We start from the raw sequence: 144,179 nt of genomic DNA on the forward strand, positions 1-144,179 counted from the left end.
GCGAAATTGTTCTAAAATGTCAGAGGACCCATTCCCACATGAAGAACCAGGCCTCACAGGTTTAAAAACTCAGAAGGCGGGACGAACAAAAACGAGAAATGTGAACGCCTCTGACTCGGCTGGCTATGGGGAAGAAAGCAGAGGTGTGAGTTGACATGGATCCTCTCCTGTCCTGGGATTCAACTTAAGAGCATGACCCCGAGTGCCCCATGACCCGATCCCATACGGAATAGAAGAGACCCAGAACGTCTCCTGGCCCCGTGGAGGTGCAGAGGACGGCGGACAGCGGACGGTGCTGCCGGATGAGGTGGCCAGCGTTCAGGGCGGAGGGATAAAATGATCCAAGGATGAAGGAGCTCGGGGCTGACAGCCAGCACCAGGATCACGTGACAGGCACGGCCCTCTTCCAGGCTACTGGCAGCAGCAGAGAGAGCCGAGTGGGCGCAATGCCATCAAGGAAGAGCCTCGAGGTATTGACAGGGGCCAGGGAACAGGTTTTAGCCCGTTGTGGGCCACGTAACTTTATTCCATTGCCATAGCCACAGATTCCACCTAAATCTCCCCACTGTCCTGTAGTAGACTGTTCTGCGTGGCGAGGGCCCAGCTCCCACTTGGAGATGCACAGGACCCACGCCCACAGATAGGTTCTCCTGTGGGGAATCAGGCCTGCAAATGTACTTAGGCCGCTATGAGTCTTGCTTTTTGCTAAAACTCCCTCACCCTGAATTGAGGACCTTTATTGCAAAGCAACTTCCTAAAATCCACGCTAAACCTTCCAAGGATGAGTGTAACTGGTTCAACCACGTTTGTCTTTTCATTTGCAAATATCCCTCTGCTGTGATGTGATTAGCAGCATTGGCTCCTTTGTTTTCTGTAAAAGGTACCCACCTAAAGCGAACCTGTGCACAGTAAATGGGGATGATCATGTAATGGGTGGAGGAAACCCAACAGAGGCCTGTCATGGCTGAGGCTGAGGCTTTTGCTCCCCTTGAGACAAAAGCCATGCTGTCCCTTTTCCTCCACCGGACTCGGTAGTCCATGTGAGTGTCTCATTTCACCCATAATGACACAGACACTGCGGGCCAGTGTCTGCATCACTGTCTTACGAATGTACAGCATGGGCGGCAGATCGACTAGGGGGCGGAAATGTGTGTTACTCCGAGCAGCCCATCACCACCTCCAGACACACGGTTGAAAGTACACATTCTTTGGACAATAAAGAATATGCAAATGGTATTCATTATGTCATCCATATCTGATGTATTGACTTGCAAATTCAAAGAAAAAGATGGTGTCATAAACAGATAAAAAAAGAATGAAAGATATTTTAAAATAACTTTGTAACTGAATGTTATATTACCAAACTAGGCTTTTATTTGAATTTGTTATTATATTAGAGTCACCACCTCTCTGATATCTCCCATTACAGTCCTAAAACTTAAGCCTTAATTCAGATTACAGGGAAATGGCAAGAAGAATGGCTAGATGTTTGATCAGTTTCCAAAGATGGGTTTGTGTCCTCAATGTATTGAATAAAGAAGAAAAAATATTTTTCCATAGAGGGATATCGTAAGAACACTTACCAGTCACAGAGAGAGCCTTTTCTTTTTCTTAGTGATACATAAATGGGGGGTGTTTCTTATAATCAGTGACATCTTGGATTGCACAAAATATATACATATAAAAGGATTAATATGTTTCAAGAAATAAAAACATTTAATGTAAATACGGCAAGGGAACACAAGGCTATCAACCATTACCGAATAAATTTGCAAAGGAGCCACATTTCTAAACCATCTAGCAGTGAAGAATGAAATAGAATTTAAAAACTCCAGAAGGTTTAGACAGAGTTTTAGACACAGCTGAAGAGAAAAGCAGCGATAGAAAACACAGCTTCATACATTAGGACTCAGCACAGAGAGGCAGAGATTAAAAGCATGGAAGGTGAGAGGACACAGCGGAACGAGAGAAGATTGATCACAGTGTTTCCCAGGCAGAGGTGTCACTGCTTACCTTAGGGAGCATTTGGAAGAATCTGAAGACACTTGCATTACAGTGGCATTTACTGTCCGGAAACCAGGAATGTAAAATGTCCCATAATGCAAGGAATAGTCCTACACAACAAAGCATTTTCCCAACCAAAGCTACCATAGTGTGTCTTGTGAGAAACATCAGCTTAACCAACGCCTGACTGAAGTTGAAGAAGATATCACAGAGCATGGAGAAGACGTAACATTCAGAGAGAGTGGCTGATAATTTTTCAAAGTGATGGAAGACACCGATCCTCAAATTCAAGTGTCTCAACAAATACCAAGTTGGACAAAATCAATGACATTCCAACCACACACATTGTAGTGAAACTGAAGAACAGAAAAGAGATCTAAAATCGAAAAATAACCAGGAAAAAAAGGGCAATTGACCTAGAAAGAAACAATCATGAAACCAAAGGCAGATGTCTCCACACAATGGAGTTCAGAAGCCAGTAGACTATAAAGGTCAACCTAGATTCCTATCTGAAAGAAACTCTCTTTTAAGAATTTTTCCCACAGGAAAGGAGGACGGTCCCGCTACTGGGCAGAATTCATGTGCACATTGATAGACAAAAGGCTGACAATGAAAGACTAGAATCGGGTCATGAGCAAGAGGTGCTGCTCCAGAGTCTAGAGAAAGGCTAGTAGTTCTCTAGTGATGCATGAATGCTCCTCTACATACGAGAACATTCCAAGTGAGCACGGTGCTGAAACCTACTCATTACAGTCTTGGTAAATGGCCTGCATGAAAGACAATCAAAGGAGACAGACACATTGCTGGGAACATGAGGGAGATGGCATCTGGGTTCTTCTGTTTTCTCTCCATGAAGTAGATTCTAGTCTGAGAGTGAAGGAAAGATGAGGGCATCAGAGGACTGAGAAAGACAGGTAAGTTGTGCAAAGGCCTTTAAGGAGAGTAAGAGTACTGGGCAACTAGACAAATCTGCAAGACTGCCTCAGAGGCAGGTGACTAGGAACTTCGAGTACAAGCATCCTGCTTTGCTGGGTGACTTTCTCCAGAATGCAGATAAAGATCTCCCGTCCCCCAGAACTGAAGTTTTCCCTCACAGGTGTAATCAAACCATAGGCAGACAATGGAGCTTAGAGCTTTGGTATGATTATTATAGAAATAACAAGGGAAATAAAGAAAAGAGCATTCTGGGGGCTTGGAGGAGAAGAGAGGTATCTTGATGAGATGGAGAATGGTACAGTGGAAGTAGTGGACCACGTAAACAAGAAGAGATCAGTAGACAGAGCCAGATGACTCAATTTCTTGTAGTAGAATGGGAATAGGGTGTGACCGCGAGAATGGGCAGCTGAGATAAAGCACAAAAGGAGTCTTTGAGATGAGGAGACTGAGGAGCTGGAAAGACAAGATGCCTTTCACATGGATATGGAAGAAGTGCAAGAGAACGGCAGGATCTGGGATGGAGAGTTGGTGCCGAAGAGTTCAATGACTGAGGGAGAGACGTCAGCTCAGTAGACATCAGCGGCCAGATCCCTGGGAAGTGGCCTGGTTAAATGAGTTTCACAGAAATGAACATTTCAATTTTCTCCCCAGAGGCTAGGGATAATTATCTGGAGCCAGCAAGGAGAAGCAGGAACAGTATCAACAACCACAAGTAAATGTCCAGTATCTTCACAAGAAAATGAAGAAGCTGGTATTTGAACTCAAGAACCTGGAAAACTCTAGCAGCATTATTGTGCTCCTTATTAGTAGCGGGGGGGGATTAACTTCCATCTCCCTTTTCCCTCGAGTCACATTCCTCCCTCTTGTAGTCATGCCTGTTTCTGACGCCTGTTCCTGTGCATCCTCTCTTCTCTCCAAAGACGCTGTGGTTCTCTCTCCCCTCATGAAGTGGGAGGTTGTGGGGGTTTTTGCTAGGTTTATTTCTGATACATTCGAGCCAAATTCAGAGGGCAGCATGGCTAACACAGGCAAAAAGATAAGAAAAGGCACAGGAATTTCAGCCTTGCCAACCTGGCAGAAATAGGGGTGGGCCCATGAAAGGCATGGAGAAAAAAGATGAGAAACTCAACGGAAAGTTCAGCGATGATGTTGTGCGAATGGTCAGACTAGACAGAAAGAGCATGGATGACAGAGGACAGCAGGCTTCCAGGAGCACAGACTACAGACGGCCTCCAGGAAGGCTAGCCTATGTGAGAAAGATCTAGAAACCACAAAGCATTCCGAGGAGAGCAGCCACTCCATGCCTTCTGAGAAGAATTAGATAGAATGCAGTCACGTCAATTTAATCACTGGCAAATTTTTTGGTTTTCATTGTCGCTCTTTGTAGATGTAATTCAGTTTCTGATTGTTCTGTTTAAGAGCTTTGTTAATACCAGTGAGATCAGTCTCTACCTCAAAGAAGAGGTAAGTCCTTATCCAGTGGGTCTCCAAGCAGGGCTGCCTTCATGTGACCCGCCTGGGGGGAGGATGCAGGGTGGGGGGCGCGGACGAGGAGGGGTGGTCTGGGAGGTCCTCCCCCCCAGAGTCCTTGCTCCGTTCCGGGGAACATCATCTTCCATGACAAGCATTATCTCTAAGCTCCTTTCCAAGTGAGATTCTCAGAGGACTAATTGATTGTTACTAACAAGGACATGGAAATGTGTTTGTAGCAACACTACAGCCAAGGTCGCTGCAGCTAAAAATACCCGAAGCCAGGTCTTCATCATATCACATTTATTGCAGGCTTTCGTTTTTTATTGAAGATCACACACACACACACACACACACACACACAGCCCGCCACTCCCCAACCCCATCGCCTCACTGTAGGCCAGGGATGTGGGGCCTTGTGATGCAAGGACGGAAGATAACCCCCTATAAGTCTAGCAGAGGAGGGTCCTCGCAGAAAGTGGTGGACCTTATTATAAGTCGGTTAACCTCCAAAACATCTTTGAAGGACCCTGTGCTTCCCTGTCTGTTAGCAACTCAACACCCCAACACCTCTGCCACCTTGCAGGGTCTCCTCCCGCCTGTGTGGAAGCAGCCTGGGACAGCATTTGCTGGATCCGCTTCCTTGCAGAGACCAGGTGGGTCTGCCCGCCGCAGGAACTCCCATGAGATATGGAGATGGACGACTGTGAGGTGGCCAGTGTTCCCCAAGGCCGTCATCTCAACTGCAGTCAAACCCAGGGTAGAATTCCCGCTCCGAGGGGCCTTTGGATAAATATAAATACCTGTCACCTTAATAACATTTAAATTCAAACTTCCCAAAGACTGTAAGAATATTCTCTCATACAACCAGACCGTATAAAATAAAATACCATTAAGTTTAAACAACTACTGGAAAGTGCCATACATGATACTTCTAAGCCCAGAAATGCAAGTGGAAATTTTTCTATAAATTCCTATAGAATTCAGATTATCTGGCTCCTGTCGGAACTATTTCATCAAACCCACTAGTTTTTGCCATTTGCATACATTTGACATGTAACATATGTACCTCCTTTGGTTCTGTGCCTCTGGAGAACCCTGGCAGTGTAATCGATCTTACATTACACTCTTTGATAGATTAGTTAATTTATCCAAAAAATGTTGACAATTAAGAATATGGCAGGCACCAAGATGGATAAAATCCTTTCTTTCAGGTTTCTTCTGTTTCAGAGGTAAGAAACAGAAAAAAACAATTAAGCATATTAATCTATAACCAGCGGTGACAAGGCAAGGGGAGGAAAAAGAGAGTGACGGGAGGAGGGCCAGTCTGGTCAGGCTGGTGGAGAAGTCCTCAGTGACAAGGGGCGTGGCAGTACCACCTGGAGGAGGGGGTGGGGCGTGGCCTGCAGAGACCGGGAGGAGGGGCGGTCCGGCAGCTGGAACTGGAAGACCCAGGCCCTGAACACGCAGTAACCCCTCCCCTCGCCAGGGTATTGTCACCGCACACAGTTCTGCAGCTGTTCTGTCCAGTGGAAACGAGACCGGCCCTTGTCACTGCTCGACAGTCACTTTATCTTCTGGTCTCTACTTCCTTTATGAAGAAGATAAAGGACTGGAATCAGATCGCTGTTTTCTGTTCTGGTCACCTACTTCCTCCTCCAGAAGTTTCCACTGTCCAAATAAAGGCTTTGAGGGACGTTCCAGTAAAGAAACGCATGTAACTTTTTTTAACCCTATGTTTCTGAACAGATTGGGTTCCACAACTCTGTTTTCATTATTCATAGAATTCAGGCGCGTTGAAAACACGTTGAGAAACACTGGACTCAGGAGCCAACTCCTCCTTTGATTCTAAAGTTGCCTGAAAAATGAGACCTACAATCACAGGCGCCCAGAGCCTCTGCACTCGGCTCACAGGCCCTGACATGACGAGGAAGGGACTGGAGAGAGGGGCAGCTTTTAAACTTTTTTGAAAAGATTTTATTTATTTTTAGAAAGAAAGGAAAAGAGGGACAGAAACATGAGTCAGCTCTCACACAGTCCCAACTGGGGACCTGGCCCACAACCCAGGCATGTGCCCTGACTGGGAATCGAACCATCGACCCTTTGGTTTGCAGTCCGGAGCTCCATCCGCTGAGCCACGCCAGCCTCATTTAAATTTATTTTAAATAAGTTTAAAAATAAACTTATTTTTATCAGCAGAACCTTTCTTCCAGATAAATTCTTATATGAAGTGTGAACAGACAGAACAGGTTAAACAAAGATGCCTGGGCTGAAGCAGTGGGTAATGCCGACAAGCTGGTGTAGAGTTCAGGGAGGTCCATTTGCTCTCCAGCCCCTGAGCTGTGACCACACCGCCCTCTAGTGTCTGATCTTTAAAGAACGAAATCTAAAATTCAAACTTGCAGCTTCCGGGGTGACCAAGACGGGTTGCCAAGCAATGACCTCACAGTGAGGCCCCCAACCACCAGCATCACCACCACCTGGGAACTTGTTAGAAAGAAATGGAAATGCTCAGTCTCAACCCCTCCCCCACCAAGGCTCGCTGAGCGAGTCAAGTGGGGAGAGACCCAACTATTGGTGTTTCCAAAAGCCGCCCAGATGAGGACCAGAATCCCAACTTAACCCATCACCCACAGGTGAGAGCAGACATATTTTTTGTACCATGTCGCTTTCAATGAAGAAAAAAAATGGACTATGGGAACAGCTTGTTGGAAACCAGAAAGTTCATTAACAGAGAAGTTTCTATACTTAGCGTTAGTTCAGCAGTTTTCGCTTTATGCCGTGTGTTCAGACTCAGTACGCCTTACATCCATTCCGACACCACCGCTGGACCCAGTGTCTTTGTGGCACTGCCAGGAGTAACAAAAGAGGGTTCTGGAATGGACCTGGTCATCTTTTCTTTATAATAAAATTTCTATGCTGACAATGCCCATTGAAAAAAAAAAAAACAGATTCTGCGTAGAGAAGGAGCCGTGATGACCCTGTGAAGCTACCTGTGTCTACCAGGTACAATGATGGTCCTTCCGGTACAAGTCTTTCTGGTGACCAGCATGCTGGCTCCACTCTCTGTCCCTGGCCAGGGAAACCAGACCCGCGTGCATGAGTGGATTAGTGTAAGTTTGTTACAATTAGAAAAAAAAATGCCTTTCTTCCTTTGGGGTCTTTCTTTCTTCCCCTGAGGCTGGATCGGGGATCTGTTTGTTGGAAGTTCAGACTTGTTTGGCACACTTGTTTCCAAAGCTTGGTAACTGGATAAAGAAGACAGACCCGGGAGAAAGAAAGATCAGTGGTTATAAGCATCAGTAACTCAGGGGAAAGGTCAGTTTAAAATAACTTTACAAGTAGTTACTAAGCTACAAGGAAATTATACATCATTATTCGAAAATTCCAGTTTGCTTAGCAAGGCAGGTCACTGGGTAAAGGCGCCCCTTTGTCATTTCCATATTTCATAGAACATTGGGTTTAAAACTTAAAATTTCTGTCTCTATGAGAACACCAAAGCTTCCAAACAGCCACCAGATGAAGTAGTCCAATGTTCATTACCTACCTATCAATATTGCTGGGTAGCTACAGAAAAAAAAAAACAGTTCTATTGAATATTTATATCTAATAATAATGGAAGTATAGACACATGGAAATCCAGGGTAGGCTATATTTAATGAAAAATTTCACTGTGAAATTTCCACACATTTTGTCCAAATTGTCAAAAATTCATTTAGGTGTGTGAGAATCTTTATCAGGTTCCTAGGGTGGCTGTAACAAAATACCACAAATGGGTGGTTTGAACAAAGATTACATATTGTCCCACGGCTGTGCAGATTAGAAGTCCAAAACTACGGTGTCAATAGGTCCGTTTCTCCCTCTTGAACTGGTAGGAGAAGATCCTCTCTGGCCTCAGCTAGCTTCTGGTGTTTGCTGGCAATCCTTGGTGTTCCTTGGCTTGTAGATGCAACACTCCAATCTCTGCCTCTCTGGTCACATGGGCACCTTCTCTCTCTGTATCTTCGTTAGCGTCCAACTTACCATATTTCACCACATATAATGCGCATCCACATTTTTTGGCCCAAACTTTCTGGGGGAAAATCTTTTAATTTTTTAATTCCATTATTTATGTATTTATTTTTAAATAACAGAAATTTATCATCACACGATTCTGGAGGCTGGAAGTCTGTGGCCAAGGTGTTGGCAGGGTTGGGTTTTTTCTGAGGCTTCTCTCCCTGGCTTGGGGATAGCGGTCTTCTCCCTGTGTCTTTCCATGGTTGTCCTCTGCAATTGTCTGTGTCCCAATCTCTTTGTCTGGGTTCTAAAGATGCCCACATTCCAGGACTTGGGGTCCTTCCCTCCATCCTCAAAGCCAGCAATGTTGCATCTGTCATGGTTCTCCTGTACTCTCATCTCCCGTTCTCTGACTATAGCCAGAAGTTCTCTGCTTTTAAGAACTCATGCGATTCCATTCATTTATATTCAGAAACAAAACCAATTATTGTATTCTAATTTTGCATACAGATATTGTTATTGCTTCCTAGAGTTATACTTTTAATGCATAAGCATATAAATAAAAGAATTAAAAACATTTATATAGGTACGGAATTAATACTATCCGTGTTTAGTGCACATCCTTATTTTTCAAAAATGTGGGCAAAGAAGTGTGCGTTATACATGGCAAAATACGGTACCTTGGATTAAGGACCCACCCAACCCCAGCAAGAATTCCTCTTAGTTTAATTAATGGCATCTGCAACAACCCTATTTCCAAATAAGTCCCACTTTGAGGTACTGGAAAGTAGGACTTCAACATATTGGGGAGGGGTATAATTCAACCCATGACACTCTGCTGTCCCCTCAAATTCATCCTTCCCACATGCAATGTACGTTCACCCCATTCCCAACATTTCCAAGCGTCTGCACCAGCTCGAAGTCCAAAACCTCTTTTAAATGTCATCGGTCCAAAGTCCCAAATTATAACATCTGCATCACTATGGGTGAGACTTAGGGCATGATGCATCCCAGGATAAAATTCCTCTCCATTTATTAACCTGTGAAGCCAGAGAATAGGTTACCTGCTCTCAAAATTCAATATCCAGGCTTAGGATAGACACTCTCATTCCAAAGGTAGAAATTGGAAGGGAAAATTGGGTAGTAGGTCCCAAGTAGGGTTTAAAAACTAGCAGGGCAAGGTTTGTTAGATTCCAAGTCCTGAGAATAATGGTCTGTGGCTTGATGCCCAGTCATCTGGCTCAGATGGGATGGCAGCCCCACCTTCTTGTTCCCAGGGCTCCCATCGGCCAAGCTTCTGCGTCTATGGCTCTTTCCTCTGACTCATACTGCTCCTACCCTTCATGCTCTGTCTGTCTTCTGTGGTCTGGGCTGGTAAGTGATTCTGCTAGTATAAAACCCTCAAAAACCTCGTCAGTCTCCCATGCAATTCACAGAGGTCACCCACGCAGAAAGATGATGCTCCGTGCAGCTTTCCTGGGTAACCCCATCTCTGTTCCTGGTTTCCGCTGAGTGGGTGGGCAAATCCCTGGGCCACACACCTAATCCCTTTAGCAAATGACTGTCCATCCACGCCCTTGGCTCGATTTTCTAAAGTAGCTATCTGAATGGGCTGAGAATCTCCCAAAATAATCAAACACTAGCTCCTTTGTACTTCGCAATTTCTTCCTTCTGTTCATTTCTTCCCTCCCACATTTCACTATCAACATCAAGGAGAAGCCAGGTTGCAACTTGGGTACTGCTTGGAAATCTCTGAGCAAAATATTCAACTTCAATGCTTACAAGGTCTATTTTCCTCCCAATAACAGAACATAATTCAACCACGTTCTCTGCCACTTTGTAACAAAAATCACCTTTTCTCTAGTGTCTAATAAAATGTTGTTCCTTTCCATCTGCGACCTCACCAGACGCATCTTTACCCTTCACATTTTAGCAACACTGTTCACAGGGATATATGTGTTCGCTAAGACGTGCTCTCGACTCCCTGTAGCTCTCCTCTCTTCTTTCGGAGCCTTTACCAGAATGGCCTTTAACATACACACTTCTACCAACGATCTCTTCGAGGCATTCTAAGGTTTTTCTATCAAGTTCCTTAAAACTCTCCAAGCCTCTACCACTATCCACTTCCAAAGCTGCTTCCACACTCTTAGGTCTCTCTCACAGCAGGCTCTACTTCCCACTACCAAAAACTGGTATCAAAATTCACCAATCCTTGGGGTTTCCTGGGTGCAAGGGAAACGTGCCACTGACATGAGCCCCTAGTCCTAGCGCGTAGCATCCAGCTAGCAAGATGAGCGAGGTGGCTGTGGAAAGCGAGCTAGGAGAAAAATCGGTGCCATCGCCATGAACAATGGTGAGGCTCCCTGGTCGGTGCGCATTAACCAACACCGCTGGTTCCAAAGGGCAGGGCAAGGTCCACGTGGAACACTGGTTTCCGTAATCTGGGTAAGAAAATACGTTCAATACGGAGGCGTGATAAGCTGGAATACACAGACCACATCTTTTCAATTTTTAAAAAAAAATACATGAAGAAAATGTTCACTAAGTAGGCTAGTCAGAGAAGAAGCTAAGAGGGTGAGGAAAGCATCTGAAGGAGAGCTTGTGTGTGGATGGCAGGAGCTCTGTGCAGAACCCCGTTAAACTGACCTAGTGTTCCCCTCAGTGGAAGGCTGTAAAGATTTGATCACAAGGCACATAAGTGATCAATGATTTATGATTTTGAAATTCCTTAAAGAAATAGTTTTCCTTAGAACTTTACTTAAACCATGAATTGACTTTTTCAATCATTCCTTCTTTTTTCTAGATGAGAGTGGGATGGGGGAGGGCTGGAAAAGGTGAAGGGGTAAGAAGTTACAAAATAGTCGTGAGGATGTAAAGTACAGCATGGAGGGTGTGGCCAATAATATTGTAATGACCGTGTAGGGGGCCAGGTGGGTACTAGAATTATCAAGGAAATCACTTCACAAGTTATAATTTTCTGACCACTCTGCTGTGCATCTGAAACTAATATAATATAAAAAAATAATAATCTTGAAGTTAATTATACATTTTGTACTGACTATCAGTGATTCAAATTAGCTGGCTCTGACATTATGAGCTTCATTTTATCAGCAGTTCATTGGTCCCTGTGATTTCCTGAGTCACTGAAGCGAGGCCAGAGTCTCAGAGAAAGCCAAGGAAAAGACACTGTTGGCATTGAGCGCCCCTTCCCCAGTCCCCTCCTGGTGACCTCATCGACTCCTCCCAGACCAAAAAGTAGAGCATTTTTACCTTCGTTCAACCAGTGGGACTCGGAGAGCTAAAGAATGTGGGTGTGGTCAGCCTGTTATTATCAGGCACAACATGAAAAAATATGCATCTGAAGGTCCACATCGCAGTAATAGTCGGGATGTTTATTAAAAGCCCACCCACTAGTGCCAGTCAAAAACGGCCAGGGTGCCGGACCCCCGGACTCACACTACGCTGGGACAGACCAGTGTTCTGGAACAGAAGCCCACAGTTTTCCATGTCCCCTACAAAAGCTAGAAATTTCCATTTTAACATAATTGGGGGAAAATAGGAGCATTTGTTTGGTAACATTTTAACTGATTTTCCAATGACCTTTGAAACAACAGGTTTACAATTAACTAAAAATTACCACCTGCTTGAAATATTAAAAAGTTACACCACTGAGATAACCCTGGATTGTACATTCTGTATTTCTCTTTTTTTCCCCCTGTGGCTGTAACACCACCATTAATTTTTACAAGGGAAAAATGCTTTTGAATTAGAAAAAGAGCTCTAAAGACTGTTTTCATCTTTCCTGCTTCCTTTGGTCCCTTCAATCTCAGCCAGGAGCACATAATCAAGGAATCTTTTACGTCTCGTGCTTTCGAAGTTCTTCCTAAGGAGCCCTTAGTTTTCCGTAGGACGCAAGAAAAGCCGTTCAATTCGGAGGAGCTGTGTAGGCCGAACACCAGCAGGCAAAATAAAAACACAGTCTTTTTGCAATAAATGAAGACACCAGCAGGGGGCAAACTTGCAGCCTAATGGGAGGAGTGGAAATCATCTTGAAGAGGTTTGTTGCAGCTGTTCTCCGGGCTGCTTACGGATTCCACAATCTAGTCAAACCAACCAATCCAGACATTTTCGACATCCCACCTTTACAAACTGGCCCCCAGCATTAGCCATGGAAGTGGTAGTTATTTCCCACGTAAAAACCTGAAGCCAGCCCTGACCAGTGTGTGGGTCTGGTGGTTGGGCTCCATGCTGCAGAGCAAAGGGTGGCCAGTTGGATTCCAGGTCCCGGCACAAGCCCGGATTGAGAGTTCGGACCCCAATAAGGGTGCATGTAAGAGGAGACTCGTCAATGTTTCTCTCCCTCTCTTTCTCCCTCCCTGCTCCTCTCTTTAAAAAATAAATAAATAATTGAAAAAACCTGAAGCCACCATCTCCTTGGAACCAAAGCACCTGGTCTCAGAAGTGCTGCGTGATATTTCATCCACACCAACACCCGAGACATGGACCCAGAAGGAGGATTTGCGATTTTTTGGCTACAACCTCCTTCCAAAACTGCAAGGGATCTGACCGTGAGAAATTATGAGTATTCGTACAGTATACAATTACTTACTATTTCACTCTCCAAGGGATGCTCTTCCATGAATGTTCCCTTTCACTGCCAGCAGGTCCGATCCGTACAAACGACAATCACAACTGCTGGACCTCCCTGAAAACCTAATTGTCCCAGGTTCTAGAACCCGCCTGCAGCTTAAGCATTGCACGCTGCAGCAGAAACCAGAGCCGCGGTAACAATTGTCCACGCTGTCCGTAAAGACGGCGCTTCCCCGATTGGTTGCCCTGGAAGGGGGAGTGGATGCTCCAGGCCGAGCCAGGAACCAGCCCGTGTTAAGCACCTGCAGCAACGGGATAGGCGTTACGGCAGGAAGTTTCCTCAGATTGTGCTTTGCGATGGGCGTTATAATCGACCTACACAGGTGAGGGAAACTGAGGCCCTGGTGCATTAAGAAACTTGTCCAGGGTCACATGACTTGAAAGGGGTGACTAGAGACTTAAATTTGCTCAACTACAAAGCCCGTGCTTGCCCTGACTGGGTAGCTCAGATGGTCTGAGCGTTGTCCCAATATGCAGGTTTGGTATTCGGTCAGGGCACATACAAGAAGCAACCAAACGACGCATAATGAGCTGCATGAAGAGGGGAATGGTGAACCGATAAGTGACAGAATGCACAAATTAGCAAAACAACAAATCAGTGTTTCTCTCTGCTTCTCTCTCTGCCTCTCTCTTTCTCTCTCCTCTCTCTCTACAATCAATAAATGTGATTTTTTTTTCCATAAAAGCCCCTGTTCTCACCAGCACATCCTTTCTTACTCCCAAACTACCTGAAGAGTAGCCTACGGGTTCTCATGTTGCTTTTCCTTGAGTTGGCTGGGAAGTGTCTGCTTCTCCCTGGTCTACCTACAGCTGGATTCTGATTTTGCATTTTTTTCCTGCAGAAAAAGGCAGCGGGACTGGGTGACCTTGAGGAGGTCTCTGGGGTCTGGGCGGTTTCCGGCATCTGCTACCGGATTCACCCTTCAGCGCCCCCTGGGGGTGCGGCCGGGGGGGAATACCTCCCTCCGTGCTGGGAAGCTACAGTGTTGGGGGAGGGGTGGGGGGAGGTTTAGAAACTTGTCCGTGCACTCTGTTACCCAGAGGTCCATGTCCTTTTCCCCAGAACATATTTGGTGACATTCGAAACGCTTTTGCAGAGGGAGTGCGGTGCGGAGAGGGAGCGAATGTGGGCTGACGCAATAGTTAACACCCCGAAGCGAGAAGGAGAAGGGCGCAGTCCAGAGCCCTCTTTGAAGCGAGCGGAACAATGCCCCTGGATTTTCCTGACACAATGCAGCTTTCACATCAAATAAGACTTTGAAGATATTTATTTCAGGGGTGTTCCACACCCACATAATGTTTATGGAACATTGCGGGTCCATTGTTGAGTTAATAGTCTTCTGTGCTTTCTGAAATTCCAATCCAACTCCTTGAAGCCCGTTCTGGGATTTGGTTCACCTTAAACCCATTTCCTCTGGAAGAACTTGCTTCTGGGGAGAAGCGGAAAAGTCCTCTTCTCTTCTGATATTGTGCCCTCTACTTAGGGGCCTGTGTGGAAAAGGTAAAATCTTCATCAAATGTGTTCTTTAAAGACTCTTTAAGCACAAATAACCCTTAGTCTCCTTGTGAGAACAAGGCCCCTAGTTAGGGTCAAATGTTTAGGCCAAAGCAGGTGAAGTGGGGTGGACCTAAGGACTCTCAAACGGAACCACGTCAGCGACCAGACTGGAGGAAGTAAGAAACCTGACAATGAACCACCGAGCTCCCAGCACATCATAGGAACACCGTATAATCACACCCAAAGTGCCCACTATGAAACGGGTTTCTCGGGGGGATGTGTCTTGTGGCTGCATGTGCTCCCAAGCACATGGCTCGTTGGGTCAGGGTTTTCCATCCTCAGCAACACCGACGTCTGGGGTGTGATTATCTCAGTCATGGGGGGCTGCCCAGGGCACTGCAGGATGTCCAGCAGCATCACTGGCCTCTGCCCCTCCGGATTCCATTCAGATTCCATTCACCCACACATATACCCCCCCCCCACAGCCATGACAAACCAAAAATATTTGCAAATACTGCCCTTTCTAACCATGGAGGGCCAAAACACCCCCCGGCGAGAACCACTGGGTCAGATCTGGGTTAGGGTCCAAGTTTTTACAGTCACTATCACACTCTATTAAAACTATCCATTTATTTTTCAAATTTCCCTTCTAGGCTGTATTATTTTCAAGAATCCAAAGTTTACCACCGTATTTTCTCACAGAGAAGCTCCAAAATTCTCGGTGCATGTATCAGTGATGAATGAATGAATGAATGAATGAATGAATGAAAAAGTAAAGAAGGAAATGACAAAGCACTCAAATGGGGAAGAAATGTGCATGGAGACAACTTGAAAAGAATTCTGTCAGGGATCTTGAAGACACTTTTTAAGTGAAGTTAGAGAAAAGGTAAGGAAAACAGAGACAAGAGCAGAGAGAAAAGCCATTCTTGCTGGAGAAAGGGCCCGGGAGAAAGAGCTGTTTTCTTAGTTACCCATTGCTTACCCTCTGCATTGTCTTGACCAAATATTAATCAGGCTCCTCCCTTTCCTACAGGTCCCTACGCCCTGCTCGCCCCCAACCTAAGCGAACACACACACACACACACTGTGGAATGGGCTCCACGTCATTAGCTCCTCCTGGGAATCAGCTGCCCACAGTGGGACACTTTCCTGTCCGACTCCGCCGGTCCTTTCCCCTTGCTTGTCCAACTTCTCCATCAAAGACCCTATGCATCTCTGCATGCCCTAGAGCAAAGGGTTATCCCATAAAAGAAAACCTTTCTTCTGTTGGACCGGAAGCTGCTTGCAGATTTCAGAGATCAGTGCATTCTCCCAATTGCAATAGTCTTTCCTATTTAAAAAAAAAAAATCCTCTCCCTATCAAAGTCCGGATTTGTTTTTATCTGAGGCCAGGTTTCCGAGCCTGAGTTGTTCACTTGTTACTTTCAGTTTCATATTCCACATATGAATGAGGTCATATGATTCTTAACTTTTCTGACTGACTTATTTTGCTTAGCATGATATTCTCAATTATTTATCATGCATCCTTAATTTTAGAGCAACTATTATTGGGCGTCTGTCATGGAAAGATATTTAAAACTCAGCTCTAAAGAAAGAACTAGTTTATCCATGTGCCAGAGTAGGTTAAGCAAAAAATATACAGTCTAAAGGTGTAACAGAAGACAAATCCTAATTCTATAAAATATTTCCCTCTGTTACCAAGAAAACTGGGGCTCGGCCATCTGGCACTTTTATATATGATGCAACAATTAGTGTTGAAGGAAACAGGTTTTTATTAGCAGGGTTCCAATCTGGGGTGGGGGCGCTGGGAGCACTCCTGCTCAGAGCTCTCCTCTCTCACCCAAAAGTTCCCTTGCTTCCCGAAAGACTACAGGCCAAAACCATGCCCCGAAGTTCCCCACGTCCTTGTCTGTCCATCAGCCGGTCCTGCCAGCAGATCTCCCTCCTCCCTGGAATGCGCTCCTGTGGGTTTCAGAGTCACCGTCCTCTCTCAGCAGCTCTCTCCTTCAGGATCTGGGGTGCGCTGTTCCCAGGCCCCATGTGACAGTCCAGGAAAACATGTGCCGTGTTACCCTGGATCACAGTGGAGTCTAGGGAGGCACACGTCCCTAGAGAGTGGCTTCTCTGTACATCCTTCGGGAGAGCAGAAGTCTGCAACTCGGCATTCCCGGGCACAGTTCAGCTCCAAGCACGTCTCCTGAGTCTGGGTGACCAGGCAGGTCCCTGCAGCTCCATCAGCTCTGCCGCCGCCTTCTCCAGTCAGACCTCCCCTCACTGCCCACCTCATGGCTCTCTCCCTCTCCCTGACTTTCAGGCTTCCCAGCAGACCTCCTCTCTTACCCCAGACCTCATGGTTCTTTCTCTGAATTTTAACACACCCTAATGCAAATGCTGGGCCTGGAACTTCCTGTGTGACCTCATATCCAGCCCTTCCTATGACGTGTTAGTCTCTGCTATTTTTGCCATCTCCCCAGCATCTTTTGGCTGCCATCTTTAGTCAGGGCAAAAATTCCCAGCAACCACCCAGGCTTCTGGGGTGAGCATCCACCCCCTGCCTCTCCCACAGGTGCAGTAGGAGCCTCCCCACCCATGTCAGGAGCCACGGAACCGTTTTGACAGCCACGTACACAGTTCGCCCTGGGAAGAAGCCCTCTTCCCTTCAGGAAGGCCTGGCTATTCACTTGCCATCATTACGCCATTTATCTCCGAGGCCATAAGGCCATACCATCCAGTCTTCCCTTCCCCCAATCAAGAATTGCGGTGGTTACGCTCTATACCCCATTACGCCTCAACCAAAATGTATTATGGGAGGTACCTGGTTTTGAAAAGCAATCTTCTTAAAAATTGATTTTAATAGTAACCCTAATTAAATATGCCTGAATTAAACTTCTCAAAGCCAAGAATACGGAGGTACATTGATTGCTAACTCCCAAATCTCAGTCGTAAATGTGCATTTATCATTCCTTATGCACTTTTGACATCCCACAAGCTTCTTAACATAATGCCAAATGCCGTTTTAGAAGACTGGGATTTAAACCCTGGAAAACGCCGTCTGAGTCAGCACATTCACACGGCACAGAGCGTCGTCGGAGACAAGGCCTGGTGCAGACCACTGCAGCAATGCTGCCGTCCCAGCGTCTCCGAAGCCGTGGTCACAACAGAGGCTGGGTGTGGGTCTCCCAGTTTAAAAGGAACGTGGAGATCCTAAAAAGAGGTTTCAGGCACATGTCACAGGTTGATAACGGGTTAGGGGGAAGAGGCCCATGAGAAAAGCTAAAGAATCTTTTTACTTCCTCTAGAAAATCTAAGAAGTAACTTAGTAATAACTTTTCAGTGTACAGGTAGCTATGTAAGGAATGGTAACTTCAGGAAGTAACTTTAGGGAAGGCATAAGAGTGTGATGTGACATACAGATGATATATTCTAGAAAAAATCTTGTTTAAAAAATAGATGTAATTAGACTGACATAAGAGAGGTTTTTGGAGGGAGTGGGTAAATAAGCACACAGCCTCTCAAAAGGAGTCAGTTTTTGAAAATAATCCTTTAGTAAGGTAAATGAAGTAATAAAGTCCTACAAAGGTCACATCAAAACATGCAACTAGTGACAAACTGGTTGCCCGTTACTGTGTCTCTCCACCCCCCTCACCTGTACCCCAGTTCCACCTTCCGCTCTGAGAGACACCCTTTGGGCACAGGAGCGGGAGGCGGCTGGGCAAACATCAGTTTCTTCTGGGTTAGGAAACTTGACAATGAGACCCCTCTTCCTTTCACGAGTCTATTTTCATAGACTCTTCACGAACATATGGAAAGCAATTCTTGTAGGAGAGAAAAATTACTTGTACTCCCTTTGGTTCTCAGCTGGGTCTCTGTAAGGAAGGACACTCAGAAGAGAAAAGCATACACATGTATTTACTGTAAGTTTTATGGAACACGGGAGCCTTCAGAGAAGACGCAAAGAAACAACTTTTGCACCAGCTGGTGAAGTGTGGAGCGTCCTGAGGCAGTGCGATAGCTTCCCTCCAGGGGTGGGCGGCACCTCCTGCATGAGGGTCTCATGACCTGCGCAGGAAAAGTCAGAAAGTCTTTCCTGCACCTGCCGTGTCTCCAACTCCTTCCGCTAACAGTATTCAGTGTGCCAAGGTGCCATATTTCCGGGTGGTGTGTCCCGACTGCCGTCACCATTGAGTATCGGAAATACATGCTTGGAAAAGAACAGGGGAAAAGCCAGTGGTGCGAAGTGGCCCCTGTTGTCAGGAAAAGCACAGCTGCGTGCTGCCCTGTCCCTCCTGTCCTCTCTGGGAAATGCAAAGTGACCCTCCCCAGACCTCTGGGCAGGGAACCGTTGCCCTCGGCCTCCTGGGACCAGCCAGATGGACCCTGATTGCACAGGCCATTAGATTATCTAACTAGGATAACTGGTCCTCCCATCCACCTTAAATTACATAAAAATTACAATCACGTAAATGGATTTTAGTGGTAACCCCAAAGGGCTTAGTAAGGGAAGGGGCACTCTAAAGAAAGATTACCTCATGAAAAGTAGAAGCGCGTGCATTTATGTTACGTCCGTGCGGTGGGGATCTGTTCAGGGTTGGGGCAGCCTCGCTCGTGCCAAAACTGAAAATTTCCCCATGAGTTTACAGCACGGGGCATTCTCCAACACAGACAGCTCTGCCGAGCGTTTTTACTGCACATCCATTCGTTCCAGCACGTGGTCTGCGTGGTCTACTGGCCTTGGGTTTCACTCTTTCGTGATCAGACAGCCGGAGGTGAGGGCCAGATTTTCATCACTGAACAAAACAACCACTTCTGTAAGTTTCCAGTTAGTTTCAAACGTTGTTTTGTGTCCTCACTCTTCTCTTCCAATGGAGATGGCCTCCCAGCTGTTACCTTCAGGGGAATGGGATGGGGGGTTGAGTTTGAAGAAGAGAGAGGGTGAGGTGGGGGAGGTTCTGGGTTGTTGGCATTTGAACACATTTCAACCAGTGTTTTTTATTTAAAAAAAGATTTTATTTATTTACGTTTAGAGAAGGAAGGAAGGGAGAAAGAGCAACATCAATGTGTGGTTGTCTCTTGTGCACCCCCTACTGGGGACCTGGCCCACAACCCAGGCATGTGCCCTGACTTGGAATCGAACCAGCGACCCTTTGGTTCACAGGCCGGTGCTCAATCCACTGATGGAGCCACACCAGCCAGGGTCAAACAGTTTTTTTTTAAATATTAAATGAAGAAAGACTTCCATGAGAGCAACAGCAGAATAGATACTAGAAAGCATCCTTACCCTGCAAAACATCTACACTTCCTGGCTACAAATATCATTGTTTTCATGGATGGTTGAGTTGGGAAGAAATGTTTCCAGTCCTCACAAGCCAAAGCAGGAACAGGAAATCCATAGACAAGGAAGCACGGAGCCTGTCAGGTGCTCCTGGCACCTGTGTGGACTCTCCCAGTGCCCTGCGACCTTGGTTCTCACGGCAATCCCGGAGGGCTCCATCCTCCACAAGCGGTTCCACAGAGCAAAGCATGAAAATCCCCCTTTGCTTCTTCCTGGCTGGAAGTTCTCAAGTTACATTTTCATTCCCCACTGCCGAGACCTTCCCCATCGTGGTCATGGGATGTCCCAGGTTATTTTTGAGACTGGAGAAGGTTTAGCCTGTTCGTGCCTTTGGGACATCCTCCTTGCCCGGGAGCAGAGTAGCTTATGAGCCACAGCTCAGGCAGCAAACAGCAATAGGGTTTTGGTTTCTTTTTAACCAAAGAGGCCCCACCTTGGCATCTCACCTCAGAAGAGCCTGGCTTCAGCGCCTCATCACACGTGGGCTACGTAATCTCTGTTACTGTATTTTAGCTCTCCTTGTGCCTACAGCTTCCTTGTAGGCCCAGAACCCAACCAACCATGGCTTCCGCCTTGCATTCTGCGTTTCCATTCTGTGTCTGGGCCACATAGATATTTATCTTGTTTTTGATCCCAGCTATGTTAATTTATTTTATTTTTATGTGTTATCCACTGTAGCTTTTTTCCTCCTTCGGTTTTTTCCTTTTTTTTTGAACAGAGAGGCTGCATCAATGTGTCAAAACAGGGAGCCACTCTGTCTATTACCTCCTCCACCTACAGTATCTACCGCTAATAAAACAGTAGCATTGAAATGGGGTACAGAGCATGTTCCCCCACAGCTCATGGCTGGGGGACAAGGGAGAGTGGGTGATAGCATTAAGACACTCTGCATATCCATAGCAACATGGCAGCTAGTTCAATAGCTGTGCTGCTGCTTTGGGCAAGGTGGGCGTGACTTTAAGGGTGTATCCTGACTCATGGCATAGCCAGGGGAGGTGGACCCACTGGATGTCAGAGTCACTCTTGCCCTGACTGGGGATGGCAGCCGAATGAACGGAAACAATACAGGAGAACTGGAGATGTCACTCATGGTGGGAGGAGTCGGAGATGAGGTCAGGCAGGAGGCTCCAGGTCAGGATTTACATGAAGGGGTGGGCAGAAATGAGGAATTGAGCCACGCGACTTGGAAGGGAGTACAAGCGCCAGGTGAAAGGGAGAAGTAAGCAAGCAACTATGTGGTTGGTAGTCAGGATTCGGCCACGCTGCCCGGTGTAGTAAGGAAGGAGCAATGTTTCTGCTCTGATCGTACGTGCTCTCGCTGCCTCGGAGACTCTCCCTTGCAAGACACTGACCTGCTGCCTTGCAAAATCTGGACTCTTGAGCCTTACGTCTTTCCTGGACTTTACCAGGACCCAGTGCACCGCGGCACAGCGTTCCTGGACTGTAGCGCGGAGGCTGATGGCAACGTGCCCCAGATCCGGAGCGAGAGGGCTGCTGTGAGACTGGGCCACTGGCTGAAGATAAGGACGTGGGAACTTGGGGGGTTCGTGGCTTAGAGCCTTTTGGGGAGGAAGAGAAGTGCCGGGTATCGTCAGAAAGAAGGGTTGCAAGCCTAAGTGCTCTGAGCACCCCAAGGTCAAAACATTGTAAATAAAGACCTGTCCCCCCAGTACTGTTTGTTGGGTCATGTTCCAAGGCACCACGTGTATGCGCCCCCATCTGCTCGGTTACAGAATCACAACAGTTAGAAAAGCTGCCGAAAATAATCAGTACAAGAAAAAATGAAAAGAAAGAGGAGAGGCGAGGAAAGGAAGGAAAACAAAGGAATAGTAAAAGGAAAGGGAAGGTCAAGGGAAAGGAGAAGAAGGGAGAGAGGAAAACACGAAGTTGCCCTATTGCTTTTAATTAAGGCAATGGAAGAAAAGACTACTTCCTTCAAGAAGTGTTGGAGCCTCCCCTTCCTTGAGCTTCCTGTCGTGAGGCCTTAATTTCATTTACCACTTTTCCCAAAGAGAAGTCGATAAGCCAGAGGCACTGGGAGACCCTGTGGCCTTCTACAGATGCCACGGCGCTGTGCGGCATAGCAGCGTTCCGTCAACCACAGACCCCGAACACAGCGGTGGTCCCCTATGCCATCATACTGGAGCCGAAAACCCCCCATCGCCGAGTGTCCCTGCAGCCATCGTGCAGTGGGAACACACACTTTCCTCACGTGTGCATGGTGTTGCTGGTGCAAACACACCCACTGCACTGCCAGTCGTATAAACGTGTAGCACACACAATTACGTGTGGTGCATGTGAGTATGCTTGAGAATGATAATAAGTGGCTGTGTTACTGGCTTATATACTTACTATACTGTACTTGTTGTTGTTATTCTAGAGTGTACTGTTTCTGTTTTAAAAAACCAAGCTGCTGTAATAGGGCTTGTGACCCTGAGAGCAGTCTCATACATCTCATGTTCAGTGAGCACATCATTTTCTCCGGGGCTTGACTTAATCTCGTGTTGTTCTGGGCGGGAACAGGCGGTCCAGGCTCGTAGCCCGGCAGCAGCAGGCTGGACCGCACAGCCCAGGTGTGCGGTGGGCTGCGCCGTCCAGGTGTGCGTGAGTGCGCTATGATGCTGGTGTGACGACAAAGTCACCAAGCGACACATTGCTCAGAACGTCAATATCCCTGTGTTAAGTGGCATGTGACTGTACTTTAAAATGCTCCATATGTATTTTATTGAATGTTGCAGTGTGCTTAAAAAGGTGAAACAAGAAAACTCCATACACAAAAAGGGGGGAAGACAAAGACTGGACAAATCAATAGAATAAACCCATTGAAAACCCGAAAGGTGGTCCCACTGTGGCATTCTATATCTGGGTCTCAATGGAGTGCCTGTGTTTGGTGTGTGGGGTAGCTGCTGTCACATTACATTAATAAAACAGGGAGCATCTCCTGCGGAGACCACACGCTGGGCTGTAAGGGATGGAGGAGTCTTTGAGGCAAAGCAATGTTTTACTGAGGGGACAGCCTGGTCACCAGACACCTGGCCAGGGCTTCTTAGAGGACCTTTGCATGTGGTGATGCCATTGCAAGTGTTGTAACTGTGTTCAAAGATACATTCTCCAGTTTCAGAACGGACAAACCAGGATTCGGTGGGCACACACACAACAAAGGCAAAAGAAAAGGAAAGAATACTTTTTTATGAGCACGTAGTTTTTATTTTATTAGGAAATTTGGACAACATTATGTGGTCACTAAGGATGCACATACACACACCAAGGGGAAAAACTGCATTTGGACGGGAGAAGTAGAACCGAAAGAGAGCTCAGAGGCAGTGAACCATCCATCAACCCAAACATGAGGAATCGTCACTATCCCTCGGCTGAGTCGAGTGGTTTGCACGATTGCTCTGGGGTTGGGCCGCGCTGGTGTCTTTCCCATGGGACGGTGCCTGTTAGTTTGGGGACTTTACAGATGGACGAGCATGAGGCATCCAAGGCAGGAAGGGAGTCCAGGCCCACAGGGCGGGGAAAGAAAGCGAGGGTGGAAAGGAGGGCAGTCTTACCAACGGATGGGAACCAGCAGCGCCTGCAGGCCGGCCGCCTAGCAGCAGCACTTTCTCTGGCAGCAGCACTTCTGCTGGCAGCAGCCCTTCCCGCAGCCGCCACCGCAGCCACACGAGCCGCAGCCACACGAGCCGCAGCCACAGGAACCGCAGCAGCAGACCACGGGGATGTAGCAGCAGCCGCCACCGCAGCCGCCGCAGCCACCGCAGCCACCACAGCCGCCGCAGCCACCGCAGCCGCCACCGCAGCCGCCGCAGCCGCCGCAGCCACCGCAGCCACCACAGCCGCCGCAGCCACCGCAGCCACCACCGCAGCCGCCGCAGCCACCGCAGCCACCACCGCAGCCGCCACCACAGCGTCTACCACAGCCACAGCACCCCATGGTGTCAGTAGAGAGAGGACTCAGGAGAGGCGAGCAGGGAGACTCAGGAGGTGAAGGAGGTCTGATGCCCCTCCTGCAGGGGGCGCCCTTTTATACCAGCTCTGGGGGTGGGACCGGGAAGACACATGACCCCTTCCTTGTTGTTGTTTGACCTCATTTGCATGGGAGAATCCATTCCATCATCTCTTATTTACTTCCTTTTATGTCTTCACACGTTTTCAGTTTTGTTTATTTTTTCCATAAGCGATATTCTAGTGTAAGTAAAGAAAGGCCTGACCTAGGGAAGTGTTCGGGGAACCGGGCCTTGAGCAGGATCGGGCAGACTTCCCTGCACTCCCGCGATGCCCAGGGGACACGCGCGGTGCGTGTGCAATGCCGGAGGGGATTAGTGACCATGCAGCCTCAGGCAGCCGCCAGGTGGGGCGCTCTGCGAGCTCCGAGGGCCAAGGGCCGGGCGCAGTGCAGGGTGAGGTGCAGGCCCAGACCTCGCGGAGCTTGCCAAAGAAAGTAACCCTGGGAGCTGGGGAGGTAAAAAAAAAAAATGGCAAAAGACTCAAACGCCACTGCCAAAGCCAGATGCCATCTCTCGCTTGATGTTTATTTTTACCTCTTCGTCTGGAGCTCACCATTGTGATTTTCTCTTCTCACACCTGGGCTGTAATGATCATTTTTAAAAACAGGAATAAACCCTCTCGCGAGTCTGTGTTTTCACGGTGTCATTGTTGGTGCGCTCTGCTTTGGACAGGACACCACTTTCTGTCCTTGACTACGTGATGCCAGCTGACGTCGGCGAGCAGCAGCCCTGTGCTGAGCAGCCTGGCCTCGGGGCTTTGGAGCCGGTGGGCCCCTCCAGGAGCCCAGGACCGGAGAGCAGGAGAGGCCTGATTGGGGGGGGCAGAGTTTGTAGTTATGAGGGGGCAGTGTGTCACTGTGGGTCTCGGGGGGCTTTGAGGGATGGTGACTAATGCTGCGGCTGAAAAAAACACATAAGGCGGGAAACGTGGGAGTGGCCGGGGCTCTTCCTCCCGCGGGCTGACGTCGGAGCTCTCTGGCCCTCACTCCCGGAGCGTGCAGAGGGCCGGATGGTGTATTCGGTGGCCGTCTGAGCCCCACGCTTCATTTGTATCCGTCTTGCAGCTCAGGGTTTATTCTTCCCAATCTGGTAGGATGGCTCTTCCAGAGTCTGAGTGAGAGCAAATACTGCCATGCACCTCTAGCTCGCTGGCGTTGTTAGTAATGACCCCAACCCATCTCCGTGGTCAGTGGACAAAAAGGACACTTGCACTGCCCGGGGGTGGGGGGGGGTCCCTAAACTGGAGCCGCAGGGTGCCGGGGGGCTACAGACGTGTGCGTAGGTTCGAGAGCTTTGCAGGAGGCAGCGTCCGCAGAACTTGCTGAAAGACTAGATGTGGGGCTGAGGGAAAGGAAGGATTCGGAGACCACCTTCTCCAAGCAGTGGAGAAGGAGAGTGGAGGGAAATGCTCCTTTTCGGCAGTGGTGGGTGGCTGGGCCGCGGAGATTATGGCGGGAGTCTGGGGCCTGGGACCGGGGAGGTGCCTCGGAGTCCCCCACTGGTTGGGGGGGGGTGGAGTTGGAGTCCCAAGAGGGCTGTCTACGGGTCTGGAGTCTGGAGGAGATGGTCACCTGGAGGGACACATTCCAGAACCAATCTGGGAACGCGCACGTGGAAATGGAAACTGTGGCTGCGGGCGCAAAGGGAGAGGGCGTGCAGCGTGAGCGATGGGGCGAAGGGTCGAGACCTTTGACCCACAGTGCTGGTGTTTAGTGTAAAAGCTGTCCAAATCCCTGTGGAAATACAGCTGTACACATGTAACAACTTTGCAAGAACTAAAATGGCCAATTTACAGAGTTACAAGGTCCACAAAAGTAGTAGATGTAAAACATTTGGAAAGAGAATGGTTTGTTGCCCTGGCTGGTGTGGCTCAGTGGATTGAGTGCCGGCCTGCGAACCAAAGGGTCACCAGTTCAATTCCCAGTCAGGGCTCGTGCCTGGGTTGTGGGCCAGGTCCCCAGTAAGGGGCGTGTGAGAGGCAACCACACAGTGATGTTTCTCTCCCTCTATTTCTCTCTCCCTTCCTCTCTCTCTAAAAATAAATAAATAAAAATATTTTTAATAAAAGGAAATGGGTTCCTGATTTTTGGATTGTTGTATGGACTCCCACCTCAGAAGTTTCTGTGAATGCCTGGTGGTTTCAACTGAACACGAGGAGAAAACCACCGAGGAGATGTGAAGGAGCCGGCAGCAACTGCGCGCCTTCTTAGCGCCACATCTCAGATTCTACTGTGTTTCTGTGAAAACGAAGACCTCTTCCGACAGGTTAGCATCTCTGGGTTTGCTTCTAACATGACCTTAAAAAAGAAAAAGCTGAAGTCAGCAAAGGTCACATGTAGTTGGAGAATGTAAACAGAAGTGTTCCTGGATAACCCTGTTTGGAAGCTGTAGCAACAACAACGAGGAAGCAACCACCGGTCCTGTGTCCTGAGCCACTCCCCTCCCTTTCCCAAGAGGGTATAAAAGGGCGCCCCCCGCAGGAGGGGCATCAGACCTCCCTCACCTCCTGAGTCTCCCTGCTCGCCTCTCCTGAGTCCTCTCTCCTGACACCATGGGGTGCTGTGGCTGTGGTGGTGGCTGTGGTGGTGGCTGTGGTGGCGGCTGTGGTGGTGGCTGCGGTGGCGGCTGTGGCGGCTGTGGTGGTGGCTGTGGCGGCTGTGGAGGCGGCTGTGGCAGCTGCACCACCTGCAGAACCTACCGGGTCGGCTGCTGCTCCCGCTGCTGCCCCTGCTGCTGTGGCTGCTGTGGGGGCTGCTGCAGCGTCCCCGTGGTCTGCTGCTGCCGTCGCTCCTGTGGCTGCTGTGGTGGCTGTGGCTCCTGTGGCTGCTGTGGCGGCTGTGGCTCCTGTGGCTGCGGCGGGGGCTGCGGGAAGGGCTGTTGCCAACAGAAGTGCTGCTGCCAGAGGAAATGCTGCTGCTAGGCACCTGGCCCGGCCTCTGGGCAGGTGCTGCAGGTAACCACGCTGCAGGTAAGACTTCCTGCTCCCTTCCCATCTGCTGCTCTGACTTGTAAGTCGCAAGAGCCTTCTCACCAGCCCACAGGAATCCCCCATTTCTGTAGTGTCTGTGATCATTCCTGCATTTAATAAACACCAACCAAAGAAATAAAGGTGCAGTCTTCTCTGCTAATTACCATTGCGATCATGCCGTCTCCAAAACAGAGTCAAGACTGTTAATCTTCTATCTCCTTAAAATGCTTTATTTATGTCCTGTTCTTTCAACTGTGCTGTCACCTCTGTATATGCCAAACAACTTTTATCTTAATAAATTATATTAAATCAGTCTCAAAGCGTCATTTCTTCTTCTCTTTCCAGTCTTTAAACTTCCTGTGCATGGGGGAAAGGATGTTTCCACCCCATCGCATGAGACGGATGTTATGTGCGTAAAGGCATCCAGGAACCGAACACTAGATCAGGGGATGGCAGTGGATGTGGGAGGACTGACGAGTGACCTGTCACGGGTGGGTTTATCAAGTAGTGCAGGGCTGAGGGGCACATCTGCCACCTTCGCAGTTCCAGGTCATCAGTTCAGCTCTCCCCAGATCTCTCCCCGATGGAGTCCTGGCAACACAAATCTGAGTGCGTGACCATTTGCACAGACCCTGCACGGCCGTCGGGTCACTTAGAAAAACACCACCTTCCAGGTCCATTTGCAATGGTCACTTTTTGTCTGCGGCCAGAGTCCGCTCCTACTGCCTGTTGATCTCGAGTCCTGGCCTCGTGGCCCAGAATTACTCCAAAACACAACAGTAATGGAGGCTCGGGTCTCGTCACATCTCTTTGGCCACTAGCACCGTCGTTCACCCGTGTTTTCCATCCATCCCTCACTGCTCCCTAAGCACCTGTGTCCTCCGACTCAGCTGTCCCCAAGACTGCAAAGCCCGGCTCTGGTCACAGCAGGCAGGCACCAAGGAAATCTCTCAGCCACTCCAACCTACAAAGTCAGCTTTCTGTGCTAACATGAGCCGGTGAGTGTTAGATTCAACATAATCATATTATGAGCAACTTTCATACCATCACCCTCCTCAGCCTTCTCTGGAGGAGTCCACATACACAATAAAATGTGTCCCCCAATGCCCCCTCTGTTAATTTCCTGTCTGCTCCCTGGCCCCTCTCTGGGTAGACTCCAGATTCTTGATGCATCGTGGTCTCGCGGGGGTGTCCAGCCCACAGCCCATGGGCCACATCAGCCCAGGATGGCTATGTAGCTGGCCCAACGCAAAATTGTAAACTTACTTAAAACTTTTTTTTTTGCTCATCAGTTTTTGTTAGTATTTGTGCATTTACTGTGTGGCCCGGAGACACCTCTTCTTCTTCCAGTGTGGCCTGGAGATGCCAATAGGTTGGGCACCCCTGGTTTAGAGCAAGATGAGAGGGAGAGGGGCAGGGGAAGCCTGCTGGGTCAGGCAGGGGGCCCGGGGGTGAAGGCAGCCCGCCCCTTCCGAGTGTCTCCCAGGAGAAAGACAGGCTCCCGGCGACCCCACAAGGCCCCCTGGGGTGTGTCCTTGTCACTCCGAGCAGAGCCTGACACAGGTGGATGCTCAAACAGCCAGGACTGAGCAAACAGCATGAAACAACCAGAGGACGCCTGAACTGAATGACCGTGTCAGATGAAACTCCCAAAGGGGCTCTTCCCCTGTGGAATTCAGAAGATGGGGTTTGAGGAGGGGGGACGAGATGAGCCTCCTTGAGGTCTAGGCTGACAAGGCGGTTTGGGTGCCCACCGGGCCCCGTTTCTGTTTCTTTTGCCGCCTCTAGAGCCCCAGGTGCCCCCAGCCACCCAGCGCCCCTTCATTACTGTCAGCCTCCGGGATTTATCCCACGCCCTCCCATGCCCTCCCACTCATCCCTCCCCTCCCAGACTCCACCCTTAGGACCACGTCTTCTCACGCGGCTGTTCTCAGCGAGCAGGGAGAGGTCACGAGTGATGCGTCTACCTTACCCAGTTTTTCCTCACTAAGGACCCCAAGAGGCAGTTCTCCCACACAATAAGGTTGATGGGCACAGTTCTGGGTCATGCGGCCCCTCCTGGCCAAGAAGATGTAAGGCTTCTTAGGACCTCGCTGTCCTGGCCTGCTCACTGGACACGGGAGCCTGTTCACAGTCGGTGTAAGTACAAGGCACAGAGCTGTCCGGATTCGCTGAGGTGTCACACTCAGTGTCGATGCTGATGTGTCAGAAAGGGGCCTCAGGACCGGGGGAACCAGTGACACTTGCTGAATGTTTATTTGCCAAGTGTCATGCTGGGTCATCTTGGGACACTGAGACAATTGCTACAGTTAAATAGGTGACAACCTGGCATGGAAAAGAAGATAAGTATACATCCATAAGGGCTACTGAAATGAAAATATTAAAGGCCATATTACACTGAACATGGGTCACTAGCAAAATCACAAAAAAGAAGGACAAAGCCCATGACATCTCTCTGCCTTGTTGCGCTTTTGTCACGGGCTAAATTGCATTCCCCCCAAAGCCCATATATTCAAGTCCCAACTCCCAGGACCTCAGGCTGCGGCCTTGTTTGGAGATAAGGGATAATTAAGTTACAAGGGGGTCATTACGGTGGGCCCTAAACACAGATGCCTGGCGTTATTATAAGGAGAGGAAACTAGGGCACAGACTCGCCCGAAGGGAAGACCACATGAGAGCACAGAGAGAAGGCCGCCACCCGCAAGCCCAGGAGAGAGACTGCAGGAGACCCCAAATCTACCAACACCTTGACCTTGGACTTCGTCTCCAGCATTGTGAGAAAATAAATTCCTGTTGTTCAAACCTCCCAGTCTGTGTACTTGGTTATGGCAGCCTTGGCAAGCTAACACGCTCTTCTGGTCATGCGTGATGAGTGTCAACAATGCACGTGTTTGTGGGCGGGCTGAGCTGCGGGCCGAAGGGAAGCTGTGTTACAGTGAGCGTGTGTGACGAATCACCCCTGATGTCTGAAGGGAAGGAACACGCTGCCATCCTATGCACCATGTGGCCTGTGGACAAGTGTGGTCCCTGCCTTTCTTTGACATGTTTGGCTTCCTCTTCCAGAGCACGGCCCACACAATTCCCACCACGTGAAGCTACCAGCAAATTCACAAGGAAACCAGACAGGGTCTGTGCGTGGGGCGGGGGTTGTGGCGGGCACTGAAGAACACGGGGAGAACGCCCTGCGTGCATCTCAGCTCAGCTGGTGAACGGTTGCAGGCTCCTGTCTGTAGCCCGATTTCCAACTTGGCTCTTCATGTAGGTGGTCTGGACGAGCGGCCCAAATGTGCTCGGGACCTGTAAGGGCTTGGGAACTGAGTGAGAATAATACCAGATTGAAAATGAAAAACATTTGCTGAGTTCAATGGAACTACAGAAATGCTTTCTGAATGGTGACCTATTTACCTTTTTGGTATTTAGGCCCTCCAAAAAACACCCCCCAATGACCCTGCTTGTGGTAAAGGGGTGCACCGACTTTCTGCAAAGACCGCGGTGGCCCACCCTCCACTGCAGTGACGCCAGCCTCCGCCACCCTCCGGCTCTGGTCCAAGACAAAGCAGGATGCGAGGGAGAGAACACGCACTGAAAGGGCCGCATGGACCACGGAGCCAGAAGACTCAGTGGTATGACGTCATTCTGGGTGTTTGCTGGAACCCGCTCCCCACCTCCGAGGGGAGCCCCCACAGCAGCTATCACCTGCGGCCATGGATTATAATAACTATTTCTCACCCAGAGACACTCCAGGGCAGGAACTGTTCCATCTTTGAACTGGCCTCGGAACCTCAGGCCTCTATAGCTAGGTATTTCTCAATGAACATTTGTCAGCAGGAAGTAAAGACTCTTCTGAAATATTTAAATCCTCACTGTTACTCACGGCCTGAATGATAAACTGGTATTTGCATCTTCAAAGTGAATGATGGTTGCTGAGGACTAACTAAGGCCGACTTCCCTCTCTAGGCATAAAAGAAATGGATTCACCCACCCATGGCCTTCCTATCAGGAACGGACGGCCACAGTCCGACAGATGGCCGCAGGCTGGACAGCTGGTCAAGGTGCCCCTGGGCTTGGGGAGAAATAAACAAAAGCATGCACCAATGTATAAGTTGTCGAGATCTGAAAGGAACTGGAAGGAAACCCTAAGCCTTAACCATAGCCCAGTCAAAGTTAAATAGATTGAGACAGAAAAGCAAACAGCAGCTCCCCTGGGAAGAACCAGGGTAACCTGAGGCTGGTGCTAGAGAACCAGGAGAACTAAGGTCGATTCCCCGCCCGCCAGTGAGGACTCACGGAGCGCCCCCTGCTGGCACTCTGTCTTGTAGTTGGGGAGCCAGAGAAGCCAAAGGGATGATGCCAAAGCTCTGCGCGTGCGCGCTGGCTGGGTTTGCAGGGCAAAGGGAGAAGGCTGCAGGGCAGGGCAGGAGCGCCGCCATCCACACGAGGCGTAAATGGCCTCCGGAGATGGAAATGGAAGATAAATGCAGTCGTCCATATCGTGGTGGCAGGTGTTTCTGAAAATTTGTGTAGATTGCTTCTTTGTGAATAAAAGAGGATTTGTTTCTTTTTCCTTTTCCTTTTTTTTAACATTTTGCAATTTTTATTGTTTATTGTTGTTCTATCAGAGTTGTCCCCATTTCCCCCCGTTGCTCTCCCTGGCCCTGCCCACCCCCCCACTCCCACAGTCAGTCCTCACCCTCACGACAGGATTTTTTTTTTTTTAAGGAAGAGCATTGGATTTTTTTTTGATAGAATACTGTTTTTTTTATTTTAAATATTTATTTATTTACTTTTAGAGAGGGAAGGGAGGGAAAAAGAGAGAGAGAGAAACATCAATGTGCAGTTGCTGGGGGCCATGGCTTGCAACCCAGGCATGCACCCTGACTGGGAATCGAACCTGCGATGCTTTGGTTCACAGCCCGCACTCAATCCACTGAGCTACGCCAGCCAGGGCTTGACAGGATGTTTAATGAATTAGGAAAACAGGTCTACCTACAAGTGAAACTCTTGCCTCAGAACAGAATCCAAACTGTAGATAAAAGTCACACTTCTGAGTGTTGTGTGTGAGTTGGTTTGTGGAGCTCAGGGACAGAAAAGGTGTCCTTGCTCCACTACCCCGGACGAGACCACGGCCTTTGAAGGAAGATTAAGATCTTCCAGGAGATCAAAACAACAACAGAGACTTTTCATGATACATTTGATTCATTTTATTAGGAAATTCAAAGAACAGCTGTTGACAAATAGGAGTACACACTGGAAAGGGGGCAGAGATGATCAGATACCCATAAAGAACGTTGGGAATCGTCATCCTCTTTGACCAGTGATGTCAGCTCCTGTTCAGGACCTGGGCTGTAGTCATGTCTCCGTCATGGCTCTTCAGTGTTAGACTGGAAATGTTTCAGGGAGGAAAACCGAAAACACCAAAGCGGAAGGGATAGAAACCCACACCCAGGAGTAAAGCCACAGCCCAAGAGGTAAGCCCCAGAGTACCAGGTGGAACAGGTAGGGCAGGTGGACAGACTGGAGGAAAGGCCTCAGCGTCTCCTGCCCAAGGACAGAGGCGCTTCCGGATGCCTAGCAGCAGCACTGCCTCTGGCAGCAGCACTTCTGCTGGCAGCAGCCCTTCCTGCAGCCACATGAGCCACAGCCACAGGAGCCACAGCCACAGGAGCCGCAGCCACAGGAACGGCGGCAGCAGCAGACCACAGGGACGCTGCAGCAGCCCCCACAGCAGCCACAGCAGCAGGGGCAGCAGCGGGAGCAGCACCCGACTCGGTAGGTGGTGCACCCACCACAGCCACCACCACAGCCGCCACAGCCGCCACAGCCGCCACAGCCACCACCGCAGCCGCCACCGCAGCCACCACCGCAGCCGCCACCACAGCGTCTACCACAGCCACAGCACCCCATGGTGTCAGTAGAGAGAGGACTCAGGAGAGGCGAGCAGGGAGACTCAGGAGGTGAGGGAGGTCTGATGCCCCTCCTGCAGGGGGCGCCCTTTTATACCAGCTCTGGGGGTGGGACCGGGAAGACACATGACCCCTTCCTTGTTGTTGTTTATTTCACTGTCTGTAGCGAAGCTTCAGGCTCCTGTTTGTTTCCTTACTTGATACCTTTAGTCTTAACTCACATATTTTCAGCTTAGCCAAATTTACCTCTGTCTCGCCCAGTGGGAATATTTAGCAAAGGAGCTGCCCCTATTTTCTCACAGAGCCTGTCTCAGAATATATGAGCCAGGGAGACCCGTCTGCCCACTGACGTTTTCCTTGCTTGCCACTTTTCCCCAGGGGCGTCCTGTGCTTCCTTGACACCTCCCCTGGGAACACGTCTAGGGGGTCCCTTCAGGGAAGGAAGGAGAACGTACACACTTCAATAAAGAAGGTCACTTCCAACTTCACTGCTTTCATCATTGGTCCAGATGTCACAGAATCAAAGGGGACACATATACTCCTATACACATATACTCCTGTCCGACACACACACAGTCACAATGGTCCCAAGCAAACATCACAGATTTCCATGGATGCAGAGGCGATCTGAACCCTGCTCAGATGAAGATTCGGGAAAATCGGGGTTGAAATGGTGTTTGGGAAACTGCAATTCTGAGAATAGCAGCTCTCTTAGTGATTCCTATACACTGCAAGGGATAATCTTCCACCTGACAGCAGATTAAAAAAAGAGAGGAGCAGAAAATAAACTCTATACTAACAAAAAAAAACCCATGAAAACAGATTTAAAACCATACCATTTATAACTGCACCAAAGAAAATGAAATACTTACTTAGAAATATAACAAAACATGTACAGGATTGAATTCTGCAGAAGGAAGAAATCAAAGAGACCTGAATAAATGGACAGACACATCATGTTCGCAGATTGAAAGATTCGACAAAGATGTCACATTCTTTCAAAAATTGATCTATAGGTTTAATGCAATTCCCGAATTTCAGACAGGTGTTTTGTAGACATAGACAACATCATTCTAAAGTTTATTGGACAATCGGTACAGCCACTGAGGAAAGCCTTATGACCCAGCAATTCCACTTCTGGGACTGCCAGGTCTGTTCAGAAAGTACCCAGTCATGTGATATGAAAACCAGAAACATTTACTGAAGAAGATACAAGAAACATTGCACACAGGACAACGATGCCTCAGTCCCTTCAGAGTAGGCACCTTGGAGCATCACACAGTTGACCCAGTCACCATCAGCTGCCCCATCGTATTTTCCAGAATCTCATCAATGGTCTAAAATCTATTCCCTTTCAAAGGTGATTTTAGTTTTGAGAAAACCGAGAAGTCACAGGGCACCAAATCTGGGCTGTAGCGAGGCTGAGTCACCTGGGTGATTTGATGTTTCTCCAAAAACCTCTGCACAAGACATGATGCATGAGTGGGTGCATTGTCGTGATGAAGCTGCCAATCAGCAGTTGCCCATAGCCACGGCCTTCTGAGTCATCCAAATAGTTTCTGCGGGGGAATGTTCAGGCTTATTAAAAAAATTGATGCAGATTTGTTGCTCTACCCACTCAGTCATTTTGAATGCAATGGCCACACAGTGCACATGCTCACTCAACAGTGTCTACTGCCCCCACTGACCAGTACATTGAAGTCATCATTGTTCATGCATGTGCATTCCAGTCCACTCTCCTTGGCTGCCAGGTTACAGTGGTGTCATGCAAACTGTTCTTGTTATAGTAACTATGGCTGGACTTTTTCCAGACAGACTTTATATATCTAAAGAAGCCCAAACAACTAATTCGAAAGAATATATGCACCTCTATGTTTATTGCAGCATTATTTATAATAGCCAAGATTTAGATGCAACCCAAGTGCCCATCAGTAGATAAGCGGATAAAGAAGCTACGGTGCCTTGACCAATGTGGCTCAGTTGGTTGGGCGTCGTTCCACAAAGTGAAAAGTTGTTGGTTCGATTCCCAGTCAGGGCATATGCCTGGGCTGTGGGTTCAGTCCTTGTTGGTGTGTGTGCAAGAGGCAAATGACTGATGTTCTCTCTCACATCAATGTTTCTCTCCCTCTCCCCCTCCCTTCCCTTCTCTCTGAAAGTAAATACATAAAATCTTTTTAAAAAGCAACTGTGGTACATTTACACACTAGAATACTACTCAGCTGTAGAAAAGAAGGAAACCCTACCTTTGCAACAGCACGGATGGGCCTGGAGAGTATTACGCTAAGTGAAATGAGCCAGTCAGAGAACGACAAATACCATATAATTTCACTCATATGTGGAATTTAACTGAAGAAAACAAGCTAGTAAACAAAAGACAAAAAGACTCATAGAGAACAGACTGACAGCTGTCAGAGGAGAGGGGGTTGAGGGGCTGGGTGGAAAAGGTGGAGGGATTAAGCAAAAAAAAAAAAAAAAAGCAACTCACAAACAAGGGCGCGGTGATGACCACAGGGAGAGGGGGAGGTGGGGGAGGAAAGGGAGAAGGAAGATAGACAGAGATGGAAGGAGACTTGACGTGGGGTGGCGAACACACAAGACAATATACAGATGATGTGTTACAGAATTGTACCCCTGAAAGCTATATAACTTTATTAACCAATGTCACCCCAATAAGTTCACTGAAAAATAAAATAAGGTTTATTGGACAAGCACTGGACTTAAACCTTCCATCGAAATGGCCACTGAAACACATAAAAGGAAGCGCATCCGCAGCCTCCATCGCCCGCACCCGAGCGAGCGCCTGGCTTTCCGTGCCGACTGCGACGTCGACGCTGTCGTGCTTGGGCCTGTTTGCCAGACCCCGCCGTTCTTGAGGGCAGGAACCACGTGGTCTGGGTTTTGAATTCCCAGACCGTTTCACGGTATAAGGCATCAATTAATATTTGATGAATGAATGACTTCATCCTCTTTGCAGGGGATGACACCAGGTGGTCACATCACCAAGAATCCATTTCAAGCCACTTACAGGGCCGGTGCGGTTGGGTATCGAACTGTGTCTTAGGTGAGCTACTCCGGTCGGACACAGAGGTCCTGACCCTTCCCATCTCGGTGGGGCATGCGATTCGGCCGTGCCATTAGGCTTCGGGCCAAGGACATTCGTCACAGAAAATTCACCAAAGAAGCAAAGCAGCAAACCAAAAACACAATGTGTCTCCTAGAAAGACTATGAATTGAAATTCTTTTTTTAAAAAGGCATATCATTTAAAACAGACAAAAGAAAGCATGGCAACAATACAACAAAGTTCATTCAAAATAAAATCAATTGTTTTCATAAGGAATACCCAGGTGACCTCTGGGGTCGGTCTCCCAAGCTGCTGGAGGTCACCAGAGCAGATGATGAAAACTCAGAAAATGTTGTTACCTTGAAAGCAGACCTTTTTTTTAATGCATGCTACTAAAAAAAATCATGCTGTTACTCTTATAAAAAGACATCAAGATGACCTCCCAGTTCATGTGGACTTTTTGCTGCTATTGTTTTTTGTTGCTTGCTGCAAAAGAGTAATTAGATACAAGCAAAATTGAGCTACCAAAAAAAACAAAAATACAGGCCGAAGAGTTGGGCAATAAGAAGAAAACTTTTAGAACAAGGTGCCTGAAATGTCTAATTTCTCAATATTTCCTGAGTCTCTCCTTATCAGTGTCTCAGCGTGTTCCAACAGGCGGAGGAGACTCAGCCTCCAGAGGGGACCACCTGCCCCCACCCCCCCCCACACACCGACCCCACCCACCCTTGCCCCGGGGGCACCACCTCTGTCCCCTTCATCACCAGCCTCTGGATCCTGGGATGAGGCAGTTTGCCCGCAGGACCAAGGCAAGAACAAAGACACGCCTATTCCCTGGAAACCAAGGTCTTCAAAATAGCTTTCGGCTGCTCTTCTGGGAGGATATTAGTGGATATTCTTTTTTCCTTTGAGTTGTTCCCACACAGAAGAGAAGAAAGAATCAGAAACTAAGAGTCACCAAAAGGAACATGAAACAGGTGTCTGGGAAACTCTGCCCACCTACCAGGAGCCGGTCCTCCTCAAACACTTCTCAGTGGGAGCCATGGCCCACAGGGCTGAGCGTTTTCACCCAGAAATAACCGGGTCTGTCACTGTTCACACGGCTGTGGGAATACAGCGTGGGAGGCTGTAATTGCCACTGGCAGCTCTACGGAGCCTTTGAACCGGAGGGCAGAAGAGCACCTGGGTGTTGTAAGATCGATGAGCGAGGATGGGTCATGAGGACACGACGGGGAAGGTGTATGTTGGAGAGTTCAAACAGGTAAGTGAAGGGACAACACTCAGGAACACTGTAAGGGCTAGTGACCAGGACCACTAATTTGTCTTTTTCTCTAACACAGGAGCGGAGGCCTGGGAACCAGCATTGAGTGGGAACGCGGACAGTGACATCTGGTTTTGTCCAGATCCCTGCACACCGGTCCACCTGCTGATGTCAGTCAACCTCAGACTCCGCCAAGGGTCCCTTCTAGCTCCTAAATTTTTCTGTGAGTTCAGTGATAATACAGAATGGTCCATTTTCACTAGAAAGTATTCCCTAGATACACACGTATCAAGGATATTACCGATTTGTCTAAAGATGCCAGGAGTTATTTTTGTTTGATCTGAAGATTTTGTGGTTACTAACTGGGTGTGTACAATGCATGTGTGAATTGATTTCGCTCAGAGGTACTTTCATGATGAGAGGTTCAGCAGACAATGCTAGAATTGCAATTTACATTAATGAGGGTATAGACCCAAATTCTATTCCTAAAAAATTGGGCCAGATCTAAAAGAAACTGAGACTCTAAACAAACAAAAGCTTGAAAATAAAAGCCACGGTGACAATAATGAGGATAGAAATCATTATCTCTTATTGGGGGTATACATACATCAATCTCATTTCATTCTGATGACAATCTTGAAGAATCCGTATCACGCTCCCCTTTTTACAACGGGAGAAACTAACGTTCAGAGAAACTAATACGCCGCCACAGGGTGAGGCTGTCTGGGGTGTGCGGCTGGCATGTGAACCCAGACTCGACTCTGTGCCCCTCGTTCCTGCCCTTCAAACACCAGCAGGCACAGGCCCGGCGCCTGCCGCACGGAACAGGGTGCGTGCGGACGGGACGCCTGGGTGCCCTTGACCGCTTTAGCAGGCCCTTCCAGCCTTGTTCATTCTCTCCGGGTGAGAAGGACCGATGTATCAGGGAATGTTTGAAGGACACGTAACCCCGTTCTTGCTTTGAACAGGGTCAGCTTTCGATCCCTTTAAAAGTAGCAGGAAAATGCAGGCATCGGGTACTTTCTACACGGGGGAGGGGGGGGGGCGGGGTGATTTCCCGTCTGTTCTTTGGTTGCTCCACCCCTGGCTCTTCTCACCCCAACACCTGGCTCTTCTCTTCCCCTCTCCCCCCTCCCCCAGCCGCTATCTCCACCCACACAGGGCATGGCGGAGGCGGTCCATTCTCTCGTTGCCCGAACATCCCATCTGGTTGCTATGCCCTTGACCACCGCATCCCGCGTGACGTCTCGGAACGAGCACCAGTCAAGTGCTGGAACATGACCCACGATGACTAGGCCGCGCATCACGGCTCCGCTGGAGCAAGCGGGGGGCATTTGGTAGGTGGCTGCTGGCGGGAGGCCGGGAGGCGGTCGGGCGAGGGAGGCAGTGCGGCCACCGGCGGGGGCAGGGGGCGGGGGCCGGGGTGGGGGGGCGCGGGCAGCCGCCTCATCCCGGGGAGAGAGTCACAGGACCCGCTTCTGCCGCCCCCAGGAACTGAGTCAAGGAATTCGGTGTAGGATGACGTATGTATTTCATTCCTTTGGTCAACTGTTAAAACAAATAAAAAAAAAAGTGCCTACCACCTGCTAGCATTGGTTTGATGTTAGGGATTCAGACGAAGTCTCCATATTCCAGTGAGGGAGCGGGGGAGGTCAGGTATTTGGGTGACTCGTCGTGTGTGTTCCTTTTTCTTACTTTTGCATTTTTAATTGAGACATAACCCACATACCATGAAATTTACCCTTTTAAAGTGTGCAATTCAATGCTTTTGTACATTTACAAAATTCAACTATTTATTCCTGGAACATTTTTATTGACCCCCCCCAAAGAAACCTTCTACCCATTAACAGTCATTTCCTATTCCTCTCCACCCCAAACCCCTACCCCCCATGCCCTGGAAACCGCTACACTACTTTCTATCTCTGTGCCTGTTTGGAACGTTCCGTGTAAACGAAATTTATATTTACACACACACACACAGCCTTTTATACCTGGCTTATTTAACTTAGCATAATGTTTTCAAGGTTCGTCCCAATTACATCAGGAATCAATACTTCATTTTTTTCTATGGCTACACTACATTCTGTTTATCCATTTACTGGTCAAAGGAGGGCTGTTGCCACTTTTTGGCCATCAGCAGTAATGCCATGAACATGTGTGTACAAATTTGTGTGTAGACGTGTCATTATTTCTCTTGGGCGTACACCTAGCGGTGAAATTGCTGGGTCCCACAGGGTGACTCTGCATGGAGCTTCCTGAGAAACTGCTCGACTGCTTCCCAGAGCAAACGCATCATTTAAAATTCCCACCGGCGGCGCGCGAAGCTTCCAAGTTCTCCACACCTGCGCGAACGCTATTGTCCACCTTTTTGATGAGAGCCCTCACGGTAGATGTCAAGTTGCCCTTGCTTCTCCTCTGTACTTTGAAACTTCAGAGCTGAACTCATGCTATGCTGCAAGAGGTCACAGTGCTTGCTGACGTCTGGGCTTCAGAGAGAAGCTTTTTATCCTCGGCTTCTAAAAATTCCGTGTGAACTAGCATGCTATCTGGCCAACATCCCTCTCTCCAGTGTTACTCCTGCTACCCTTCATCCAAAGTTCGAAAATTTTATCAACCTTGAATATGTATACATAAAAACTAAGTCACGGAAATGCTATGAGAATATACAGGAGAACACTTGTGTAACTGGTTTGGTTAAGGATTTGAGCATAAATTCAAAGTTAAAAATTAAAGAAAAGATTGATAGATTTGACCATAAAAACATAGAATTTCTCTACACCAAAAAACAAAAGTGGGAGAAATAGTTGCTAAATGCATAAGGGATTTTGCTTAATGTCAATGTATACCAGGTTCTAACAAAACAATTTTTGAAAGATGGGCACACTAGGAAAGAGGCAGACCTCAGGAAACTGTAATTCACAAAAGGTAAGACGACCAACTTCACGAGTCATCCAAGAAACAAAACAGGAAACAGTAGAGCACACCTTGGACCTACCACATTGAGAAACTGATCAAATTAGCAAGTTGATTCTTAAAAATAACTAATCTTATCAATGTTCCAGAGGAATGAACACTTAACTTAGTCTTGCACACCTTTTGGCCCAGAAACATCCTTTCCAGAGATTGACAGAACTATAGTTGGGCAATGACACTGAAATATGGTTTAAGATTAGAGAGAATTTGCCCTGGCTGGTGCAGCTCAGTGGATTGAGCATGGGCCTGCAAACCAAAGGGTCACTGGTTCGATTCCCAGTCAGGGCACATGCCTGGGTTGCAGGCCAGGTCCCCAGTAGCGGGGCGTGAGAGGCAACCACACATCAGTGTTTCTCTCCCCACTCTCTCCCTTCCTTCCTCTCTCTCTAAAGATAAATAAGTAAAATCTTGAAATGAGGAAATCCTAAAGTTTTTAAAAAACATTATTAGAGACGACGCAAACACCCTAAAGGTCTGGCTAGAGCAGGGCGGGCAGACTACCGCCCGCAGCCCCGGTCCTGGGAGCTGTTTCTCTGGGCCCGAGCCACGCTCGTGCACCCACGTACTGCCTGTGGCTGCTTCACCCCGGTGAGGCAGTGCCCAGCAGTCAGGACAGAGGGCGCACGGGCTGCAAAGTCTAAAATCCATACTACCAGGCCGTGTGGGGGTGGCAGACCCCCCATCAATAGGACCAGTAAAGACATTTATGGTCTGACCAAAAAGAGACAGATACCATAAGCCATTAAAAACAACTGCACACCACCTAATGATGGGGGAAGGTACTTAACCATTGTCAAGGTTTAAAAGCAGATGATGTAGTAACTGCATACATTGTATATGAAAAAATTATATTTGAGAAAAACTGTACATCCCAATGTTGATACCAGTGATCTCCGTGTAATAGTTGTGTTTTTTTTTGGGGGGGGACGGTTCTTTCAAAGTTTTCTTCAAGGCATGCTTTACTTTTCTAAAGATGAAAACCAGCAGATCTGTGACCTGTGAAGTGACTGCTTTTGAATGCTCTAGGCTGAATGGTTAGGGTATAATAAAAGTTTCGGGGGGAGGGGTGTGATACGTATTGTCATCCTCTAGACCACCGAAGCTTTCCTGAGCCCAGGGCTCTGATATGGACACGGTTCAACCAGCGCCACCAAGAAATACTCGGGGTGGCCTTAGGTGCTCCTGCTCCCGTCCAGGGACTGGCCTCAGTAACCATGCAACCTGTGCTGCCCTTTGCCCCGGCCACAGCACAGCACGCTGCAGGGGAAGGCCCCACCCCACGCACACACCTCCCGTCCCAGCCTCAGCACCTGGGCTGCCACGTGTTGAGAGGGCAGCACGGGCGTATTTCTCCACCAACTCCTTTTCTAATAATAAAATAGCCTCTGCACTGACTCCTAATTCCCGGAAACACGTTGAACACTGAGCAGGCTTCAAAGGGAACTCAATTTAAATGTGCTGTTACATCGTTTCTTCTGATGGGTTGTTCTTAACCTACCTTCTATAAAGATTCCCTTAAGCAATGTGAGCATCAAAAATTAACTTTGAGATTTGAAACACTAGACACAAAAACTATTCATCTAACATAGACAGGTCCTAAGTCAGTGTGTGTTGATCTTGAACACACATTCAAATCACCAGGGACCTGTTAAAAGGCAGATTCGGATTTCCGTGACCTCGGGACAAAACTGGCCTGGCTCAGGAGCTCCCAGGTGACATCCCTGCCAGGCGCCCTCAGAGCACACCCTGAGGGGCAAATGACCACAATCCTCTTTAACAGGTGCAGTATGTGCGGCAGGGAGTTCCAAACGAATTCCGTTTTGCACCAGCTGAAGATCTGTTGTTGACTCTTAGCTCTGCTTTGCAAGGTCTTCATTCCCTAGGAACCTGGAAGTGGTTGCAACAACTACACACACACACACACTTTAAATCAAATGTTCCAGGGAAAACTGTCCCACAGCCCAGCCTACACACAAACCCTCCCTTCCGTCTGCAGTAGGCAGAGAGAGACACCTTTCCCTGCCCTCGGTTTGCATTGAGGTCTAACATGGGCACCTTTCCCATCCCGATGACCAGTTCGTGCTCAGGAGCTTCCCAAGCGAAATCTGAGAGGACCCTGTAAACTGAGGCCAGAGACCGAAAGAGAGGCAGACCACTCCAGGCTGGTGGGTGGCAGGTACAACAGGCAAGGGAACTTACATGCCAAATTGGTCTTCGGTGGACACAAGACAAGCTGTTTTCTGCAGTCACCTCCCAAATCTTAAGTCTACAGAGGCCTGTCATGCAGCCAGTCCAGAGGCCCATTACCACATGAGTCAAGGCCAGGTCCTTGTGCAGCTTCCAGAAGTGAAAGCAAGCCAAGCTCACAGGAGGGAGTGGGAGTCTCCAACTGCCTGTGTCTCACCCAGGCCCCACCCATCTCCTCTTCTGGCTGACCCGTCACCCACAGGTCCTGGAGGGCCTTGTGGTGGGGAGTTCTGAACACCCGAGTCAGCGCTGCCTTCAAGGCTCGGTTCTGCCACTGAGTCGAGCAGGTAAACCACCACCTCCACCCTGTTTTGTTGGGTGTAATAGAAATCACTCCCCTACGTGCAAGGTTATGAGAATCACAGGGAGTAACGTTTAAAAACCCCTCGCTAAACGGGAGCTGCCACGACCGTGACACACACTTACTGACTTCCTCTACACGGGCAGTTCTCAACCATCACTCAAAAGGCAAAACTGTTTGGTGTTTTAAAAGGTGTTACTTCTAAACCAAATAAAATCAAAATCATCGAAGTTTTTATATGGTCTGTTTGGATTTACTTGGAAATTCCTCTAGTCTGAAATTCACTCCCAGTTCGGGGTGCTGGACAGCTTACCAGGAAGGCCGGGCAATTCCTCTTCTCCCTGTGCGGGCTGCCCACCTCTATTCAGAAAACAGTGAGGCTCGAAAGGAATCATGCCTTTCCCAAATCACAACTAGCATGTTCGACAAATTCATGATTATTGTGATAACTCTGTGGAAACTTAGTCTGAATTGTTATTTATAACCATTAACACTTTAAATGTTCAAAATTCTTCTAGAATCCCACTAAATTTTATTTAGTTCCTTCATTAAAACTTGTCTTAAAAATGTTAAATGTTACTGCAGAAAAGTGTACAGTACAATGAACATTTGAAGATGACAAGGGTTGAAAACTTGCAGAACTGGTAAAAACAGCAATTGAAACTCAAGGAGCCTCCTCCCAAATTCCAAGTATAAAATAAAAATAAACACCCACAACTAGACTAACCCATCATGGTAAGAAAACTCACTCAAAGTCATTTCTGCGTGTAGGAAACAGAGGGCAGGGAGAAAAGTTAAGTGTATGCGCCTAAAGAATGGTCGGTTCGAATGGAGGGTCTAAAGAAGTAATCCTTCTCACTAAAAACATTACCGTGGAAGGGAAGTTATTAGCACTTTCTAGATTTGAAATGACATTATCAGGCTACTCAAACTAAAAGTGACATCACCAGCAAATAGAAAAATCTTCATGTGTGCCTAATTCCAAAACAATATAGAATGTGATGAGTAAAAATGTAAATTTAGGTGATCCAATTGCTATTTGTATGTTAACTTTTAAAACAATTCATAAATGAGAAAATGTCACTAGGAAAACATGGGGAAAATCACTTGCAGCAATAATCAAAGAAAGATGAGCCATTGTTTCATATCCCCTAAATTAGCCCTTATTAGAAAGAATTTCTGGAGATTTCTGACCACCAGAGATTGGAGTAAAAAATGGCCTACATGCCTATTTGGTGTTTGGAAAAATCAACACCCTCCCTTTAAATAGCAATCTAGTTGTTAGAACAAAATGTTAATGCTTGTAAGCTAATAGTGTGATTTTATAAGAATTTATTCCAAGATATAAGACAAATGGAGGTTATACACAAAGTATTCAGTTAACACGTAAAGAAAACGATAAATGACCACGATGACTCCATTGCCAGAGAACACTGAGACGGGTTGTACACTGTTCACTCAGCGATTCCACTTCTGAGACACGATGGCGAACCGTGTGCAAAAGAACTGACAACACTTCCGATGCCGAAAAGTCGGAAACAAGCTTAATGTTCGTCAGAGCAATGAGAACCCCATGTGGTAAAACATCACGGGAAGAGAATGCGGATCTGTGTTTGAAAGTAAAACCCGAGATGTACGGAGAGAAGAAGGTTATAGAACAGTAAGCACAGCAAGACCCCATTCTGTGTGTGACAGGTCTTTATGTTGATTGTACATGGGACACAACCCAGTACTTACATTCGCAGAGGATTCATTTTTTTAAAAATATTTTTGTCAAATTCTTTATAAGCATTTATTATTTTCACAGTCAGAAAAAATATATTCCCAGTTTGGTAAAACTTACATGGGAAAAATACAATATTAAGAATTAATTGGTTATGTTAAGGATGCAAGATTTCCTATGGGCAAAAACAAACATGGAGAAAAGAACAAAATTAGACCATTTTGGAAAGGAAGGCTTGAGTAGTTTTTTCTTTTTATTTTCCATTCAAGTTGGTGAAACACGTTTTATAAACACACACTCTCCTCAAAACTGCTGAAATCAGGAGCTTCAAAGTAGTAATACGACGTCAGGCTAGCCAGACTTCTACTCCACCACTTGGGTGTATGGTCTCAGCAAGTGAATACCTGAGTATTCTCCTGCGACAACTACGTCCTGGGGGCAGCCATTCAATGACATCAACCATAGGGCATGCACGTCCCAGACTGATAATCAATAGTGGCCACAGTATTAAACTACATAATGTTGAGAGCTGGTGTTTTCATCTATGAAAACCCGGTTTCATTTGTTCAACCCACCAACTATTATTCTGAATATTTAACTGCAAATGTCCAAGCGAATTTACTCTAATGTGAACACGTATTCTAAATGGCTGAGACTCATACTGCACCTACCACTGGGGCCAGAATCCACACTCCAGTTGGGTAACCGGAAGCACCTCCAGTACCTGCCCAAATGCATTCATGGCAGAACTTAAAACTGGAACATGGGGTTTACTACTTTTCAGAGCCTCAAGCTCAGTAAAAACAGCATACCTTTTAAGGGAAAAAAAGGATAAAAAGAATTTGAATTTTTTCTCATTTTAAATGAGACTACAGACTTATAAAGCGGTGGTAGAAATGCTGATTACAGGGAAAGTACTTTTCCCTGGGTTCTGATAATGATTAGTGAAAATTACTTAACAAAAATCTGCCAAATTGGGATGGATGTACAACAAATCACTGTGACTATCACCCTCCAGGAAATAGCATTAGGGATGTGAAAACTGAGGGAGAGCTCACTATTTACCTTTTAAATTTCTATAGGTCAGAGGCTAGGTCAAGTCCAATTACAATTAAAATACTGTCTTAAAACCAAGCTAGACCAGTATGTATATCAAGCAGAAATGTCTGGGGTTAGGGGACAGTGGGGGGGCACGAAGGGGAATCAATACTGGAAGTTCAGTAACACAAATATGCTTTTCTAAAAATATTTTGTAGTTTAAAAAGCAGATGAAATAGTGACAAATGCAGTTATTAATGTATGATTAATGGAACAAAAAGGTTAGGCTGAAAGTAGACAAGCTTTTACAGAAACACATGCGAGGGACAAATGGTTCTTCTTCCTAGATTCCAGATGTCTTAAGATTATGTGACAGAAGCAGCTATTTCGGCTCACAAACTCAGGAGTCTTCATTTTGAGAAAGTCCTCCCAACAATAGTCCACCATGAACAAATGCTTATTGAGCCAACTCACCTGCCACACTAAAGGGGTTTGGAACGGAACCCTGCTCTCAGCCTTGACGCTTAGTCAGCCAACACATGACACCACCTCCTGCACCAATGCACTGATCTTCGCAGATCTCCGTGCATTTTAATACACCTTCCAAGACACCAAAGGGCCTCGTCCTTTCTCCGACTTCCCGGTGAGTTAGTTGTCTGGCTCCCTACTTCCAGTCTTCAAGTGCTAAGGCCCCTTTTCCAGCAGGTATTAAGAGCTTACATTATTCCTTGTAGACGAACTATTCCAGAAAGCAAACCTGGTCCCTGACTAATGGTAAGCACAGGTTGAGAAACTCTGGACTCCAACCTTGTAAGGAATAAAAAGCAGAACTTCCCCTCATCACCTAAGTTTTATCTTTGGCAAAAAGTCAACTTTGACAAAATAGTAAATAAAACACATGGCTGTGCCGAAATAGATCTTGGCACAGTTTCAATTTTCCTGCTTAAAAACGTGGTATATTCTAAGAAAATGTAGATAAGGCACAGCGGTAGTAAGAACAGTCCCAAACTGCATGTTTAGAATTGCCAGATGCTGTGGATCAGGACAATTAAGGTGCAAAACAGAAGGGAACTTCCATAACCCTTTAATGAACTTACTGCCTGCCATCTCAGTTCAACTAAATGGTACCGAATTTTTCCAAATATTCTAAGGTAGTCAGTCAATGAGGGATTTTTTCCCTCTCTTTCTCAAACGGAAGAATTTCCTAAGTGGAAGCCCAAGTTCACAGAATGTCTATTTTATTGAGTTTCCAGTCAGGCAGCATCAAGAGTTACCTTCATACATGCATAAAGATATCCTCACTGTGATAATACTTTCAGTAGGAAGACCTTTACACAAATGTTCTTTAAAAGGGACATCCGCATAATGAAATCTTGGAGCCATTAAAATGATGAGTTCGAGCTTGATGTAACAATATAGAAAGATAACCAAGTTAAAAAGAACCAATTTACAAAAAACTGTACATCTAACGTAAGGGAAAATGAGAGGTATATGTAAGTATGTATACAAAGATATGCAAAGTAGCATTTCTGAAAGCATACAAGACTAATCTGCTGGGGTGTGGGAATGTGGTCACTGGAAAAAGACACTTTTTTCCACTTTGCACCCTTTGTATACTGCATGATTTTTAATTCACAAGCATGTAGTATTTTGATATTATAAAAACCCCTAAAGTCTTTTAAAAACCTGACTGTACCCACAGCCTTCTATAAACATCAGTTTATAATCCTTTGTTGCCTTTTGCTTGTCATTTAGTCGAAATCAGAAAGCTCCTTGGTGTTTTGCTTCCTCTGTCCCTCCACTCAAAACTGATGGAAAATGTTGAGAATATTCAGAGTTTAAATCTTGCTTAAACTGCAACTGGGGTAACATCTACTCGGGATTCCAGAGAACCAATAAAAAGATAATCAGTGGGCATTTAAATCACCAACTGAAGGATTTTACCCAGGGTCACTTTTCTTTACAGGAAACCTTGGGTGGTAACATCTCATTCAACTCCACAGCCTTCTAAGTTGGACAAGCGCATTTCAAAAATCTGTTCCAAGATATGTTGCATTTTCATCTACTGGCGTAAGCGGAATACACTGAGGTTATCAGGTTTGAAAAGAAATACATTCTTGGCAAAAGTCTTCACTAAAAAATATCAAATTCAAACCCTACAGGACTAACCCCAAAATCACAGTAAGAAGCAGCATAAGAGCCCTTTTCTGTCACGTCAGAATCTGCCAATTCAGCGGCTTTAAAACTCACTTAAATGACTGAGGCTAAAAAAGGTGGCAGTAGTAGGCTAGGGACCACCTTTAGAGCACATACTCCCTTAAAACCATTAAAAAATATATTCAAACCGGAAAAACAACAGAGTTTATGCCATGATGTGCCACTCCTACATCAGCCCAACAACTGGCCTTTTTAAAACCAGGGATCACAATACTTGTGTCTTTCTAGATTAGACACCTCAGTGCATTTCTCGAAATGAATTAGTGTCCCAAGTCTTGCTGAACTAACAATATAAAACAAAGGGCTCTTCAAACACTGGATACAACCACCAAGGAACCGACAGATTTCATGAATGAGTTGTGAAATTACGTATCAGTGCTGGGCAGGAGCTGCTGGTATGCCCTCTCCTCCTAACTCCACAGTAACAGAAGATCCGTAGGCACAACCCGCCATGGACACAGTATTGACACCACCCAGATCGAGCAGGAAACATGACAGAACAGAGCACTTTTTCATGAGAGAATGCTGTCAAACATGCATCAGCAAAACGCTCCATTACATCTTGGTCATATATTTGTTTGTCCAAATATACCACATAAAAATGTTGATGAATGACATGACATTTTAAAATACACAAAGAAAATTTGAACTAATGAGGATGCATTCAATACAATAGGCTAATTCAACACAAGCTTTAATAACAGTCTTTTTACAAACCTAAAACCTAAGAAACAAACAAAACAGGAGTCACCGGGATGCTTTAAAGGTGTCCTTTAGTTTCACACATGCCCCACTAATCACTTGTGCCCCATTAGTTTACTCATAGAGTTGAAATAAACCCCTAAAGAATCAACTGCACTGACTTAATTACATTATACATGAAGCCCAAGTTGAATGATTATGTTTTATTAGATATACAGGATATACAAACTTTTAAATTGGAAGAGATGCACTTACACATAAAAGTGACAGCACTTTAATTCAACAGTAAGGTATCTGCTCCCCAGAGCAGAGGTTGCCATTAGCTTCGCTTCTCTGTGCCTCGCCTCTCTCATCCTGGAGGCCGGAGTCCGACTGAAGGACTGAATGAGATAAAACACAAAAACCATCTGGCAAGTTTCTGATACACTCACTGAAAGGGCTTAATAAACCACCCCCCATAATACCCCAGTACTTTGATGTCATTACTTAAAAAAAAAAAATCTTCATAACGGTTCCCCTCAAGATTACTTTGCCCACATAGTCCGAGTCTGCAAGGAGGCTGACGATGAGGCGAGTCCTTCGGAACACGAATTTGGAATAGGAACACGCATATGGACAGAGGTGGCCCAAGAAGCAAGGCACAGGGGTTGCAGTTAGACTGTCTCAAGAGGGAATGTCCCACAGTCTACAACCAGAACAGCAACACAGTCAAGAGCGTACGGTGACTACTGACCTTAACACTACCTTTTCCGGGCCCTGGCTGGCGTAGCTCAGTGGGTTGAGCGCGAGCTGTGAACCAAAGTGTCGCAGGTTCGATTCCCAGCCAGGGTACATGCCTGGGATGCAGGCCATGACCCCCAGCAACCGCACATTGATGTTTCTCTCTATCTCCTTCCCTTCCCTCCCCTCTCTAAAAATAAATAAATAAAACCTTTAAAAAAAGCAAATTGGGATGACTGAAACTTTGAGGAAGTTTGATACCTTTAAAAAAAACCAACCAACAAAAAAAAAACTACCTTTTCCAAAGTCACTGGTCCTCAACACAATTTCAAAACATTGCGTTTTAGTGAGAAGCAAGAGCAAGTGCTGTCTTTGAAAATGAACCAAGTGGGGAAAGCCAGCAGGGGGGAAATGCCATCCTTTACTAGGACTGGCTGACTTCCCAGAGGGCACCAATGTTCGTCAGAGGGATCCACCTTTCATGTAAAAAACACGTGTGTGTGTGTACACACGCACACATGTGCTAGTTATTTACTAGAAAACCACCTAAGCAAGGTGTTCTATTAAAATTTTTCAATAGCTATTTGAAAGATCCCTAAAACAATTACACAATTTCCATAATAGTAAATGATTCCAAAATAAATACCCATAACCATGAACCAGAAACTGTAATACCCCTTTAAAGTGGAAATATTAACCAATTTCATTATTACTGAAATTCATATAAAAATAAAATATCTGGTTACAATTTCAACCAGAGTTTCAATTTTTCCCACCCAGTAAACAAAAACATGTAAAAGTTCAGGGAGTATGATGTTTACAACTAAACATTATTATTCCAGAAACACACATATTTAAAGTGTAATGCAATGTTTCTCCAAGTCTGGTCTGAAGACACTTGGAGGGTCCCCAAGTCCAAGGTCCAAACTATTTTCATAACCCTAACAAAATGTTTCCACTCTGTTTCACCCATGATTTTACAAGTGCACAGTGGAGTTATCCAGTGTCCATATGCCACGTGATATAAAAAGAATCACAATGAGGATCCAATTCCTGAGCCAGATATCAGAGATGAGCAATTTTAATGTTCTTCTCATTGTTTCAGGTAACACTATTTTTATCAAAAGTGGTATTCATCTTAACATATGGGTTTTTATTATTATATTTAAATAAACATAGTTTTTAAATGACAGTATTAATTTAATTTTTAATACAGTAAATTTTGACTAACACATGTTATATAAAGAAAAACTCTTCAGGGATGGTCAAATATTTTTAAGAGTTCTGGTGCTGAGACAAAAATGTTTCAGATCTATTAGTAAAATGGTATGAAAGCATCCATTTTACCAATTTACAGGAACTATGGCAACATCGGTGTGCTGGGGACGGGGACCGCTCATAGGTGACGGGGACCGCTCATAGGTAAAGCACTGGTATGCTTCTTCCGATTTACAGGAGGAATTATTTGAAGAAAGAAGGTGATTATCTAATTTCTACTTTCACAAAAATGAAAATACAATAGGCCTTTAAACTCGACCAACAGAGTTTGTCACCCTAGAAGAAAAGAAAATGTTCTGTCCTGAGGGAAGATGGAACGGGAGGAAAGATCTGATTCAATCAGTAAGCCTGGAAGCATGGTCTCCGGCCTTGCCACCTTCAAGAATCTCCTCCTTTTCCGCACTCGACGCAATTATGGCGGTCTGCGTAAGACCAGACGCACACCTGAGGATCAAAGTCTAACCAAAGAAGATTTAAAACCACTGTCAATCCGGATCACTTCCTTAAGCACTTCAACATTTTAAGCACTCATTTCAAGTAAGTCATTGAAAGTTCCCATTTAATTACAGAGTTCAGAATTTACTCAGAAAAAAAAAAACAGTCTTTAAAATTATTTTAATAACTGTTTAATTTACTTTTTCCTTAGATGGAAAGCCTAGGAGGTTAACTGGGCAATGGCCTACAATTATATATTATAACTTTGTACATATGGATTGTTTGGGACCCGATACAATCTAAAACATAGACATACAAAGACATTTCTTAAGTATCCCGTCCATGAAAAAGGGGCTGGAGGGAGACCCATGAAAGTAGAGACACTTCAAGTATACACCAACACACACCACAACCTTTGCAGCATTCGTTTAATTCTGAAGGAAGAGGCATACTGCTCGGAAAAGGGGCAGAGGCCTCCAGCCTTCTTATCCGAGGGTTCAGATAAGCCCCACGTCCAGCTGGATTTGCAACAAGCAGCAACGCTGTAACAAGCCTCAAACACTACACAGATTGAATACGGTAGGTTCACTCATGTAGCCGCCACTGGAAAAGGTATTCAACATGAATAAAATGTTTGAGGAAACGGATGTTCACCTCTTTTAATACCAAAGCTTTAAAAAATGTTTCTAATCATTTTAAGATAAAACTTTACAAACACGTATGTCATTTCACTTTTTCTTGATGACAGAGTCCTAAGACTAGACAGTTACTAGAAGAGGATGTAATACAGTGGTCTAGGCTAAGCTGGCTGCCCCTACACCAGGCGGTCTTCACTAGTGTATGCTCTTCACGTTTTTCTTCTTAGTTGTGTTCTATCTTCTTCCTTTCAAGCCACCGCTTCTGAACTGCTAATATGCTATGGGCTGGGAAATCAAATGATCAGTACAGACTCTGTGACTTATGTAGGATGGTCAAAGGCATTAAAAAAAAATTCCAAGTTTCCCAGTTGTGTTCTGTTTTGAAGAGAATGCCAGATTATGTCTGGATGAATGAGGCATTATTGTACATAAATACTTAAACAAGTTCATTTGAATATTAACAAAAAGATTTAACTAAACATTAGTATCATTGCCTTTTTAAACAAGGTATTCTATAGCTTTAAGGTAACAATGGGTTCCAGTTCCTCTGCCCCCAGAGATGAACATAAACAAATGTCCTATTAATAATATCAGTTTGTCCAAAGAAAAAAATCTGAGGTGCAATCATGTCACAGTTAATGCATGTCTGCTTCCAATACATTCAAAGACAATATTTTTTAAATCAATATTTAAAATAGGCCTTTTGTAGTCTGAGAATTCCAGATACTTTAAAAAATTTGTAAATACACATACATGCAAATTTTTCATATATACAAATTTCACAAAATTAGGAAGTTGCACAGAAATCAGAAGGATTGTGGTGAATCTGACAAGCTACATTTAAATGCTTTACCACTGACACATTCCTGAATACAGCAATCATAGTAGTTTTAACACATCTTCTACATGGCCTTTTTATAAAATTTTCTCTTTGAGACAGAAAAGTTCATCACTAGGCGTCTTCTGAAATTCTAATTTAAGAATTCAAGATGTTCTCAATTCACTACTCATATTTAAGGCCACTTTGGTAAAGGCATTGCAGCAAGAACACAAAAACAATAGCATATTTTCTAATATTTATTTTTTTCACCTGCAAACTGTAGCAAAACATGATCAGCTTTATTATGCAGACAGGTATCCTTCTACATTTTTAAAGAATTTAGGCATGTATAAATAGAAGAGCTCTTTAGAAAGGAAAACTTCAAGAATGAATAAAACCTTCCAATTCCGACTTTGTAACTTTCCAGTAGCAATGGTTAAAATGGTTTTAGGTCATTCATTCCAAGATACATGACAGCACCTGAAAAGTGGCTGATCTATTTCCCCAGTAACATTTTTCACATAACAATGTGTTAAAAGTTACAAATACTGATATGCACAAATAGCTAATTTCTAAGAAAAATATGTACAGTACTGCAGCATAATGGATGTGGTATCTGCAATAACTTAATATTAGCCAATTTTTAATATACATGATACCGCTACCTTTTTCTGCCAATTCACAGGTTAAAAGTTGTTACTGGAGCCCTCTGTTTTGCACATATTACCTGGTGTTTAATAAACAATGCAGGCTTTTTAAAGACTTCTCTTGTGTTTAAAGCTAAGATCAGTGAAACAAGACAACAGTGCAAGAGGCGGAGATGTAATGTGACCATGTAAAAGTTCGTTCCAGTAAAATGTCTATATAAGGCTATAAGAAAGGATTGGTTGATGAGCTTCCTGTTGGAAATTGTCCTGTCGGTGCACCAGTCTAAAGAAAAACATAAGGCAAAATAAATAAATAGACAAGAGTGGTATGTGTGGAAAAGATGAAAATATTGAACAGGGTTTAGATTAGGATTAATTATTGGCAATCTAATTTACTCACTATCATTATCAGCAATATACTACTATAAAACTATTAGGTGCCAGGCACTGTGTTGTATCTTTTACATACACATTATTTCATATAATTCTCAAAACAGATTTTAAAAAGGACTCCTTACAAAGCTGCATTTACGGTTCAAACCAAATCTGACCAAGACCCCTCTTCGCATCCACCCCTCACTAAATGTACCACCGCTCGTCAGGTGTTACTTCGCCAGGAAAGCTGATTTACTGTCAACACTCTGAGTTCAACTGATTAATGTGGTTTACTTTTTTAAGTCACAGAAGAATCATGCAGAGTGGTTGCCTCAATCTGTACACTCTTTCAGTGCCTTATCAGTAGAATACCCAACAGCATCTAAGAATCACATCCTGCTTTTCCTAATTTGAAAATAAAACATTAACGACTTCTAAAGTGCTTAAAATTGTATCTCACTTACCATAAAAGGATTACTAGATACTCCAGCAGCTGCAACTTGACCAAAAGGGGTTACCACTGGCTTTGTTTGTCCAAATGCTGCAAAACCTGCACCTTATTAGAACAGAACCACCAATTATAATCCGCAGCTTTGAGAGACAATCTGAGGTTTATAAAGCCTCATAGTGCATTTTAGAGAAACTCCTACCAGAGCGACAATCATAAAATATCAATGTTGAATTGTTTGGGCTTCTGCTCTTTCAAATACCAGAGACAAACTTCCTGTGAAGTCTTGAAAGAGCTTTTGTATTACAGCTCTCCTGAAATGGTTAATTCCGATTTGTCGCAGCTGCACAAACTGCCGACTGACATTCAGAGGGTGTGGTAAGTAGAGGAGCTTGTGGCGATCTGACCGGGCCGTGAGGCCCACAGAGCAGTTTCTATGTGAACATCACAGCACTTCTCAGGAGACATTTCATCATTATGGCTCTGCCATGGGGATCATATTTCCAAATTTTTACCCAACTACTGATACTCACTTTAAAAAAGAAAATGTGTAAAATGTGTAACCCTAAAATAACCCTTGAATCTATGGATTTCAACCTTAGTCATAAGCACAGGGCTGGGGGGGGACACGGGGGGGGGGGACATGACGATGACAAACTGGTCTCTACTGAATCTTCCTGAAAACAAGCACCAATTCTAACCATAAATAGTTACTCATTTAGAAAATTAGTCTGTCACCATCCACCCCCCCAAAAACCCTACAAAAAATGCCATACAATTTTCTGATGCAAAACACAACACTCTATGTCCTTGTCCTTTAAGTTTCTTTTTAAAACCAAGAGATGTAACAGGTCACAGAGAAACGAATAAAAAAGACGCTGGGGATTCTGAGAAAGAAGGGGTCTCTTCAGAGACTGCTTTCTCCTAAATCTGTAATCTCATCACAAAAATTTACTAATTCAGTCCATTTTGCAAGGCCCAAATACGCATTTGGTAGAAAGCGCTACAACGCTCTTCAGATGAGTCCTTCTGCCCACACACACAACTCCACGGCACACACAGGAGACCTCGAGCGGACGGACGGCGGGTGGCATCAGACCTTACCATTGGGCTGCTGGGGAAAGGCCGTCTGCTGAGGGAAAGCGGCCTGGGCTGGGAAGGCGGGCTGCTGGAAGCTGCCGCTGAAGCTGGTGGGGAGGCTGTAGGGCGCGGGGGTCCCGAAGCCCGTGGGCATGCTCATGGATGCGGTGCCAAAGGTCGCCGCTGACGGGGAAGAGAAGGGGACCACTTACACACACAAGGGTACACTCTGTTTCTCCTAACATTACAGAAGAGACATCATTTACCTTGAAAAATATTAAGATGTACATTAAAGGCATTCTAAATTTCAAAACTCGACAAAGTTATTAGTAAAGTTTTAGTGCTATATAGTGTAACAACGTATACAACTGTATTTCCTAAAACCCAATAACCAGAAAAAAACTTAAAGAAAATTTCTCAAAATGCATTAATAAAGTTCTAGTCTAAACAGCAGTCTACTTTTTTGAAGCCCATCACCATAAAATTCACATGAGTACACACTAGTTTACTTTTTTAGTTTTGTTTTACTATATACAGTAAAATACCCAAATGTTTAATTTTATCTTCTGAATTGTGTGCTATAATGTAACATGTGAATTTCTGGAAAAACAAATAATCTAAAACCTCTGTAAAGCAGCATACCAAAAATAGCAAGACTTATAGGAGAAACAAGGTTGGAGGCAGGCCACGCAAAGCCTATGCAGGCTTTGTAACCAGAGCCAAAAACGGGGAAGGAAGATCTTAATAAAAACACTAACACAATTGAAAAGGCATGTTACCCTCCTAAAAAGATCAGTTCTAAAAGAAATTATAATACAGACTCCCACATTCCTTTATTTTTGGAAGGTAAATAAAGACTTCTTTGGATAAAGGGTTAAGAAAGATTAGGATTGCGGAGTATAAAAATTAGGGCAAAGTGCACAAAGAATGAGAAGAAAGTGCAGTAAGTATTCTTAGAAGAGGCCAAGCACGCAGGGGAAGTGCACAGTGGTCAACGCCGCACTCCGGCCGGCTCGGCAGGTCTGGGGAGGCTGCGTGAACTGTGCCTGCATACGTGGCCGTCATTCCCCATTTAGGAATCACCTGTGAACGAATTCCCGTTACAGAAACACATGTCGGAACAGAAGAGTGTATTGCTAAAGAAGGTCATGTGTTCTAGGACAGGTCTCAGTGAAATATAAGCCAATAATGTTGCTTTTAATACAGTACTAGTAATTGCATAGTGAAATAGTTTTAGTGTGATGCTATTTTTAAAAAATTGTCTAAAGCATGGACATTAATACTAATAATGTCACAAAGAATTACCTTTTATTTTTAAAAACCTTTAGCCCTGACTGGTGTCAGTGGACTCAGTGGACTGAGTGTTGGCCTCTGAGCCAAAGGGTCACTGGTTCAAATCCCAGTCAGGGCACATGCCTGGGTTGCAGGCCAGGGCCCCAGTGGGGAACACACGAGAGGCAACCACACATTGATGTTTCTCTCCCTTTCTTTCTTTCTTCTTCCCTTCCCCTCTCTAAAAATGAACGAATAGAAAAAAAAATCTAAAAAACCCCCAATTTTTAAAGGTCATAGATGTTGCCAAGTAATCTAATCCTTGTAATCCTCATGTTTATAACAATGATTCTCGATGGACCTAATTAGAATATCAAAAAACTTTAAAAGACTTTTTTACTAGTGAGGAGACAGAAAGGAAAAACAAGCCACTAGGAAGCAAGTGAAGAGCACACTGCACGGGGAATGGGAGGGTTCGTAACAGACAACAATGCATGGACAGAACTCTGACACTGCTTTCTAAGACAGCGCTAAAAGCAAAACTTGGATACAGCTAAACCAAATCAAACTCCATGGGTATCAAAATGCGTCACTCAAAGTACTATAAATTCAAACTGAGGAAAAATAACGGACAGAGCTATTAACATTCTAATGTGACCATGGAGGTAAGCAATAACACTTTTCAGCATTAAAACAGAAATCGCTACGCAAGATTTTCATGTAACTGTAAACATAATGTAATCCAATGCCACACATTCATGCCCACTCCATTTTAAAACATGGAAAAACTTAATTCCACATGCAGGGGACCAGAACACTAGCAGAAGCTTCCACAAGCAGGCAGACAAACTGCCACATAAATCTAGACATTCGTTGTGGCCACCTACCAAAATGAGCGTGAGGAAACACTTGAGAATGCATTGCTCCAGAAAGGCCTCATGGAAAGCCGTAAAGAGACCAATGTCAATTAACTTACGGTAATTATTGTAAAAAGAGAAGTAAGTATTTTTGCATTAAGAAGTTCTAGAAATTAGAACGTGCTGTTAGAAAGTGGGCAGCATAATACATGGTGAGAATACACCCACAGTCTTCTTATTTGGACTCTATGCATGAACTTTTAACATTTACACTGTGAGCAATAAAGGGGAAATTAGAATAAATATCATATGAAGAAACATTTATAAAGTCCATCATTTTAAATGAGTGCTAACATTTTTTTCATGTAAAGATACAACCATATTCATAAAAAGACTTGTAGGTCTTACGAGTTACACCCAAAAATGCTATTCATGGGATCATGTAAAATGATCTAGCATCTATAAAGTCAAATCTTAGAGAGAGCACCTAAATAATGCTTGACCTTTATTTACAATTCTTTACACTGACTAGGTATACATAAAGGTGAGTCAAGTAAGCTAATGAACTATTATTACGAGGGGAAACTTATTGGCGGTAGCATGAGAAAGGTGAGCCACGCCTGCAGGTTAACATACAATGGCCGAGGGGAGAGAAAGAAAAGTGCGTCCTGGTCACACCTTTCCCACCCGGCGTGGCTGAGGTCAGCCAGGTTACACAGAAATACATATAATTAATAGAAACAAATTTAGGTTGTTATGTGTTTGCTTTAACCACCAGAAGTGCAATTGTTTCTATAACATAGGTATATGCATTTTAAGTTAGCATACCTAACCAATTAAATTTGGGGAAATGGCAATTACGACGCGAGCTGCTCTGAGTCTTGGTTCTGTCCTTTTCTAACTACAGGAAATGCTTTAACTTCTGTAAGCTTCAGTAAGAAAGAATCCTTCTTTTCTAATGTTCTCATGGTTTTTTGCAATAAATACCCTTTCCAAAACTTGCTGTTCTGGAGTCTGTATCTCTTACCTGCTGCTCCTCTGGCATTGGTCTGAAACGGATTTGTAGAAGACGCCACAGAAGGACCAGCAGCCGCAACAAATGGGTTCGTGGAAGGCGTGGCTTTAAAAATTATAAAATACATTACAAAATCTAAATACATGTATATTCAAATACTTAAAACATTTGTTCATGTATTTATGAAGATATAAAACAAGAGCTTTCTGATAATAAATACCATCGGTCTGTCTTCTGGTTCCCCTAGAAAATGCTACACAATACACATCCGGGCCCTTTACGAAAACCAGTGTATGCATTAATCCCCCTTGTCCATGATTCCACTTTCCGCTGTTTCAGTTACTAGCAGTCAATGGCGATCCAAAAATATTAAATGGCAATTTCCAGAAATAAACAACTGATAAGTTCTGTGTGTTAATATGAGTTATGTGATGAAATCTTGCTACATCCTGCTCTATTTATTTAAGGGCACCAAAGCACAAGAGTAATGATGCTCTCAACTCGGACAGGCCGAAGCTCTACATGGGGTTTGGTGCTGAGCCCAGTTTCAGACCCCCACTGGGGCGTCTGGAAACGTTATCCCCTGCATATACGGGGGACAAGTGCACAGCGGAAACACGCACCTCCAAAGGGAGCAGGCACACTGGAAGCGGCAGGCTGTGTCTGTGCAGGGGCGCCCACGGGCACCGCTCCAAAAACATTGCTGAAAACAAATATTGAAAAAGTTCATATTAAAACAAAAAGGATAATCTATTTAAAGGGTGGTCATAAAAATGTGGAAACAGATCATTATGAACATATCATGTATCAGAGAAGGTGCCAAACCTTAAGTCTCAGAACTCAATTACATGCTGGAAAATTACTGAACACCCCAAAGAGCGCTGGTTTCTGTGTGTGTGTGTTCGTGTGTGTGTATTCTATTTATTTTTAGAGAGGGGGAAGGAAGGGAAAGAGTGAGAAAGAAACATCAACACGTGGTTGCCTCTTGCATGTCCCTCACTGGGGACCTGGCCCACAACCCAGGCATGTGCCCTAAAACTGGGACTTGAACTGGGGACCCTTTGGTTCATAGTCTGGCACTCAATCCACTGAGCCACACCCGCCAGGAGTATGCTGTATTTATCAACATACACAAGTACAAAATTTAAAACAGAAATTTTAAATAATCTTTAAATGTAGCCCTGGCTGGCGTAGCTCAGTGGATTAAGCTCGGGCTGTGAACCAAAGTGTCGCAGGTTCAATTCCCAGTCAGGGTACATGCCTGGGTTGCAGGCCATGACCCCCAGCAACCGCACATTGATGTTTCTCTCTCTCTCTCTCTCTCTCTCTCTATCTCCCTCCCTTCCCTCTCTAAAAATAAATAAATACAGTTTAAATAAATAAATAAATAATCTTTAAATGTAGAAATAACAAGAAAGCCATTACATGCTAACATAAATGGCATTTTATGGTAACTATGTTTTTCAAACAAAAGGAACTTAATGGCAACAGTAACACTGATATTTCTGCAAATCCCTTTAATGGCTGGTTTAACAGAACATCCATCTGTTGTGATTTGTTGTTTAAGCTGAAGTACATATTTTTAAAAAATGGCCTCACCCACATACTTGAACAAAATAGGAGCTTTAATAGCTTTTTCAGATAACTGTGGACATATTCTTTGCCATCATACCCAAAACAGTGCTAATTTCCTAAAGGTGAGGTGCAACATGGAACTTGAAAACTTTTATAGTCAACTTCTTTGTACTCAATCAAAGCTAACATTCATTAGTCTCTCTTGCAGTTTAAATCTATCTTTTAACAATGTTATAGCATCTGAAAAAGACTCAATTCCAATCTTTCAAATGTCAACACATTGCCTTATCCAGAACCAAAACAAAATTTAAAAATCACATTAATATTGCCACTCATCTCATCAGAGAAGTAATGGGAAGCTATCAAGTCCATGGTAGTGTCAATAACTTCTCAAAATTCTAATATTTGCTTAAATATGTGAATATTACCAGTTATTTTCCTTTAAGTGACAGGCTTAAATAACGTTATTTTTTCAGAAAAAATAGTCAAATACCCAAATCTGCATAATCATGGCCCGCCTATCAGCTATCTGTCAAGGAAAAACGGTGGTCCGTATCCCAAGTGGCGGGTTCGCCCCACAGCAACCAAACCTGTTCCCTTTCCTGAAGACAGCCATCACACCTCAGCACACAACACACCTGCCTGATGCACACCTTGCTTCAACACAGCACACAGACATGTTTGAGGAGAAAGATTTAATACAATTAATCTTTTGACTGCTTCATCAAGAATATTCATAAGAAAAACTACCTTGAGAATACTCATAAGTAAACCTGAATGTACAGTGGCAAGAGAAATGCAGCGATTATTTGATAGCTACCTGTACGGTTTGGTGCCAACGGCCTTAATTCACGCTCAAGTGCCAGCAAGTTTTACCTGACACTATTTTTGCACCACCAATACAAATGCCAACTAGTGGGAACACACAGAATCGCTCAAAATTACTACAATTAGAAGTGTTAACCTCACAGATCCCTTCAAAGGGTCTCAGGCAGTACTCAAAACCTCCCACAGACCACTGTAATGCAGGACCACTACACCATGTGTTACGTATAACCCATGTGTCCAGGTTTTAGGGCCGCTTTGTTACAGTCCACTATTACACAGGTCTAATGCAGACAATATTAATAAAGCAAAAAATATGTAAATACTCTAAAGTTTATTCTTTGTATGTAATTTTTCCTACCTGGCATATGGAAAATATAATACTGGAGAGACCAAGGGGTAAGTTACAAACCTACCATTTCTGTCCAGAAAAGGTGCTAAAGGAAAATAAAAACCTTCTAGGATAACAAAAGAAAAAAGAAGAGACAACGCACAGAGATAAAAAACAAAGAGATGGATAAAATGTATAGGTAAGTCACCTGTACGTCTGTCGACCTGAACTCTAAAAGGAAGAAGTCAAAACTGTGAGTTGTTAAGGATCTAATGTTGTTAGACCCCTTGCTGCCAGGAGTCCTTTCGGACCAGAGGTATGTGAACACAGCAACAGATATGTCTACTCACAGATACCACCAGTATGACACTGAAGAGATACAGAATCAGTACTGGGTACCGGGGCAAACATTTTAAAAATGCCTATTAATAACTAAGGCAACATAATGTTACTTTCAGTGTTTGGGCTTCGTAACTAAGAACTGTACCTTAAAAGTACATAATTTGCTAAATGGATTCTCTGCTGAGTGTAATTACATCTGTATATAGCTGTCCATTTTGAGATGTGTATATACTCTGAATTACATTTTGGTATTCAAGAAAGCAATAAAACCTTTGATTAAACAAAAGGTAAAATTAGGCAATTATCCAAGGATTATCCTGTAGCTAGCAAATTAAACTCAGTTTCCTCAAATTTATAAAAATATTCAATAACTTTAAAATCATGCTCCCCAACAGCCATCATTTAACACGACTATTCAGAGTTGAGGAAAGCGGTCCACGTGGAGCAGCACTCTGAGACCGGGTACCTGCTGGCGTTACTGGTGGACGTGTACGCGTTACTGGAGGTGGCCGCAGAGCTGAACACGCTGTCCAGTTCTGCCAGGGCTGCGTACTTGTCTGAAGACGCGCTTGGCTGGCTGGGAACGGAAACCACAGAACCAACAGGAGCTTTACCTGTGGTCCCAAAGCCACTCCCCTGATCACCACCTGTGCACAAACACATTACAGCAAAGATTAAAGGTACACTTCCAACTTATCAACCACGTCGGCTATGAGACAACATGTAAATTTGAGTAATCAATAATCTAGAAAATATTGGACAAGATTCGTTGTGATACATACCACTGGGATAAAGACAGAATACTGCTTCTATAACAAAAACTAAGCCTATGTACCAGTGATACATCTAGACCGTGCATAAAGAAGAAATTCTCAAAAAGTCTATGTAACATCTCTGAGAAAGGTGCACTTCATTCAAGGAAACATACAAACTCATAAAATGAAGGGCCCTGAAGTGACCATCTATTGATGTCAGCTTCCCAGGGTTGTCCATGAAAAAATCAGAGACAGTAGTAAGAGGAAATATTTACTCAGTGTGCACTCTGTGCCAAGCAGGGTTCTAAATGCCTTACATGCGATAACATATAATACAACACCATGGCTTCAGTGCTATTTACTGCCCTCATTCTGGAGATGAGAAAGCAGGCCCTGCAGAGATCAGAGCAAAGCCCAGGCAGAAAGCAGACCCCTGCTCTTCCCCACTGCCCTGTGCACTCTGAGAGGCAAAATACTGGCCTTAAGGCCAATACTAGGCATAAACACATACCGTAAAAATCATTTTTAAAAAATTACCAAGACATGAATAGAAAATAGTTCAAAATGAATATATTATAGAAACCACCAAATAACTTTCCAGTCTGTTCTAAGATTCTTAATCCTGTAAGGCTTTAGAATAGTAAAGCATGCTTTCTAAGACAAAATTAAATTTCTGTCAAATTATTTTCTTTCAAAACCAGAAGTACAGAAATTAGTTTCTATGCCTGCAGTTTTACAGTAGAGATTTCAGATCCTCAAAGTCTATACAACTACTGAGAAGAGCACAGCATCCTCAGATTTTAATAAATACAACCAAATTTAAAGGACTGTTTAATACACAAATAAGCATTTGTTTTATTTTGAGTTTGATTACCTTGCCCAGCACTGAAGATATTGTCTAAATTAGCAAGCGCTGCGTATTTGTCTGCTGTCTGCAGACCAGCTTTGTTGGCTGAGACTTTACTAGCAGCTGCTGCTGTCTGATGGCTCTGGGAAGCATTGAAGGTTCCAAAATCAGCACTGGAGGACTTGGGGAAGTTATCGAAATGAGCAAAATTAGCATTTACTGATCCAGCACTGCCACCTGTAACAGAATAAACGAAACACTTGAAATTTCTAGACTTTTCCATATGCTGTGGTAGATTATATGATAATTCCTTCCTAAATTAAGTGTTATATGAGCAATCCTATATTCCTAAAAATAATAACTGCCAAATAATATTCAATTTTAATCATCTGCATGTGACTTTTTATAATTTGCAAAACTAGATTTTCACAAGCCCTGGCAAAATGAAGAGCTACAAATTTCTGTGTGTAATGATCCATCCTGAAGTACAGAATCTAATTCACCTGGTCTAAGACTGGTTAGTTTATACAATATTCAGTTATATATTGACTTTTAACTAGTTCTCCTGCTAACAAGTATCTGACACTATAAGCTTTTGTATCTGTAGTGAAGACTTGGTTGAAACAAATTCGAAGGTAGAAATTTAAAATGTCTAAGATGTACTATTTTTGATCCAGAATTTCTTAAATAGATGGTCTTTTAGCTCCAGACTTACTTTATTTAAAGAGCTATTATTTAATTCCACATAATAATTTAATGCACATGGTATCCTCATTAAAATCATGCCATACTACACAGCTTAAGGAATAAAAATTATTGTATACAAAAATTTAAATATTACACCCATTTTTATTTTATAAAGCATAATTCACCTAAAGGTCACTAAAAGACAGTATACTCTGCTAAGACTTTACAGTCCGTTCTGTAGTCGAGAGACTTCTTTAGAGCACGACCGAAGACTGAAGCCGGCATACTGCAAGCTATGCTTTTGACCCTGCGCCTCTGACACCAGTTCTTTACGCCTACACGTTAGTTTCAGCAATCAAAATGGTACGGAAATATAGTTTTATATTAAAGTGATAGCAAAGCATGTATAGGTATTTTTAAAACAGAATGGATAGATACCTATTTGTGGAAAAAAAACTTTCCATCAATCACTTTTTTAAACATTCCAAAATAATATATACCAATAAAAGTTCTCAGGAATTAAAACTCTGCTTGTTTCCAATTAAAATTAAGTAATGTATGTATTGAAAAGATTGTGATCTGGCCCTGACTGGTGTGGCTCAGTGGGTTGGGCATCATCCCACAAGTCAAAAGGTCCATTCCCAGTCAGGGCACGTGCCTAGCTTTTGGGCCAGAGCCTTGGTTAAGGGTGTGCAAGAAGCAACAGATGGATGTTTCTCAAGCACACTGACATTTCTCTCCCTTTCTTTCCCTCCCCTTCCCTCTTCTCTAATAATGAATATAAATAAAAGACTGTGATCTGTTATAAGTAGCTGATAAACAAAGTATATAGTACAGCCTTTCAAAACTGTATGAAACTTATTTCAAATTATTAAAAATGGAATTATGAAATCAACTAACTCATTGCATACCACTGTGTTCTTTGAGTTTAGGAATGGTGAAGGGGAAGTAATAGTGAGAATTTACAGATTACTGAATGATATAATTAACATTCTGTTATTGAAAAGCCCATGAAATACAGCACAAAGCAAATTAGTAACAGGAGCCCACTTGACAGCAGAACTTACTGTTGGCAGCCTAGAGAGGAAGAGCTGAAGTAAATTCACCAGAGCTGTAGCTAGATGAAAGCATTCTAAATACTGAACAGCCACAAATTACATAAATGATAAAAGTTAAAGGAAAAAAAAGATAATTGAAAGAAAAACCTTTAAGACAATACACAGAGTTCAAGTTGAAAGCAAAGCAATTAGCCAAAGATCTAAACAAGGGTTCAGTAACTTTCTGAAAACAATGTAGTTTATGGGAGAGTATTCAATGTTTAAAGACCAATTCCTGCACAGAAAACTATTTCCAAGTTTCACTAAAGTGATCCTTAAATAGCCTACTCTTGACTAATAACGTTTATTTCCTTCAAGTTTGTTGCCCTAAAAATTACTTACACTTTTAGTTCTATGGAAGCTTCCTTTACTTAGATCAGCTTCCTTTCTTTACTTAGAGCCTAAAGCAATGTGTTCTGAACCCTGAAACACTGTCATAATTTGTCGTTGCATAGGAAGTTTAAGGAAGATTCATGTGCAGGAAAAGGAGAATAGATGTGAATTAGACAACACACAAAAGAGGTCAGAAAAACAAATGAACACAGAAATTATAAAATAGAGATTTCAGGTTTCCCCAGAGCTTTGTAAGATAGAACTATTTTAAAATGAAATTATAGAATTTAGGTTTAGAGTAATTTTCAAAACTGCACCTAGCGAGTTTTACTTGGTCTTTAAAGGACACAGTCAAGCACAGCGCCGGAGAAGCTCTACCTGTCGTTTGGGGCCGAAAAGGAGAGTGACTTGCTGTGGGGAAACCCCCACAGTTGCTCGAGCCACTAGACTGTCCGAATGCGTCAAAGTTTGCAAAGTCTGCGTTTGCAGAGTTCTGGGCTGTGAATGGTGAGGAACAAAACATGTTAATGAATGTGAAAACTACAAATAAAAAAATGACAAATGAATTTAAGAATATTATGAAAAGTCACTATACCTCAGAACTCACTTTAAAGACACACAGAAATCAGATTTTAAATCCTACACATGTTTAGCCCAATTCCAAACAGTTTAATTTACTAAAGGGTATCCAGAAATTTCCAATAACATTTTGCACAATGACAAATTTGCATACAATACCCTTTGAGTGACCACAGGAATAGGACTCTAAATGTAACTCTATTAAAGAAAACTCTGAATTAAGAGCACTAAATACATGAGTTACAGTAAAGCAGATAGAAATGCAGGATATAGGATACCGTCTGGAAAATTTAGATTCAAAATGGCACTGAATGATTCATAGGCTGGATGAATCTACAATACTGATACAAAATGGTTTAATTAAATTAATGTTCTTTTGTTTTTTTTTTTAAGTTCACAACTTTGTCATACCATGGCATATAAAAACAAAAGGAAAACAAATTTGAATGGAAAATGAGAGAGACAAGATTATTAAACAAATGAAAGATATTCACATTCTATTACAAGCCTGTCATTTTCAAATACACTGAGTGTGAGAAACAATGAAAACTAGTACAAAGTATAATATAAGTGCACCTCACACCAGTGGAAAACAGACCCACTGGTATTTTCCACTGGTCATCAACCTAATAGCAAAATTCTAGGCTTCTCTAAATTATGTAACTGAATCAAATAATTCAACACCTGTTTTTAAGGGCCAACACAGATGCCGGGTAAGATTTTCATACAGGACACGATGAAAACGATCAGACCGGAAAGTGGCTGATAGGAGGGAAAGGACGCGCTCAGTGGCACGAATGAAAAGACGTCCAAAAGACGGGCAGCATCCAAGTCAGCCGCTTCAAACCCTCGCCGGCCTTTCCGCTGCCAGGAAGTTTCTTGCAAATGAGTATGGATGTATGTAATAGCTAAACCACGTGTTTTTATGGTGAAAAATTAGAAACTCAAATAGCTAGTAATGAAGGAACTGATGAAATATATTAGAGAATATCATTATGATGGCTATAATACAGCCATTTAAAAAATCATGTAAAAAACATTCAGCCCTATACAAAAATGGCTATAACAAAGTAAATAGGATAAACAGGTTAATAAGTTCCAGGTACATTTTCACCAGCTATTTTGTTAAATATGGTATTGCATACACAGAAAAATCTGTATTTTAACTCAAAATAGAAAGATATCAGATAATATTTCTGTTTGTCTAACTTTAACAAGCTTTTGTAAAGAACATACATTCTACTTGTAAACAAAACCAAAAAAGTTGCTAAACAGGAATATTTTCCACTAACAGAGCAAAGCATATTTTTGGGGGGGAAAAAAACACAGGAAAACTTAAAGCATTTTGTGTAGTTGCTGTTCTGTACATATCTCAAAGGGTATGACAGGAGGGGAGGAATGTACCTAAACTAGACCCCCGTTTTACCTGGTGCCTGTGACACTTCCCTTTCTGGGTGATCACCCCTGGCACTTCTGAAATGTGGGGTGCTATCCTACTTGGCACTGGTCACACGTTGTTCTTGAAAATCTTTTACAACCACGTCTGTCTTACCTCTCACACACTATACAGAAGTACCTAAGCTAAAAGGTTGCTTATTGCTTAACAATATAAATTCTGTATTTTCTGGGTACCCCAATCTTTTGTCATTATTTTTTACTTAAGTCAATTTCTTTATAAGCTGAAATTTTACTTTCCCCAAAATAAATATAATGGAAGAAGCACTAATAAATGAATAATACATTTTAAAATTAACTTCCTGAAAAATATTTTGGAGTATCTATACAAGTTTAAATAATAAATGTAATACAAGTTTAAACCCAGCTACCATTTAGCACTGCAGAGAAAAACAGTACGCAAGAACAGTTCGGTGCAAAGGGAGTCTGAGGCAGGAACCAGAGAAGTCCACCCCCCTCCCCCCCGCCCCACGTCACGGGACAGCGTTGGACCAGCCCCTCAACTGTCCCGGCTCTAGCAGTTCTACCAGCTAGCAAAATGAGAGGACTCACTGCCTGGTCTCCACTTGCAAATCCACACTATGATTCTACAGCTTATGAGACAACAGAAATTCTTTGAAAGCTTTAAAATAGAAGGCCAAAAAGAAGAAAATTCTACTAAAAGGCTAAGTAAATTTATAAGGCCAAAATATATAATACTTATAGATAATGCAACTATAAATCAAATGAAGAGAACATGGAACAGGAAGTTCTCAAATTTAAAGTGGGCCATACTGCAAAAGGTAAGTTTCTAAGTTTTTAAAACAATTTAGATCTACATCTGAGAGAAAATGAAACAGGAATTAGGTCCCCGAACTAGTTTATCACTTAAACCTGAACATATATGAATATATACTACACATAGTATACATTCCACATTTATCTTACATTTACAACATCATAAGGGGGAAAGCATACATTTAATATATTTCAGACATCATCAGGAAAAAAAACACCAGCTCAATATAATCCATTTAATCTACTTCATCGCATTTGCATTTCCCAGTGCTTCCCAACCAGAGCACCAAGCACAAGAATCAAATACCTAATCTTTACGAAAAGACAGGCCTTTGTAATATTTCTATCAGTCTTTGTAAACTATTCACTGTCTTCAACATACAGTAACTTAAAATTTCTAAGTGCTGTGGAATAAAACTTTGGTATATAGAACTTTGGAAATTAAGCTCTAATAAATTTAATTAATACAAAAATTACTATTTGGAACCTTAAGCAAACTTTACACAAAGAAATCCAAAACTAAAAAGAATGTGACAAAACAGTAAAGATGTATTTTAAATAATCTTATTTCAAAAAGTATGAAGGAGTCAGCTTTAAAATTTCAGGTGCCAAGTTAAGGAGCCTGACTTAGCAGAGAGCTGTGTTTCCTCTTTAGTTAGAAACAACTACTCAGGAGAAAGACAGAGACCAGGGAATAAAAACTAAAGCCCTCGTCAAATTCAGCTGGCAGATACACTTTGTTTCACCCATATGATATTTAAATTTTTTTCCTCCATTTCCAACATTTACAAAGAGAACACTTTTACTTTACATAAGACTGCTTGCTTCTCTAAAAAGAAAATTAGTAACTAGTAATCCTAAATCTGTATTTACATGTGGCAGCAGATCAGAACCTCCCCCGTGAAAAGGGCACCGCAGTTCCTCACACACTGCATTTTAGGACTCATTTGTGTTTACCTTGGTAACAAGAGAACTGAGGTTCATGTCCCTAGTGTAAGGTGTGAAAAAAAACGAATTAGTTTCCAGTTTGTAGGTTTTGTGATATGTTTATTACCTGTCAAAATAACTATTAAATATTTGTGTAGAAGCAGAAGATAAAGTTGTGGGGGTTTTCCAGTATTGGGTTGGCTAAGAAGTCCATATAGCTTTTTCCATAAAATAAAAGAACATTTTTCATTTTCACCAATAACTTTATTGATTTGGATATTTTAAGTATGTCCAAGATTTCTCACATGGTATAATGTTGACTGCTCTCAATTAATATCTCGATCTCATCACTATCAACTTCAACTGGTCTACCTGACTAGGAAGCATCATCCAGCAAGAAATCTCCAGCACAAAAGTTCACAAACCAACGTGATACGTTTATTAGTCACAGCACCTTCTCCATACACTGCATAATTTTTCTTTTTGCGTTTTAGTTGTGTTGTCACTTTTCTTGAAATAATAACGCATAATGTACCAAAAATGTTGCTTATTTTGTTCCATCTTCAATATTAAAATTGCTATACAAGAATTCATCAATTTTGAAATTTTTTTAAAAAATGCATGCTGGTGGTATGACAGCTGTCATAATACAATCTAACAAAACTGTTCTGAATGAAGACAAAGACAACCAAGTGCTGCTAGAGTCATCTTACAGAACGTTTTGGTCAACCCAATACTTCAGCTGGTAAATAAAGGAATGATAAATTGAGAGTATCACGATTTTGCATAACAGATCCCAGCACTGGGTAGCAACAGCTAACATTGCCAAAACAGGCAATCAGTATTATCTGCCTCTCAAACCCTAAGTAGCAGGCTTGTCCACTCCACCACCACCCCAGCAGCAGCAGCAGCAACAAACAAAAATCAACCTGTAACAGACCGAGTCTATTAATTTACAGGAAATAAAAATGAGAGTTACCTGATAAAGGACCCCACAGTGGTGCAATCAACAAATTTCAGACTAGCTTTAAACTCAACAGGGACAAATAACCTAAGTTTCTTCAACAAATAAATTAAAGGATATGGAGGAAGAACCTACAGACTAAGGAGACATGTCTCACAACTGCACTGTGTATACTTTATCTGAAACATAATCTGAATAAAATCTGTGTGTGTGTGTTTGGAATGGAAATTTGAGTACTAATGAGTACTCAAATTGAGTATTATTATTATTACTAATATTTAGGGAGCAGTAATCACACTATGATTATGTTTAACAAAAAAAATTCTGTCGTATAGATACATATAAAATAAGTTATTTCAGGATAAACTACTATGTAGAAGATTTGCTTCAAAATAACTTGAGAGGAGGAAATGACTAGAGTGAGAAATCAAACCAGATCAGCCATGAGTGATCAGTACATGGTTACTTTTAGACATCTGAAATTGTCCATATCAAAATGTGAAAAAAAAAAAATAGTTGACAGTCTTTTCCCATCCTTCTATGGAAAGAGGTCATGTCAATCGATACCTGGCGTTTAGTCTCTTTTGAGATTAAAAGCACAGCACAACATGATTACAAATACACCTCAGCAGGTATGAGTGACCAAACACTCTCAACACAATGTTTACTAGTGCTTCAGTTTTAAAAAGAATGGTTGTTTCTTGGTAAGAGAAATCACGTCTCTAGCAAGAGTTCTTGGGAAAAAACATTTACCTGCATGACTGTTGAAATGTGCAAAGTTAGCAAAATTGGCTGTAGCTGTTGACTGAGGAGCTGGAGCGGCAAATATGTCTGAGCCAAGATCACTTAAAAGGTCAAACTGCTTCTTTTCTTGTTGCTGTCCTTGAGAGCGACCTACGACAGGGGACTATAGACCACGTGTTAGCTATAAAGAGTTTGCAGTCAGATACGCTGAACTTCACCACACTACTGTCAACGGATCAGGATTAAAACACAGTTTAAAGATCACATAATCTTTTATTTGTGGTTTTGAGTACACTGATATTTTTTGAAATACACCAATTTTCAAAATCTATTCCCAAATTATCTTTCAATTTTAAGTACAGTGTGAAATGCAAAGAAACATAATTACAACAGCTGCTACACCTCACAACAAAGGGTGGACCCACTGCTTCCAGGGGTGTCCAACTTGCAGCCCCACAGTGGCTGTGAATGCAGCCCATCACAAAATTGTAAATTTACTTAAAATATTATGAGATTTTTTTGTGATTACACATCGCAATGTATTTAATGTGTGGCCCAAGACAACTGTTCTTCTTCCAGTGTGGCCCAGAGACGCCAAAGGGCTGGACCCCCTGGTAGCAGTCTTACTGCCAGGACAGCAGCACGTGTTTTAGGCTTGCATAAAACACATCCTTCGTATGCAGGAAAAAGAGTTACAATATAACAACTTAACCCTTCTCTTCACTTTTCACTCAAACTTTCTGTGTAAAAACAGAGAAATTTATCCAGATGTTCTAACATGCACTATTAAAAAGAGCGGGATTTAATTCAAATATTGCCATGCCTCAGAACCATTCTTGTGCAGGGTAGACAAAATGTCACACAACAACAGATTCGTCACAGCTCAGTTAACTGTAATGAAGTGCAGAAGTGCAAACTTTAGGTATCAACATATGAAATGACTTCAGTCTATGCAGTTTTTTAGAATAAGGTACATAATGCAAAGCCACCTGTGTTTCCATACACATGCATTACAAATCAGGCATGGGGGAAATTCTGCCGCTTGAGAAATCCTTTCCTGTAAAAGTATATCACAGAGGCTATATTGATCTGACTCTGATGGTTTCCACAGATTCATATTTTACTAATTCTATGTTATATGACAAATAGCTATGGTAATGTTTCCATATACCTTTACATGGAGGATGCAAAGAAACTCGTATTAGCAACAGCAGAGGAGCACGTGTACACACATTCCAACCAGTTAACCAACAATCCTTTCATGGATTATAAACCACTGGTACATACTGGCATACAAGGTTCTGTTACTGTCTTTACATTCTCAAATTCATCATACTCAGCCCTCCTTAAGGAGAAGCCTCTACAAAGATTTAATGACTACTCACCTGACTAGGTGTGCCCTTATTTAAGTGCAGGGCTGGTGCTGAATCGCCTAAAAGAGATTTCAGTGGTTTGACCTCAGGTGTGCTGCTTGTGCTACTGGCAGAGGACCCTGAAATGGAGGCATGAACTGATGCCACCACTTTGGCTTGTTCTGGTGGGACATACCTAAAACACACGGAAAGTTGAACAGGTAATTAACTAAGAAAAATATAGGCAATGCTACACTCAAAGGTGATAAGCATAATTCTAAGTTTGTACAAAACTATTGATGTTAATCTTATTTCAAAACCCTCTTGGAATTGACAGCTGAAGACAACACTTAATTGAAATACTCAAGAGAAAGGGTAATAAAGACTAACATAAAACCTTTTTACAATTATTTACTTAGTTTTTATAAAATAAACACAATAACCATTTTGTGTTGTTTTAGACAGTGGGCTTATCATGATGAATAGTTAATAGTATAATTTGATTCTTAAAAACTAAAGTACTGTAAGATCCTAAGTATCACTTGGAAACAGACAGAAGGAAAAGAAAACATTTATTAATACAGTTAACAGTCTAAAATATAAAGGCCTATTACAAATCTGTAAGAATAAGATCAACAGCCCAATTTTTATATGGGCAGAAGTAATTCACAAAGGGAGGCAGTGAAATGAAAACACCTTTAACCTAATTCATTCACATCTGATCTGAGTGTATGTCTCATAAATTTTGTTATTATCTATTAAAATACATAAGCAGATAAGCTCTGTGCCCCAACAGTACCAGCTACATGCACACAGATACACGTGTGCATGCATGTTACCACAGCCCTCTTAAATCTATTTAACATAATACTACGCAGCTACTCCTTTGACACTGGAAAATTTACGTATAACTTCATGGCCTTTCAGGTGTGACAGGAAGGAAGGAGTAAAGGATGGAAAGAAAGGCAGTAGGAATATAATGCCCTAATACTGGCAGTGATGATCTCTAAGACAGAGATTATGTGAGAGCTTTCGCTCTCTGTATTTCTGGGTTTTCTCCTTCTTCCCCAACCCTTTTCAAGAAGGTGGAGAAAGCAGGAAAACAGAATGGTTAATAGCACCTTTCTGTTCCAGAGACAACTCACATCCAGCTCCGCCACTCAACAGCTGTGAAACCTAAGGCAAACCACTTCTATTCTTCGTGCCTATGATTTCCCATCTATAAAATGAAGATATGGTTGCTGTAAACTATTAATGAGTTAACATTTGTAAAGTACTTCGAACAGTTCCTGGTATAGGTGTTAGCTGTTATAAAATTACATAATCATCACAAACAATAAAACTGCTTGCTTTTTCCAGTACACGGGAAATGATGGAATATGACAATGAATACAGGAAGTTATGCTTTCCCATAGTTTGGCATATTACTGATGGTACCAACTTTTCAGTACGGCCACATCTTATCAAAGGACAAAACCAGATAATATTTATACTATTTAGTCCAAAAGACTCATCTGACTAAAAGTAAGCTAAATTTGTGTTACATATTAGTTTGAAAATTGGCCAAAAGAACAATTTCAAAATCTCCTTAGATGACAACAGACTGACTGTTTTAAGAACAGCTTGCTCGAAGTAGGGGTTTCTGAGGAGCCTGCACCTGGAGAGTTCTTATGCCGTATGAAGGACCAGCTGCCCTGCTCTCCGGTCACCTGTTACAGGTGTGCAGGAGCCTGGGTCTAAAACGCACAGGTCCCGGTCTTCCTGAATGGTCACTCCCTCTTCCCACCCACCAGTTAAAATTCGTATTTGTTAACCTTGTTACTACTATGCCATTTTACAGGACAGAAAACATAACAAAAACCACAATTATCTGAGGTTTAAGGTTATTTGGGTTATGGTTTGAATGAACAGATTTTATTGTTGTTTACTATTATTATAATAAATGTGGGAGGACATATGGTTTTAATTCTATCAACTCATATTCACACAAACTCCTCTTGCTAACTGAAGCTAAACTATCTCAAATACCAGCTAAATCTTATTCAAACTAACCTTCTGAGTTGGTAAAAGTAAAACTGTTGGAAAAATAAAAAATTAGGCCAGGGTTATACAAGAAAAGTCTGCAGTATGGGGTGGGAAGTCTAGGAATAACTAAAATGATAAAAAGATAATTGTATACTTCATTATAAAAGAATCATGTATGACACCATGTTTTTACTATCACCCCACCTTCCAAAACTTTCCTTTTTTCTGGACTAAAATTTTACTGGTATGTTTTATCTATATTCACACCCAATCTTGCTTTGCAAAAAGCAGTCTCCTTGAGAGCATACAGTAAGAACACAAAGGTGCAGCTCGAACTTTCTTTCCTTCTAATTCGCTCAGAGAATGAAGGTAGAGACAGTTCGCCCACAGATCACAAGTATTCCCCCAGGACCAAAACCGGTCCTTGACTGTATCACTCTGGTTAAAATACACCTCCCTTGGGCTAACAATGGGACATTTACTTCTCCATTATCTATTCCCTCTATTTGTGACTCTCTCCTTAATCTTCTTATCCCCCAAACAAGGAAAAATACACTCCAAGGAAAAATACACTCCTGAATGCTGATAAAGAAACAAGAGTTCATCATTAATGAGTCTTAGCAAACTGACTTTACATTGTGCTCATATAGCTAAAAATCAAGAACTCAAAGCACTTAAACACTAGCTCTAAGCATATACTCCCTGTTCTATTTTAAAAGGGCTTACTAGCTACATGTCCAACCTATTTCCTTTCTTTTTAGAAATTACCATCTAATAGATTTAGTTAGGAGAGTATCAATGTTCCCTCCTTAACGAGGTAGTAAAATGATTTCTTGGAAGGGGAAGTAAAAGATATCTTAAGCAAAGACTAACTGCAAGATGCAATTCAGTAGATGGATTGCGAGTGGACTACAGGAGAGCTTTATTATCACAGTGCCTAGTATACAGAAGATAACAAATAAATACTTGCTAAATGAATAAAGATTTTAAGAAAGGAGGCTTTATAAGACTCAAAATGTCTAAAAAAACTAACAGGGCTAGAGAAGGATTCCAAAGAAGGATCCCTGACTTTCCACAAAGTGGCAGGAAACCTGGACCAGGCTGCTGAGTTAAGTAAGATAAGGTAGAAGTAAAGGTTACTAGAACCAAATCCAATAAAGAGTTAAAGTATAATGGGAAGTATAACGGGTATTTACCTACCTATTTCTATTTCCTATCTACCTACCCTGCCTCCTTCTTTCCTCCCTCCCTTCCTTAGTCAGACTAATCTTACCCATACTTAATGTGACTTGGGGAACCTTTGCTCTACATACAAACTATTCACTCACCATCTTTTCTTTTCATATTTTTCTTGTAGGAACTCTTTCACTTTTTGTGGATCCCTGAAGTCTGGAATTGCTGAAGATCTATCATCAAATAATCCTAGCCAAATCTGTTTACAGACCTTTGGAAAGAATTAAAAAAAAAAGTGTTAAAAATCAACATCTTCACTTAATGAAATATAAAGGGAAAATTATGATCTCTTAGAAAACTAATCTACTTAATTGTAATAATACTGCTTTCGGTGAGGATATTTATCACAATGAGAAATGAAGATGCAACCAATAAACTCTATTTATTTAAATATGTTACAGTATGCAGTAAAATCTTAGCAACAGTATCATAAAGAACAGCACCTCATAGAGAAACAAACAATGGAATGGGATTCAACAGGACCTGGGAGTTTTTGGTCTTGGAATGACCAACACTATAAGCTCTTAACAAAGCCACGTCACCTTAGGAATCTCAGTCACCTCACTCGATAAAACAGAGTGAACCAGGTCAGTAAGAATTTCATACATACTTCACAGGTTCAAAAATAAACCAAAAATAACAAAAATTACTAGAATCATAAACAATTTGTTATCAAAATATAACAGGAACAAAAATATAATGAAAATATGGTTCTAACTTCATAGTTGCCTCCTATGCTTTTTTCCCTAATGGCTAAAAATGAGAACTCTAAATATCACTTTTTAGACAAATCAAAGAAACGAAATGATGTAGAACTCAAACAGGACAGAAGGACATAAAGAAAACAATGAAGAAAATTTGATAAAGTGGTCTTCATCAAAATTAAAAACTGTTGCTCTTCAAAAAACTTAAAAAATGAAAAGGCAAGCTACCAACTCATAAGAAGTACCTTCAAAACATGAAAGAACTTGAAAAAAATGTGAATCCAGAATATATTTTAAAATTCTTAAAACTCAATTATAATAAAGACAAAAAAACTGTTCAAAGAATGGGTGGGACATTTTACAGCCACTCTACCAAATATGCAGCCCAACAGCATTAGTCATATGACAATGCAAATTAAAACATAGAGACCCCACCACACATACTATTAGAATGGCTAAAAACAAAAAGACTGACCATATCGTGTATTATGAGAAAGTAGAGCAGCTAGAACTCTCAAAGACGTAAAATGCCACAACCACTTTGGGGGAGAGATGGCAATGCCCTTTTTTTTTTTTTAAGACTTATTTATTTTTAGAGATGGGGAGAGGGAGAGGAAAGGGAGAGAAACATCAATGTGTGGTTGCTTCTCACACATCCCCCACTGGGGACCTGGCCCACAACCCAGGCATGTGTTCTGACTGGGAATCGAACTGGAGACCCACAGGCTGCCACTCAATCCACTGAGCCACACTAGCCAGGGCAAGAGTTGGCAGTTTCTTAAAAGTTAAACATACACTTACAACATGACCCTGCCATCCCATTTCTAAACAGCTACTCAAGAAAAATAAGTGGCCATGTCCACACTCATAGTTGTACACAAATGCTCATAGCAGCTTTATTGATAACACCTCCAAATGAGGAAAAAACCCGACATCTATTCAACAAGTAAATATTTAGGTAAATTCTGAAATATCCAAGTAGGAGACTCATTGGTAGTAAAAAAGAACTACTGACACAAGCAACTACATAAATAAACCTTAAGATAATTATGCTGACAGAAATCAGACACTCACCTTGTAGTGTGTAAATACACACTACATGATTCCATTCATTTAGCTTTTTAGAAAATGCAAACTTACTCATAGTGATGGAAAGCAGATCAAATAGACACCTTACTAAGGGACATAAGAAAACTCTTGAGGATGATGAAAAAGCGTTATCTTATTGTTGTGATCAGGCTTCACAAATGTCAAAACTCAACAAATTAGACACTTTAAATATGCTCAAGTTCCTATAATTAATTATTCCTCAGTAAAGCTATGAAAAACAAGTCCACAGTTTCCTTGTATTATTTTAAATAATAACATTTAAAACACTGGAAAATATAGTATCTAGCTTCAAAAAGCTTGACAGAAATTTGAAAAATCAGACAAAGAAACGCAGTGTCCTCCTCAGTCTTGCCTGCTCCCAAAGCGGGCAAGGGAGGGCAGGAAAAGGACTAAGCCTTTTCCTCTCCCATCATGTGCCAAGTGTGTTCCAAAACAACAGGTTTCTTGTGGTGCCTCCTCCTCCAGGCGCAGTACAGATACTATCAAGTCATTAAGGCAGAAACAGCTGACACCCGCGAGGCCTTCGAGTAAGACACTGTCTCATTATAAAAACATTTCAGCAGCCACACCAGAGAAGAGCAGGCACCCAAGAATGGGAATGCAACTAACGCACTGCCAGATATGCCATAACCCTGAGGGGCCCAGCTTCTGCAATAAATATTTAGCTACTTAAAAAGAACCACATGGGACTACCCTCAGACAAAACCCTGACTAATAACTCTTCCTGAAATATAATTTTAAAAGATCTGTGGTTTTACAATTACATTCATAAAAGGAAAATTGGAAAAGTTTCTAATTCTTCTATTGTAAAAATTCCCAAACAAGGAAACAAGAGACATGGTAGTCATTTGCCCAAAGCCAAAGAATTATGAACTGCAACGGACAGAATCAGTTCATATACTAAATGCCATGAACATGTAGTCTTTACATTCCAAAACTCCTATGAACTACCACATACAAATTTTTAAACTAAGAACAATTAATGAATACAAAATAATAATAAGCACACAAATAAAAAGAAAATGGGTAAAAGACAAACTATAAAGCTACTGTCTTGGCACTTGCCACAGTAATACAAAGAAAGACGGAGTGCTTCATGGTACACTTTATAGACATTCGACATTAGTAGCCTGCAGGATTCACTCAAAATTCTGTACTGACTGCTAACAACTCAACTCATACTCTCGGGCAGGCCAAACTGCCAAGGAAAACCACGAAAACTAGCTGCTGGATCCACTACAAATTAATGCTGTCTCACTATCAAGTCCCTTCACAATTTTAGTCAGCTCTTATTTCTAGCTTTGTTACCCCACAATGGTATTTCTAGGTGTTCAGAATCCTAAACCTTTCCTGCCACTCTTGGCGGTGGCATTCTTACTCAAACGAAGTGGCTTTCAAAAATGGAATTCTTCACTTCCCTGGACTGGCAGCATGAGTTACCTAAAAAGTTAATGTAATGCAAATTTTCAGGAGCACCCAAAACTTATGAAATCTAACCTCTGAAGGTGGTGCTTAGCAATATTTTTAAGCCAGCCCTGCAGGTGATTGTGAAATAGGCCAAAGTTTGAAAGCTAGAGCTTTAGTAAAATCTAGGTCAACAGACAGAAACTTCCTTTGCACATAAATGAGGTCCACCAGAAAAAGTACAGCTATCGTTAATATAAGGGGAAGAGTCTGTGTGACATCGATGCAACCTGGCACTCAAGGAGAGTGCACTGGAACGTGCATGCACGAACAATGACAACTTCACTGTACTAGTCAGTGGGGGCCATAGATGCTGTCGAGTGAGCACGTGTCCTGTGTGGCCACCACAGTCACAATAACTGAGTGAGTACAGCAACGAATCTGTATCAAATTTGGCAGTAAGCTTGAACTTTCCTCCACGGAAACTATTCTGATGTCTCAGAAGGCCACGGCTATGGGCAACTGGTGCCTGGCAGCTTCATGACAACACACGTGCTCATGCATCACATCTCATGTCGAGGTTTTTGGTGAAACACCAAAGCACCCAGGTGACTCAGACCCCCTACAGCCCAGATTTGGCATGCTGTGACTTCTGGCTTTTTCCAAAACCGCCTTTAAAAAGGAAGAGATTTCAGACTGTTGATGAGATTCAGGAAAATACAATAGGGCAGCCGATGGCGACTAGGAGAACTAATGTGAAGTCCCGAGGTGCATACTTTGAAAAGGACTGAGGTGTCACTGTCCTGTGTTCAACGGTTCTTGTATCTTGTATCTTGAATAAATGTCTCTATTTTTCATATTACATGACTGGATACTTCTGGAGAAACCATACAGCCCTCCATTCAGTATTTCTAAAATTTACTTAGCCACTAAACCTGTTACCGGGCAAGGTTCATTTAACAGAGCCAGTGTTCCAGGGACTCATCTAGGACAATGTCAAGGTCTCTATGGCGACTTGTGGCCAACTCACATTTTAGTCCTTGAAAGGCTTGCTTCTGTCCCACCACTCTACTAAAATGCTCCTTCGGGTCTGTACATTTGCTGATAGGAAAGTATCAAGTTCTATTTTCTGAGGGTTTTTTCTTTATTTCTTTTAGCAAAATAACAAACATCAACTGAAAAGGGAGAGCTTTTTAAGGCTGAAGGACGAGAACAGAGTCAATCCACTAAGACTGCGGGCAGCACTTAGGACCTGAGGTCATGAATATTTCAAATGAACTAGTCAGAATAATGTGTTTCCCTCCAGTCTCGTCTGACTGTTTAGGTACAAAAGTAGGCTAAGTGTTTGGCTTTAATGAAGTAAAATATGAACAAGAGTTCAAAGGGAGTTATTAGAACAGACCATGGAATCTAGGTAGGTTCAAAAAATGAAAACGTGATGAGAATGTTGGACAACAAAGAAGTTTCACTTTAGTGGACTGGAGGTCCTGACAGCTGTCCCCAGACTGTTAGAATTAGAAAAAGTTAGAGGGAATGAGCTGGGAAGAGAGAGGCAGTAGTGGTCAGAGAAAAGGATGCTTGAACTTGGAACCTGAGAGGTGATACAGTCATTGATAAAATCTAAAACAGGATGAAAGCTCACTGGAAATAGGAGGTCAAGGAACTCAGGAAACTGATTTATTAATGATGATAATCACGTGGAGTATACAGACACTGGGATTGGCAGAAGTAATCAGATTAACACTAGTGGCAAGATCTACAATGAATGAGGGGAGCTGACTGGTGTATGACCCTAGCAAGACACGGCAAGTGATACAATCTATCTACTTGAGGAGCACGGGGATGGAGGACTAGAAAGATCAATGATGACCAAGATACCTAAAAACCATCATCTGAAAGGGCTGCCCACATGATGGAATTAGTTATGCTGACCTCTTTGAGGGAGGCAGACAATCAGTCCTAATTTTAGAATAGCGCAGTGGTTGTGGTAATTATGAACCTGGACTGGGGAACAAGACTGCCTGAATGTGAGTTCCAACTCTGTTTAATAATAGTACCCATCTCACAGGAATGCTGGAAGGACTGAGTAATACATACTTTGCACTCCAAACAGGTACACAAAATGAATTTTAAATGGTATTAGTTATTATTACCTTTGGGCCTAGTCTCCTAAGCGGTTTGGGTGGGCCATGGAGCAATGAAGTAATCAAGGACTGGGAAGCAGGTGTCTCACCAGGAACACAGGCCACGAGGTCTCCCTTCATTCCCGCTGCAGGCAGACCTGAGGCAGTCCTGATAGAACGATCTCTCTCCTCTGGACTTCTACAGCCCTCTGTATCTCTCTTATGAAGCTCATTACAAACTGCCTTATATTAACAATTACTGAGCACGTATCTCATTTACTTTTGAATTCTCCACAATGCTTAAAACAATGATTGGTAATACTCAAAAACAGATCTTATAGAGGAATTAAAAATAAAATTACACACCAGCCAAGAGAATAAATTCATGAAATTGTCAGAATAATCATTTCCTTATTCTGGTGCTAACCCACTCCATAATCACAATTGTAATGGCCACTAACAGAATCTAAAATATTTTAAAGTGTATTTATCAGTCAGGATCGCCATAGGAAACAGACGGCACACTCAACCTCCATAAAGTTCAGTAATGAGACTGTTTACAAAGCACAAGCAGGCTGTGAGGAAATCACAAGTGAGTGCAGTATCCCAGGGCTGGTAACAGCAGGGCCTCACACCACCCACTGACAGTGAAGGGGTACAGGAGAGGAAGAAGTCAGCAGACCCTTGAACAAAAGCCACTTAATGGTGCTGTGACCTTGGACAGAAGGATGCAGCCAGGCTGTGGATATCCCACAGTGAAGAAGTGAAGAAAGTATTCGAACCTCTCCCTCCTCCCTCCTTTCTCTGATCTGCTGACAATGTCCCCCTTAACTGAATGCAACCAGAAGCAAGGAGGCAAGAAAGCCCACGTGTGTATCCAGATAAACCAGCTGCCTGGAGCCACAGCATGATAAGGGCTTGAGCTACAAGCGTAAATGGAAGATATCCAACACAGCACCCAAATCATAATAACACATATATGCAGTGCAAGCAATTTAGCAAACTCAATTATGAACATCAAAAACAGGAAACAGCCACACCAATTCTCAATTACAAATGAAAAGGCAGAAAACAGTGTTGGATCAGGTTTGAGAAGGAAAACAGGTTAAGTGTAGTGATAATACAACTTAGTGATCCTCTCAGGGACAGCAAAATAGAGCAAAAATTGCTGGAATGGATATTTACATTTATTCATGCAAACCTTTATTTTCATAAATAGGACACAAACAACTTTATTATGGCTTCCTTATTAGCATAAGAATCAAATTCTTCAACACAGCCTATTGGGCGCCACGGGATTCTAACCCCTGATTAACTCCCCAAACTCCCTTTGTATCCTCGCCCTCCTCTCCAGCCACAGGGGCCTCCTCAGAAAGTCCTCCCCGGCCAACCCATCCAGAGGGGCAACATTCCCCACACCAGATTTCACACTGATGTGAAAAGCATCTCTCTGTTGCCTCCCATATGCGCCCCGACCACGGAATCAAACCAGCAACCCAGGCATGCGCCCTGACCAGAGAGCAAACTAGCAGCCTTTAGGTTACAGGATGATGCCCCAGCAGAGCCACACTGGCCAGGGCTCATTCACCACAATTTGTGTTCTCAGTGTCTGACACAGTAGACAGTAAATAAATATCTGGTGCAGGAGTGAAAGCAACTTCCTAACAGTCCTCAAATATATGTTATATACAGTACAAATATCTTTTTCCTTTGTTCCATTTAAAATACTACTACTGACCTAGAACATTTACCAACTTACCAACTTACTCATGCAGAAGTAATAAATTAACTAATCCAAATTCTTATCATATATAGGCCAAAGGCTAGCAAATTACACCTCATGGGTTAAATCTGGCCTAAGGTCTGTGTTTGCAGCTAAAGGTCAGTTAGAACACAGCCATGCTCCTCTATTTCCATGGCTGCTTTGCTGGGTAATTACTACAGGAGACTGTACGGCCCACAAATCCGAGTATTTACTATCTGACCCTTTACAGGAAAAGTGTGCCTACCTGCCTTGCCTGCAACCACAGACTGACTGACTATGATGCCATCCTAGTATCTAAGAATGGTAACAATTTAAATAGGATTATAAATAAAAGCCTGCTTTAGAGGCTGGTTATATAATGTTCATGCGGAGTAACAGAGAGAAGAGCATCAAATGAAAGAAGCCTTTCCCTGGAGGAAGAACTTTCCAAGAGCGAGGGCCATCTAAAGGTCAGTTTATTATATATAACTAATTATTCCCTTGAAAATAAAGGAGAAAAAGTGCCAGGGAAGATTAACAGGTTAATTTAACACTTGTTTTCTAAATAACTGATAACTCCCAACAAATAGAAAAGATAAAGGAAGCAAATATTCAGAACACTAGACAGAAATTAAGCACTGGAAATGCCAATAAATAAACGTGCTTGCCAAGTGTCTGTGGTCTGTGAAGGAGACCTATAGCTCGAATGAAGACACCTCTCGTAGACAGAGGCGTAGGAAAAGCAGGACACACAGTTCGGCCCATCCCCACGCCTTATTTCACGATCTCTATGCCAGACGGAACTGTGACCAGTTAGGCTGCGAAGACCAAAGTATAGCTACACCAGGCCCCATAAAACCAGTTTAGGGAAGTATACAGCAACACTTGAAGAATATGAGACAAACCCAGGTTGCACACAAGAAGCCATCTGGGACCTAGGTGGTCTGGTATCTGTTTCCAAAGCTTTCTCTCCACATCTCCCCCGAACACACAGTTCATCACTTTTGCTTTTCACACTTCGTCTAATCCCTGTTCTTGCTCTCTTAGTGCCAGTTTTCCTGTTTATTCCTTGGACAGCACATGGCCCAACTACATACTGCCTTTTCTTTCAAATGATTCATCACTTAAATCCAGTCTCTGTGAGCCTTAATTCAGTTTCTTGAGATGATCTGATTAGTCAGTGGCCCCTAGAATGGGTGTCCATTCCTGGAGTGTTTAGTGGTTTCCCGGGGCAGGGAGCCTTTCCCCCTTTCTTCCTCCAGCAAGGAGCATGAGCTTAGTAAGCACCTCCCAACCCTAAAAACATGTTTGTTCATGAACGTGCTTTACAAATTATCTTCTGAAGTCTGAGTAGTTTTAAGAAAAACTATCAGTTGTCCTGCTTTCTCAAACCAAGGTGTCATCTATAAATTATCCTACGTGGGTAAAAACAACTGCTTTGCCTTTTAATTTTGTTTGTGATGTCTTTAACAAGTTTCCATGCTTTAGCTGGTTATTTATCAATTTGTACTTTTTGATTTCTTCCACAGCTTTTAGTCTATGAAGTCCTTACACATTTAAGTGCTCAATACATAATCAGCTACATTTTTTACTGTTTTATAGCAATCATTTCTGTTTTTGATTGTCCACTCTCAAGTGCGTATCTCTTTAAACACTATAGTTTTGCCTGTTTTCTTTCTTATGAAATCATCTGTTTTACAGGAAAGTTGCAAGAGTAGCAGATAAAAGTCCCATACAAGTTTTACTCACAGCCTCTAATATTCACATTCTCTCAAGACAAAGTTTTTTTCTGAACCATTTAAATTGAGACATGAAACTTTACCCACAAATATTTACCTCCTAAATATAAGGACATTCTTTTACATAACCACAGCTAAATGATCAAAATCAGGAAATCATTTTATAATATCTAATCCACAGACTATTATTGTTATCGAATTCACAGCCCATTTTCTTAATAATATCCTGTATAGCAAAAAGAAAAGGTCCTCCTAGTACAGAACCCATAACTGTCTTGTCTCCTGACTCTCATTTAATCTGGAACAGTTCCTTAGCCTGTCTTTATCTTTTGTCACCTTGATGTCTTTGAAGAGTACAGGCCAGTTATTTTGTACTATGTTTCTTAATTTAGGTTTCCTCATGATTCAATTCATGTTATGCATTTGGGGCGGGGGGAGAGAACCACGTAAGTTATGTTCTGCCCTTCGCAGGGCATCACATCAGAATGCACATGATATCAGTTTGTCCCACTTCTGGTGAGGTCAACTTTGATTGCCTGGTTAAAATTACATATGCTGGATTTCTCCACAGTGATCACTAGCTTTCCTTTGACGACTAATAAGTACTGCGTAGGGAGATACTTTGAAACTATTTTCTGTATTTTTATGGCTTCCTTTATGGCTTTAAAATTTTAACTGGACATTTTTTCTGATATGTATTTTGGTATATACCATGTCAGTTAACATTCTCATCAACTCTGGGTATTGAATAACCAATTCCTCCCACACTGAAGTGCTGAACTTCATTTATTTTACAATAACCCCACAGACACATTTAATATATGTAAGAGTTACAGTGTATCTCAGCATCTAGTCTATAGATCTGTGTCTATTCTTGTACTATTTTCATAGTGATGTAATTACTATAAATTTATATTGCACATCATTGCCTATAGAGAAAGAGATTATTTAGTATCTAAGTAGAGCCAATCCTATTTACTCTTCATTTTACAAATTCTTTCCAGCAAAGTTTTACTTCTTTGACCTAGCAGATGAACTTTAGAATCATTTTCTTAAAAGAAAAAAAATTCCCACCAGTGTTTTGGTTCCAATTCTTGTAAACTTAATCTGTGCGGCCTCTTCAAGCAAAATACTCCCGTTCCCAAAGACAATATGAATCTGATAGGCAAGCTTGCAAGAAGGAAAAATTAACCAAAGCTTTATATTTCTTTCTTGCCACAGAGTAAGTTTTATATTTTCCAGAATACAACTAGAACAAAAGAGGACCTGAGCAAGGGAGAATGGGCAAGCTTGTCTGATCGTTTCCTAAAGAACCGAGTATTAAGAACAGTTCTATTTACTTGTGTTGATACGAAGTAAGAACTGTGTGTGGATTAGCCAGGGTTTAGGGATAGAATCAATACCAGTGTACCACCTCTAACATGACCTACTCATTCCCTTCTTAGGTCAACCTAAAGCTTCATGAGAGTGATTGATACTACTGACATTCTATTGTCTGGCTGTCCTGGTAACCAAAGGCATGCATTTGCCAGGTAGCTGACTAAGGTTGAGAATGCAGCCTTCTGGCTGAAAAAGTGAGACTAAGCGGCCCAAAAGTAAGACAAGCCTCTAATATAAATCTGATCTATACCACATTCTACATAAGTCATAATGAGGAGAAGAAACATTTAGTTTTCTTTGAACTTTTGCAAATATATGGGTGGCTTATGGGTTAATTTACAAAGAGAAAAAATATGCATGTAAAGTTCATTTAGGTAAAAATGAGATTTGCACAAGAGGTGAGTTTTGAAGTTTCCAAAACATAATCTCATTTAAAGGGGGCAATTTGAACATCAGTAAGAATAACTGCATCTGACTGAAACATATCAAATAAACAATTTCATTATTTTGAAAAGTTAAATATTCACCACAAACAGCTATTTATGTGCACTATATATCTACTGATATTTATAAGTAGTTCTAATGTACTTAAATAACAATAAAACTACTGCATGTTAATGTAAATAACTTTTACACATAAAATAAGTTTTAATTTTTATTTTTCAGTTAGAGTTGACATTCAATATTATGTAAGTTTCAAGTGCACAGCAAAGCAGGCAGACATTTATGTAACTTGAGACGTGATCCCTCTGAAAGTACAGTACCCCCAACAGTATACAGTTATTACAATACTACTGACTATGCTCCTTATGTTGTACTTTACAATCTCATGCCTATTTTGTAACTGCCAATTGGTACTTCATAATTCCTTTACCTTTTTCACCCAGTCCCCCAACACCCTCCCACCTGGTAACAATCTGCTTCTTATATCTATGAGTTTGTTTCTGTTTTATTTCTTTACTTGTTTTTTTAGATTCCATATATAAGTAAATGATGTGGTATTTGTCTTTCTCTGAATGCTTATTTCACTTAGCATAACATCCTCTAGGTCCATCCATGTCATCACAAATGCTAAAACTTCAGTCTTTTTTTAGGGCTGAGTAATATTCTAGGGTGGAGAAAAAGTAAATTTCCAGTTATTCATATAGAAAATAACACAAGAATAAATAAATAATAATACAACAATAAATTCCAGCCCCAGCTGATGTAGCTCAGTGGATTGAGCACAGGCCTGCAAACCAAAGGGTCACCGGTTCAATTCCCAGTCAGGGCACATGCCTGGGTTGTGGGCTCGGTCCCCAGCAAGGGGTGCACAAGAGGCAATTACACATTGATGTTTCTCTCCCTCTCTTTCTTCCTCCCTTCCGCTCTCACTAAAAATAAATAAATACACTTTCTTCTTCAAAATAAATAAATGCCATGTTTCACATAAACCTACTTTTGCCCTACCCTATATGTACCACATCTTTATCCAATCACTTATCAATGGACACTTTGGTCTTGTTTTCTTATTCATTCAGCCACCCAATGTCTTTTGATTGGAATATTTAATTCATTTACATTTAAAGTAATTATTGATAGGCATGTAGCTCTTGCCATTTAATTATTAATATTATTATTTTCAGTTTTCTTCTTAAAGAAGTTCCTTCAACATTTCTTGTAATATTGGCTTGGTGGTGTTGAACTCCTTTAGCTTTTTCTTGTCTGGGAAGTTCTTGATCTCTACTTTGATTCTAAATGATAGCCTTGCTGGGTAGAGTAATCTGGGCTATAGGTTCTTGCTTTTAATCCTTGTGAATATTTCATGCCAATCCCTTCTGGCCTGCAAAGTTTCTGGAGCTCCCTTGTAGGAAACTAACTGCTTTTCTCTTGCTACTTTTAAGGCTGTCTTGAACTGTTGGCATTTTAATTATGATGTGTCTTAATGGTCTTATGATGTGGGCATCTTTGGGTTCACCTTGTTTGGGGCTCTCTGTGCTTCCTGGATTTGTATGTCTATTTCCTTTGCCAGGATAAAGTTTTCTGTCACTATTTCTTCAAATAGAGTTTCAATCCTTTGCTCTCTTTCTTCTGTTTCTGGTAATCAATATGATGCAAATGTTGTTATACTTGATGTTGTCTCAGGGGTCCTTTAAACTATTCTCATTTCCAGGATGGGTGGGGGGGGGCGTATTTTTTTCTTTTTTGCTGTTCTGATTGGTTGTCCTCTGTTACTTTGTCTTCCTAACTGTTTATTTCATCCTCTGCATCATCTAATCTGTTGATTCCATCTAATATATTCATTTCAGTTACTGTATTCATTTCTTACAGGTTCTTTTTTAGTTTCTATTTATTTTTTTGTTTACTATCTCCTTGTTGAAGTTCTGAGTTCATCTATCCTTGTCCTAAATTCATTGAGCAACCTTATAAACCAGTGTTTTGAATTCTGTAACTGGTAGCTGGCCTCCATTTTTTAGTTCCTTTTCAGGAGTCTTGTTCTATTCTTTCATTGGGGACGTATTTGTTTGTTTCCTCATTTTGGTTGCTTCCCTATGTCTATTTCTACTGAATATATATTAGGTAGATCTGCTACATCTCCAAGTCTTGGCAGAGTGACCTTATGTAATAGGTGTCCTGTGGGGTTCAGTGGCACAGTCTCCCTGCTCACCTGAGCCAAGTGCTCCAGTTGTACCCCTTGTATTGGTTGAGGGTGCCCTCCTATTGTAGTCGAGCCTTGACTGCTGTTGGCACCTCAGTGGGTGGAACTAACCCTCAGACTGACTCAGTGTGAGGATGGGCCATGACTACAGCTGGTGAGCGGTTGTGTGGGCACTGACTCCATGGAGTAGGATTTGCTTTAGCAGGGCTCTGGTACCTGCTGCGTCCACCCTTTGGGTATGTTCTTTGTGGAGCTACTTGGGTGGTATTCTGGTATGGTCAAAGGCTTGTCACCAGGTGTGTTGGTTCTGGGACTTCTTGGAAGAGATTGTGATGCAAGCCTAGGTCAGCTGCTGCCTGTGCCCAGCCCAGAGGTACCTGGTAGAAGCTACGAAGTGATCTATGGTAACTGCCTATACTGGGCATGGAAGTGCCTAGGAGAGGCTATGCTGTGAACTGAAAACAGCTGCCACTAGTGCAGGCTGGGGGCCACTTAGCAACAGAAGTAAGGGCACACTGAGGCCAGCTGCTGCATTTTTGGGGACTGTGGACCCTGCAGGGATTTTAAGGAGTCTTTGGTATGCACCGAGGACAACCCCTTGTGAATAGCAGCCACTTAAAAGAGGTTCAAGCCTGCGCACAAGGTGGGTAGTGCAGGTTCTCAGGGTGGAGTGTTTGATGGAGACTCAGGTACGGTGCCTGCAGGTTGGGTTGGGAGAGGGATCAACAAAAGAACAAGGTGTCCACTTTCCAGCTCTGTGGGCCAAGGGCTCGACAAAGAAACACAATGGCAGAGAGAACTGCCCCTCCAGGCCTGGCCCTGAAGCAAAACACTTCAATTCCTCCCTGTATATCCCTGGCAACTTTTCAAGCAGCTGCCCAGTGCTAGAGTTCAGATCGAGGCAGGAGCTCAGAGCAAGTGTGTCCCTCAGTGACTAAGTACATGTACAGGCCCTTTAAGAGGATGCCTGGGTTTCCAAGAGCTCTCCATCTGACTGGGAGGGAACCCCTGCAGATTTTCACAGCCAGATATTGTTGGGACTCCTCTTCCTGGCACTGGTGGTCCAAGCTGGGGACCCCAGTACAGGGCTGGTACCCCTCACTCTGGGGCAACCTCCACAGCTGAGGTATCCCTCTGGATTACCACCACATGCGGGTGTAGGACCAGCCCGTTTCATGTCTCTGCCCCTCCCACCCATCTCGCATGGCTGCTTCTCTATGACCTTAGTGATGAGTTCTGTTCGGCTAGTCTTCAGGTGGTTCTCTAAGGTACTTGTTCTATAACTTAGTTGTGATTTGGTGTGCTCACGGGAGAGGTGGGCACAGTGTTTACCTACACCATCTTGACCAAAAGGCTCAAAAATAGCTCTATTTTTCTAAAACAAAACAATTACTGAGAACAATGGCATTGTTTTACATGCAAATTTCACTAATATCTGGTTAAAGAGAAGACAGCTGACTTCTCAACAGCTTCTGCATTTTTATGTTACATAGTTTCTGGAAAATTCTACTGTATACTCATCAAAATGGGAGCAAAAGCAGCAAATGGAGTCTTGAAATTATTATTTAAATTTTCTGACCTCCTGAAAATGTCTCAAGATCCCCTACAGGTTCCCAGACTACACTTGGAAAATGACTAAATTAGAATATCATGATTTTCAAATCCTTAAGTAATAACCATAGGCATAGAGTTAGTATTAGCAGCTAACACAACCACCCACCCACCCCCAAAAAGTCTCTCCATAAAAGAACACACCCAACCTATGAAACAGTGGTTCTTCCCCGATCCGTTCCTCAAATTAAATGTGGATCTTAAGAAGCTACTATATCCAACTATCAACTTACAGGTAACATATTACAGAGTAACACTGATCCTATGTGCATAAAATCAGTAAAACCCAAATACTGTAAAACTATTGAATAAATGACTGGGCTTAGGGAGGGGGAAGAAAGAAGAGGGGGGAGTTGGAAGAAGGAAGAAGGGAGATAGAATAAGAGTAAAAAAGGGCCTTGGCTGGTGTAGCTCTTAGATGAAGTTCAGAGCTACAGAGCTTTTTGAAAATGTTCAAAAGCTTCAAAATGGCCTAACATTGCAGAGGAACAATATAAACATCAGCTAATACTCTACATTTTGAACTAAATGATAAAATATAACATATCTAAGTTTGTGCAAAGCAGTTAAAGCAGAGCTTAGAGAAAATTTATTGCTCTAAAATAATATTAGAAAAAAAGTTCTCAAATCAATTACGTTAGGTTCTACCTTAACAAGCTAAGAAAAGCAAATAACCCAGAGTAAATAGAATAAAGACCTAATTATACAGACCCAATACACATTATATAGTAGGGTCTATTATAAATAACTTTACATCAATAAATATGACAACTTAGATGAAACAGGTAAATTCCCTGAAAAATACAACTTATCAAAACTGACACAGGAAACTGATAATCTGAGCCCTGGCTGGTGTAGCTCAGTGGACTGAGCACGGGCTGTGAGCCAAAGGGTTGCCAGTTCGATTCCCAATCAGGGCATATACCTAGGTTGCGGGCCATGTCCCCAGTGGGGGCCATGTGAGAGGCAACCACACAGTGATGTTTCTCTCTTTAAATAAAAAATAAAAATAAATAAATAAATAAGGAAAAGGAAAAGGAAAAAAAACCGATCATCTGAATTAACAACCCTGGGTCATTTTCATTCTCTGTGCCAGCGGCACTTAGCTCCCAATGTTCCTTTCTCTCATCCGAGAGAGCCCAGTCATCTCCATTTGAGCATTTGGCCAAAGATGACTGAGTCATCCACCCCCAAATAAGACTACACCATTTGGTCCCGGCAGCTGCCGACAGGGGAGAGGGTAATGAGGACAGAAAGGGATGACCCAACTTGTTCTCCATGTCGAACAACAGGAGATCACTCAAGTGGCCATATAAATTTGGCTGCGTGACCACAGTTTGCCACCCCTAACACAGAATATGTAAAGCGATCTCTTAGAAAATGAAACTGAAGGACCTGCACTACCTGACTTAAAGATTTATTTCAACACAGTGTAGCACTGGCATAAGGATTAATGAATAAATAAATGAAAATGGAGAGCCCAGAAACATACCAATACTTACAAAGTCACTTCATTTTTGACAAAAGCTCCAAAGCAATCCATTGAAGAAAGTGTTTTGAACAAACGAAGCTGGAACAACTACGTACACTCATGGAGACCTATAAACTTTGACTGCTATCATACATACACTAAAATTAATTTGAGATGGATCATAGATGTAAACATAAAAGCTAAGGCTTTTAGAGCCTCTAAAATATAAAATGAGGTTATTCTCATTATGTGAGAGAAGGCAGAAATTTCTCAAGACAGAATAGAGAAAGCAGTAATTATAAAACTATGAATTGATGCATTTTATTTAAATAAAAAACCAAACTTCTGTTTATCCACAGACAACAATAAGAAAATAAATGAGAAAGCCACAGACTGGGAGGAAATATTCGCTAAACATATATCTGAGAAAGAAGAATGAACAAATTCTGATACCTTCATACAACTAAATACTATTCAGTAATAAAAAGAGGAACAAGCTACAGGCATCCACGTGCACAACTCTCAAAAGAAGCCTTTATACAAAATGGCACATGATTTACTATTTTACTTATACGAATATAAACAAAAATCAGAACAGGGGCTGCCTTTGAAATGAGAGCAATTCAATAGGAAGGAATGTCAGGGAACTTTTTCAGGATGATGGTCATGTTCTGTATCTTTATTGGGCTTTGGGTTACCAAACTAGATTCACTTATCAAAACTCTTCCAAAGGTACACTTAAGATTTTTACATTTCATTGTATGTAAATTATACCTCAAAAAACTAACAATAATAAATTGTAGTTAATGAGAGAGTAAAGATTTTAGGTGTGACATGAACTAACATTTGCAATTTACTTTGAAATGAGTAACAAATGGATAGACACATAGATTATTTGCTAAATATAACACAACAGTTATAGTTATTGTACCTGCATAATTTATCAACTTCTAAGTACATTTGAGTGTTTCATAGTAAACTGTTGGGAAGCTGGAGGCGGGGGAAGACAGACAGATCTGGCTGTTGTGCTGTGGCTTAGAGCCTCTGAACCCGACCAGGGCCCTGTGATGAGCGGGGGCTTCTGAGACACACTGCAGCAGGTAGCCGAACCAGGCCCCCAGCAAGCAGAGCAGCTGTTGCAGTAGAGCACGCACACTACCAGGAGACTCCACTCACCTACACTAAGACCCACGGCACCACGCTGCGTGAGACGGCACAAAGAACAAGTTATGGCACCAGATGACTGCTCACAGCCGCTCCATCCTTAGAAGACAGACAGATCTGTCTTCCCCGCCACCAACCTCTCAACATTTTATCATGAAATATGCAGATACAATAACTGTAACTACTGTGCTATATGTAGCAAATATCTATGTATCTATCCATCTGTTACTCATCACAGGCCAGTATGAGCTTGTCCTAGGGGAATTGGTGGTATCCATGGTCCAGTAAAAGACCGATATATCTAATTCTTCAAAGAGATCCTGTTGGATATGGCCTCTTGCTACTCCTCTACATAGCTGATCTTTCCTGTGCAAGATGGCTTGAATTTCATGAAACAACATAAAAATACCATCACCAATTCTTCAAAAATCTATGGGTCCAGAGCCTGTCCCAAGTTTCTTCTTACCAGCTCGTAATGCACCCTACCACTAGACGGCACCCTCTGTTGCCAGTATGAATGTCAGCTTCCGTCCTAGCAGCTGAATAGGCTTCCAGTTCTGCAGTGAGAACCCAGTATCAACTTTCAGGAGCCTGAGTAGCAGCGGGTGCTGGAGCAATGGAAAAGACACAGGTGAAGGGCAATTCAGACATGTGTCATAGGGCACTTGTGATACGAGTTTGCTGCAAAGCCTGAAGTCACTTAAGTGGCAGTGTTTCCCAGGGACTCCAGGTTACAGAGCATCCAGATTCAGGGTAGCCACCTGCTGTGAGCCTAGCCTCTCACCATGGGCTCTGACACAAAACCTGGCCCTACCGCAAAGAGCGAATGACACAGGCCCCAAGAAGTTGCCTGGTCCCAGCCAGGCCTTTGCAGGTTGAACAGTGATCCATCGAGCCTCCAATCCTCTGTCAGCAGTACAGAGTTTTAAAACCCACATTTGCATTTATAATGTATAAGTCTTACTTGCATTTTGATTCAAACAGACTCTTAAAAGGAGGAAAGAAAACACATAGGTGCATTTCTTCATATTCAAAAATTAAACAAATATTCTTTTTAAATAATTCAACAGTATGCCTCAATACTCTTGAGTTAGATGGTTTTAAATCTCAAATACCTCATGTGGAAGAAATTTTCTGATAACTACATTTTTATAGATAAATTTTTAATGTTACCATCATTAATGAATTAATTTTTCACATTTATTAATAGCATGCTGGCTGAAATTTAACAAAAATTTCCCTCTACAATGTAGAGGGAACTAAATTCACTAAATTCAGTTCAAAGCACATCATTTTCCTATGATACTTTTCCCCCCTGAGCTTAGGAATCGATTAAAAAGGTGTCTGCACATAAAACTGACACCTTACATATATATAATGAATCAGTTTCTAAACATCTCACATACAGTATCTTCAAATCAACCTTCTGAAATAGGCAGGACAGGTATTACATGGATTAGAAAGGAAAATGAGGCTCAGGAAAGGAAGTCTGCCCAAGGTGACAAGGTTCATTAATCAGTGGTGCAGAAACCAGACCACAGACTGCTGCCAGCCCAACTCTGGAGTCTACACTACACTGGTTTTCTCAAGGTGGTCTATGGCTGTCAGCATCAGAATCACATGGGATTCTGGCTTAAAATACAGACACACTCCTGTGCCTCAACCCATATCCAGGGTCAGAATCTCTGGAGAGTAGAAGCCAGGACTTTAAAATTTTTAATAAAATTTTAAAAAAATTTAAAACTCACCACAAGTAAGACCAATGAAACTCACATGGGTATGAAGTTTGAAACTCCCTTGGAGAGAGATATATATATTCTTGTACACATTCTCACTGCTACTGGCATAATGAATAAGTATGAAGGAGTATGCCATGGAAATATCTATAATGTTTTGAGGATAATCAGAGCAATACAGAGGAAACTATGAGCAATAAAAAATGTGAAAAAATCTTACAGTAAATGCTATTTTTAAAAATAGTTTAAATATGAGTGGAGGTTTTCATTCCTGTGGGCTAAAACGCTCCTGAAAAGATTTGATAGGAGAGTACAAACACTAACAGGTCTTGGGAAACAGATTCAGTGTGAGTAGAACAGCATAAGCAAAATGGCAAGACTAGAATACAGCCAGCATATACAGAAAACAAAAACCAAGATCACTGTAAACAAGACATTTCTGCTGGGAATGAAACAAGAATATAATTAACTAGGAAAAGCAGTCAGGTTATAAAAAAATGTATTAATAACTGAAGACTTTGGCCCTGGCTGATGTAACTCAGTGGACTGAGTGCCAGCCTGCAAACCAAAAGGTCGCTGGTTTGACTCCTGGACAGGTCACATGCCTGGATTGCGCACCAGGTCCCCAGGTGGGGGCGCACAAGAGGCAACCAATCAATGTTGCCCACACAAAAAATGATTCTCTCCCTCTCATCCTCTGTAAAAATAATTTTTTTAAATGTTTAATTAAGAACTGAAGACTTAATGAAGTGTTACGGTGGTATTCCACATTCAACCATCTACAGATCAAACTGGACCACTGGCCTGTTTTTGTCCTGTTCCTGACCTAAGAACCGTCCCCACGTGTTGAAAGGTGTATACTTTCAAACAAGAATATGCAACAGAGACTGCAGGTGGTCTGCAAAGCCCACAGTATTTACTCTCTGGCCCTTTACAGAAAACACTTGTCCACTTCTGCTACAAGCAGCAGGGTATTTATAAATCCTGGAGTAGTAAGTATGTAACCTAACTCTGCCACTCAATGATAGATTTAATATGTAAAATAACTGCCAGTTTACATTATTATTTAAGCGTGCATAAATTCAGTTAAAATGCTCCATGAATTTAAATACATAACTCAAATATTAATATAAATAACACTATTGTATTCCATGAAAACTGGAAAATCCCTCTCATTAAACAACTCACAGCAAGGAGTGAAAAAATATTAATCCATCTCCTATTCCATGTTCTATCGTAGATTCTGATTCAATAGCACCTCAATATCTATTATTCAACAAGAAATATGCTGGAAATCTCCACAAGTTGCCTGAGTTGAAAGCATTCTGAACTTTCCACATAAAGATGTTATTGTTACTGCCCTGGCTGGGTGGCACAGCTGGTTGAGGCATCAATCAGTATACCAAAAAATACTGTGGGTTCAATCCTCGGTCACAGCACATACCTAGGTTGTGGGTTCAATCCCCAGTCAGGAAGCGTATGGGAAGAAGCCGATCAGGGTTTCTCTCTCACATCAAAGTCTGTCTGTCTCTCTCCTCCTCCCCCTTTCCCTCTCCCTCTCTAAAAATGTCAATAAACACATCCTCAGGTTAGAATTAACAACAACAAAAAATTGTTACCATTTTACACTTGCAGAAGTTGAGGCTCAAAAGCATCTTGTCCAACATCCTTAACCTCTCAAGTCCAATCTGATCCTTTACTCAGAAAACCACTGCACTTCAAGAAATACTTAACAAGCCCTGCCCAATTTTATCGATTTCCCTATGGAGAAGCAAATTAAGTTAAGATTGTTTAGATTTTAACTGAACTTCAAAGAAACATAGTTCAATGCACTGATTTAGGACTTATCCACAAGCTCACTGTCTTTGTTCTGATAATGTCCCACAGGCTCTATCCGACATTGGCCTTCCTCTTTCCAGAATCCACTACTGTATACTGAAAATGACCAACACATCATAGAGACAGGATGATTTATGAAATAGCCACTAGTGTCCTGCTTAACCTCACTAGATTCTGAGTACAACATATCATAAAGTGATACCTGGACTTAAAATGACACAGCTTCTGAAATTTGGAATTTTAAATTTAGAAACAGCCCTGGCTGGTGTGTCTCAGTGCCAGTCTGCAAACCAAAGGTTTGCCAGTTCAATTCCCAGTCAGGGCACATGCCTGGGTTGCAGGCCAGGTCCTCAGTAGGGGGAACACAAGAGGCAACCACACATTGATGTTTCTCTCCCTCTTTCTCCCTCCCTTCCTCTCTCTGTAAAAATAAATAAATATTTTAAAACAACTAAATTTATTTACAAAAATATTTTAATTTGTGTCACTGCTTGTTTTTAACTATAAAATAGCTCCAATCTTTCCCAAAGATGCTATTTAACTGCCCAAAAGGCCTAACCAGCTGGTTTGGTGATGATGAATTCCTTTAGTTTTTTTCTTTTCTGGGAAGCTCTTTATCTGCCCTTAGATTCTAAATGATATTTTGCTGGGTAGAACAATCTTGGTTGTAGATCCTCACGTTGCATGAATCTGAATATTTTGTCAATTCCTTCCAGCCTGCAAAGTTTCTTTTGAAAAAGCAGCTGACAGTCTCATGGAAATGCCCTTGCAGGTAAATGCTTTTCTCTTCTGCATTTAAGATTCTCTCTTTATCTTTACCCTTTGGCATTTTAATTAGGGTGTGTCTTGGAGTGGGCCTATTTGCATACATCTTGTTTGGGACTCTCTGTATTTCTTGGACATGCATGTCTATTTTCTTCACCAAATTAGGGGAGTTTTCTTTCATTATTTTTCAACCAGATTTCCAATTTCTTGCTCTTTTTCTTCTCCTGGCACCCCTATGGTGTGAATATTGGAACATTTAAAGTTGTCCCAGAGGCTGCTTATACTAGTCTCATTGTTTGGATTTTTTTCTTCTTGTTCTGATTGTTTTTTTGCTTCCTTACGTTCCAAACCATAGATCTGACTCTCGAGTTCAATCACTCCACAGTTGTTTCCCTGCAAATTGTTCTTTACTTGTAGTAGTGTATCCTTCATTTATGACTGGACATTTTTTATACTGCTGAGGTCCTCACTAAGTTCCTTGAGCATCCTTATAACCAGTGTTTTGAACTCTGCATCTGGTAAATTGCTTATCTACATTTTGTTTAGTTCTTTTTCTGGAGATTTGATCTTTCATCTGGACCATGTTTCTTTGTCTCCTCATTTTGGCAGCCTCCCTGTGTTTATTTCTATGTATTAGGTAGAGCTGCTTTGACTCTGTCTTAGTAGCATGGCCTAATGTTGTAGGTGTCCTGGAGGGTTCAGTGGTACAGCCTCCCCTATCACCTAAGCTGGGTACTTGAGGTGTACCCTTGAGTACACGCCTTTGTAGTTGAGCCTTGGTTTCTGCTGGCAGGTCAATGGGAGAGATTTACCTAGGCCTGTCAGCTACAAGGATTGGGTATGACCACCAACCTCTGCCCTCCGTGAAGGATCAGCAGTGTAGGGGCAGGCTGGTGGTACTCCAACATGGTCTGTAGCTGTCCACTGGATGCACAGGCCCTGGGGTTTCCTGGGTGGTGTAGGCCAAGGTCAGCCTCAAAGTATGTTTAGACCGAGGTCACCCTGCATGAGCTATAAAGCAATCTGAGATGGCTGCTACCTGTGCTGGACTTGGGGATTCCCAGGTGAAGACAAGCTATGAATCTAGGCTGGATGCTGCTAGTGCCTGCTTGGGGCTGCTTGGCAAAAGATACGGGAGCTGGGGGTTCACAGAGCTTGGCTGTGTTTTGTTTGAAAGAATGTAGGAAGTTGTGAAGCATGAGCCAAGACCAGACATATGGAAAAGCCAATGTTAACAGCTATAAGCTGGGTGAGACGGAGCCTCAGGGGATCTCCGAGTGGGGAGGCAAACAGTGTTAGCTGGGCTGGTGGAGTTCCAGACATGGCACCAGCCTGCAGACTCTGTGGTTCTGTGGGGGGAGGGCCCAGTAAAAGGACAAGGCTTCTGCCCACCTTTCTGTCTGGGAGAAAGTTGTCCCCCAGCTCTTGCCTTGATGCCAAACGCTTCAGTTTCTCCCTGTATGCCCCTGGTGCCTTTTAAGCTACTAACCCGGTGCCAGAGCTCAGATGGAGTGAGTCTGAGTAAGTCTATGTGTGGGTTCTTTACGAGGAATTGCTTGGGACTCCAAAAGTTTCTTCCACTGACTCAATCACCACTGGTTTTTGTGGGAAGAAGTTATAGGGACGTAACTTCCTGGCACTAAAGCCCTGGGCTGGGGGTCTGGTGTGGGGCTAGGACTCTTCACTCCCTACACAGCCTTTCCTGAATTTTTATCCACCACACGTGGATATGGGACCAGCCCGTTCCACATCTCCCCCCCACCAACCAGTCTGGATGGATGTGGTTTCTTTAATTCCATAGTTGTCAGGCTTCCATTCAACATGATTTCTGACGTTGCTGAGTGATGGTTGTTCTCTAGTTTAGTTGTAATTTTGATGTGGTTGTGCGAGGAGGCGAGCCATGTTTACGTATTCTGCCATCTTGACTGTAAGTTTTGGGGGTTATTTTTCAATTTTTTTCCTTAACACTATTACAGAGGTCCCCACCCCCCCCCCAACCTACCCCTCACCCCTCTTCCTTCTGACCATCCCCACAGTTGTCTGTGTCCATAGGTTATGCATACATGTTCTTTGGCTAATCCTTTCCCCTTCTTTCACCCAGTTCCCCTTCCCCCTCCCCCCTGACAGCTGACAGTCTGTTCCACATATCCATGCCTCTGTTTCTATTTTGTTCATCAGGGGTTTTCTTTAATATTTCATTTTTATTGTATTTTTTCCCATTACCATTTATCCCCCTAGACCCTCTTTTGCCTCCATCCCCCACCCCCTGCAATCACCACACTGTTGTCCATGTCTGTGAGTTCTTTTTCTTTTTTGCTCAACCTAGAAGGATTTTTTCAAAGCAACAGTTGGTGTTTTGGAGTTACTTTTATAACCTAGCCTAAAGATCAAATAATGTCAATCAATGCATGCTTTCATTTATACATGGTCTGTGTGGCTTCAGTAGTAACCCCTTTCCTCTCAGTACTAAAACATAATCAAGAAGGTTAATTTACTACTAGAAAAGAAAAACTATGTGTTTCAAAATAAAATTAATTCTACATTTCCTTTTTACTGAATTATCTATAGCACTGTTCACCAGCCCTCCTTCCATTAACTCTGATAATCAGAAGTTAACCCAATAGTGAAATTCAACTATAGGGCCATGATTTACCCACAATATCACAAAAGAAAACACATGGAGGAAACCACCATACACACACTCATTTTTAAAGTAATGTCTGATACAAAAGAAAGCATTATAAGATAGTATGTGGAAATATTTTACTTTTGGAAAAAAATGTCAAAACAGCTTCAGCAAATAACAAATGCAAAGTGCTTTGTCACAAAATATTTTACTGACATTTGGCATACTATATTTTATAACCTAAAAATGAACATACCTGCTCCACTGAATACAATGTAGGAGTCTGAGAATACCGAAGTAGTAGTCAAGTATTTGTAAGCTGTATCTGTAAAGACTAGTAATGTACTGTTTTAAATATCAAGTGTGTCTTTGATATATATTTACTAACAGTAATAACACTATCTGCTTACCATAGCTACCAACAGACCAATACAGACATACTTTATTAATGACCCAAATGGCAGTTATGCTGCCATCAGTTTTGTGATTTTCCAAACAGTAAAGACTTAAGGTTCTGAATGAAAAGCGAAATCACACCTAGATATTCACATGTGCTAAGCCACTGCATTGATGGTCTCAGTGAATGGCTTCCCTGGGTCCATGTCCTTTGCTAGGCATCTTGGTCCCCTCCCACTTTAGTTCTAGAATTGGCAGCATGACCTTCTTTGGCAGTAAGTTGTTTACAACTGTAATGCAAGCATGTAAAACACACTTAAGTTATACATGCAGATGGTTGTAAACAGGCTTTTTCTCTTATAAAAACATCTAGAGAAACATGAAGAGCATGTAGAATGTAGGTGAATTCTGTTTACCATATTGTGTATCCTCCAGTAACTATGGAACTTACCTGCTCAAGCCAATAACACCCCCAGGTGTGCCCCTCAGAACACTAAAAGTCCCCCGCGGCGGGGAGAAGATCCAAGACTGCTCCCGATGTCAATGTACTTTGACCTTTTAACTGCAGAAACACTCATCTTCCAGTGTGAACCCATTCACACACATGATTCATGACAGTTCCTTTTTAATCCAAAATGTTATGTGATTGAGTATGGTTCTTTGCAAATGCACAGTCAAAATATTTTGAAATATTTAAAAAATTTAGCCCTGGCTGGCGTAGCTCAGTGGCTTGAGCATGGGCTGGGAACCAAAGTGTCGCAGGTTCGATTCCCAGTCAGGGCACATGCCTGGGTTGCGGGCCATGGCCCCCAGCAACCGCACATTGATGTTTTTCTCTCTCTTTCTCCCTTCCTTCCCTCTCTAAAAATAAATAAATAAAATCTTAAAAAAACTAAAAAAAAAAAATTAAATCTGTATACTTTTCCCTAGCCATGTTAAACTTAAGATTTAAATGTTTAACTATAGATAAAGCACATGCACTTGAAGTCTATATTTTTATGAAATTTTACCAACCATCCTGTACTTCATAATATCAATTCTCACATTGTACACATCTGTGAAGTTTTTAAGAACACATATTTTGCTAATATTATAAAGAATCAAATATATCTACCCAAGTGTTTTGGTTGTAAGATGTCTTTAGGGACACAATGCCTGTCTTCCTTAACAAATATTTTAAAGGGCAGTGTATTTTCTAACAGTAAGAAATGCTATCAATTTCCCTTTTTCTTTGTGCACTTGGTACGCTCTACCTTCAATACCTTTTCCTGACAGCTGAAGTCGGAGTCACCCTCAAAACGAGCAAATGTGTCACCTCCCTTGTGGGAGCTTCCCAATCCTCTTCTTTTCGCCACAGCAACTGAGCCCTATTTCTCCTGAACCTTCTTACCCACCTTCACTATCTCACACCAAGTTGCAGTGTGTTACACACCTGTCTCCCTCAGCTGCACCGTCAGCGCCACGGCAGTTAAGCCACCGTGACACGTCTGTAACTGCATCCACAGTACTGGGCACAGTGCCTTGGGGAGTGTTTTAAGTGGCCTTTCAAGCTTCATGACTCTTTTTAGAATTTAGGATTCACGAACCCATTCGAGTCATCTCTCATGTTTGTATTTTGCTTCTACTTTTTGATGTAATGGATTACCTAAATCTAGTATTTCCTGTCATATATTCTAAATTTATTTTGATATTTCAGTCTTAATCCTGCCATATGCTAAAGTGAAATAAGCCAGTCACAGAAGGGCAATTTCGGTATGACTCCACTTACATGAGATCTAAAATAGTCAGACTCACAGAAGCAGGAAGGAGAACAGTGGTTGCCAGGGCCTGGGAGGGGAGGGGGGTGCTACTCGATGGGCACCAAGTTCGGGTGTGCAAGACGAGAAAGTGCGGAGATGCGCTGCAACGCCGCGCCCACAGTTAACAACACTGTACTGTACACGTAGAAGATGTCTGAGAGTAGATCTCATATTAAGTGTTATTACCACAGTTCTTTTAAAATCTTAGTATTCTGGAGATCAGTCTCCACCTAATGTTATCTACTGACTGGTCTGGATATTTTTACTTACTTCCCCAACGAACTGTTACCTTTTCGGTTCTGTTGCTCTGACTTTATCTACTGTCATTAGACCTTTAATTTAAAAAGAGAATATTATTCTTTTCTTTATGATTCTACTCTGATGTCCAAAATTTTGCATACTAGGCCAACCTTCTAAAAAAGTAATTTAAAGTCTACACTTTCACACTAATTTCAAACTTCACCCCAATAGTCTAAATTGTATTTTAACCCGTAAATACATTATTCTACACTAAAGTGTCATTATAAACCTTCTGCCCTTTCATCTAGCTTTAGATTTCCTGTAATGCACTAACATCAGTCTGGAACTTGATTACTCAAAATAACTTATCAGGAAAATTTGGAGGCTGCGAGGTGCTTACTTCTACAAATCATATATTTAGAAATATTTCAGATAATTTTGAATTTACACTTCCACTATTTTAGGATCAAAAACACAAGTGCATCACAAGTAGGCAAGCAAATTTAAGATATTACTATCAAAGTGTTAGGAAGAGCGGCAGAGAGCAAAATGCTTGCATGTATCTTCTGAAGGAGAAAGAGAAGATGGAAGCTAATCATATCTTAGTGCTTAACTTCTTTTCTATATCTCGTATCAAAAATGTGCAACCAGAACAGCACAACTGAACGATTATTCCCTTTCTAGGAAGTGATAAGAGTTTCCTATAAAATTAAAATGGCTGTGACTAATCAACTGGGTAACTGGCTCATCCTTACTCCAGATTATAAAATATGTTCACTTTGTCAATTTTACAGTTTTTAAAAAAAATATTAGATCACCAACTTTTACAAATGCAAAACGTGGAACTAAAAACAAGAAAGCAAACCAACAGAGTGGAATGACAAAAGCCCAACACAGCAGAGTGGAAGGACAGCACTCCTCTGCAAACCTTTACTCTGCGGGGTCCCGTGACACTCCCGTGACACCACCAACCTCCCCCCGCCCCGAGCACCTGCCCATCACCAAACATCACACATACATCCAAAATGAAAAAGGCAGGAAAAAGGAAGGAGCAGACCTCAAGTGAAAGCTGATCATGCAACAGTCTTACACACGTTTACAACAGTACCACCAAGTTTATTCTTTCTCTTGTTTTATCTTTTAAAGCAAAGACTAACGATTACTCCCATACTAGACACCCTCCAAAAATGCTTTTACAGTCATCCCTGATGAACTTTAAATACATATGTTTCACCTCAGGTTTAAGGCAAAGTACTTACATAGTAGACATTAATCCTAAAAGCATAAAATGAATACATTCTAAAATACCCAAATATAAAATACAAAAATAACTTTTTAGACAGTGAAATTCATCATTCTAAACTTATTAAATCTTATTAAAATGACTGCCAACAAAAAAACTGAAATTGTAAAAACACTTACTTCATTTCCATGTTTTTGTAGGAATTCAATTTCCTGTTGTGTGAATGTAGTCATGGAGATAGATTTCACCCGGTGTGGTGGATTTAACCCTCGCCTAAGACAGAAAATATTTTACAAATTTACTATTATATATTGTATTTTTAAAATTATAATCAATGTAGAACATTTTTGTTAGCACATTTAAACTTGAAGCAGTGCTTTTATTTCATACACTAAAAGTACTTAAAAATTACTTTAAACTATTAATATCTACAACAGATATGTCAAGGTAAGTTTGGCTAGACCCACACTAAATAATATATTTGAAGATAAATTCAAGTAACTACACCTAGTTAGAAACATATAGGACCTGTAACACATGCGCTTCTAGGAAATACAGATGTTGCTTCAGTGAGTTTTGATGGGGGGAGAAACAACACATGCTAAGAGCTCTATGCTAAAGAATTCAGAAAGTAATTATTTAAATATCTTGACACTTGAGGAAAATATGGCGTGCTAAGTAGGGACCCACACAAGTATTCTAATGAAACTGCTACTACCTTTAGGTTTAAGGCTAATTCAGAAACTTCAAACTAAGGAAACAAAGTTACTAATGACAAGAATCAAGTTCCATCTCTTCATCAACTCAAATAAGGATTGATAACAGGGAACATTTTAATCACGGGAGAGGGAGTAAGTGTTCAAGAGGAAACAGCAGGGCGCTGGGGAAGGGACTCGAGAAGCAAGCAGATACATGATTATATGACTCTTAAGATCCTTTACAATCTTGACGCCTTTTCTGTATAGACAGCCACTTTTCTGCGTAAAGAGGACTTTATCTCTAAGTTTCTTGATGTTTTATCATACACATAAAAAATGAGCAGGAATGCACTCAGAGACAGTAAGGACTATTTACATTTTATCCAAATATCACAAAGTGACTACTCCACTCAGAAGAATAAAGGTTAAATAATCTATGCAAAGTAACAACGTTTCATAAAATTACTTTGGGAGTCACATCCTCTGGTGAAGGTGTCATTTGGTTCCAGAACATACTAGTATTTTTACAGATTCTGTTACACAGTCACCTTGCAATCATCCATGCCGAGATTTTAAAATGCTGTAAAAATTACAAACCAGAAAGTCTTTAAAAAATATCCTGCAAACATTTTTAATTAATTAAATATGGTGTGTAGTGTTATTTTAAATCAAAACAATAAGGAGAACTCAGGAGAGAAGCTCCTCAGCCTTCATGTCCTGCTGCGGCTTTCTCTCCGTTCTATCAGAAATAGCTGGCACACTTTTCGGATCATGCTCTGAATTCACAACAAGCTGTGCTTTATCTGCTACACATTGCAAAGTGGAGAGTTCAATGTTAAGTGAGGTTTTGTTTAAATTTTAAATTAACAAGTCATTTTCCTTCTGGCTCTTGGTAAATCATACAACAGAAATGAAGACTGCACAGTAGAAACTGAACATAGCAATTTCATCCTAGCAGAACTTTCAACCTTAACTATGAAGAAACAACTATAGTATGATTTACCTTTGAGTACCTTTACAATCTGCAATAACCTAAATTGAAATTTTCAAGATAACTTAAATTTCCAAGTGAAAGCTTAGGAAAATCATTATTATTCATTTCAAGCATGACACTGTTTTCCAGCTCATCCTTACCATGTGAACAAGGCTAAATTCCTCACTTTCGGGAAAGCCTGCTGTATGTACATATGCCCTACACAGCTCCAAAACAGTTTAAGAACTTAGCACATTATTTGTTCTCTCAAATTCCTCTACTCCCTCCATTCTCACCTGGCCAGCTGGTCTCTCCTTATTTCCTAATACCTCCTCCTCCTTGTTCCAGCCAACCTTTACCTTTCCACTTCCCCTAGAGTAGCCTTTTTAAAAATAGAAAAGGCAAAAGAATTACCTTCTAATGAGAAACTGTTAAACACTGTTACAGGGGTATATGTTTTAAACAGAAATGTTGGAGCGAAGAATAACACTCCTAATACCTTTCAAATCGTTAGATGAGGAAAGCCTCGGCTCTCTTTAAGTTATTTATACAAAGGTAATATCATGAAAGCAGTACAATGTATTATGGCTGGTACTCATATCTTGAGACCCTACCGTATCACAGGGCCTATTTATGCATAATGAAGGTATTCATTACTTAAATAAGTAAACAATTGAACTTATGAAACAAATACAACCAGAATGAGGACATATTTTTCACACCTATCAAAAATTTATTATAGGTTTTTTATTCAATTACAGTTTACATTCAATATTATTTTGTATTAGTTTCAGGTGTACAGCATAGTGGTTAAACAATCATATCCTTTGCAAAGCATTCTCCCTGATATTTCCAATACCCACCTAACACCATACATTGTGATTACGATACTATTGACTATATTTCCTATGCTGTACTTTACATCCCCATGACTATTTTGTTACTACCAATCTATTATAGGATTTATTTAAAAGAGCTCCAACAGTGCACTTAAAAAAGGATTTGATTTATAAAAACTAATAGATGCAATTTTGCAAGGCCACATTAACTACATGACTTGAGTAACTCCAAGAAGTACTACATTTATTCATGTTGATTCCCTAATTGGTCTTTTATATCCCATTTATTCAAGCAGATTAACTATATTCTCAATGTAAGGATATACAAGAGTTTTTCCTCTTCCAGCTACCAAAAGCTTTTGTACACGGATATCACGTGCTTATAAAAGTTTGGTTTAACAACAAAATAAAAGACTAGTTCTATCAGTTTCTTGGGTAGAAAGCAAATGGATGAGCCCGCAGTGACAATGGGAATGTAACACACTGATGGCAAGGTAAATGTACCAATTACTATCAAGCATCTCCTTTGTGATTTTGACCCAGTAACAACTTTTAAGAATGTATTCTCTGGAACAGGGGTCACCAAACCCTGGGCCTCAGATGGCCTGAGCTCCGCCTCCTGTCTCCCCTTTACCCCCCAATCGATGGCAGGCTGGTGAAGCTCACCTGGGAGCCAGTGCTCAGGAAGGAATCTAAGGCCTGGCTGGATTACTCTGTGGGAGCACCGTCAGGACACCAACAGGTGCCAGGTTCGATCCCTGGGAGGCAACCAATCCATGTATCTCACATGGAAGTCTCTGTCTCTGTCTTTCCCTCTCCCCTCCTCCTCTCTCTAAAATCAATAAACATATCCTCTGTTGAGAATTTAAAGAAATGGATCTGAAACATAGCTAACTTTGGATAAGATGTTCATCACAATAGCGTAATATCAGAAACACTTTGATATCAAAGGGGAAGTAGTTAAATGACAATAAAACTATGATATTATGTATACTTATGATTATGTTTTAATTTTTTAAGATGAAATTTTTTACTTTTTTTGTTTAGTCCTCACTCAAGGATATGTTGATTCTGGAGAGAGGAAGGTGAGGGAGGAGGGACAAGAGGGGAGGGAGTGAGGGAGAGACAGACAGACAGACAGACAGAGATCGATGTGAGAAACATCCACTTGGTTGCCTCCTGGGGAAGCCTGCAACCTAGGTATGTGCACTGACCAGAGATTGAACCCCAAACCTTTTGGTGCAGGAGATGATGCTCCAACCAACTGAACCACCCGGCCAGGTTCATTTTAATGTCTGCCAACTTAAAAAATAAAACACTACAGTACTGATTCCATATTACTATTTATAGTAACCATAATTTTAACAGTAATTAAAATAAATCTTTTCTCATTAGCAGAACATCTCAACCTACCAGATTTGATCATTTAAATGAACAGAATCTTTAACTGATCAAAACTGAATTTTATGTATCTAATTATTTTTTAAGGTGTATTCCTGGAAGCTGAGGCTAATTCCATTTTTACTGAGCCCAGTCTAGCTGTCATGTGAATTTAGTGTTTATAGAACACTTTATTGTAATGACATCAGTCACAACTATTGAATAGGTGTGTTGAGCGAGTATACCACATCATTTTTTACACTGCCAATATTGAAGTACCACCCATTCTGGATCCTGAAAAACACATTTTTCAGTTTAAATCTTCAGTTTAGTGCAAAAAAAATTTAAATAATGACTCATTTAATAACAGCAGTATTGATATTGTGAAAGCATGTTTGTCAATTAACTGGTTTTAAGACGTTCCAAAGGCACCTACTCGTAGAGTCCAACATGTTTCTGCAGTATAATTAGGTCACATGCTGATCCCCGGAGTTTTAGTTTTAACGACCACCACCCAGGTATGACTGCAACCAGATGGAGTGACTCACTCCGTATGTCCACCCGTATGCTGCTCTTAACTACGCCTCAAACAGTCTTGCTAATAGCCATTTGTTCAACTCAAATAACAATTTGTGCTGGATGAATAAGTAAGAAAGCTTATTTAGTTAGTTTGATTAACCGTTTTTTCCCTGTTGGGGCGGAGCTGGTTAAAATAGTGCAATAGGCTGTCAAAATTTAGGGGGTTGCTATTGTTGGCATAAAGTAATAAAGTTAATTTGACATTTAGATATAGTCCAACACTAGTTATTTAATACTTATCTAGAACCCAACTTTAACTGAAAACACACACACACTGGACATGGCAAAAAACACAACTGTTATTTTGGGTTTTTCTTCTGAAAGTCACTATCACTCTCTAAGTTCCTTGCAACACTTAGGGCAGGCATCTACAAAATAATGAAGTTACAATTTAAAGTAATTAAGGTATTCCGGTTGAAAGTAGACAAAGCCCAAGAATGTCTCCACTGTCTCTCCAAACCCCAATGAAGTGATAGCAGAGACAAAAAAAAAAAGCATTCTTCCACACAGAGGCAGACAGACAGAGAACAAGGGAGCCCCAAACACACTATGGTTCTCTTAACAACAAGGTTCGGGAGGTAAAGCGTGACTATGCCTGCAGTAACTGACTTCGCAGAGTAAAGAAAGCCAAGGTGGACGCTCCCACACAGGTGGGAGACGCCAGCCAGAAGGGGACTCCCACCACAGGGCCCTAGAAAGACTACTGAAGGAATCAGGGATTTACATAGGCTCAAAAAGAGACTCCTAATTTCCCTAAGTCACAAAACTACCCCTACCAGGGTTTAAGCGGAGTAATCTGAAGAAAAATTTAATATGGAGAGAGGATACCAAATAGACTCTGGACTCGGGTGGATCTGAGGGCTGTCATGAGGAAACACACTAAAAGCTGGGAGCTTATCTGAGACTCCATATACTGAATAAACTCAAGGCCCCCAGTCCCTCCCTCAACTTGGATTCTAGAAGTGGTAGCTAGGCTTTTTCCCAGTAAGATTGAAGAAAATAGCTCTGAACTACAAAAAAAAAAAAAAGCTTGAGTTTCCAAACCAAGTCCTCCAAAATGCCTAAAAACCGAACAAAAAGACCTGTACTAAAATACTTCAATAGAAAGTTCAGCAGAGACCAAAAAAAGATCAAATGCATATATTAATATATATATAAATATATATATTCCTAAGGAGGGACGAGGGGAATGGGGAGCAAAGAATCAGTAATAACACCAGACTTCTCAACAGCAACACTGAAGGTCTGAAGACACCTAAACAATGCCTTAAAAATCCCCAGGGTGAAGTGTTTGCACCTTTGTGAATGTAGGCAAACCGCTCAGTTAAAAATGAGGTCAGAATAAGCCATTCTTAGCCACATAGTTCTCAAAAATGACCTCCCATTAACCTTTAATCAAAAGGCTAATGAAGATGTGGGGTCCTGGTAAGAGAGGGTGGAACACAGGTGTGGTATGAAGGAAATTTCCAGAATGAAGGCAGAAAAAGTCCCAGGAAGACAGGTGCATAGCAGGCCTAGAGAAAACCATTTCCATGACAGAAGGTACCCAGAAAAGATTTTTTTTTAAAGTACCATATGTGTCTGATTATATTGAATGAAATTTTATACCTTATAGAGAGACAATTTATCTGGGAACATTTTAATGATCTATACTTGGAAAACAAAGCAAATGAAGAAAATGACAATTATAAACTTCAGGGAGAAAAATGGTTGTACAACAAGAAGAAAAATATATGTAGTATACTGCATGACACAGCTGAGAATAAAATATACAGTTACAATAAGGCAAATAGTGATTTAACCAAAAATTGTGATATAATTATACTAAAGGAGAAGAAGCAAAGTATAAGTGGAGAGAGTAAGAGAAGTGTTAAAAGAGTCAAATCCTTGTTTTTTTCCTTGTACAGTAGAAGAGTCAATAGATAAAGCCCAAAATTAAGGTAAATATAGAAAGTGGAGCCCTGGCTGGCGTAGCACAGTGGATTGAGCGCGGGCTGGGAATCAAAGTGTCGCAGGTTCAATTCCCAGCCAGGGTATATTCCTGGGTTGCAGGCCAGAACCCCCAGCAACCGCACATGGATGTTTCTCTCTCTCTCTCTCTCTCCCCCCCTCCCTTCCCTCTCTAAAAATAAATTTTAAAATCTTTAAAAAAAAAAAGTGGAAACAGTTAAGAGTCATCATCACTGTCTACAGTACACAAGAAATGCGGGAAGGGATTAGATGACTGTTTTTGTTTGCTATAAGTCCTTCCCTTTTTGAATTATGTGCATGTGGTTTTTTTGATAAAAATTAAAATTGAATTAAAAATTAAACAAAGAATGAAAAATAAAAAGTTCTTGTCAAAATTAAATCTGACATATACTTATAGATTGTCTTCTTTAACAGATGAAAAAAAGCATTCCTAGAAAACATGAGTAATTTTTCACGTTCAAAAATATCAAGTTTCTTGCCCTGACCGGTGTGGCCCCATCGGGTGGTCGTCATCCGGCAAAACGAAAGGCTGCACCCACCCAAGCACAGGACTAGATTCCCAGTTTGGGCCCACGGCTGGGCTGAGGGTTCCGTCCCCAGACAGGGTGCCTATGAGAAGCAGCCAAAGGAAATCTCTCTCTCACTTCAATGTTTCTCTCCCTGTCTTTCCCTCTCTAAAAATAAATAAAATCTTTAAAAAAATATGCCAAGTTTCTTTACTAGAAAGACATTAGCAGTCTCCTTGTAGAAGTACATATCCACTGAACACAACTCTTCCATGTTTGTGTTTCAAGTTGGAGCCACCAATATTTATTGGGTAAGAGATAAAGGTTTGAAGTGAGAATGAGGAAGAATCTTCATGGCTTCTCACACTATTAATTGTACTGATTTTCATACATCCCCCATCAAAGAGTTTGCAAAATTTAGCAACTGAATGTACCAAACAGCTTTCCCACTTACAATAAACTGAAATTGTGCTACATTGTCAAAATATCTCCTTGAATACAGCTACATCAAAGTATTAAAAGAAGTGGAAATGGAACTAAGGATACAAATCGCTGCCCACTGGGACCTCATGATGTCTTCCTACACACTACAAGAGCTAGCTAGCTCCTGAAGGGTGTCTGATTACAATCCACTCTGATGCTAGTAACTGTAAAAAAACTAAATCCCTCTTTTCAGTCATTGGTCCAACTTTAATTTTAGAAAGTTAATATTCTTGCAAGATTCACCACAAGTCAAAATACATTCAAAATGAAGAGTGCAAGTTACTATCCAGCTACATTTATCCACAAGTAAAATTCCAAGATTAAATACATTGTCCACACAAAATAGCTGGTATTAAGAGAAACAAAGTAACTCTCAAATGTAACTTTTTTATGTAAATCCTCTCTGAAAAATTTATGAGTCATTTTTTAAGAATAGAACAACTCTTACATTATCCACTTATTCCATGAATGTTAGTCTACACAAAACAAACAATTTGGTCTAAAATTAGTCTCTAACAGGAAGGCAGTATTTTCTTATTGGCTGTAATAGAGTATCCATTCATAATTTTAAGTATTTGTGGATAGAACTTGAAAGTGACAAATCAGTCTGCTCTATCACCTCCATTCTGCCTCAATAAAGAACAGCTTAGCCCTGACCAGTGTCAACCCACAAAGCGAAAGGTCACTGGTTTCATCCCCAGCCAAGGCACATGCCGGGGTTGCAGGTCTGATCCTCAGTTGATTGCTGTTTCTCTCTCGCATTGATGTTTCTCTCCCTCTCATTTTTCCTCCCTTCTCCTCGCTCTAAAAATAAAAAATAAAAACACAAAACAAACAAACAAACAAAACACCAGTTTAACTGCGGCCCTGGTCAGGTATCTGTTATTTTGAGCACCATCCCAATGCACCAAGGTTGCTGGTTCGATCCCCTGTCAGTGTACATACAAGAAGTAACCAATAAATGCATAAATAAATGGAACAGACTGATGTTTTTCTTTCTCTCTCTCCCCCTTCCTCACTGGCTCTCACTTCTTTCTAAAATCTCAATAAATAAAAAATTTTAAGAACTGTTTAATGACACTTAAATCTAAAGTCTATTTTAAAGTTCCACAATCTAAATTCAGTTACATACTCTGAATGTACCTCATGCAAGCATATAGGACAGCCTTCTGAAAAAAAATTAGCTGTGCATCTAGTAATATTAACATTTAACTTATTTAAACAAAGATATTTTTAAATGACTTATAAAAGATATGTGACTATCCTGTAATTTAAAATTCTGATACTGGACACCATTTACTGCGTATCAGCATTTTCTAGGCCCATCAAGGTTTCTGAATGGCAGTTGGCATGCCTTATTTAATATACAGGGTAGGACAAAAGTAGATTCAGCATTGTGAATATGCAAAACATAGAGTTTATTCTTGTACTACTATTTTTTATTATATTATTTTCCATACAAACGATAAACCTACTTTTGCCCACTCCCGTACGTATATCCACTGCTGAACCCATCCTCACATTAATTATGTGTTCAATAAATATTCAAAGAATTGTACTACTTGATACTACAGCATCTTATCACAAATAAAGGCACTGAGGGGATGGCCTGGCCTGGCTAATACCTTACTTTGGCTAAGTCATAAGCTAGTGGCAGTGTTAAAATCTAACTTCAGAATTCATATTCTTTCACTTATGCCATGTCATCTAAATAACAAATATTTGATTACCCTTAAACACAATAGTTATGTTATTCTTAAATTATTTTCCTACTTTATTGCTTTTCAAAGAAAAAACTCCTCAGGAGCTATTGTCCCTTCAATGTTTCTGCCACAGACATTTGGTCCAGCATCCATTCCTTCCTTCCCAAGATCCCAGATTCCTGACTGTGGAATTCTATTTGGGGATCCTTGTTGTTCCAATGAAGTCAGCAACGAACGTGTGTCCAATGAAGGCACTGGCTCCAGCTCAGCAGGGCTGAGCTGCAGAACTTCTGGGAAAGCTGGAAGGCAGCAGGCAGCTCCAGGAGCCGGAGGCAGCCTTCTGTGAACAAGGGAGATCTAGACATCATTACGCCACCGTATAAAGTCTTACTCAAAACCAAACAATAAATTCCCCTCATATTTCTAAACCAATTTGAGTCAGGTTTTGAGCTACATCTGAAAAATCAAAACTGAGAAATTTTTATAAAGTTGCTTCTCATTTTGATGCGTTTCACATATTGTTCCCTACTTGAGAAACATCCTCTCCACCCTGTTAATGCCTCTCATCTACTGAGCACCTATCGCGAACCAAGCATGTGTGACATGTTACACTTACATTATCTCAAATACTGAAAACTAACCTACAGCCAAAAGCTACAAGCTAGGCCTTATGCTCACTATTTCACAGATGAGAAAACTCAAGTTCAAAGAGACCGAGTGCATTCTCAATACCACCCAGCTAGTAAGTGGAGCCAGGATTCAAAACCAGGTTTCTCTAACTCATAAATGCCTGTTCTTTCAACTACATGGATCTGCCTGCCATACAGATCTTGTCTTGAAAGCTCTTTGCTCAAGCATCAACTCTTCTGTGAAACTTTCCCCATTGTTTGTGTATGTCACAGGTAGCTAATTCAAAGACAGGAAATGTTACAATACATTGTAACTACATTTATATACTTAGAACGCAAGCTCTTTAAGGATAGAAGACCTAAGTAACACCAGTGGCTCCCACAGTGTATAACACAGGCCAAGTGATCAATAAACACTTGTGGTATCAGCACTAAACAGCGATATGAAGCCCTATTATAGATTAAACTCCATTAAAAAACAATTATCATCATACTGAAGTATACTTTTATATAGAATATTTCTGAAATGTGGAATCTAGGAGAAATTTGTAAATATTTCTTGATATTATGCATTTGCAACAATAAATTAAAAGTTGCCCCACTATACTTACAATGGGCTACACAGAAATGTCAGAAATCCTGAACCATAAATATATATATATGTGTGTGTTTTCAAACCAAATACTTTAAATACATCAAAGGACCTTGTGTTTAGTAAAGGCAGAACATACTTATTATGCACATAATAAATGTCAAATACACTTTAAAACAATTAACTATTGGCTTCATTTTAGAACCAAAGTTGCCCAACATAAGTCACTTAACTCTCTCTGTAAATGAAAATGATGAACCAGACAACCTGGAAGATACCACCTAGCTCTACGATTCTGGGGTGATTCAATGATATCACTAACTGTCAGCTTCTAAGAGTGCTTCTCTGACTACCCTAATCTAAAACCAACTCTCAGAGGATATCTCTCCTACCACCCCATTTTACTGCATACTTACCCCTGACATTTTTCTCATTTAATTACCATCTCCCCTGCTAGAATGTAAGCACCAAGAAAACAAGAACTTTGCTGTAGTCCTGACCCACGTGGCTCAAGTTGGTTCTGAGTCCTCCCCCAAAAGCAAAAGGTCGCTGGTTCCATTCCTAATCAGGGCACATGCCTGGCTTGCAGGCCTGGTCCTGGGTTGGGGTGCAAGGGAGAGGCAACCAACCCATCGAAGTTTCTCTCTCACATGGATGTTTCTTTCCCTTTTCCTCCCTTCCCTTCCCCGCTCTCTAAAAATAAATACATAAATATTTCTTAAAATTTTTACAAAAAGAACTTCTCTGTATTTATCAGAACACCCCACAACTTCACACAGAACCTACTGGGCACCCAATAAATGTTTGTTGAACAAATAAGTCATGGAAGACTAAAAATGCCTCTTTTTCTTAAAGAAAAAAAAAAGTAAATGGTACACTGTGAGCATGTCATGCATTTTCCAAATATGAGTTTTCTCATGTCATGTACTTTGTCTCAGTATTGATCTTACAAAGGTTTTTGTTTTGTTTTTTAAGTTTTAATTTGGGGAGGGGGTAACCAAATTATTTGAATGGTTCAAACAAAACTTAATTAGATGTTTTGGAACAACAAAGCTCTTAAAAATACTCAGTAACCACCACTTCGTCAATAACTATAACTTTGAGTCAATGGTAATTATTAGTGCATAAAAGCAACTTCTTATCGGTTCCAAAATCTCCTGCAAACTTTCCAAAAGAAATTTCCCATTAACAAAAGTCTTATCAAAATAAAGCTTAATGAAGCAAAGATGAACAAATACCAACCGTCCCGGTCACTCCAATGGGCAGTCTCCGTTTCCCCCGACACCTCGCTGTCTCCCCATCCCCCCCCCCACTTCTGCACACAGCGGGGGGCACGTGGGCATCGACAGCAGCTCCTAGTCAATACCTTATCTCCACCCAAACTTTCCCCACACTCCTCGGGACTCTCTTCGGACCTTGACTCTAAAACCCCTCCGACCTCACGTCTGCTTCCCTCCCTCCCTCTCCCGGAATGAATCCTCTTGAACTTTTCCCCAGGGATTCACGTCTGTGCGGTCGAAACATTTTAATCTTGTTGCTATTTCTCAGCGCCTGCTTTCTCCCAGGGACTCGGGTCATCCTGACTCCAGGGAGGAAAGCCCAGGCTCCTCGTCCTCCCGGCCCTCGCCCACCCCAGCTTCCCCACCCCCCACCCACCCACTCCCTCCACCGGCGCCCGGCAGGTGCCTCGCGCGGCCGGCGCGCCCCGGCCGCCGAGGGGCGGAGCGCACAACGGACCGCACGGATCTCCCCCCCGGCCCCCTCCGGTCTTTTCCCTGCGGGGGCACTGGGTCAGCACCCCCGGGGGAGGGGGGGGGCCGGGGGCCAGAGGAGCTGCTCCCCTCCGGCGCCCAGTCCCGACCCCAGACCCGCCCACGCACCACCCACGAAAGCTGCCCCGAGCCTGGACCCTCGCCCGGAAAAACCGAAAGCGCATCCCCGGCCCCCGGGGGCCGAGCGCACCGCAGCCGCCGGCCTCGGCCGCCCCGCCCGCGCCCCAGCCGCCGCCCCCGGCCGCCCGCGCCCCCGGGCCGGCCCCGGCAGAGCGCCCGCCCGGCCCGCGGCCCCCACTCACAGGCTGCCCGAGCAGGAGGTGCAGACGAAGGAGCCGACCGTCATGTTCACGTAGGTGGGGCCGCGCTGGTCGCAGTCGAAGCACTTTCGGTTGTGCGGGAGGCCGGTCATGTCCCGCAGCATCTTCAGGTGCTTCTCCTCCTGCTTCCGCTTCGCGCTGGCCGCCATGGCCGCGGCGCCGAGGGAGGAGGCCGGCGGGGCCGGGAGCCGGGCGGCGCCGCGCCGGGGGCCCGCGGTCCCACGGGCCGCCCTGGCCGCCCTGGCCGCCGCCGCCGCCCTCCGTCAGCGAGCGCCGCCCGCCCGCGACCTGGCCGCCGCCGCTCGCCTGCACTGGGCTGGGCGCGGCGCGAGCGCTGCGGAGCGCAGGCTGACCGGCCACACCAACCGGCCTGGCCGGGACGACCACAGCCGCCGCCGCCGCCGCCGCCGTCGCCGCCGCCGCCACCTTCCCGACTTCTCCAGTGGGGAAAAGACGAGAAAAAGGGACGGCAAGAGAAGGCCCGCCCCGGGCGGCCGGAGGCCAACTGTCGGCCGGCGCCCCCTGTTGGCCAGGAGGAGTCACTGCGGCCACGCGGAGGCCTGAGTTGCTCTGGGGCCAAGTAGGGGGAACACAGAAAAGTAATGATGATAATAGATGATATTTACTTGCGCTCTTAAATCTACATAGAGCATTACATGGATTACGTTCACCCCATGCTTAAAACTCTCCAAGGGCTTTCCACTGCTTTGGCGATACCGCGAGGCTCCTCGCGGTGCTCTAAAAAAGCGCTCCATCATCTGGCCCAGCCTCCCTCACTTCATACTGGTTTACTCAGCCACACGACGTTTCCTTTTGCACCCTGACCACTGCAAGCTCCCTTGTGACTCAGGACCCTTGTCTTGCTGTTCACTCTTTACCAGGGTGTCTCAACTTGCCACTACTGACCTTTCTGACTAGATCATTTTTGGTGTGGGGGAGATCCTATACATTGTAGGATACTGAGCAGCATCCCTGCCCTTTACCCACTAAGTGCCAAAATGACCTCCCACGTAGTTGTGGCAACCAAAAACCCCCAGATATTGCCAAATGGGGTGCCCTGGTAGAGAGGGTGATGAGATCAACCAGACGGGAAACCACTGGCTAGGCTGGAAGGCCACATCGCCCACGGCAGGCAACTCCCACCGGCCTGATCAGCCCTTTCAGAGTTGCAGCCCACCTTCCTGGAAAGTAGCTCTCCACGAGTTTGCTGTGATGCGTTTGCTTCCTAGCTCCAGCTCTTTGAAATTCTGCTTCTCCTTTGGTGCTTCCTCTGTATGGACTGGGGTCTCCCTTTAGGCTCCGGACAGCGCACCCCTCCCAACCTAGAGGCCAAGGTGCTCAATGTTAATGGGAAGAATACATTCAGGGTCTCGTTTAAGCATCCAGGTTCTTTCCATTTTACAAAACCTAGATCTGTATCCCAGTGATACATGTGGGAAAACTGGGATTCTTCCCACACAGTCAGGCTGCAGGACCCAATGTCTTAATCACTGCAAGAACGCACAGCCAGCGGGATGTTACAGGCCCTTCCTGCCCCTCATTTCCCAAAGGAATAGCAGCCCCAGAGAGGGAAGTTTCGAAGTCACTCAGCTGGGGAACAGGAAAGTAGGATTCGAATCCAGGTTTCCTGTTTGCCGAGATCTCCCATGAAAGTGACTGCTTGGGAGTGAGACTTCATATTCATATTATTAATAATGATGTTCTTAATATTAAAAGAAAGGGACAGCCCAGGCCAAGTGGCTCAATGGTTGGGGCAACTGAAAGGTTGTAGGGGTTGATTTCTGGCCAGGGCACACATCTATCCCCAGTCAGGGTGCCTGCCGGAGGCAACTTTCTCACCTCTCTCTCTCTCTCTCTCTCTCCCCGCTCTCCCACCTCTCCCCCTCTCCCCTTTGTCCCTCTAAAATCAATTTTTAAAAAACATCATCAGGTCCTTATTAAATAAGTAACTAAATAAATAAAGGGGAAAGGAACAGACAGATGTTGGATTGGCCAGTGGATTTCTTTGACTCTCTATCCTGAAAACATCAGACTCCCATGAGCTCATGGCACACACAGCTCATGGTTAATGTGCTTCATCTACACCCCCCAGCCTCCCCTGCCCCTTATTATTGTACAGCAAATCATAGTTATCATCTCATTTATCTGCTCATATTTTAGTTCGCATTGCTAAAAAATAAGAGCTTTCTCTTTTTTAAAATATAACCACAATAGCACACCTAAAAAATTAACAATAGTTTCTGAAATCATCAAATATCCCATCAGAGTTCAAGTTTCCCAATATCTTATCAATGTTCAAAACAGATCTGTTACACTTTATTGGAAATCCACACATTGTAACTGGGTAATATGTCTCAAAGTTTCTTTTAGTCGATGAGCTTCCCCTCCACCTCCTTTTTGCCTTGTAATTCTTTTCTTTTAGGAATCGGACCCTTTGTCATTTTGTCTCTTATAGTCTATGTTATTTGACATGTTTCTCCAGCCTCTCTATTTCAAAAAAAAAATGTGTTGTTGGATCTAGTTCACTTGTATCCAGCTCAATTTTCTTTTTTTCTTTTTTTTTGGCAAAATCTTATTTCTTTGTGTTCTTCCATCAGGAGGCACATAGCAGGGGATGGGTGCGTCTTTCTAACCTATCAGTGGATATATTTATATAAAGAAAAACTTCCCCACATCTACTGTTTGGTGCAGTGCAGAAAGACAGGACAAGTGTTTGGTTCCTTTCTCTTACTCACAAATTTTCAAAATAACAGATTGGTTTTGCATCGCCTTGCAATGGTGATTAATATTTTTCTCAGTGTCATTATAAACTCAAGAATTGCATCCTATTTGATGTGTTTCACATCCGTGGTGCTCACGTTGTCTCATCACTGGCCAATGAGAGCCTCTTACAGTTGGCTCTTAAGTCCTTTTGTCAATGCCCTTGACTTAAGGTCAGTTGGATGCCCTTAATGGCAGCGGGGCCCTGGGCTGCTTAGGAGGTGAGAAACATCTGATTCTGGACTGACCTACCAACCACACTCTGGCTGCATTAAGGACATCAGCAGTCTCTTATTCATCACCCGCAGATCCGCTTGTCCAATAGCCAATGGCTTCCTTCTTTGTTTCAGTATTTGTAAAGCTCACTCGACATTTGTATGTCTTCTGCTTTTTGTCTCTCTCCATGGTCTACGTTCTGATAAATGCCCAAACCAGAAGGCGTGTCTGTACGAACAATTTAATTAGTGGTTGTTTTAGTATTGTGTTGTTGTTGTTTCAAAGGAGGAAGAGAAGGTATTTTCAGAAGGCATTTCCTTGTGTGGGAAGGTGAAGTTCAGGTGAAGTCCAAGATGTTTTTTTCCAAGTCAAGCTGAAAGTCCACATGACCTGCTGAGGTTCGGTTGTTTCGTGCCCTGTCAAAGTGGGTTCCTACTTTTAATAATTCCAAGAGGAGTTTTCAGTGTGCCAAGCAAGACTATTTATTAACTTTAAGTTTCCTTACTCTCGCAACAATACAGAAGAAGGTATTATCATCCCACTGTACATATGAGGTAGCTGAAACTCTGAAAGGCCGGCCTGCCCGAGGCCAGGCCGGAAATGAAGCATGAAGCTGGGATTGAACCTCAGAACTGGCACTTAAGGCACGAGCCTCTGTTTCCAGGAACTGAGCACTAGCCCTGCTTATTGGATTTGCAAAGTAGAAATTACTTTCAGAGAGATGTTAGCACTGCAAGCAGAGTGACCTTTCAAAATGCAAATGTGATTCAGTCTTCCCCAGTCTCCTCCCCCTGCTAGAAGCCTCTCAGTGACTTCCCATGGCTCTTAAAATGAAAGAACACCTAGGAGGCCCGGAAGGCCTGCCTGAGGGGCCTGCTTCCTGCCAGCCCTTGGAGGTCTCCCTGCTCCTGGCCCTGCCCCCGCCCCTGTGCTGGGCCCACTGTGCCCCAGGAGTCCTGGGCACCACGCTGCTGCGTCTCCACAGCTCTGCTCTAGCCCTTCTTGGTTTGCATAGTCTTTCTTCTACCTCAGGGTCTTTGCACATGCCTTTATTGCTTCCAAACACAGTCTTCCTTTTCCTCTTCACCCTCTCGACCCTCAGACCTGGTTCAATATCTGCTTTTCCGAGATGCTTCCCTGTCCTGCCTGACCAAGTCAGACCCCATCATTTGTGCCCGTAGTACCACGCTCCCCTCCTCGCGCGCACTTACTGCGGCGGCTATTGACACTGCTTCTCGGGGTTTGATTGGGGTCCCCAGCCCCTCACGCCACTGCAGGCTTCATCCAGGAGGCAAGGAGGCGACCAGGGTTGTGCTTGCTCACCATAATTTCTCCAGCACTTACCGTGGGGCCTGGTACTTAAAGGGGCTCAATAAATATTGGCTGAGTGAATAAATCAGTGCAGCATGCGGGGGCGGGGGGAAGCAGAGAATAGAGCTTCCCTCAGTCTTAAGCGGTAGGTTCTGCATCGGGCTTTATCGTTGTCTCTGCTGTTTGGGCACCCAAAATGACTACCGTTCCGTCCAAGCCACAATAGTTTTGTTAAGGAACTTGCAAATTCTGAAATCAAACCTCCAAGGGCGAGCATCTAAAACCTGGCTTGCTCAGAGGCCCCGCGCCAGACTTATCACCCGGGGTGACTCAGAGAAAATGCCCTGAACAAACCCTGGTGTCTGGAGAGGACCCACGGAGCCAGCCAGCTGGCTGCCAGCTCATCCGGAGCCACCCCGCCCTCCACGCCTGTGGGCGAGGCCCGAGGAAGAAGCCCCTCCGTCTGCCCCTAAGCCCCGCAGGACAAGCGGCGACAAACAGCACGGGACAGCCAGCGGTGGCTTCGGCGCTCTGAGTGCTTGCGTGAGGAGGGGAGGGGGGCTCCTCGGCATTCCCGAAGGACTCAAATGGAGACTTCTTAAATGTTACGTATTTGTTTACGTTAATTTGTATTGAATGTACCGGGGTGACGTTGGTTAATAAAATTATATAGGTTGCAGGTATACGACTCCACAATGCCTCATCTGTACAGGGTGTTGGGTGTTCACCACCCCAAGTCTGGTCTCCTTCCACTTACAAACCTCTTCTGCCTGCCCCGGCCCCCTTCCCTGCGGTAGACGTCGGACAATATCTCTAACTAACTTCCCCACCGCACCCACTGATGGGTTAGCAAGACGTTGCCAGACACACATGCGTGCCCCACGTCCATCCTCGCCACCAGCAGCGCACTAGGAAGTCACACTTCTAATAAGTCCTGGATTGGCCCAATTGCCATTTCCTTTGTCTGCTTGTGTATTAAAAGGGCTCATTTGTTAGGTATATCACCCATGCTGCCATTTTTGTGGCTCTGTTGTGACATCTGCTCATGTTTTAATATTCTGGCACCCCTGACAAAATCCAAGTGGCCAGGTGCCTTCTGTGAGGGGAGTCCCCTTTAATCTCCAAGGCCCCAGACTCCAACTGGCACTGCCTGACCCCCGATCCTCAGAGTGCAGAGCCTCTCAGAAGCCCCCCCACATCCTCCCTTGGCACTCAGTTTCAGGCAAGTGAGTCCAGGTTCTTGGGGAACCTCGATTCTCTGTCTTTGGGGTGCTCAGGTCCTTCTTTCCCTCGGGCCCTCCAGTGCCAGAAGCTGACTTCGATGGGAGGGGAGGGCAGACCGGAGAGCAGCCAGTCTGTACCACGCAGAAAGCCGGAGCTGTGGCTTTAGCCTCCTTTTTATGAACATTCTTCTCTCCACAGGGCGTGACTTTTCCCAGAGGAGCCCATGCTAATTTTTATGGCCCGTTAAAGCGATGCAAAAAGAAAGTGATGCTGACCGCATGAATGCCCCAGGGCCCCAGCAGGTGGGGTTCTCAGGGCCTCCTGTACACAGCATTGTGGAATAATGCTCGACTCTATGAGTTTTTTCCCCTTTCTTCTCTTGGTAGCACCTTTCTTTTGCTGTGGTTTGATTATTTTTAACATGGCTTCCTGACTTGCTTTTTAATTTGTAAGAAGCAGCGAGACAGAAAAGGGAGGGGGGGAGGGTAGAAAACCCCTACCGAGCACAAGCCCTCGGCGTGCACTTCCTGGAAACAGTGGCGTGGTTTCTGGGTGCACTTGCAGAGCGCCCGAAAGTAGGCACCTGGAGGGCCCCAGACCCTCCGAACCAAGGCTGTGGGGCTGTCTCCTAGCCCTACGGAAGCCAGGAGACATAGAGGAGCCACCAACCTGCCCCCCAGCTCTGCTGTGTTTCAGACCGGCTCTCCTTCTGCCTGGAATCATTTCACACTGTCCTTGGGGAACTTTGTCTCGCCGGCTGAATTCTGTCTGCTCAGAGACCAGAGGCTGGGTCCTAACCTCCGCCAGCCCATAGAAGGATCTGCCCATTGGTTGACTTATCCAACCTCAGGCCATTCCAGAACCCCAGGACAATTGCGGCTAGACTTCGGTTATCCAATGAACAGAAAAGCCCATTCTGGATATTGAAGGGAAATCAGAAGTAGCTTCCGGCCTTCATTCATTCATTCATTCATTCACTCAAATATTTATTGAGCACCTACTATCTGCCCGACACTGGGGATTCGGCAATACACAAGCCTGTATTCCCAGGAGTGGGAGGTCAGCAAACACGTTAACAGAGGCGGGCCAGTGATGCAAGAACTCCAGTAGATAACGAAGCAGGGTAAGGGACAACAGTGTGACAGGAGAAGCTGCCGGGGAGAGGGAGGGGGGGGGAGCGCAGCATGGAGACGCTGCCACCCAGCAGCCTCCCTTCCTTGTCAGTTCGTGCCAGAAGCAGTAATCCCAGGCAGCCCCGGGCGCCCGGAGGGAACGTGAATCACCCTCTTCAGAAGCCAAGGCGCAGAGAAAGGTCCCTGCCTCTGCAGCAGGAAGAGTCTCGGGCTAAGAAATGCTCCATTCACGTCATCAATGGAACGTTGTTCTTGCCCGTCACTGGAAAGAGAAAGGGGACCTTCCCTTCTGGTTCAGGGGAAAGAAAGGGACCCCTATGGGGAGAGAAACCTGCCCCAGTTATCAGAAAGAAAAAAAAAAAAACCCAACAGGCTTGCAGCCCTACCAAACAGGAAAATGGACTCTACTCAGCTGCCCTCTGTGTTGGAGGGGTCGGATGGAGACACTTGAAAAGTGGATCCCCCCAAAACACCTCCACCCTTTCCTATTCCTCACCAAATGCTGGCACATAGGTAATGGCTCATTATACCACACAGGGTGAACTGAGCACAAAGTGATCTCTTGAGCCCAACAAATGATGTTGCCATGGCACCCAGCCCCCGAGAAGGAAAGCCATAGCACAGAGCTCCAGGCCTGGCAGCCCGGCAAGGATGACGAACGTTTCCTGGGACGAAGCACCAGGCATTGCAAAGCACGCCCTGCAGGGTAGCTCCATGAACCCTCACACCAGCCTTCGGCAGTAGGCTTTACCAGTGTACCCATTTCAGAGGTGAAGAAAACTAAGTCTCCCCAGCTGAGGACATAATGGAGCTGAGATTGGAGGTCGGCAGTGTGACACCAGAACCCACAGTGTCATCTCTGCTACAGTCAGCTAGATGCATCAAACCAGGCCCGACCTGAGGGAGAGCAGGAAAAGCCCGGAGCGGGGTAAACCTTCCCAGTACCGAGTTGGCCAACCGGGAGCAAACACAGAGCACATGCCCCGGGCTGGTGTAACCAGAGCTCCCTGCTTTATGAGGACACTACCCTGCCCCCCAGCTTGGGGCTGGGCATTTGAAAGACCTGTTTCTACTTAGGAAGTTATTCAGATGAGAGAAATTTCTGAAAACGTTACATACAACACTCTCCCCACAGTGAAAACGTCTTAAATACTCATTTGGGCAATTTTTGCCAAGTAGACTTGTCCTCCCTGAACATGCAAAGTCCCACCTCCCAGGCAGGGCAGCCCTGGCAGCAAATTTACAGGAAGGAGCCCATCGCTACCTCTACCTTAAGGATAACCTATTATTACCCCTGGGGCTACCCGTGGTTCCAAAGGTTATGGTCAGGATGAAACGAGCAAATATACTCAGCACAGCACCTGGCGTGTAGGTAAGCCCTTCGATCATTCTTGGCATTGCAAATATGCCAACTAGACTCTTTTTTTCTTCACTCGGTGTGTGCTGCTTGTGAGGTTATCGAGTCAACCACAAGTGCAAGTTAGCTGTGGTTTGCTCGCAGCTGCTCCCGGTGGAGCCCTCTGGGTAGTATCTTTAATTGGCAACCCTTTCACCAGAGCGACGCTGCCCTCTCATCGACGGAAGTCACTTGTGGTCCAAGTGGTCTGCAAGGCAGCACGTAACACACGGGCCCAGGAATCGAACTAGCGATCTTCCGCTTTGGGGGGCAATGCCCAACTAACCAACTGAGCTACACCGGTCAGGGCATGAACAACTAGGTTTTACTCAGTTCAGTTCATACAATTGTTACTTTTCCAGGTAAATACCTGACAACGTTCGTTTCCATAGACCCATGACATGCTTGGATCACATCTAACCATAGAAGCTGCGTGTTCCTTTAGTGTTGTTTTATTTGGAGGGGCAGGGGTGTGTGTGTGTGTGTGTGTGCGTGTGTGTGTTTAGGAAGTGGGAACAAGTCTCCTTCATCAGGCCCTTGTCTCCTGTGTGTACCTACCTAGGGAGAGTCAGGACAGCAGGACAGTCGTGAGCAGTTTCTGAGTCTGACTGTCCATCTCCAAAGCTGGGTCTCCCCTAGGAGCCTGAGCAAGTAACTTAGACCTCCGTGTCCCTGTTTTCTCACCTCTGAAGTGGGGGTGATCATATCACCAACCGCATGAGATTGCTTTAAGGATTGAGGGAGTTAATATACAAAAAGCACTAAAAACAGCGTCTGGCAGGTAGTAAGTACTCGGCAACGTTGGCTATTATTATTATGTTCCCTGTTGTGCTCGTCGACCCCTTGCCTACAACCCAGCCGGAGTAAACAAGCAAGTCTGTGCGTATGTGTGTGTGTATACATATGTACTGATTTCTCCTACAACACCCTGTTTCTAGTTTCATTTTATTTCTTCATATCCTGCAAGAACCGTGAGTACAATCTCATTTAAAACACTTCAGCAGTGCTGAAGGGTGTCCTCCCCACCAAAATTCCCATTCACCAGGACCTTCCAGATGTGATCTTAGTCGGAAATATTGTCTCCGAAGCAGTGATTGGCTGGAGATCTTGAGATGAGGTCACCCTCGTTTACAGCGATCCAATGACTGGCGTCCTTTGAAAAGGGGAGGGGCACCCACAGACACACAGGGAAGGGGCCACGTGACAATGGAGGCAGAGATTGGAGCGATGCTGCCGCAAGCCCAGGAACGCTGGCACCACCAGAAACGGGAAGAAGCAAGGAAGGCTTCTAGAACCTTCCGGGGGAGTGTGGCCCTGCACCTCCAGAACTGTGGACACCTGTTCCAGAGGTCCCGGGAGGCAGAGTTCCCCCTTCCATGTCCCCTCGCCCTGCAGCAGAGTCACTTCATCGCCTTCCCGGGCCTTCTCCTGTTCCGTTACCCACAATTCTAACACAGTTCGTCTAGCTGACAACAACCACACCTGTGGATGGAGCTAAACTGTCTTCCCTACAGCAGCCCGACGTGCCGTGACCCTGATGGCAGTGGGTGGCCGTGGGCCAGGACAAGGGCTACTACTGCCACCGCTGCCACCTCTCCCAGGGGACTGCAGGGACTAGAGTGTTGCCTGTGAGTAGAGTCACTAAAAGACAAGCACATCCTCTAGAACAGTGTTTCCTTTTTCATAACTTGTGGGCTTTCCGGGTAATTTTAACAACCCTGCTTCCTCTTTCTTGTGCATTTTTGGCTGGACCTTAGTCTTCTTCTGAAATCTGGGTCCGTTCCCTGCAAGAACTGGAAGTTACCCTTTGAGAAAGCTTTGCCACGTCTCCCAGGGGTTAACATGATATACAGTTCATGGTTATCCTGAAAGGGATCTTCACATACAAGTTTTCAAATTGAAAGAACACTAGAAATCACCTAGGTCAGTGACTCTTTGCAGTTTGGGGGTGACAGCTCCTTTTGAGCATGTGATCAAAGATGCCAACCCCTCCCCCTACCCCCAACTATTCCCTGGATATATAAAATATAATCTCAGGCCAGTCCTTGTACCCAAGCCAACTCCCTTGTGTTTGACAGATGAGGGAAATCGGGCTCCAAAAAGTAAAGCAAAAAAGATCCCAGAGGGATCCGGTGGCAGAACCAGATCCCTAGATTCTCCAAGAATCTGGGGACAAAACCCCAGATTCTCCACGACTCACCATCTCCCTGAGGCTCCGTCTGTCCCAGTCTGAAGACTCCAGTCTGCCAGCATGGGTGACAAAGGCGGGAAACAGGACATCGAGGAAAGGGAGGTCCTGTGGAAGGAGACTGTCAACACCTTAGACACAGGAGGTGCCCAGGACACCACAGTGGATTCCCTGAATGTGGCACCTCTCCATTGTCTCCCAAGGCCAACTCAAAAGAAAAAAAGCTTGACATTGAAGCAACAAGGTCTTTGACCATGCAAGGAGAATTTATTTTAAGTAGCAATCTTTACATTTCTGAAAGAAATTTATATAATGTCTTCTTCGGGCCTCTTAAAAATAGAACAGCATCTCCTCTTGCCAAGATGATGTGAATGTAGACAGATAAGGAGGCACGAAGGCCAGTTAGGCGGGAATGTGAAACACGCGCGGCCTGCGTGCACCATCCCTGCTTCCTTGGCCCGGGGTAAGCACTACTCGTCTGCATTGTGCTATTTCTAAACCAGCACCAGGTGTGGCCCAGGAATTCTTTGCAACTCAGCACGCCAGTAGCTACTCCCAGTTGGCAGTGAGGTCTGCAACCTGTTTGCCATACCACAGCTAAATGGCCTGCCAACATCGTGCTGCTCTCTCGTGATTAGGTCTTTTCCTGTGGTCCCATTTAAATGTTCTGCTGGCTGTACTTGGTTCCGCGGAGGCCTAGAGACCTCCCTTTCTAGGGCAGTCATCTCTCCTAGGGTTTCTCCTAATAGCTGTTCTCCGACATTCTCAGTCCTGTGAAGTAATTGAGAGCCCTAAGCATTCCTCCTTATAACTAACTTATGTTCACATAGACTAGGAAGACAACTCTTTAGAAGTCTCTGGTTCAATCTCATTATGGCCCGTAGTTTTTGTGTCTTGGTTTTTGACATCCTCTTTTGTAGCAGGAATCTCTCTCTCTTTCTTTCTCTCTCTCTCTCTCTCTCTCTCTCTCTCTCTCTCTCAACTAAATCCCTGAAGTTAGATTTTTCAGGAAGAAAAAAGTAGATCCAGACAAGTCTACGTTGCATCATGAAGTGAGGACATCAAAGACAATGACAGAGTGAGATACGGTGTGGCGTTTTCCATCATGTCACTCCAAATATTAAAGAATAGGAGCTCTGTGTCTCTACATCAATCAGACACATTGAGGGTAGAGCCCCGTGCTGACCTCCTTTTTTGACTCTGTTCTTAGCTAGCATTCTAGAACTACTTCTGGAATGTCCCAACCTTGTGTTTGCCTTGGTGCTCCTTGACTTGATGATTTGTCTTCTGTGATATACCTGCACTGCCCCCAAAGGGAAGTACCAAGGTAGCTTAGATTTAATGCTCCCCCAAAGTGGAAGCAGTCCCATGCTAGGACTGGTGCAGCCTTATTGGGGAGGGTGTAAGAGATGGAGTGGCAGGGAGGGACTGAGCAGGGGGTTGTGTTGTGTTTTGTTTTCTAGTTCTAAGTGTGGCTTAATGCTAAGAGAAGCAAGCCAGTTAGTGAAAGACAAATACCATATGATCTCACTTGTATGTGAAATCTAATGAACAAAACTAATAAGCAGAATAGAGTAAGAGGCTTAGAAACATGGACCAGACGGACAGCCGTAAGAGGGGCGGTGGGAGGGAGGGACTGGTTGAAAGAAGGGGAAGGGATTAACCAAAGAACATATATGCATGGCCCATGGACGTGGACAGCAGTGTGGAGATTGTCTGAGGGAGTAGGGGCATGCTGGGTAGAGGGGTCAAAGCAGGGGAAATTGGGACAACTATAATAGCATAAAAAATAAAATAATTTTTTAAACAAGATTTTTAAAATGACTATTAATTTTTTTAAGATTTTATTTATTTATTTTTAGAGAGGGAAGGGAGGGAGATAGAGAGAGAGAGAGAAACATCAATGTGCGGTTGCTGCGGGTCGTGACCTGCAACCCAGGCATGTGCCCTGACTGGGAATCAAACCTGTGACCCTTTGGTTCGCAGCCTGCGCTCAATCCACTGAGCTATGCCAGCCAGGAGAATAAAATAATTTTAAAAAACAAAGCAACGTAAACCAAGGAGGCTTTAATGTTTTCTGATGTGACTTACAAAACTCATCTGGTCTCCCTGCCTCCGCACTCAGCCTCCTCTTCTGTCCATTCTCAGCTTCATGCCGAAGCGGTCCTTCTAAACATTGAGTCAGGCCAGGCCACACGGCTACTCAAAGCCCCACCATGCCTGCCCTCGCCCCCATCCTCTTCTGCAAGGCTTCCCTTCTCTCTGCTCCAGCCACTCTGACCTGCTTGTCATACCCAAAAGACACCAGGCCCCTGCCTGGGGCCTTCACTCTAGCTGTGGCCCCTGCATAAGCCAGGTATTTACATGGCTGACTCCCTCACTCTTCTCGCTTTCACAACAGAGCCTGTCCTCATGGCCCCTCCTGCCACCCACACCCACACCCCCAGCTCTCCAACCCCTTTGCCCTGCTCTCCTTTCTTCCCGAGAGCACTTATGAACTTCCTAGATACTGCAGCATTCTCTTACCATAGTTATGGTTTGTTATCTAATTATCTCCCATAAGAACATCATCTCCAGGAGGGCAGGAATCTTCTCCTGCTTTTTCACTAATGAATTCAAAGTACCTTGAATAGCGCTGAACACTTAATAGGTGCTCAATTAACATTTGGTGAGTAAGTGGTTGAATGAATGAATGAGTGAATGAATGAATAAAGCCTTTGTTCTGGAATGACTACTGATCTATAGCACAAACATCACCTCTAAAGAGTTTCTACCGTAAAAGGAGAGGGAGGGGAAACTCAATATTGTGGGAAAGGCTGCATAGATGATAGCATTGGCCTACAAAACTTCCAGCAGGTACTTTTTACAGGAATTTTACTTAACAAAAAGTTTGCTGCAGTGCTTTGGGTCTTTCTGGCAAGAAAAAGAAAAAAAGAAAAAGAGAAACAGTTGCTTTGATTATTCTAATAGAACTCTAGTTTTCCTTCATCGGATAAGAAGCAAAAAATGCACGTACAAAGAAGTTACTTAGAAGTCACAAACATTTTGCCTAAAGAAAGATGGTTTTGTGGTTGAAGGATGGAATCATTTGTGCCGACCACCTTCCAGCGGCTCTAATTTTGCATGCCGAGGTGAGCTCATGGGATCAGGAGCCAAAAGGCCTTAGTGAGACAAGCTCTCTGGACTGGTAATGAAATGAAAAGCCCAAGGGTAACACAAAGGCAGTGAAATGTGTTACCATTGGAAAACCACCCTCCCGTCCAATTAACTGGTGCAGAGGAAGCCGCCTTGACCCTGAATGCTCACAATATCGGGCTGCGTAAAGATGCCATGATTCTACTGAGTAGAAAGTCTGACGCTTGGGGCCCAATGAACTTGTGTCTATAAAGCTCTGGATTTGAGCAAAGAGAGGAAATAACATGCAAAACATCGTTTCAAAGAGAACGTACCCTGAGTCTTTATGCTGCTTAAGGAAAAGGGGCATTTCTGTGGTCTTCTGCGCCTTCAAGACTGAAGGGTGTCTACGGTCTCCCTCGGGGTAATTAGCGGATGGTCTTCTCCCGGCCTAGATGCTGGCGCGATGGAGCAGGCACGTGGCATTCTGTGCAAGCTTACACAGCTCCAAGTCTGACCTCTTAAAAAAGCACGCATCGTGGCTGTGGCCTGGTGGGAGGCAACACCACAGGAAAGTCCCATTCAGCTGAGTCCCTGGTAGAAGTCAAAGGCCAGCAACATTTTGTGGACAGAGAAGGCGATGACCTTGGGTTCTTAGACGAGGTAGCCAGCCCCATAGGAAAACCCAGGCCACACATTTAAATCTGGCCTGGATTTGCAACATCCAGGCCCATCCTGCTTCCCGCAGTCACCGTCCACGGCATTAACCGGGATCGGTGGCAGGCCGCTCTCTGTGACGTGTCTGTGGCCGCTGTGGCGACCCTGCCCCTCTTGCTTTTTCATCCCTAAACATCCCGTCACACAGAGTTTCTCTCTGACCGTGTCTCCTCCTCTTTGCACTTCTTCTCAGACGAGAAAGACCCTCAGCTTCCCTTCATGCCCTCTGCTTCCCGCCCCCCTCCCCTGCCCCGATCTGTGCCACCTTAGCAGCTGGAGCTCAGGAGCCAGACCGCTTGTGTGCCCAGTCCCTGCTCAGCTCCCAGCCATCGGAGGGTCTTTGGATCCATCACTTCGACTCTCTGAGCCTCACTCAGTCTTCTCATTTGCCAGATGGGGATGGCGACACTAACCCTGTCTTGGGTGAGAATTAAATGAGATGATACATGTAAAGTGCTTTGGACAGCAGGTGGCACATATCTGCCATGGCTACCATTATCTTCAAATGCAGAGATCGCTGAAAAACGGAAGCTTCCGTTCAGACGTTAAGGTTCAACAAAGTCAAGATTTTCCCAGCCAGATCTAACGGTTCTGCCGTATTCGTATAAACCCTTGGGATAGGAGGTTGGCACTTTTCCTTACGCCTTAAAAAGGTTCCATGACTGAGTAACTAGCTGTGTCAGGTACTGGGCTCAACACTTCCTGTGTGTTATCTTAGTTGTTTTTGAAAAGTAAATATTTCTACTCCAGTTTACAGGTGAGGATGAGATAAGCTGCTTTTCCAGAGTCACACAGGAAGTGCGATTAAACCCGTTTGTCTCCTTCACTTCCCTTCCAGATTCAATGCTCGCTGAGGGGAAAGGTCAGCATCTCCTCCTCGGCGTCCCAGCTGCTGTACCTCCTAGGGAGGAGGGTCCACAAACGCCACGTGTGGCTGGTTGCAATGAACGGACGGTGTGGATGCCACGGAGTCTGGTGCTGTAAGAAAAACCGGCACTGACATAGCATTCTGCAATTTTCACATGCATTATCTCCAACTCCCACAACAATTCTGGAAGCGATATATTGTTACAGCCTCCATTTCCCAAATAGGAGACCGAGGCAGAGAGGTGAACTGTTTTCCCCAAAATTAAATTGCCGATAGCAGCAGGACCAGGCCTCCGAAGTAGCTGTCCTTCCGTAGGCTGTCCCCCTAGGGCACCATAACCTTGTCCCCAGGACCACCTGAGTGAGGCCCAACAGTGGCACAACATCTTGGGACAAAATAAACATTATATAAAGTACTCGAATACTGCCAAAGAGGCAATGGCCACAAATTAGCGGAACACCGAAGACCATTTTTTCCCGGAGTTCAGGTCCTCAGAAGAAGGAAGGGGACGAGACCCAGAGCGAGGCCACAGTGAAGAAATCTAATTCTCATTCCTCGGGAGGAAATGCTCAGCTCCAATAGTCCCTTTAATCCAAACATGAGTTTATAGACAGTAACAAGCCCACAGACTTTTAGGAACTCCCAATGTCGGCCCTCCTCGTTGGTAAGAATGCACTTTCGCAGCATGCTTTCTTGTCTTTCTGAGAGATCAGGCAGTCTCCTTTCAACATCTCTCGGGCAGGAGCCACCCTGCAGAGGAGATCAGCCTGGTGATGTAACTCTTCTTACGTTTCTAAATGTGAAAGAACAGGTTGGTGTGTTATACAACAGACATAGAAAGAGAGTGGCCGTGTCTTGAGTCATAATGTGCCCATTTCAAGAAGCAGCCGGTGTTTACCGGGCAGTCTGTTCACCACAGACACGGAGAAGGAATAAAAGCAAAAGTGCTGACGCACGTTTGCGAGGAAAACGGTTGCAACAGCAGCCCCGGGAGGCACACGGAGACCGGCCTTTGCCTTTCTCCACCTGATGGGGTTGGAGAGGAGCTTTGGCTGCATTATATCATCCTCCAGGCACTCTGGCCGGGGCTGAACAAATATCTGACACGGACGTGGTATCTACAGGCTTGTTTAACGTGTTATCTCCTGAACGCAGTGTACAAAGTCCTAAACCACGAGGCAGGGGAAGGCGAATAAGGAGGGAGGGGCAGAGCCGTCCCTGCAGGGGTTTTCTGTAGAGTAGGAGAGGGAACGTACAGGACCTCAAAACAAGAGAGAAAGTAAGAGTGTCACGAGAGCTGTGTGCTAATGTGCTGAGGCAGCTCCAGATTTCCTCAGGGGACTTCACGCAGGAGGCCCAGCTCAGGTGGGCAAGCTTTGGAGAGCACGTGGCCCTGGGACGAGGAAACATCCCAGGCAGAGGAAACCACCTGGGCTGAGGCTAGAAGGGGGGGGGGGGGAAATACAGAAGTTGAATGAAGAATCGAGAATTTAGTTTGTTCATAGTGTAGGATGCTGGAAGTTCAGACTTGGAACGATAATTTTTTATGATTGAGGCTTAGAAAGTATTACTAAGGGTGTTTGTTTTTCAATAACGTGAAACATGACACTGCCTTAGTGTTACCCTTGGGCTTTTCATTTCATTTCCAGTCCAAAGTTCTTACCAGTTAGCCAGCCACACGTGGGACCAGGCTCCCTCTAGGCAGAAGTGCATCGAACAGTTTTACCTTTTACAACGAAAGACCTGTCCTTGGTTCTGCAAGATACAGAGAAGCTCGTGAAATCCACACTCCGTTCTTTATAGAGCTCTCGAAGGCAGCTAGCTGCTCGATTTGAAATGTGCAACCGATCACTAACAGTGTGCAACACTTGTACCGACACATCCCTGCCTCGTGCTGGATTTCGCAATCCAGATGTGTCGAATCAGTGTTTCTTATGGGTGCGAACAGGGTGATGAAACAACAAAAGTCAGTCCGGAGAGAAGAAAGGAAAGAAAGAGAGAGAAACGGGAAAAATGTCTGTCTCTTTGTCCCCGTGTCTCAATTCCTGCATATCATAATCCCGCTGACTCTGGGAGGCACAGTGTGATATTTTTCCCAAAAGGGAAGAAAGTGTTCTACTGCCAAACCAAACGTAAAGACTTGGCTGTGAATTTGAAGCCACCTGTTAACGGATTTTAAGATTTCTTCTTTAGTGGCTATGTCTCAGCTCCATCTACATACCAACGTGTACTGGAATACAGTAAAAAAAAAAAGCTGGTATTTTTGCTTTGCTTTGAATCTCGAACGTTTCCTACCGTATGAAAAATGTACAGTAAGTCCCCTGCAGTGTTGTGATCGGCCCAGGCGACCAAAAAGAATCTGTCTTTAGGAGAATCTGACCGCGCTCCCATTGTCTCCTCAGCATGTTTTCGGCCCCAGTGCACTGATGATGCTGTCATTAGCCAGAACACTGAGACAAGAAAAAGACTCTGAGATCATCCCAGTCCCTTCCTGGAGCGGGCCTGAGTCCCCTGGGAGAGCCTGCAACACGCCTTCTTGGCAAACGACCAAAGAAAACGCCCAGGCATGTTAAAATGGACCCGGCCACAGTTCTTAATTTTTGCAAGTCTCTGAAAGAACTCCCCGAGACTGCTCACTGAACAGTGGCCCTGCTGAAGTCCCCTCCTGCAACCCCTCCCCCGGCTGAGCCAGCTTGTGGGCGATACTTGGGGAGATTTTTGTTGTCAGAACTTGGGGGAGGGGAGGGTGCCAGTGGCATCTATTGCATAGAGGCCAGGGATGCTGCCAGACATCCCGCATCTCAGGAGACAGCCCCCACCGCCCACCCCAGAATGCTGGGGCCCCCAACGTGAGTAGTGCTGAGGTTGGGAGAGCCTCGTTTGGGTCTTTAACGTCCTAAGCCTTCCCCCCCCTACTGTTTATTCACTCCGCCGCACACGGAGCAGATTCCAGGGCTCTGAAGAGCGCACATGGCTCTGAAATAAACTGTCACATAAAATTCCTACTAATTTTAGTTCTTCGTCTGAACAGAAGCAAGTGTTCATGACTCGGAGAGGAGCCAAAGCCTCTTCTCCAGATATTTTAAGAGTTAAACTGTGTTCAATGTAATCAGGCTCCAGACCAAGTAAATTATATTCTACAGACTGAAGGAGAAGGGACCATTAAATGCTAAGGGGGAAAAAATCATACTTGCCTAAATCATTACAGCCTTATTGTCAATCAGAAGCTTCTATTTTTGTTTCTACCTGTTCTTCAAGCGTAAGTTTTTACAAGCAGAGTAGCAGATCTTTCAAGGCAAGACCTTAAGTGGGAAACTTTTGGTAGCAAGCCAGTATCCCAAGCGGATTCAATAGATACCCTGTACCTCCTCCACCTCCCAACTCTACCATTCATTCTTTTTCAGAAAGGAAAAGAGACTACACTGCAAAATGGAGAAATAGAATAAGGGCGAGGTGAGGGAAGGAAAGATGAAATGAAAGGAAAGGAGGGAGATGAACCGAAGCTGAGTTTCTTCAGGGTGGAGGGGACCGTGGCAGACCAGAGCTTCCCGGCTGGCTGTCCAAGCCCGGCTTGCTGTGGCTTGGAGCCCTGGTGTCCATTTGACTTGCGATGTCAGTTTCAGGGCTACAGGTGCGCATGTGTGTGTGGCAGGGGGGTATGAAGAGAAAAAAAAGATAAAACAATGTATTTTATGAACTATTAGTGAAATACTAGCATCACAAAGGTAAGCCGTATTATAGAAACGTCAGATTAAGCTTATCGCGTGTCATAATATCTTTGCTTGCTTAGAGTTTTGCGTTTCGGGAATCTAATTCGAGTTAATATTTTCAAAGACTAAAGAGTTGTTCCAAACTCTAGGTTAGCTCAAACATTTTGAAAGTGTGAGGCGCAGCCCAAATCCACTTCAAATCCTTGTTAAATGTATGGAGTTTTGTTGAACTCTTTGATATCCGTAGCAGAATAACAACTGGACATCGGAAACATGAAAGACATTTACTCTTTAGACATTTATCCCTCCCCTGAAATTTTGCCTTAATGATGACAATTCTTCCCCCTTCCCCCTCACAAACAGAATCAAGGCTGGCTTTTTCTGTGCTACTGAGCTCACTTGAGTTAAAATCTGTCACTTGCGTTCAGTTACAACTTTGTTACATTTCCTAATGAGCTGTGACTGATCTTCAGGCGTTTCCTGGGGTGTTTAGGAGGATGGTGTGGCTCAGGCTTGGTGGTGCCCTTGTGGTGACATTCAGTACGCGAAGCTTTTTGCAAAGCACACAGTCTGGAATCTTCATCCTTTATTGTTACTAAAATCAGTGGCCCACACCCCTCCCTTGCTGAGCCCGGCTGCCCAGGGTGAATCAAACAGGAATTCTTCGCAGGGAAGCCAATGGCACTGGTCATCACAGAACCAAGCCTGGGTACATTGGGTCCTAGCTTTCTCCATAAGCCCGGGGTACTGATCAAGTCTTTTCCTTTATTTTTTTTTTATTTACTTAACTTGGACAAATTACAGTAGTCATATAAGCTCATGACGAATGAAAAAAATGCCTACCACACAGAATGGAAGTGAAATCTTCCCTTCCCAACCTCCAGCCCCGTTGCCCAGAAATAAGCACTATTAATAGGAACTCATGTGTTCTCCTAGAAATTTCAGAGAGACTAGAGAAAAAAATTATTTTCTTCTGTGCCCCAATTTCTTCCTTTCTTTTAATTTATTTTTTTATTTCCAGAGGTCACAGTACTTTACACCACCAATAAGTCTTTACCAGGCCAGTCCCGTAAATATTTTCAGCTCCTCCCAATAAATTAGAGAGACAATTAGACAGAAGAGTCTCATAGTAGGAGTGGCAGGTGTTACATAACATTTCCCCCCCACCCTCAGTGTTTCTGTGCTTGTCTGCTTTTAACCCAAGCTCCCAAGTTCATTTTGAACGTTGTGGCCCTTTTTCTTTAATTCCCCAAAGGGCTTCATTTAGTGAAATTCTGGGGAGCCCTAAACTAACGTTGATCCTGCAAATCCACGGAGACCGTGGGGAAGGAAATAGGATATTCATTAGCGGACACGCAGACCTGAGGGTGTTGGTCCAATATCCTTGAAGACCGTGCTGCTTCCAGATGCTGTGCCCTCAGTATTCCCTCGGAATCCTGAACCAGGGATGCATCACTGTCCTGGGCTGTCCTGCTGTTCTCTGTTCTCCCTGGACCCACGCTGTGTTCTGTAAACACATACCAGCAACACCACACTACCGTATCTATGTACCTCCAGTGCCTGCCCCCACATACTTCCTGGGCTCTCTGTGGAGTCATCCTGGCCTCCTCCAGTCTACTTTTAGGGAAGCCCACCAACTTCACCCCAGCCATTAAGGTGCTCCCACCGGGTGACAGACCCCAGTCCTCCTATTACCAACCAAGTACCCTCAGGCTCTCTACCCACATGGAATTGGAGCACCTCCCCAGCCATCTCTCCACAAGTCTGCAGATCCCTGGGTGGGACTTTGTAGTCCGTAACATGTCCCATCTGGCTCTAGCCCGGGGCCTTTTCATCATATATCATCGTGAACAGAAAGCATGTGGAAGAAAGTTTCTCTTTTTTCTTACATTCAAGTCAGCCCAGAATTTTAAACCCCAGGCGTGACCTCGTTAACAGGACTGAGACAGTGCATTTTCAGAAGGAGGCATGAATGAAAGCCACAGCTTGAGTGAGGGCGGACAGGGGGAGCAGGGTGGACTTTATTATTAGCCTCCATCACCCCTCCTGACCCCCGGGTTGGCTCAGGACACGCTCAGGTCCTCAGGAGCAGCGGAACCCCCAGGATGGGGAGGGGACCTGGTTGGCCTGCCGGTAGTTGGTCCAGCCATGGGCAAGCTGACCAACAAGACGAGAGGGGAAGCTTCCTGGGGCATCCTGGTAAAGCCTCCTCACCCTGGGGGGAAAGCGGAGGGGAGAGAGGGGCTTTCTACTCCTCCAGCGATCACCAGGTGAGGACAGGAGGCCCCGAACTTCTCCCCATGAGCCTGCAGGTGAAGTCAGGCCATGGCGGAATGCAGGGCTCAGGGACCTGGAACGGAGCTGAGGGTTCAGCCACCCCTGCCCTGGCCGCAGCAGCTCTCCAGGCGTGGGAACCAAGCTCGTTCCTCGTTATCCAAGCAGTTAAGTTCAGTATCTGCTACTGGACACCAAAGGCATTCTGAGTGATAAAAGACAGAGGAGCTGGCATCAAAGGAACACAATTGCTCCTCCACAAACCATAGCTTGTCCTCTTGGGCAACGTAACCGCTTTGGGAAAAACACACTGTGGGTACTTACAATGCCCTTATGGTTTCTTTGAATTTCTATAACTTATATTTGTTTTGGCTTGTGTTTTTTTTTTCTTTATGGAATGAAGACTTGAATTGTGTGGTTTGTGTTTTTCTTTCTTTCAAGTTGGAATTCTAGGATACAGCTAAATATGGTATAAATATAGTAATATCAGTAAGAATAGCAATTGCATTCAGGACACTGGACTAAATAAATATGGGGTTACAGTAGGAGGTAGAAAGAAAGATGAATAACATGGCATTAGACGTATGATGTTTTCATCCTGAATCTGTCCCCACAGCATCCCGGAGAAAGAGCAATTAATGTAATTCTAACTAGCAATAGCTTTGAGTAGAGATGACATTTGACCTGCGCCATCTTGAAGCATTTTTTTTATTAGTAAAGGTACTTCAAACACAAACAATACAGAAAATATATATAGGAAACATTCATATACTCACCAAGTTATTTTTATAAATACTAACATGTTGCCATGTTTGCTTCAGGTCTATTTTTTAAATTAATCTTTTTTATTTTGAGCTGATTTGTAGATTCACATGCAAATGTCAGAAATACTATGGAGAAGATCCTGTAATATTTATCTGGTTTTCCCCAGTGATGAATTCTGTAGAACTATAATAAAATATCACAACCAAGATTTTGACATTAATATACACGGAATACGTCTGTCACCCCAAGGACCCATCAGGGTGGCCTATTATAGGCACGCCAACCCTAGCACCCTCTCCCACCGTGACCCTCTCCTTAAAGTCTGGAAACCACTAATCTGCTTTCTATTTCTGTACTTTTATCATTTCTTGCATGTCAAGTAAATGGAATCATAGAGTAGATCCCTTCTATTTATTGCTGAATCGTAGCTGTGGTACAAGTGCACTCCAGTTTGCCTAGCCAGCCCTCCACTGAAGGACACCTGGATTGTGCCCAGTTTTTGGTGATTATTGATAAACATTATTATTATTGCCACACACACTCGTGGACAGGTTTTTGTGTAAACCTAGTTCTTTTTGTCCTTGGAGTAAATGCTAGGTCATAGAAGTTGCATGTTTGATTTTTAAAGAAACTGCCAAACTTTTTTCCAGAGTCTGTACCATCTTAGACTCCCCCCAGCAGTGGATGAGTGATCCATTTTCTCCGCATCCTCACCAGCATCCTGGGTCATCACTATTTTTTAGTTCAGTCATTCTACTAGCATTGAATGATATTTCTCCGTGATTTGGGTTTGCATTTCACTGAGGACTAATGGTGTTGAACATCTTTGCAGATGCCTGTTTGCCATCTGTACATCCTCTTCTGTGAACTGAAGAGTCAGGCCTTTTGCCTATTCCCTGATTGTTTTTTTTGTTTGTTTGTCTGTTTTATTGTTGAGCTTTGAGAGCTCTTTACATGTTCTGTATGCTAGTTCTTTTTCAGCTTTCCGGTTCACAAATACTTTCTCCCATTCTGTAGCTTGTCTTTTCATCTTCTTTATAAAATCTTTTGCAGAGAAATGTTTGTTTTTTAATTTTATGAAGTCCAATTTACCATTTTTTTCCTTTTAGGGATTGTGTTTCTGTTGTCACATTTAAGAACTCTGACTAACCCTAGACCCTGAAGATTTTCTCCTGTTTTCTCTTTTAAAGTTTGGTCGTTTTATGTTTTACATTATGTTCATGATCTACTTGGGGTTGATTTTTATAAGGTTAGGTAGGGGTTCATATTTTTTGCCTACAGACAATTGTCTCTGTGCTCCAGCACCATTTGTTAAAATGGGCCTATTTTCCTCCATCAGATGGCTTTGCACTTTGGTCAAACACTGGTTGGGTATATTTGCGTGGGTCTATTTCCACATCTTTTTAAAACCCTGTTCCATGGATCTATGTCTGTAGCCTTCCAACAAGAGCACAGTCTCGACGCCCGCAGCCATGCAATCAGTCTTAAAATTGAGTAGGCTGCTTCTTCCTCCTACTTTATGTTTCTTTTTCTAAAGTTGTTTTAGCTCTTTTGGTTCCTTTCCCTTTCCATATAAATTTTGGAGTAATCTTGCTTATCTCTACAAAAAAAATTTTTGTTGGGTTTTTGTTAGGAATTGTATTAAAGCTGTATAGGAATTGTATTAAAGCTGTATAGGAATTTGGGGAGAATTAACATCAGTAGTTTGTTGAGAATTCCAATCCATGCACACAGTAGGTCTCTCAAAGACATAGATCACAGCAACTTGGACATATCATCAATCAACATTGTGTAGTTTCCCATACATGTCCTATACATGTTTTGTTAGATTTACACCTAAGTATTTCATTTTTAAGCTATAGTGGATGGTGGTATATTTTTAATCTCAGTACCTGCATGTTCATTGCAAGTATATAGAAATATAATGGATTGTTATATGTTTATCTTGTATCCTATGACCTTATTAAACACCCTAATTCTGAGTTATTTATTTTCTTGCGATTTACTACGTAGACAATCATTATCTTCATGGGATCAAATTTTGAAATGTATTTTCACTTTTATTCAGGCCATTGTATTTTTAATTTTCCTTTGAGACTTTTTAAAGATTATGTAACAGTGAATTGTTTCGTTTCCAAGCATTTAGAGATTTTCATGTTATCTTTCCATTTTTCATTTCTAGTTTGATTCCATTGTGGTTGGAAAGCACATTCTGTGTGATTCTGATTCTCTAAAATTTTCTGAGGTTTCTTTTGTGGCCCAGGATATGATCTATCTTGGTATATGTTCCACTGATGCTGATACTTGGAAAGAATGTGTACTGTGGTATTTTAGGTAGAGCGTTCTACAAATGTCAATGAGATCGGCTGGCTTTGGGTGCTGAGTTCTATATCATAGAAGAGTTTCTTCTTCATTGTTTTATCATTTCTTGAGAGAAGGGTGCTGAAGTCTCCAACTGCCACTGTGGATTTGTCTATTTCTTCTTTCACTTCTTACACTTTTTGCTTCACATATTTTGCGGTTGCATTGTTTGGTGTGTGCACATTGAAGGCTCGTGTGCCTTTTGGGGAACTGGTTTTCTTAAACATTATATAATTCCCTCCTTTGTCTCTGGTGGTTTTCTTTGTTCTGAAGTCTGTTTAATCTGATATTGCTATAGCCAGTCCTGCTTTCCTTTGACTACTGTTCTCACGACGTCTTTTTCCATCCTTTTACTTTCAATGCCTATATCATTATATTCAAAGTAAGTTTCTTGCAAGAGCATGTAGTTGAGTCAAGTTTCTTAATTCAGCCTACCCATCTCTGTAGTTAAAATGATATATTTACACCACTTATTGATATGTCTGGTGTTTTGTTGTCATTTCTGTTTGTTTTCTCCATTTTTGTGTGTTTCTTTTTTTTAATCTGCTTTCCTGTGGGTTGCCTAAACATTTTTTTTGGTCACTAAAGAAAACCACTCAGCAGTTTCTTATAGAGTTAGATATGTACTAACCATCCAACCCAAGAGTCCCTCTTCTACATTTTTACCTAAGTAAAACAAATCTATGTTCATGCAAGAACATGTAGGCCAATGTTTATGGCAGCATTACTAGTAATGGTCAGGAAGGCAAAATAACCTAAATGTCTCTCAATTTGGGGTTGGATAAATGCACCAATGCCTATCCACAAAATGAAATACTACTAACTGAAAAAAGAGATCTGTTAATATACACAACAACTTAGATGAATCTCAAGGGCATTACAATGAGTGAAAAAAAGCCAGTCTTGAAAGGTTCCATTCTATATGATTCCATTTGTAGGACCTTCTGGAGAAGACTACAGTGACAGCTTACAGATCAGAGGCTGCTGGAGGGTGGAGGGGTCTGGGGAAAAGGGTGAGGTTTGATTATCAAGAAATTCCACAAGGAAATGTACATGTGTATGATACAACTGTTCTGTCCTGTGATTGTGGTGATAGTAACATAACCATGTGCATTTCTCAAAATTCATAGAATGGTACACCAAAAAAAGGGTTAAGTCTACTGTATGTTACTAAAAAGCAGAGAACAAAATTTATATGAATATTATCATACGATGCACATCCTTCTGCAACTTTCTTATCCACTCACCATTTTATATTTCCAGATATATCCGTGTATTGAAAAAAATTCAATAAGTAGAAGAATGAATTCCAAGTGGTGGGACTGTCAGGAACAAAGATTCAGAACGGATATGAGCCTAGAGTCATCTACGCACTTGATTCTAAAATGGAAAACGTCACCAAACAGAGCAGGTTCCAGATGGTTTCCCCGGAAAACATTGCTTCGGCATGAAGGGTGGCAGAGGTTATGCATCACAAGGCATTGACTCTGACCTTCAAGGTTGTTATTTTTGAAAGGTGAATTCTTCCAGGGACCTCAGCTAAACCAACATTAAGTCAAGAGCATGAGCTCAACTAGCCTCTACATTCTTCCTAATTTGTTTTTGCCCAAACCTGTAAGAAAGTTATGTACACGCACCGCATGGGGAAAACAATCAGATAGTTCCTAGTCCTGCTCTTCCCACTAAATAGATGGCAAGTCATTTAACTACTCATAGTCACTTTTCTCCGCCATAAAAAGTTGTACTGTGCTAGATTAACTGTCTTTCTACCTACAAAATATTATACAATATTAATCAAACCTCTGAAGCATTCATTGTCCATTCAATTGCTTGACATGTTTCAGGAACTTATCTAGGCACCCTAGGTACAAATGAGAATAATAGGGAGTCCCCATTTTATTTTTTTAAGGTTATTTTATTCTTACTTGAGAGAAGGGGAGAGAGAGAGAGAGAAAGAGAGAGAGAGAGAGAGAGAGAGAGAGAGAGGGAGGGAGGGAGGGAGGGAGGGAGAGAAAAGAAAGAAATATCAATGGATTGCCTCCCGCATGCAGCCCAGACTGGGGATCAAACCCACAACCTAGGCATGTGACCTGACAGGGAATCAACCAGTGACCCTCTAGTGCGTATGTTGAAGCTCCAACCCACTGAGCCACACTGGCCAAGGCCAGAGTCCTTCATTTAGTGGCAACAGTGGCACAGCCACAGCACGGTGGGATGGCTGGTCAAGGTCTCGAGCTGGGGAGAACCCACAACAGAGCAGTTGACAGCCAACGTGGGGGGTCAGGAAGGACGTGAAGGATGAGAATGCCACCTAATCAGCCAGACATCCCCTCCCCTTCCACGGTTGCTCCTCTTTTCTTCACCTCTGATTTGTGTTTGAGAAAGAAGAAAAGAGAGCTTTCCTCTGCTTCCACCGGTCTGTCAGTGGCTGTGAAAGAAACAGGAAGCTACAGACTCAGTCACAGGTAACGCTCTGCAGTATATCCTCTTATTTGACCAAATGTAAAGCAAAAGCATCTGAAACCAGCGCTGCAGCAGACGTGAAGCTGTGAATGCTCTTCCGGTGGTGAGAAAGCATTTCGAGTCTGGTCGCTTTGTTGTTGTAGTTGTTGTTTTATGGTGGTAACGGCCCCGCTTTGAGAAGCGTGTGTAGCACATTTTCCCACACTCCTTCTGAAGAAACAACAAAATAAACAGATATTCCAGCAGATGATTTTAGAGAATGAACACAATTCCTGCCCGTGAATTACCACATGCTTTGGTGCCAGGAGTGGTCATTTAAAACACAGTTAACCCAGCAGATGCAATGGCAAGGGGAATTATTGTGGTAAAAATCTAATGGCCCATTAATACAATCTCACAAATATGTGGGAAAACATTAAAACATATCAAATATGGAGCAAAGATTATATCTCTATTAGGAATATTTTGTCAAAGGTGGGACAGGGTTTCCCTATTTGCTGGAGAAACTCAATTGATCAGGAAGCCTTTATTCAGTTTAAATAGGAAATGGGAAATGTTTTTATTTACCACTTTAACATCATTGTTGAAACTCCTACAAAGACATACAAGTTTTCCTGACTTTCTAAGCACAGAATCGTCACAGTGGACACAGTGGAGTTTACCCTTGAAGACTGAGGCATCAAACACCCGTGACAGTGGCTGACAATATGGATGCTGGGTTCACTGCCAGCATTCAGAACCTCCAGGGAGCCCTAGGGAATCCCTGCAGAGAGAGACATTCCTGATGCTCTGTTGCAAACATTGTTTATGTTCTTCCTTTCACGAGGTTGTAGGGAGCAAGCCAATAGTTCAACAAAGGACAACTTCGGCTTCATTCACTCTGGGATTTTACTGTCTTCTGAGAACAATGCTCCTAAGTATAGATGTTGAATAATATACTGGATCTCAGGGAATAATCCCCCAAAGTACTTTTTAGTTACAAAGGGGGTAAAGTAGTAACTTTGCAGTGGGGAAACTTTGGCAGACACCACTTTGGCCAAATGACCCAAGATGACCTTGCAGCAATGAGACTCATCCATAGTGTGTGTCTCTTGGCAGGATGCTCTAAAAAGAACTTGGTCTCGCTCCTGCAGTATTCCTGCCCGCAGTGTGTGACCTGAGACTAGCCGTGAGGAAACAGCCAGCAAACCTGAGTGGAGGGACAGCCTACAAAACAACTGGCCTGTACGCTTCAAAAATACCAATGTCATGCATGAGAAAGGCTCAGGAAACTGCTCCAGCTCAGAGGAGACTGAGGCAACAGGATGACCGAATGCAAATTGTGGGCTCTTTTTGCTATGGAAGACATGGTTGGGACAATTGGCAAGCCTTCGTAAGGTCTGTAAAGTGGATCACTAGCCTTGTTTCTGCACTAATTGCCTGATTTTGATCACTGTCTTGTGGTCATGCAAGAGAGTTGATGTTTTTAGGAAATACAAACCAATATTTAGGGAGTAAAAAGTCATCATATCTGCAGCTTACTCTTAGATAGGCAACAGAGAGCCTTTTGCCTGGTAAAAATGTCCCAAGTCTTGAGGGTGGTGGTGGTTACCATGGGGACATGGACACATGTGTTTATTAAAGGTCATCAAACTTAACTGCATGATTTTTATTATTTGGGTCCATTGCTCAATAAATAAAGCTGGTTTTTTAAAACTGTTGTTCGTGTTGGTACTGTTTTGCAAAGTAACTACTCAAATAATAACTGATATAAACGAATACCTTGGTTTTTATGGGTGTGGTTTTGGATTGATTGATTAGATTGATTGGTTGCCTGATCGGATGCCTGAAATTCAATAGATTACCTGAATCTGAACTGTTACAAGCTCACTTCCTCCAGACAGCGAGGCATGTAAGTTCTCATTCAAATCTTGCTCTGCAACTCTTTTCTACCTGAAAATATGTCTTCTTGCCAGTGAAAGGTATCTCCAACATAAAACAATCCCTGTATTTTGTATTACATAAAAATGAAGAAAGTAAAAAGAAGAAAGCATGTTGGCTGCTTCAAAGGAAAGGGAAAACTAGGACTGGGGCCATTTCTGATCACTAAATAATAGGATTGCGGCGGTTCTGTGTCCCCCAGGAGCTTAGCTATTAACTCGATTTAGAAAGGGGCTGCCATGCAGTGTGTCCCGCGGTGAGGCGATTGTGAGCCCTTTACTGCGCATCGCCAAAGGCTTGAAGGGAGGTGAGCGGCTGGGGTCAGCCAGGACCATAGGAATTGGCACCCGAACCCCAGGAGTGAAAGACTGTCAGTGCAAGTAGCAGCAATTCCAGAGACCTGTGCGTTTGGCCCTGACCCACATTATCCAGGCAGAATGAGGCTGAAGGCTGCCCCCAGGGGCCAGAGCTTCACAGAGAAATGAGCTGGAAATGTGGCGCCTGTCCTTCGTGCTGGCTCTACCAAATGAGCCTGGTGTCCTGGGAGAAGGGCCTTCCCTGGGGCTCAGTTTCCTCATCTGCACGATGAAAGGCTGCACCAAGGGACCCTTAGATCTAGGAGGCCAGGGTTCTGAATGTCAGCGCCTTTGCTCTGGAACACAGAGGTCTTCTCTACCTCCGCCCTCCCAGTTTCTTCCATTTCTCCCCCCTTCCCTTCCCGAAGCTGATGATCTATCATACTCATTGTCTATATGCTACATGGGACATCTTTTTATAATAAAAAGGAATATTTCCATTGTGGGCTTTGCTTACTGGGAGAGAGGAAATGTTCTTCCTCCTCCCCAACTGATTCCTGGG

At 43.3% G+C, this 144,179-nt stretch overlaps 2 protein-coding genes across 7 annotated transcripts; both read right to left on the minus strand.

Moving 5' to 3' along the window:
* Positions 1–32,432: 32,432 nt before the first annotated feature.
* Positions 32,433–32,768, minus strand: LOC123827977 (small cysteine and glycine repeat-containing protein 7-like). Its single transcript, XM_045852435.1, has one exon. It carries the CDS (start codon positions 32,766–32,768, stop codon positions 32,433–32,435), a length of 336 nt encoding a protein of 111 aa, XP_045708391.1.
* Positions 32,769–50,899: 18,131 nt separating this feature from the next.
* On the minus strand, positions 50,900–115,361 carry AGFG1 (ArfGAP with FG repeats 1). Of its 6 annotated transcripts, none has more exons than XM_045852892.1 (14): positions 114,884–115,361; positions 102,636–102,729; positions 74,820–74,935; positions 71,500–71,662; positions 70,124–70,277; positions 65,047–65,166; positions 62,579–62,788; positions 61,416–61,596; positions 58,500–58,579; positions 57,889–57,981; positions 56,892–56,939; positions 54,757–54,915; positions 53,669–53,754; positions 50,900–53,112 (listed from the first exon to the last, which is right to left on the minus strand). In XM_045852892.1, the coding sequence occupies exons 1-14, from the start codon at positions 115,048–115,050 to the stop codon at positions 53,053–53,055; spliced, it is 1,731 nt and encodes a 576-aa protein (XP_045708848.1). In that variant the 5' UTR covers positions 115,051–115,361; the 3' UTR covers positions 50,900–53,052. The 6 variants fall into 6 exon arrangements, with proteins under 6 accessions (XP_045708848.1, XP_045708839.1, XP_045708879.1 ...); XM_045852883.1 differs by having other exon boundaries at positions 53,669–53,760; positions 114,884–115,360; XM_045852923.1 differs by lacking the exon at positions 65,047–65,166 and having other exon boundaries at positions 53,669–53,760.
* Between the last annotated feature and the right edge of the window lie 28,818 nt (positions 115,362–144,179).

Source organism: Phyllostomus hastatus, unplaced genomic scaffold (assembly GCF_019186645.2).
Source record: "Phyllostomus hastatus isolate PE091 unplaced genomic scaffold, TTU_PhHast_1.1 phas_contig_137, whole genome shotgun sequence".
In the NCBI taxonomy this organism is placed as follows: Eukaryota; Metazoa; Chordata; class Mammalia; order Chiroptera; family Phyllostomidae; genus Phyllostomus; species Phyllostomus hastatus.

Excerpts from the sequence above, each read along its gene's own strand:
- LOC123827977 (XM_045852435.1), bottom strand. The coding sequence starts at position 32,768 with ATGGGGTGCTGTGGCTGTGGTAGACGCTGTGGTGGCGGCTGCGGTGGT.
- AGFG1 (XM_045852883.1), bottom strand. The coding sequence starts at position 115,050 with ATGGCGGCCAGCGCGAAGCGGAAGCAGGAGGAGAAGCACCTGAAGATG. Across the intron at positions 102,730-114,883 it reads ACCTCCTGCTCGGGCAGCCT|GCGAGGGTTAAATCCACCAC; the intron begins GTGAGTGGGGGC and ends TTTCTGTCTTAG. Across the intron at positions 56,940-57,888 it reads CAATGCCAGAGGAGCAGCAG|GCCTTTCTGGAGCAATGCAT; the intron begins GTAAGAGATACA and ends GCTTTCCATGAG.